Source organism: Brachionichthys hirsutus, unplaced genomic scaffold, assembly GCF_040956055.1.
Source record: "Brachionichthys hirsutus isolate HB-005 unplaced genomic scaffold, CSIRO-AGI_Bhir_v1 contig_424, whole genome shotgun sequence".
Classification (NCBI taxonomy): Eukaryota; Metazoa; Chordata; class Actinopteri; order Lophiiformes; family Brachionichthyidae; genus Brachionichthys; species Brachionichthys hirsutus.
This window is the reverse complement of record NW_027180347.1, coordinates 1-130,248: the sequence shown is the minus strand read 5'-3', so window position 1 is coordinate 130,248 and position 130,248 is coordinate 1. Positions and strand designations below refer to the sequence as shown.

Sequence of the window (130,248 nt, the reverse complement as noted above, 5' to 3'; positions counted from 1 at the left end):
TTCAAATGTACCTTTCGATTTCAAGTGGATTAGGGTTAAGAGTGAGCCAAAGGACAGTGGGAGAAGAGAAAGGAGATGTAGCCTTCAGTATGCGACTCCACCTGCTGTCTCAATTAACAAAGTCTGTGAGGGAGCTGGACACAGATGAGGCCAAGCAGACAGCGTAATGTAAATTACTGAGCTCACCTTCTGCTCTGAAAACACTTCCTCTCTCGCGAATGGGAGGACTGTAGTTATTGCTGCAAGGCCTGATTTACCCTGATTGAGGCCTTAATTAAATCCTGAAGGGATCCGTGTAATATATTGTTGCCTGTCCTCCCTTCCTTTCACTCAGAACCTGTTTCAACTTTGTTGCTCCTCCTCTTCAGCATGCTACTGTCATTATCTTCTTCCTCCTCTCTGTGCCTTTTTTGTTCTCAGTCTGTAGATTTGAAGCACATTTGTCAGTGGTTGAATCTTTCTTGTCTGAGTCTACTCTACACTAATCTGACAGTAAAGGAAGTCATCATTTCCTGGCTGAAGTAAAAATCACTTGATCTGTCACTTCTGCTCACCTCACACTAGGACAACATTACTGCCCCTGCCGAGCAGAAAACCAGTCAGAACCTGCCCTGAGGTCACTGTAAGAGCAGCTTATGCAGATGTGCAGTGCGTAATCGATACTGCCTCCAGTGTCACCTTCTGTAGTGACAGTCTTTGTGATGAGGAGCTGCTGGACTCTCTTGATAACCAACACTCTGTCTCAGATCAGTGTCTGGGTTCATTTGCTCACCTTAGAGGAAAACCATAACATGGGATTCCTAGTAATGTCACCCCAGTGAACATCTGGACAAAGTTTCAAAAGGCCCACGAGCACCAAGAGTTGAAGTGTGGCCACCAAGTGGACACCAGCTCTGACTGTGGATTTGCTCAGGAGTAAAATGTTAATGTAAACTTGCTGAATACGGACTAAGCATGAACTCAAAAAAGAGCAGATGAATTTCAGGTTGTGTGGAATCCATAGTTGTAGCTAATTATGATTTTTTTTGGGGTGATAAATAAAAGGCAATTCCGATGACAGATGTGATTTGCAACTGTAAGGAAAACGTTTTTAACGGATAGCATCCCCCGTTCAGCCCATCCAGGAAACTCTTCCCTTTGGAATTGGTGAGAACCTTCCCCATGGTCCTAAATGGTTTTGGAACATCTGCGCTGCTTCTCAAGAGCACATCAAAGAAAAGGGAGATGTCTCCACGAAAAGAAGCGAGTACAGAGTTTATGGTAGAACACCTTGTTGATGTTGGAAGAGCGCTGAAAGAAGAGGTTGGGGTGGACTTTGGCGTACCTTTCCACAAAGGTGACGGCCTGTGTGTGTATCTGATGACGACATCTGATTTTTGCTGTTATTTGTACCTGTGTGACCTGAAACCCTCGACAGTTGTGGGCATTTTTCAGTCTGCAACCTTTCAGAGCTTGAACACTCTCATCAGTGTGTCACAAATTCCACATCTCCTCTAGAAACCAACGCGCTATTTTTAAGATGGCTGCCAGACAAGAAGATTCATTGGGAGCAGTGCATATAAATGTGAAGCTGCAGGTTCATGACACCAAATGTATTTTTGAACGCGCAATCTGCTGTTGCAGTTCTTTTTAGATGATTCTGAAATATCAGTAAAAAAAAATTTAAATGGCAAAAAAAAAAGGACTCTTGTCCTTAACTACACACGCATGAAACACATGATATCAAAAATAACAAAGTTCTGAAAACTTGAAACACTTGAAAACATGTTGATTATGTGGATTAGCTCTGAGAATTGAGCAGCGTAACAGGTGAAACTATATATGGTATTCTAAACAGGCGCTGGAAAGCAGATTTTGCATTGGCAGGATTTCCGTGGGCTTCCTGCCAAGCTCAATACTCGACATAATGAGAAACACTTGTTTCAAAGTGAGACATCCACTGAGTCTCACAGCACTGCAAGGCAACTGGAGAACGCTGATTGTGCTTGGTGACCTTGGTTCAGAACCGTGCAAATATTCACATGCATTTCCCATAATGATTAAAAGGTCTGCCTGCTTTATAGATGCTTGAAAGGTGGGGATCAGAGAAGCGGAAGCGTCCAGTACAGTACTTTAACTTTGAAAACAAAGCTTGCAAAAGACTGTAAGTCTAGTCACATGACTATTATCCTCACTCTTTTGCTTCTGGACTCTTCCTCTGTGGTCCAAAAGGCCAAAAAATGACAAAGTGTGGTGGACAGAACCTTTGAACCAGTTCTCTTATTACAACAGTGACCTTTCAAAAGTGAATGTCTTTGGAAAAGAAATGGGGAAATTTGGATGCTAATATTCCTTCAGCCTTTGTTTATGTATGACGTCAATTCTGTTGACTGATAAATAAAAAGGCAGAAATGCTGCCTCATCTGAAAATGAAGTGGCCTTTTAAACTTTCTCATTTGGCTGTGGATCCCAGCTGTATTTTATTCTTACAAAGGAAGGCGTTAAATGAGAGACGGTTTTATAGACGCTGCCGTATCCATGGAGGATTAGAGACGTCTGTTTTCTCTGAGTAGCCTGAACCCATTAACACCAGCCAAGTGGAGAGAGACATTTTTCCACTGCTTGGATTTCTCACTCTTGGGGTTAAAGCCGGGGAAAATGCTAACTGTGATTCTAAGAGGGCAAGGGAAACGATAGCAATGAATGTGCAGTGAAATTCCTCCTATGAGTTGTTTTCACATTTTTTTATGGTATAGTATCAAAAACATTGCTGCAGTTTTTAACGCCCTTTCTTCATTAAACGCGAGTGTCTTTATCTGCTAATTAGAAAGAAAACACACTCACTGTGCAGAAAGCGTTCGGTAGCTTTGGTTATCTTAAAACTACACTGGGGCTTCATCTGGGCTGAATCCTGCTGATTCTGATGCACATTCAGTTACGGTTTGCCGATATATCATTACAGCTTAGATCCATGCGTTGGCCTGAAAAGAGCTGTCAAGTTAACATCATCATGTTCTCATTTGTAGTGAAAAGGTGCCACACTGACAAACATCACACCTGCCTCTCATTTTGCATCACTGGCTCCGAAAGGCAGACAGGGCTGAGAATTTGCACAGTAAACTCATTCTCTATCCTCGATGATGTTGGTGCGCTGATGGGCTTCACCCATTTTCCAGCTGTAGAAGTTAATCTAGATCAGTGGTAGCTGCCATCCCATGGGTATTCCCACTACAATGCTTTTATTGTTTGTGATTCCGCTGCTTAAACAAATAGCAAACACACTCTAAATAACTCAGACAGAATAACCATTAAATTCTGTTTTTTACTTGGATTGCAAACTGTTGCCTCAGCAGAGTTGGCAGCAGAACATTTTGTAGCTCAAGAAGTTATAAACTGAACAAATTAAACTGGAACACACAAAGCCTCACCTCACCGCCGTGTATTGAGAGACGAATGGCAGCGTATATTGTGATGCAATGTGCGATTGCATTGGAGAGTGAGTCAGTATTAGATCATTTGCTACAAACACTCTGCTAAGGCTACTGTACACTGATAGTAAATGAAAAAAGTTATAACATTTTTATAAAAACATGAAAGAATGAAAAACATATTCTCTAAAATTATCTTCATGTAACGAAAATATCTTATCTTTCCTGCTTGTGACATTTTAAATTCATTACAATAGGATGGACCCTAAACCCAACCCTAACTCCAGAGTAAGCATGTGAATGCATACATATAACTATCTTTCTGATATTTTCTGAATAGTTGTTTTGTGTGTAGCTCTCTGTGAACTGCATGTATTTACGACATCAGCCTTTCTTCCAAGCTGCGTCATCTCTCTAATGGCTGTTTACAGTCACACTGGCAGAAGTACATCAGTTATCCACAGAGATTCGGGAAGAGAACCAGCCATGGGCACGCTTGCAACTGACATAATTCAAGTTAAACAAGCAGAAATTGTTAAGCATGAGGAAACAATTTCTGTAGCAGTTTCCAAAATATTGTGATTCAGGGGAAATGACAGGAACTGAATGATGATTTCCATTCAGATCGTCGTCAGAGGCCGTTTTGCTGATTATGTAAAACCCAGAGAGAAACGTTACAGCAATCTGAGCAATGAACTCGATTTCCCACCTGTGACGTTCATCCTGTTTAGCCTCCCTGCAGCAGACGCAGAAACATAAAGACAGCCAAAGCATCTATCACTGAGCAAACCCAACAGAAGTTATTCACATCTTCGTTATTCCAACTAAAACATGCGTAAACCATCTTTTTTTGTCATTTGTGAATAGTTTCTGCTCAAAATGCCTCCTCGATACGGCCAACCTGGGTTGAGAGAAACCAGACAAGAAGGGAATGTTGTTTGGGGTCTTAATAGTATGTTCTGTGAGTGTGTTTTACGTCACTACCACCCTACTGCTTCGTTAAAAAAAAATCTACAATAGTTAGAAGACACAATTGTCAAAAGGGTAAATATGGTGCAGTATTCAAAATTAAGCTGGGCTTACTCAGTCCTATGCTACAGCAACCAGCGGGTGCACAGCCTGGCGACTCATACTGATCTTCTCATCTAACACTTTTCAATTTTCTATCTCAAATATATTCCTCAATCTAGCCGGTTCATCCTGCTCAGGAGTGAGAAGTAGCCCAGCTGTTTTCTGATTCACATGAATCAGAAAACAGCTGGGCTACTTTCGGTGACTCAGAGTCTCACCTTATATCAAGTAAAGCCATCGAAAATAAAAAGGATATTCTGACAACCGACCTCGCAGATGAACTTTTAGAGTAGGTAATGTTACATAATTTGTCGAGCATATGCATCCTCACTGCCGTTGACACCGCCTGCATCAGTGTCCTTAAAAGACCGCCTTTTCCGTACAGCCTCTCCAGCCAAATATTACAAAATGGGATAGAGGAAGCATCTCGGCCAGACTGAACAATGACCGCCAAGGCTGTTTTTTAAGTTTTCCCTTTTTTTCTTTTTTTTTTTACAATAACTCAAGACGTTCGGCATGTGTCTCCCCCCGCCTCAAATCAATTATTTTGTTGTTGTAAAGTTACTAAGTGTGTTTTATATATTATATATGTTACTTCCAGTGGTCACCATGTGTGGGATCACATATTATTCCTGCCGACTGCAGTCGCGACAGATGAAGTGTATCCTTAGTGGAGAGCGATTAAGCGTGCACCCGTTTTTCCTAATTGATGGGTTGGTTTCCATTAACGTATCCACACTTGTTGGAAAGAATTTTGAGGCGAGTTGACAGACTGTTATTGGCACATGACACATGCAACTGGGTATGAAACCATTCGCTTAGCACGGACTCACTACCCTTCCTAAAGCCCAAACTACACCGCTCATTGAAATGGCTTTCACAGAGGCAAAAGAGCTTTGAGAGAGGAAAATAAAAACAGTGTCTCTTACATATAACATCTGGGACTGATTTAGGTAATTAATTTGTCTGCAGGTTTGCATCAATCAAAGACATCACAGTGAAAAATGAAAACCATCCTTGGACACTGGCTCTATTTTGACCAACACGAGAATGTGATTGAAACCTGACATTGTGGCGATGACACTCCGACAGCGACGTCTTTCCGACCACGGACTCCATCCATCTGGAATCACTCTGTGTGTGTGTCTGGGGACTGAACTCTGTGGGTCAGAGGGCAAAGAAAGGTTTGTCATTACAGCAGTACTGAGAAATACCTTAGAGGGTCACTGCTAATGTCCTGCCCACAGTGCATGCAGTAATAATAATAATGCATGGTGCCAATCCTAGGATGCCAGGTAGGGGTGGTAGAGGCAAGACAGTTGTAGCCCTCTGCTAACATTATTACACGTGTGTTCCGACTCAAGGCAGACTTCCAGGTCCAGCGAGCCGCAATATGACTGAGAGGGAGCAATCAGTTCAACGCAAACACCTGGAATAATTAGTGCTCTCTCTCTCTCTCACACACACATACATTTTAAGGGTTGAGATTTAAGATAGGATACTTTATATATATAGGCAGAGTTACAAAATAAAGTAAGATTTTCACAATGTAAATGAGCTGTAACATGAATCTCACAGGATGAGGCTCCTGCCGTGTCTCCTCAGTGATCTGTGTAGACGTTTGGCTGGAAGGAAAGACAATCACTGGTTCACATCTGTCCAAGAAATCACCATAAGTTTTTCTTCTTCTTCTTTTTAGTCCCTTCTGGAAAAATATCAGCTTGTAAAATGACAGAAATGGCTTGAGTCAGTGCAGTGAAAAACGAGCATGGCTTTGAGTTCTCTGAATTTTCATGCGTTTGTGAATTTACTCCCATGGAAGTCTTTCAATGCACCCACACCTCTGTTTCAAGGACTACAAATTATTTTTGTTTCAAGCAAAGGATCTACAGTATAATGCAGCCTCAGAGGCAGCACGGGTAGTGCCTCCCTTGGGACAGTCCCAAGCCCGGATAGATGCAGAGGGCTGTGGCAGGAATGGCACCCGGTGTAAAACTAGAGGGTTGATTTGCTGTGGCGACCCCTGACGGGGACACGCCGAAAGAGGAAGAAGAAGAAGAAGAAAGTATTTACAGTATAGGTTTTCTTTGTTTTCGTTCCTCTTGTGGTCATAATTTCGGTTTTATATTCACAGATGATGCACATCAAGTTAAAAGCAATAGGAACAGACACTGAGACAAGGAAAGACCATGCACCAATTGTAACCACGTGCAGCTTGTGGGAACACCATTTGTGTTTAAGCATCATCTCTTGATGAGTCTTGATAGCAATTTGATATTCAACAGGAAACAGGGACAGGAAATATGCATTGGCTTGGGGATGCTGGGATACATCTCATGCACTACTACTCAACAAACCAGAGCAAAAAAAAATCCAGCAGCTGGTTGGATTTGTTTTGGCCCAGGGCTGATCAATCCAGGGCCTTGCTAGACCCAGACAAATTTCCTGGTTGATAACAAGCAATTTCTGTCACAACAAGCCGCACAGCTTTCGCTAGATTATGAATGCTATTTAAACATTTCAGAAGGGTGAAGAAAAGTCCACCCATCAACAGTCTCACAACGTTACAAACAACACGATTTTCATATAAAATATCATGTGACACGTGCAATGTTTAAAAAGTAAACTACCTTAAAGCTTAACAAATATTTTTTATATCAAAATTCATCATTTTGTAACATGAAACGAGTTGATTTTATTAACAAATGCTCTGAAAATGACCACCAGCTCAGTAGAATTCTTTAACTTCTTTAAAAATGATTGTTTTCATATTATGGCTCATAACTTTACTGCTTTGATTCAGTCTCGGTTCTCTCATCAACAACGTTACTTCTGCCAACAAGAGATAGAGGAGGTCATATGATATGACATTGGGGCCTCTTTTTTGTTGATTTGCCAATACAATGATGATAAATGATAATAAAATAGGTCAATCAAGTATCGAACCAGATCCACTATTATGGAAAATCATGTTATTATTGATAACTCGTGAACTACTGATGATAAACACGTGATTCCAAATGTTAGGAGGGGGTTTCATGGATCAAGGAATTAGGTGGGATTCCGAATTTGGCATGAGGCATAGCCGAACAAAGCCAATGTCATCATTGCGCTACGCTCTGCATGCTATGGTAACAGTTGATGATCTCCTCACAGAGACACAAAGTGGAGTGAACTTATTGTGCATGTTGAGTTTGCCAATTTCTTCTTTCAGAGGGGACCAATGCTGACAAAAATTTGCTGAAGGCTCTTGTGTGTTTCCTGATGTTCAGGTTCTTGTGCCAGAGTTATTGGCGGAGGTCTGAGTCCTTTCTAGTCAGTGAGAGCGCCATATATTTGATAACCAAGAGACAAAATACTATTTGTGGATGGAGAGTTCATGTTTTTTAAGGTAAGTTTAAGTTATCCAGATGACATACACGTCCTAAAATATATCTGAAAATGAAGAGTACACAAATGCCGATCCTTGGTGGACTTAAAATCATGATAGGTTCAGAAGGTGGATAAATATATGCTTAGTTACATCAACAAGTAGGAGTAAATCAAACATCAAGTACTTAGTAAAGTCTGGGTCTTTGCCTGAACAGTGATAAAACACACAAACACAAAGCCAAGAACTTAAAAAGCAAAAACTGAGATATTAAGCGCATCTGGACATCAGTTACTCGGCTAAATTGTAGAGCAGTTTTCAGTTTAGACAACAATGATGAGAAAAATAATGACTTTTGGATCATCCTCGTGATTATCTGGCTTAGTATTCCTCTCCATCCTCATCTGATTTTGATGCTTGGTACAACAACAGAGAAACATGGCTATTTGCTGCCCTTGTATTAAATAGGTCAAGGACTTGGACTGGCTCAGTAGGAAATGAAGTAACAGTGTGTTGTTTTCTAGAAACTGAGAGCTCATTTGCATACACCGCAGATGGCATGCCAGGGGAAGGGTCAAGCATGTAGACGTGCACACATAGGATGATTTGAGCTTGGTCCAGCATTTTCATCTTCTCACAGAAATAAGGCTGTGAGGCAACAGCGCTTACCACTGCGCCACTGTGCTGCCCACAGTGAAAAACTAAGCAATAATGCAGCTTATCCTCGCTCTGTATGAAAATATGAACTCAAGCGGCCTCTGTAGAGAATACTGACTTCTGCAGTGACTTCACAGTATGTTTTCAGTACAAGAGGGGCAAATATTTGAGTTGAGATGATTGTTTTTCTTGATTTCATGGTGTCAAAATACATGGCGACTATCTCACAGGTATCACAGAAAAATAGAAGCCATGTTTCTCTGGTCATGGTACGATTAAACCGGAGGGACCATGACCTCTCTTGCCTTGAACCAGAGAAACCAAGCTGTAAATTATTCTGAGGGATGCCACCTGCTCCAGCCCCAAAAAGGGCAGAGCAAATCTTCTGAGGTCACCTTGTTCAGACCAAAACAGTCAGACAGACTCCTGGAAGACCATGGGAGTATATAGTCTCAAGCCAGCATTACAACTCTGAACTTTAATTTTCAATAAATCTGACTGATCAAATAGACTCGTCTCCAAAAGAGAAAATATTTGGGAATTCAACAAAAACGCGAGATTCTTTGAGCGGTCCAAACTACAGTGTTCAGAACACTTGGGAAAACCTTGACAGGGCATGGTGCCCACAATAAGGATTACAAAAAACAAGAGGCCCAAAGGAGATTCCAAGAAACCCGATGAAACTTTGCTTTATCTGAACTTTAAATCCATCACTTACATGGATCATGGGACGCATTAAACCTCTGGCTTTTCTGATAAAGTGCTTCCAACGAAAACACTGATGTCATCATAAATACGGCCCTGGCAGGAACCTGCCACTGACAGGCCGCTGATTATTCATTTGACGTCATTGAGCAAAACTCAAGTGAGATAAATGCTAAAGAAGCCTGTTTCTATGAACAGCCTAAGTTTATTTTATGATATGATATTTATCACTGACCGCTGTCAGTGCCACGATTGGCACTGCCAACAGCAGTGCCAATGGTGAAAGGAGCGACCGTGAATGCAATAATGGTGACATTTGTATTATTGTACTTTGTTTTGTGTTATTCGGGTGTTCAGGTGAATGAATAGGCTCAAATAGGATCAAGGAGAAAAGCTGACAAAAAATAATCCAAGATAACAATTTGCATATTCTTTAACGATGAATGGTACAGTTCACCAGATGCCACCGCTGCACTCTGGGTGCAAAGTCTGCATGTCGCAGCCCCAGCTGGTGCCTTCCAGCAGCACAAAAGCTGAAATTAAGGAAGGATCAAGTCTTACACCAACCACAAAGAGATGGAGATTGCTTTCATCATTGCGAAAATGTCCAGTCTAATCATTAATCCACATTAACCTTTTGATGACAGGTAATAGTTTCTGAATAGAGATCAGTATACAATTTGACCTCAGCAACAGAGATAAATAAGACTTTGTAATCTATTTTCATTTCAACAAATAGATGTATGATTAGAATTTTGAAGGCTAAGATGACTTAACCTCTGAACAGTCTAGTGCAACCATTACGTCTGTCAATGACAGGCCTCCCAAGAGATTCCCTGCCACAAGGCCTGTTTGCCAAAGTCCATCTTATTGCTCATCTACTGTTTAGACTGCCTCCAGGCCTGCTCAGCCACAGCCTGGTTCAGACAGCCAGTGTACTTGCTAACCATCTATTTTGCTGCCAACTGGTCAAGGCAGGGCCAAAGAAAGGGTTAGGGTTAGTCCAATGCCGCATTTAAGTAATCAGAATTACTGGAACCCTACCTCTGCCATTTTTCGCATCACATTGGAATTTCCAATTTTCACTTATAAATAGGATTGTCATTGAAATCCAAGCTCATGAACATGGGAATCCTTCCCATTCTAAGCTTGTCTCCCACATTATTTAATCACAGTTACAAAGCGTGTTTGAGGTGCCACCAAACAATAATGAACAGGAAACAAAACAAAACAAAACAAAAACAGACAGGACAATGGAGGACCCCCCCACACCTACCCCCCCACTCCGCCTCGACTCACCAATGATAAAATTGAACTTTATAGTAAGAGTATATGCACATAAAGCCAGAAGCTTCATGGGCTTATTGCTCAGTTATCATTAGAATCATAAATACATACTGATAGCAATTCTAAAATAGCTGTTGTCAAGTTAATTTTATTTCAAATGTATGCACTAAGATTCATCTGACATGTGTCTCATCTCATTATTGTTACCGGTGAATTTGGCAGTAGAAGTCATTTTTGCAAACTTACTTGCTATAAAAAGACTTTATCTTGCAAGGAAATACACACTGTCCTAAAAATATCTGACAGCTTTTGAGAAGCCAGCATATAGGTTGTTTTCATGTTGGCAACCTGCTCCTGAGTCCCAAGTGATATTTTTGTCACCGGTTGCCATGAAGATACATCATAAAACATCTCTTCACTAACTTTAAGCCCTGCTGGATTTTTCATGTTTGCCTGTGTCTCTCTCAGCTGACATCTGAACCTCTTGAGAAATATCTGTGTGTAACCACAGCCCAGCCTCTGTCCAGTCTTACACGGTTGAAGCATCAAAGATGGTTGTAAATGTCTTATAGATGGGTGAGAATATCTTGAGGCAAAGGAATGTAGCATGTCAAAAATAGATGCCCAAACTGAACAACTTATTTCTGAAGAAAAGTCTCCCACCTCTATAATCCCTCAGGTCTTTCCCACACTTTGAACAGTGTTTCGGGAAAATGGGAATTTGATTTTGTATGTTCTGCTGACGCAATGTTTGTCGAGACACTTGAACATTTTTTTTAACCTTATGTCTCTTCCCTTTTATCATTTTTTTTATCATATTGATCGCTTCATTAAGAGTTAAGATTCATATCTGCTGAATAGCTCTTGCTGTCATTAGCATTTTACTCTTTATGGTGTCTTCATGGTCTTTTCCTTCCTGTGACTGAGGTATGTTACTGGCCAGATCCTAAAAAAATAGCTCATTGATTTATCAGTGTATATACAATGTAAACACAGCAGGAATTTAATTTTGAATCAAAGGGTAAGTGCCTTGTTTGATCAGAGCACTCAGATATTTATTGACTAAATTACTGGGCTTGTTACTCTTTGGAAAAGGCGGGAGTAATAATCCACATTTGAACCTCTGGCGAGGACACAGGGTCGAAGCTTTCTCACCCTGCTTTTGCTTTCATCAAGTCCTCACCCTGTTGTAAGTTAGCAGACAGTGTGAAATACACTTTGCTATGTAATTACATATTCCATTGATACAATGTGCAACAGCTATGTGAGGAAGAAAGTCATCTGGACAGCTTGAAGTTGGAAACGCTACTTCTCACCAATGTAGACCACCCTTGAAATGTTACCATTTCTTTTTACCCACCGTGCAAATAAAAGTCCAACTCATGACACCACCGCAGATCTGCCTGAGGACAATTAACTAGCAATGTTATAACAGGCTGTAGGGAAACATGAAGCTCTGACCAGAAATCAGGAAATGTAGCTTAGCATAAAAACAGGCAACAATGGGAAGACCTAGCATATCTCTGAAGGTAAAATTTAAAGGCGCAATTGCTTAAATAACGGGCAGAGCAAGCCGTCCATTTCCAAAGGCTTTCTGATTACATTATCCAGGTCACTAGGCTAAACCTTAGAGCAGGGTCAAAATGATTCCAATTAAATCTATTTTCTTAAATCTTTTTTTGCACATTTATTGCACAAATTTGCACAATATTTATCATGACAACTCCATTTTATATATTTCTGCTTTTGATATTTGTGCCTTGATTGAATGGACCTAGAACTATAACAAATGTAACATTTGTCGAGTCTGTCTATGATTTGCCGTTCCTCTTTTTGCATTCCCTCTTACTCACCGCTGCACCTCATTCTCCCTGCTATACTGGCATCTATGCTGGGCTTTGAGGGGCCTTGCAGAGGGGCAAAGCATGGGGGGGGGGGGAACTTGGAACATTGTATTGTAGGTAAATAAAAGCTCTGTCTGACAAAGAACACTTTTCCAAAACAGACCCAAGGGCTCTCAGAACAACATGTGCCTCCAATAATGTCCTAATTACGTCTGTGATAATATGCTAATAATGCCTCGACCTCTTTCGAAGGCACTGAGTTCAGTGCGCAAACAAGGCCCAGCACTCTGAGACTGAGAAAACATCATCTGGTCCTTGTGGAGACAGCACAAGAAGGAGTGTGTGTGTGTGTGTAGTCAGGGGAGAGAAATATATGGTGAAAGTGCATTATCATCCAGTCTTAAATCTAGCTATTCTACAATGAGACCAAACTTTTAACTGTGTTACAGTCTTTTTCATCGTCATGGACACCAATGAATAAATGCACAAGAGGGTTAGAAACAACTGAAGCAGGTGTATGTTAATATAATACTGTAATATGGGTTTTAAAGTGGTCATAAACCTACATATAGGATTCAGTGCTGCGTGATCACAATCTGCGGCTGGCAGCCTCTTTTTATTTATTTTTTTGGCAGCAGAGTAACTTCACTATTGATAGCAGATGAGAGGATGAGTCAAAATAAGCACATGTCATAACAGAAAACAGCAGAAATCACAAAATCACATCACATCTCAAAATATATTTAACGGATTAAATTAATACAGGTTTTGAGCAATTATTGTGTGGAAATGAAAAGCCTTTTTTTATGCATAGCTCTTCTTTTTCTGTAAGGTCACTCCGAGATGCCTGATGCTCAAGACCCTTTGCGTTCTCATTGTGTCTCATCAGCTTTTCCTCTGCTGTGTCAGCTGTGCTTAAGCATTCTGGTTTTCAGCAGATCACTGGATAAAGTCTAGGAATAATCCCTCATAATTTATCGTCTGGCTCTGACTGCATTCCATCTGTGAATTTCTGTACGTTGAGGAAGAGCTGCAGTGGAAAGTAGGAGCTGAATTGTGGACGGAGTGAAACAGAGGAAAATATCTTTGCGCTGCGCTGCTCCAGAGTGATCTCTTCCAATGATTCCAATCCATGAAAGGTCCATCACTTCCAAGAAGAGTTCGTGGGGAAGGCACCAGTTGTCAGCAACAAGAGAGGAGTAGAGAAAGAGGGAGAGAGAGAGAGGGAAAGGGGGGGGATTGCTCCTGCGTCACGTTTCTTGAATTTGTTCACCAGCTGTCAATGAAAATGATGACCTGTAGAGGCTTTTTTTTTTTTTTGTCTTGGCTCTTCGTGTGCTCTAACAAACCTCACAGCTGGAGCCACACACTGAACAAGTGTAATCTTTATAGTGTAATGAATACTGATGGAACAAATGGACTCTCTCACACAATCATTTGACTGAGAAAACTTCTTCCCACTCACGAGTTCATGTGGATGTTGACCGTTGACCAATCACCTTCTGGATATGGAACTGATGCGACAGCTTGATTGTCAAGCTCATAAACACTTTTCATTCATTTGTGTTGGACCAGACCTCACCTGCGTGCAATTAAAATCAAATGACAAATATTAGCTCAAACTTCATCCTGCATGTTAACATAATTTTTTTCACCCTCAGTATGCATGATACATCATTCTAATCTAATATGCATCTATTGTTGTGCTTTAATCAAATGTCGCACTAACCTGAAGCAGATGTCATGATGAGGAAAGGCTGGATAGGATGAGGGTTCAGAGAGCGCAAACTGTCTCCAAAACGATGCTGCGCTTCAGGTGACACGGAGGCGTGGAGGCAGGCGCACTTCCTGCAGCGTCCGCTGCAACATATAAAACGCGCAAAGTCAGACTTCTCCCCAAGTACCCACAAAGTTTGCAAAGCGCATAATCTGTTGCAGCACCTCCGTCTCTCCATTTCATCACAGAGGCTTCAGGGGTGATTAAGCCTTGGCAGCAGGCACCACGACGCCAGGAAAGGAAAAGGTAGGAGCGTGCGTAACTGTTTCAATTCGGAGGTTTGACGCTTGGTTTAAATGCATCTGCTTGTGCGCAGAGCGGCAACAATATGAGTCTTTATGCGCTTTACCCCCCACCTCCCCAGATCATTCCAACACACGGGGGGGTCGTCTGTCTGCTGTTTCCTCGAAGCAAAAATGAAACCTCAGTTATTCACTATAGACCTATTGCTTCTGTGCATATCTTGCGGAGCAAGTGCACTGGCAACGAGCGTTCCTGCTGCATCCACGTCCAATGTCACCAACGTTGGCGCAGCGCGCAGCGACGGGACGGAAGCCGCGACGACGTCAAAGATCAGGAGGAAGCGTTACATCAGTCAGAACGACATGCTCGCCATCCTTGATTATCATAACAAAGTTAGGGGGAAGGTGTTCCCCCCATCGTCCAATATGGAATACATGGTAAGTCAAATGTTCATTTAAAGTTCATTAATCTTTCACAGAGTGGATATTATTCTGTTTCCAAATAGTTTTATGTTTTTTTGTTGTCTTGTGTATGTTCTGCCAGACTGCATGTATCAAATAAATGGTCAGAGATGATAAGATTTAATCTGAAAATAAAAATATTGAGGAGCGAGAGTAAAAACTGACTTTATGTTTCACGGCACCTTCTGATGTTAAGCAGATTGCAAAGCAGTCGACCACCAGAGTAGTCACTTCTAACAGAAGAGGGGTCATGTGTGGTGCCAGGAGCCCGCTGGCAGTGTAATGCCTCAGAGCAAAGCGGCTGTGAGAGCTGATAACATATTGTCAGGATTTGTACTCCAAACCTTTCTGGCTTTCATGTTGTACATTTAACTGTAAAATCAAATATATATATATATATATATAAAATACAACTTGTACAGCATAAAGCTGTATCATATTCGTGAATGTTTTTTTCAAAGGCCTTTAAGAAATTAGCAATTCAGCTGGAATAATCCCATTCCAAATCATCAGCGCCTTATTCCCGCCGGTAATACGATGGAGTGAAGGAGTCTTCTCTGTTTACGGAACTACAGTAGAACGACGTAATCCAAAGAAAAAAAAGATTGCGGCCATCAAACCACCAGTTTATCCAGTGAAGTGAGACACTGTGAAATGAAATGTCTGCTGATGTCACTGATTTTCTGGATAACGTTTGTTGATTGCCATGGTGACACCTGTAGCAACACTATGTGCTCAGAAAACGCCGACTCTTATCTCACGTTTCACCACTGAGTGAAGGTTTGGCTTTGTTCTTTTCCATCAGGTAATGGGTTTCCGTGTTTCCACCGTGTCTCTGTGTGTTTAGGTGTGGGATGACACTCTCGCCAGGACAGCCGAGGACTGGGCTCATGCCTGCCAGTGGGAGCACGGCCCACCGAGCCTCCTTAGGTTCCTGGGTCAAAACCTCTCCGTCAGGACAGGACGGTGAGTGACCTTTGACTCCCCTCCCCTCCCAACATCTGTTGTTCCTCTCAGGGATGACGCTCTCTCCACGGTCATGGTCGTTGCCTTGCAGCAGCCCCCTTCTTCTTTCTCCTAAAAGTTTTTGCACTGTGACCCAGTGACTGGTTGAGGAATGCGCCTGCAACCTTTAAATAAACAAAAGTTAAAGTCTCATCCCTTTAGTGGGTCTTGACTTTCCATTTGGAAACACAGAGCATCTTTATGAGTTTTACACTTTTAGATTTTATTGAGAAGCAGCAGCGAGTCGAGTTCACATTATGTTAATATGCTATTTTCTAACACTCGGAATTAGTCAAACGTTTATCCACCTTTCTATGTTGTCAAACGGAATCGGTTAATTGGAATTCTCTTGGCAGAGTTCAGATCCTCAACAAGTGTAACTGTGAAATATTCTGAAAACTAATGGTGTGGACAGATGATTGGAGTTTTTCAAAATACATTTTCCATGATGCAACCTAACAATTGAACCCACATTTAAATCCTGAATTAGACCAGTGTTGGAAACATTATGTTCATGTTTTGTTACCACTAATTCATGTCATACGTCAGGGGGACTAAAACACCTTGATTCTATTACACCAATGTCCCTCTGAACTTTGTTCCTTTTCCATGGCAACTCAGCATTTTGCTGTGCAGAGTCTGTTTGGAATCTTGCACACAAACATTGCCAAAGTGAACCCAATCCTGAGAATTCTGTCACTGTTAATTATTCAAATAGATGGCGTTCGGCTGCAGACTCTGCAGCTCTGGCGCATCTTCACGATGGCCTTGTTCAAATCCTGGATGTTTGCCAGCAGCGAATGTGGTTTTGAGACAGTTTTACTTCAGAGCATCATGTTGCTTCTCGGTAATTTGATCTGAGGGAACAGCTCTTCACACCATAAACAACACCATAAACAACTTTGACAAAAGCAACAATCAAACAATGACATTCACAAACGGTCTAAAACGTTGGTAGCGAGTAATAGATTGGAATTACTTTTGCAGGAAAGAGGAGTCCACACAAACAGGGAAATAACTGGATTCCACAAATGCTACATTGTGATGCTACATTCTGCACCACCCTGAATGCACCTGTGGTCAAACTAGTGTAGTCGACTGAGCACGTTTGTCTTCTGTTCACAGCTATCGATCCATTCTCCAGCTGGTGAAGCCATGGTATGATGAGGCCAAAGATTACTCTTTTCCATACCCCCGTGACTGCAACCCTCGATGTCCCCTGAGATGCTATGGACCCATGTGTACCCATTATACACAGGTACACAAGCTAAAGTCCCAATCATATCACCGTTGTTGAAATGTTCTGACAGTGCTATTAATTGGCTGCTGCTCTGTCTTTTCTGCAGATGGCGTGGGCAACAACCAACAAAGTAGGCTGTGCTGTTCACACGTGCTATAACATGAACGTGTGGGGTTCAGTGTGGAAGAGGGCGACGTATTTAGTTTGCAACTACTCACCTAAGTAAGTACACCTGACAGCTGACTGTGCAGTTTGATTTGACCCTTCTTATATAGTTTAATTTACATGCTGTGAGGAGGCCTGTTAGTCCTAATGAACCCATTAACCTCTTAATGATGTGGTGACAGCGGGATTAATCTCCACATTGGCCACCCTGTTTTATGCTGAGTTATGCGATACCACCCATGACGCTGGGTGATTCAGATAGCCCCAATTACAAGGCTGTACTACGTTACCAAAGTCCCGGACACCCAAGAAACAGAATCACAGATTCCAAATAAATTCCAAGAAACAAATCTCCCTTGGACTCGTGACTGACTTGTGACCTCAGTTCTTTAATCCCACTCGTTTGAGAAACATTTAAAGCATAAGAGACTCAAGACTCTGACCTATTTTACCTTTAGAAAATGTGCACTTTTGACTGCATCTCTTATTTCTAGTTACACCTCATATCATCTGTGATATGAATGCTGCAATCTGGTTGCTCATGAGCCTGCAAAGCACATGCAGCTAAGAACGTGATCTTCTGATGATGGTGATGATATTCAGATATAAAACTGGTCAAATGTGATCTGCAGATCATGTGAGTTCTTTGTGAGATCCAGAAGGACGACTCGGCATACATAAGGGTGCTATTGTTTGTAAATTGCAACAAGAAATATATTTTAAATTCAACATCTTCTGTTGTAGAATCTTCTTCATATTAGGCTTTACTGGACAGGAAACAGGTCGAATTTTATTTGAAGTCATTTTGATGCTGTCTTCCAGGGGTAACTGGATTGGGGAGGCTCCCTACAAAGTAGGCGTGCCCTGTTCCGCCTGCCCTCCCAGCTATGGCGGCTCCTGCAGCAATAACATGTGCTTTCCTGCTCTCAAGACAAACTACCTGCACTGGTTCAAATAAACACAGGTTTCCACTCGATGCATGATGAAAACCTGCAGCACCACAGAGACATTGTTTTAATCCCCTAAAGATTTGCACAGCAGTCGTGGATCACACTATTTTGTATATATGGGCTTATTTAAAGACAGACATTTGAACTTAGCAGACAAGTTAGCATTGATGACTTGTACATAAATTGTAAATTAATGATAATTGTATCAAAATTGCTATTACTATCGTGACTGATGCAGGATAATTTATGTGTAGAGTGGGTTCCTCCAACACAGTTTACACTGTACGTGGTGCTACATACGATTCTGTCGTCACTATATTAATTTACTGTTGACAGCGTGGTAATTTAAGGACATGACATCATCATAGCTGCCTCAGAGCTGCTCACTTTGCTGCTGTGGGCATCACACCTCCATGTTGTGTGCTCTTACCTTCAAAGGACTGCTGTGATGTAAAGATCAAGGCATTTCACCTCACAGGGTAAAACCCACACTGGTGGCATCAGCTTTGTAGCCGCCGTAGGTTCACAACGAACTTCAACTGGTGCGCAATGGTTTCTATTTGTGTTCTGCAGCAACCTAGCAAACGTTGTTGCAGCCGGTGCAGTCGCTGTCATTATTCACAAATGTTTGCTTCAGCCTTTATGCAGTGTATTTTCAGTGTTAATATGCACCTGATTAGGTGGTTTTCCATCACAGGTGTTTCATACCTCAAAGCATCTCACAAGTTTCATTCATATTTCATGTCAAATGTATGCTAAAGAGAGCACATGCAATGATATGACCCACATATCACATTTATAATTAGAATAGTATGCAGCGTGTTTGAATTATATTCCAGTATATTTACATATTACACAAATACATTGTTAATATGTTGTGATCATTGATGTAGTTTGTTTTTACATGTACATAATCATCATATCTTGTCTATGTTAAAACAAGTATACTGTAAGTTATTCATTTTATATGCGAACAATATTTAATTGATAGTCATTTTTTAATGTTTTGTTAAAGATTTGTAAATATATCTAAATGATTAAAAGGTACTGAATATGTTCAGTTGCATGTCAATTTATACAATGTTAAAGGAGATTTACCTGAATGTAAGTGAGTACTTTTGAATGAAGCATTAGCAATATATTAACAAATGAATGCTTCAACATTTGGAATTAGAATTCATTATTAAATCAGTAAATTCTAACACTAAGGAAGGCAGATCATCAGCATATTGGTGACAAAAGCAACAAAAAACAATGGGTTTTCTGCACTGATTGTATTTAATTGGTATTAACAACAAGCTATTTTTACAATGTTTTTTTTTTGTATTTATAAAAAAAAAAAACTATCATGTATTTTAAATGTGTTTTTGTTATATTTGGTGCTCAATCCGGTGGTACAGTGGTGTAGTGATTATTGCTGTCACCTTACAGCAAGAAGGTTTGGGTTCGATTCCTATCTGTGTGGAGTTTGTATGTTCTAACCGTGCCCACGTGGGTTTTCTCCGGGTTCTCCGGTTTCCTCCCACCTCCACAATATGCAATTTAGGTCAATGTGTGTGGCACCGCGATGGGCTGGCAACACGTCCAAGGTGACCCCGCCTCTCACCCATAGCAAGCAACTCCAGTGAGCCGCAAATTGGAAAAGTGGAAGACAATGGATGGATGGAGCTGAATCCATCTGTTGCCTACGGCCAAAACAGCCCGATTGTACCATGTCCAGTGTCTGTGCTGATGTCTGATGTCATCATATCTGATATTGATTACAAAGTATTAATCCATCCATTTGATTCTCAGTTTTTGCTTTCAGTTAAAACAATGCCTTTTGCAAAACCTCACATCCTGTATATCAAAGGCTGAGAGGGAGGAGAGAAAACATCCTGGGGACACAGCTGAATCCTAATAAAAAGAAGATTGACATTGGCCCCATCTGTCCATGTCGACACAAACGAGCAGACGACTGCTGCTTTCAGGGAACCCTGGTTTTTATTCTCTCCAATGAAACCATTGACCTCAGAGGGAGACTCGCTGAGCTCAGTGGAATGCTAGAAACAGAACAAGAGGGCTATGTCGCCACCAAGCACACAGATTAAATCCAAACAGTGGGCAAGGAACAACCATTTTAAAAAGCCAATAATTTCTGGCTTTGCACCTTAAATATTTTGTTTAGAAGTTGATGGAGGCAGAGGGGCTTTGTAAGCAGTTGAGACAAATACGAATTTACCTAGAATATGCTTCTAGGTGAGCCTGCATCAAAGCTTCATGTGTGCAATTGACAATTTATTAGTGGTTCATTATTAGACAGATTAGTAAACAAGCAAGAATAACATGTGAACTGCACATTTCTCTAATGCACTTTGCCAGGTATAAATCCAAATGATTTTCTCTGAGTAAAGACCCAGAGCCAAACGGATGATTGGCAGACATTTGAAAGTCACATTCGAGGCCTTTAAAAGTAAGATTGTATTTTGGAAAAAATAATTTTTGGAAAGGAACAACTCCATATTTGGACCATTGTTAAATACCAGTACAGAAAAACTTTACTGTTCTTGATGGAAGAATGATTCACTTAATTAGCCAAGCATAAACAGCTTAGCTGAAAATGACTGTAGATGGGTTTCCAGAGGTGGAGAGTTCCAGCATGCGTCGCGTTTTACTGCATGCGTGTGCTTGTCTTGGCAGGAAAGATTCAATGAGACCCTCAACAGAGTTCACTCTTTGCCAAACTAAATTCTCTCTTTCACCATTGCTTGTATTTTCAGCTGCTAAAGGCTTGAAGATCATTGTCATTACTGTACCTGCACAAAAATGACAAATTACCTTAGCAAAATGGTTTCAATTCCTGCCTGCCCACCCACTGGCTTACTTTGGAGTCCTTTGCCACAGGAGAAAACTCCTCAGGAGAAAGAGTTTGCTCAGTTGTACATTGTAAAATTGATTTTGACCTTGAAAACATCTTGATACAATCCCATCTTAAGGTCCACTTTCTTGCTTTAACAGCTTCAGACCAATCTGTTAAATGAATCCTTAATTTGTTTAAAATGTGCAAATATATGGAAATTCCAACACTTACATTTGGCTGAAGATCAAACGAGGGTTAATGTCAGTAAATGGACCTTGAGTGGAAATTGTCAGATTTGTCAGATAATGATGTTTACCTGAACAACAGGAAAGGAAACACCAGGTGACGCTTACGTAGTTCCGTGTGCAATCTTTACATTTGAACTGCGTGTAGTGGAAATTGCATCAGATATACATCGTCATTTTAATCATCATTATAATAACAACTATTTTTGGACATATCGTTAAAAAAAAAGCTGCACGGAAACATCCACAGAATATTTACCGGTAAATGAAAATGACAGCTGCTAGAAGCATGTTTTGGGATCTCCTCAAATGTTGGCATGTGCATGATGTTAAAAACCTTTTGCTAGCATAAATCTCTCAGGGCAACAGAGTGAATTGCAGGCCGTGATGTTGCACTCTTTTCTGTTGGAGTTGGATGCTTTTACTTCAAACATGGAGTAAAAAAAAAAAGTATTTTCAGGTACACTAATCATTTGTGGTGCCCCAGTTGTCTATTTCGGTGCATTTATTTGTGATAATGGCACCAGAACCCGCTGGGAGGTGTTCCATTTCTCACATGATTTCATGGTTAAATTAATACGTTCTCCCTAAGACTTTGTTAATGGTTCATACAATGAAATGACACATCACTTCAGTCTTAATTCAGTGGTTTATGTTATCGTCACTTTTCTCGTCTAGTGACTTTTCCTTTGCAAAATAAGCTCCTCACATGGTCTAGTAAAAAATAAATAAACCGTATCCAGCATACCTTGGATATTCCATTTCATATTCCAAGGACAGAGACTGGTTTTCAGTCATAAAGGTGTATAGTCTACAGTTACCTCATATGCGACTTTAAACGTAATAACATGCTGTTGATCCAACATGCCAGACTCTGGCTGTGACCTCCTCCACCACAACGGCTCCTCAGATCAGAATACAGTATGTCTAATCCTGAGACAGACTAGATGTGACCCTTCTCGTTAAATCTGAGGACATAAACTGAGGTGAAGTTGGTTCTATTTCTGTGTTTTCCTACTGCAGTCTTGTTTCGGACGGCCGCACATTTGTGTCCTTGCAGTGCCTAGCAAAGATGCCAGATGAGCGACATCCTGCAGCCACGAGATTTGGGCCAAAATCAATGTCCTTTCAAAAGCACAGTGCTGGGAAAGCACTGCATAATCAGATGGGCTCTCCTTTATTCTAAACTCCCTTTCATACTTGCAGTCAGGAAGCCAACAGAGACATTGGTGTTCATACCGGTGCAGAGCACACTGACCTGTTTGTTCTGATGCACTGTAGTCTTATGTAATTCTTATGATATAATATTCTGAACAAACACAATGCAACCCAAACATGAACTTAAAAAAGTATTAGTATCGGATTTGATGGCAAAAAAATGTTAATTGAAATATCATGTTACTGCATTTGGCATTAATGTGAAGCTTCTTGGATTTAACTGGATTGCACGACAAAAACAAACGTGAGACATCAAACACAGAGAAGACCTATAAACCAGCTCCCAGTGTCTTCAAAATAACAAAAAATTTTTTTTTATGTTTGAGTCTTCTAAAACTGATACAAAATATTACAAAGAGTTGAAATTGTGGTACAACTTTTTTTTTTCATCTTCTCCAGCATGATCTTCAAAAAAGATGCACAATGACTAAAAGTCAAATACTGACACCTGGTGGTCAGTCGAAACATGTAGCAAGTGCACGTTTATGCACCTTTGCGTCGAAAATAACTGCCATTTCACAAATTAAATGTTTAATTAAAAGTATATTGTCTGTATATGTTTAGCAAATCATTCTAAAATGTATGAACACATGAAAAAAAATTACCTGATTAAATATGTTCAAATAATATCATAAAGAAAAAAATACATGAATAATAGAACAAAACAAGCGCCTCACAGAAAGGTCCCAAGCTGGATTTGAACCTGTGACCTTCTCTCTGTGAGGCAACAGCGTTAGCCTCTGTGCTGCCCCATTCTTATATGCTCATCTTATTTTCAGATTTGTTCCTCTTATTGATTATTATGGTGCTCCTATATGACTCTAGAGGAATGGATAACAGATCCAAAGCAGCAACATACTCTGTCTGTGAACAATCACAAACCATCTTTGTGTTCAGTGATGACGGATGCATTGGCATCCCTTCACCACCGGGGGGTAGAGGCAGACAGACCAAGTGAAACAGGCTTGAGGTGGATATCTAAGGCAGCCGTCTGCTGAACACTGCTGATAATGCCACACAAGCAATGATGTAGAACGTCTGCCAAATGACCTTGATGCTCTTTACTCCCATTTTCACACGGACACAGTTCCAATGTTCTGACCTCAATTCGGCTCAACCACAGCCATTAGGGAGCAATGCACCAGATAACAAGTGTTCTTTGAGCGTGTTTGTGTGGCTTGCTGTCAGGCCCAGAGGCTGTAGTCCTGTTGTAGAGGTTGGGGGGGTCTGCTGGGGCTGATGCATTGTGCTGGGTTCAGGAGATTTCTCACATGCTGTGTGGAGGAGGTATGGAGCATCTGGACCCCTGGACCCGTGGTCTATGAGTGACTGTGTGGATGAGCTAGAAAAAGGCAGGGGGGGGGGGGCGCAGGATAAGAGTAGAAGGTGAATATGTGCAAGAGAGTAGAAGGAAGCTTTTTGTGCAAATGCCAGACAGTCCCAGAGACAAGGTCTGATGTGAGAGAAAGGAAAAATGTAAAATATTAAGGGAGACAGTAGAGCAGAAAGTGGAAGACACAAAAGAGGTGATATGCAGCTGCTAACACAATAAATGCAACCATGAAATAATTTATATTGCTTTACCACAGGCAGAAATAGTATATATTTACTGGCACAAATTGTAATAAACATTAATCAGAGAAGGTCTCGTCTGTTACAGATGACTTGACCTAAATTACCACACTGTAAATTATGGAAATCCCTGAGCTTTTGCTAAATATTTCCTTATCCAAACAATTTCATTTTTATAGGTGGGGTCAGAGATGTCCTCTTAGAGCCAGTCTGAGAATACTTCAGCCCCACCTGAAGTCATTTCAGAGTCTAAGCCTATAAAATTATTTTGGGTGTTTAAAATAATTACCTTTTTTTCATGACTCATTTATTTATATTATGAAGACATGTGCGCACACACGTGCACCCTGTCACTCCTTGGCTGCCTGACCTCTCACTCTCTAAAGTGCCAAGCAGAGACACCCATGCATTCTTTTCCTCTCCTTTACACACACACACGTCTAAATGTGGTGCAACATTAATTCTATAGCAGAAAAATTAGTGTGGGGCTGCCCTTCTGGGAGCTGTGGGCAAAACGAGCATATTGCTATTTCAGCTTTGGAGTAAAGGGGGTGGGGGTCGAGCTGGACCGCAGAGAGAGGGCCGCTGCTGGAAGTGTGGCCAAGGCCTCTGCTACTGACCCAGAGAGAAGACAGTAATCCCTGGGTACATGATGCTCAGAGTGTGGTGGGTCCTCAGTGTATGTATGTATATGTGTGTGTGTGTGTGTGTGTAGGTGTGTGCGTGTCTGTTTGTCTGTCTGCCTGTTTATCAAGTATGTTTTGATTTTTTTTAGATACTGTGATCAGAGCTGATCTATTCAGACCCTGAATCACCTGATGAGGAAGGACTTCGGGCCACCCCCCCCCCCAAAAAAAGCATGAAAACATCAGGGAGTCATGGCAACAAGGCGATTAATCATGCAAGCAGCAAAATCACTGGTGGTACAAGGCTGTCTTGGCTGGCGTTCAGTTTATTATGTTTGTAAAATACAAATGATTCTGTCTCCGTCAGTGGAAAGAAAGTCTGCACGGGGGGGCAAACACAGATGCCCGATGAATAGCTAAGTTATGTTTCCAGATGTGCCTGCAGTTACCAGTGAAAAGGACCAGATGACAAAAGACAAAACCTGCTTGTTTCCAGTATGGAATTTGCACTGTGTTGCAGCGGGAGGGGAAACGGTGACGAGTTCAGGAATTGGAATTAACAGGGAGTTGGTTTGTGTTTAAATCTCTCTAAGGGATCATCTGTGAACAGTTAGACTGGGGAGAATGTGGCCACGTTTGCTGCTCGGCTCCACAGAGGAGATAGATCCGATTAAAATCAATGTTTTTGTTTTTGTTTGTTCCTTCAAAGCCAGAGCATCAGTCGGTCGATATCCTTCATGTGCATCTTACTGCTCTGAGGATGAACTGTAGGACTTATGCCTAAAGTTTTACTCTTTTGAAAGTGCAATTCATTCACCATTAACTTATTTTACACTAAACTATTGTCTGTTTTTGCTGACATCCACAGAATTGCTATGAATATTGCAAGAAAAGAGATTGCGCTTTTATTATACTGAACGCGCGCGCGCAAAGGTCTTGCCATGGACTGTTGAGTTGAGTCCAGCCTTTTGGAGAGGCGTGTTTGGGGGCGGCACACTCGAAGCGCAGTCAAGTTGAGGATAAAACGTGCCCAAGTGATGCTTTAGCGGCTGTGGCGCAAGAAATCCCGCAAGGAGAGGGAGGCGGTCTGTCCAGACTGATGACAGCGGAGTTAACCCGCCACACGCAGCGACAGCCCACGCAGCGACAGTCCACGCAGCGACAGTCCACGCAGCTCCACCTGAGCGCTGCAACTCACTTTCAAGGCGCTTTATTTTCTACAGCGGGAGTTTTCTAACAGTCACTCACATCCATCCCACAAGCTCAGGAAGTGGGCTGCATTCCAATTCACTCAAGGTAAATAGTTATTATTATTTTCTATGTGTATTAAATCCTAACTCCCCATTTCTGTAAGTATTTACTAAAGTGCATTTATTCCTGCCGTGCTGCTTAATGTGATTGAACATTTAGTGTGGATTTTAAATAGTTACTAAGCTGTCACAGCATTCTGTTATTTGGGATAGAGAACTAGAAGCGGTTCAGTACTAGTTCTTTTTAATCCACCAGTCTACCGTTTCTACTATGGCGAGGTTCCCCACAGTACTGCACCACTCTTAAGTGTCTGCAAGCCAACCAAAAAAGTTCTGAATTGGCCCAAGTTATTTAGCAAATCTGATCCTTCCACTAATATTGTTTTGCTCACATTGCAGAAGAAGAGTGTCTTTCTGTGCTGGCGCACTCCGAGTTTCACCCCCAGCTGAGTTTGAGAGGATCAAACACCAAAACTATCTCCTGCAAATACCGGGATGAGGCACCTATCTCTGTGCTGGCTGAGGGGCGTGTCTCTCCTCCTGCTGCTCCAGAAGGCCACCTCCATGGTGATGCTGCCAAACTCCACAGGATGGGAGCAGATTTTGGACAAGTATGTGGATGAGGAGGGGGACTGGTGGGAGGCCAAGCATAGGGGGAAGAGGGCTATAACCGACAGCGATGCTCAGCTCATCCTGGACCTTCACAACAAGCTGAGAGGCCAGGTTTATCCTCCTGCTTCCAACATGGAATACATGGTAGGTGGGTGGAGGTTTCCGAAAGAATTGAAAACACAATTCATATTTGTGAAAAGACTTTGACCCCATGCTGAACTCCCTAAGTTTTGCACCCTTGTGGTCCATAGCGGTTAGCGAGTTGAGCCAGTCACCAGCCCCGCTGGCACTTATCCCACTTGGCATGCAACATCTAAGCACCTTCACACATGAGCTCCCAGATACACGCAAACAGACAAGCATGCACCCACATGGCATTGATTGTTTTGCCAATCGAGAATAATTCCTACAAATTGCCAATGATCACAAGAGTATTGCATTGTCATTATATATATATATTTTGTTTGGCAATCATGTGAGCATACTGTGCCAGATCAATTTTCACCGTGCGATTAGAATCCAGAGCATGGCACCAGGGCTTGTTTTACCAGCTGTCCAGCCCCACTAAACACACACACATACATGAAAGTCTGGACTTTTACAAATGAAAAACCTTTCCAGATAAACTAAATTGGTCGGCGCATGCTTGACTGAAAAAGAACATTGCCATGAACAGCGCATATGAGGTACAAATCGATACAGAAAGTAATGATGTTTTATCATCCTTTCATATCCACTTAAAAGGCTGCAGAACAAAAGGCACTACTGTACTAGGGTAAAAGTAAATATACAGTTCCGGCTGGGGGCAATTGGTGGACTGTGTAATTGTATAATTGAGAGGTTGGACTTGAGGACCCCTTGAGTGTGCGCATGCATGTATGTAAAAAGAATAAAAATGCTTGGTCTTCCTGGTAAGGTTCTGGTTGAGGTACTCTAAATGCTGAGCCAGCAGTGCACAGCTCCATTCTACTGTCTCCTGTTACAGTTGGCTGTTTTATTTTAGCTCCAGGGGCACCCAGGGGTGAAATATGGAGAGGAATGCGACTAAAGGACGTGAGGTTACAGGGAAAGAGGGTGAAAGCTGGCAGAGAATGTAATAGGTAAATAAGAAAAGAGATGCATGGATGATGAAGGGCATTTCACATGGAAAGGAGAAGCAGCGATGGTTAGAGGGGACAGAAAATAGCAAATGTGTCAAGTCAAAATAATTGAAAAGAACATGAGGCGTGCGAATACGGGTTGAGGCGAGGGGAAATTAGAAAAGAAAGATGGAAGCATGTGTAAGAAGCGCAAAGACGCCACAATCAAATCTGTAGGTGCCGTTGATTTATTTTGAAAGAGGATCCATATTCCTCAGGTTTTCCCACCTGCTGTATTGAACTGCTGTCACCTTTCAGAAACCTCACAGCTTCCCTGTCCTGGAAGAGTTCATAGACATGCTCCCCTACGCTTTCATGCATGCAGATCCGCACACACACACACACACACACAAATATCCCTGTGGGCATTCATAGCCATTCGCCCATCAACTCTGTTATTGTCTGCTTTTGTATGAAGCCGTAGCCGGCCTGACCCTCTGCGGCAGTCATCACAGAGACACAGAGATAACATCAGTTCAAATCCCCTTCTCTCTTCTCCCTTCATCTGTTTCCTTTTCTTGCCCTCTCTCTCTGCTCCTTCTCCCTTATCCCCGTGGCTCCGTTCCCATTCTGTCATTAGCCGACACAGAGGCCCCCAAATTTTTTCCTGGATAAGCATTCACACTCTGCAGCGATCCAGAAAGCTTCAATGCACATTCAGTAGGTTGGCAGTGGTTCTGCCTTTCACTCAAATGTTGACCCACAGGTATAAACAGACAAGTGCTAGTGTTTGAGAAGCTGCAAAACACACAGGTGACATGGTGGGAAGGCCCACCTGCCATGATGTTGAATCGGGCTTTGCCGGGCTTCACTCAAGTCTGAGGTGGTGGCGATTTTAAGAATCTGGGGCGTTTCAGACACTTTCATTCATTGTTTTGCTTTGAAAACGTCCTTTGATTATGTGACCGTGAACAAAAATGTGCAGGAGTGTTTGCATGGCTTCCCCGTGTGGAAAAATTGAATCACTTTCATAAAATTGAATGACTTCATTGACAGAGTAATTGTTGGACATCCTTTATTCCAGCAGCTTCACCTGCAGATTACCTCAGATCGTGCTGACCAACCGGGAGGGTGTCTTGGGCTTTTCCCCTGGTTTGGCCAGCTGGCTACACCCAGTTAACCTCCAAAGGGAGGGGAAGCTCACTGGCTTGTCCAGATGTTAAAGCAGTAGCTGAATATTATGTGAAAAAAAACAATATTGGCCCTTTCAAATCACCGACTCTGGCTTCAAAATGAAAATGACACTCCAGTGAAGCCAAAAAAACAACAACAATATTTAAAAATAGCAGAGATGCCATCCTAATTCTACAAAGGTGGAGAGTCCCTAAACTTCACCTTTGCCTTTGGCAGCTTGATCTGGTCTCGGAATGTCACACACAGGAAATGCAACAAGGCGTTCCCTTGTGGGAATTCATTGCCCACATTGAACCTGCCCTGGTGCCAAAAGTGTAGTTCTAGTCTTATCTGTGCACCACAACCATGACTCTAGGCACTTCCTACTGTTTTTTTTAACTTGGTGTGCTGTCCTCACTCCTGGAAACTTACTGGTTTCAGGAGGAAATGTGCTCCAAGGATATAAAGACGTGTTTGCCATAGATCAGCTTTAAAATCTATTGTTCAGCTCCCTTTACAGAATGTCCTTTGTTTAAGAATTCCTCAAAATCCTGCTTTCCATTACTTGCTCACCTCCCTCATAAAAATTGGGGCACTTGTCCAGACTGCTTTCTGGAAGGAGTTGTATTTTTTTTTAGAGCTGATAGGTTGATATTTTTTCTTGCTGTTTCTTGTTGTTATTGATCATGTGACTTTTATTAACATTTCCATAGCATTATAAAGTAAAACCAACCCAGACCAAATCAAAATATCAGGATAGACCTGGCATTTATCTGCCTGGCCTGCTGGAAGATGATGTGAGCTTCATTGCCTCCCTTGCCCTCTCTGTGAGGTTTCTTATTTACCTCATCGACCTTTTCCTCAACTTCACTTTCTCTCATTCCCATATTTTTCCCTTACCTTTTTCCTGCATGCACTATTGATTATGCAAAGGAAATCCAAACTTGCAAACTCTCTGGAATGTAACCAGATGACCCAGGAAGAGAGAGAGAGAGAGAGAGAGAGGGGGGCTGGCTGGCCTCAAATGACGTGTTAAACAAAATACACAATGATATGTGCACAGTGCTGAAAGAGTTTAGCAAGAGAAGTGTTTTCGTTTATGGGCCCCAGCAAAGGTGTGGCCAGTGTGGACGGTGGTGCGTGATGGGGGTCTTGGTTACAAGATCTCCCCCGCTGGGTTGACTGCAAACAACCACAGCTTGACAGCCTGGCTGCACTCTGCACTTGGATTAGAAGCTGAAACATATCCGTGCTGTCACCATATTCTGATCCTGCCATTTCTGCAAATTTGAGGACACTGAGTTCAGGGTAGTGCTTTTATTTATTATTATTATCATGTCAAATTTGCTTCAAGACCAACACAGATCATGTCTCCAAACAGAAAACAAAACATTTTAGCCAGGAGTTTGGTGATTTTGGGTCTGAAACCCATTTGTGGCTTGCAACCTTAGTGCTTTATGACCCATAATGAGTCCTAATTGGCCAAAAATATTGTATTCACCCTGCTGAAGTATGGAAAGTCCTATTTTTGTTGTGTGTGTGTGGTTTGCAGATCGTTTGGCAGCTCAATGCAGCATGTTTTAGTGCTTATCAGGGTAGACATTGATTTTTTTTCTAAGGAAATCGAAAGGGGAAATGGCTTAGATAGAGAGCAAGGTTATAACTAAATGGCTTCCATCTTCATTCTTTCACTACAGATGATGATCAGGCTTAAATGTCCAGGGTGTTTGTGTTTCAGCTTCATGAGCAATCACACCAGAAAAAAGGGACAACCAGGAATTACAAAACAGATAATGAAAAACCTGCTTCATTTACAGTTTGCAGCCATAAGAGGCTTTCAGGAAAAGTCCTGTTTTAGTCCTGGATTTGTCAGTTATAATTTGCCTTTAGTGTTAAGACAGTCCACTGGCCGCAGCAGACGATGTTGCGGTAACGCCGTCACACTCTTGTTGTAGGCGTAGAGATAAATGAACATAAGCTCCACACCGCCGTCGGATTATTTGTTCCATATTTAACAAGATTTTGTGTCACAATCTTACTGAAAGCACACTGTCCAATAATAGCAGGCTCTGCCAATATTACCTGTGTGGCACTGATAAAAAAAAAAAAAAATGCATCCGCTCAGCAGCCAAAGAATTCCCAGAAGAAAGTGCTCAGAGTTAAGACTTAATTTGCGGCACTGCCAGACATCCTGTTGTTAGGAAGGTGTGTGTTTCGGGAATAATGCAGGGTACAGCAGTTGTTTCTGGTCGGCCTGAAAGTGGGTGACGGATGATGTGGGAAGGTGGTGGAAGTGGGAGTTAGGAGTGTCTGTTATTAGATGGGATTTCAGTGAGTGTAAGCTATGACTTCCAGGCCCCATAGTGTGAAATGTGACAATTTCTGACACCTCTGCTGGTATGCTAATAATTTCTACATGCACGTGCAAAATAATTGGCCTGCTACATTAGATAGCTCACCCTGAAGGTGAACGCAAAGGAATCCAATTGGAGAAGCACACAGTGTCCTTCAGAGGAAGTGCAACTTGGTGTTATTCTAACATGTTTTTATTGTAGAAGTAGGTCAGCCCAGAGGAAGGACGATCTTTGCATTCCCCAAAAAACCAAGAATGGGAATATGATCCCTTAGTATCCAACCAAAGCCAAACTTAACTGAGAGGGCATCTCAGAGAGCGGTATGGTGAAACAAAAGCGTGCACCCAGACATCACCAGAGACATATGGAAGGCATTACTGAAGGAAAAACAGCTTTTTTCGACTAACACTCTAGCGTCAGGGAAAACCAATCTGGGGAAAGTCGGCTGAGCAGCAATCAGAAAGTCCAAGAGCTCTTTATTCATCAGCAACGGCGCATGAACATTTTCAGTGTGGAGGTTTGATTCATTTGTGTCCGATGTCTGATTGATTGTCATCTCGCAGCTCAACTTGCACACATGCAGTTCTACCGTATGACCCACCATTGCTATCTTAGAGTCCATTAAGTGGCAATGCAGTGTGTCGCAGTGGATCAGTTTATACCCACTTCTTCTACCTCTGAAATATAATCCAGAAAATGATTTCATGCTGCTCTCATCTCCCGTGCAGGTGTGGGATACAGAGTTGGAGCGTACTGCAGAGGAGTGGGCTGAGACCTGCCTGTGGGAACACGGGCCCGCAGGTTTACTGCCGCAGATCGGACAGAACCTGGGAGCACACTGGGGAAGGTGAAAATAGCAGCACACTCCGCTTCTCTATTCAAAGACCTTTAACTTCATGCAAAGATTGAAGGACAAACAGCTCTGATACATTTTGATGCTGTCTTTTAGCACAGAGAGTGAGAATCGTTTGATATTCAGAAAATTAAGATGAAATATTAAGTGTGTTCTTGTTTTTCTACACTCTTTATTTATCTGTAGTTGCCTTGGAAGCATCGTAACCACATTCCCTAACCCACTGAGCTCAGAGGCTTCATTCTAAGTTTCCTGTTGCTGTCTCAGTTTCTCATCCTCGTTTACAAGACTGAGATACTTGAGCTCCTTTTGTTGAAGCAGTTGCTCCTCCAACCTCGGGGGACCAATCCTCCACCTTGGAGTGTCATCTTAGCCACTTCACACTCTGCCAAACAAAAGCAACAGAGCGGAGACACAAATCTGAGGGCTCAATGCTGCTACAAACATTTGATTGTTCACTTTTGTAGTGGTATTAATATTTGTATCTGTAAACGGCTCTGAATTACAGAAGAGCCTCTTGTTCCGCATCTAATCAATCATATCCTTCTAGAGTCAAGATGCCCTTTTGACTCTAATCAGAGTAACTAGGAACACCTGGTGCTAAATCAGTGTCAGTCATGGCTACTGCAATCTGCTCAGACACAAACGCTTGGTTGCCAGCAGGAATCTTAATAGATGTCCAAACAGATGTGTCTCTGTTGCTGCGCGTTACCAAGGAGCACTAACTACATGTGCTGTTAGGCTGCTCAGTCTTGCGGAGTGTTTTGTTCTGCTGTGTAACGTTATCATTCACACATATTTTTGTATGAAATAAACACGTGATTTCTTGGCGTGTACATCCTATAATAATGACAGTTATCAAATTATATTCTGCTTCCATCCGCTGGGTTCCTTACCTACGCTGATGGAAGATCAACACAACTGAAATGCGTTTTGAGACGTTCCGATCCTAAATGTGCTTTTTTCCATCTCTCAGATATCGTCCACCCACCTCCCATGTGCAGGCCTGGTACGATGAAGTGAAAGACTACTCCTTCCCTTACCCTCAAGAGTGTAACCCCCATTGCCCCTTCAGATGTTCCGGCCCAGTTTGTAGTCATTATACACAGGTATCTACGTCTGGACTGTATTATTTTATCTCCACTTTGGAGTTTTGTGTCTTTGTTTTAGGCTATATAATCAGTTTTTCATGGTCTGATTCTTTTGCAGCTGGTTTGGGCCACCAGCAGTCGGATTGGCTGTGCCATCAACTTGTGTTACGACATGAATGTGTGGGGCCAGATCTGGGCTAAAGCTGTCTATCTAGTCTGCAACTATTCACCAAAGTAAGCATATTAGTTGTCCATTTTGATGGGACAGAATCCTTTGCCCCTGATTTATGAACATCTCATCCAACAAAAAATGACTTGAGCATGCACATTCTGCTCAGTAAACCGTTCTATTATATGACCTGAACAGGGGGAACTGGTTGGGCTATTCCCCTTACAAACATGGGACACCATGCTCTGCCTGTCCCCCCAGCTATGGAGGACGCTGCAAGGACAACGTCTGCTACAAAGGTGTGTCTGGGGGAAACCTAGATTGAGAGGGAACAAGAAAACCAGAGGAACATTCTGCTCATTATAACAGGCTTTTGTGATTTTACTCAAAGATGACAGCTCCAACCCTCCAAGAGAGGAAACAGAAGAAAACAACTTTATTGAGCCAGAGGCCCCCCGCACGCCACAGAAGCCCTGGTCAAGGGCTTCTGAGCCTGAGTCTCCCAGCCTCCCTGCCCCGGCCCCCACCAAGCCCCCCAAGGAGGACCTGCAGAAGAATGAAGTGGTCAACACACAGCAGATGTGTAAGATGCCATTCAAGCGTTTATGCTGGATCTAGTTTCAGTTCCAAATGGGGGGGGGGTATAGGATCTGTTTTGGGGTTGAGCGGTGCATAGAGTGGCGAGAGATATATAACATGAGCTAGAGGAAACATTATTTTCCAAAACCGGGCTAGAGAATTGAACAAACGATAATTTTTAAGTACACAAAAATAAAACTCAACCGGATATATTTTTCTTGCAATACATCTTTTCTGTCCTGCAAACTTTACCTGTCATCTCCCCGATTAACCTCGACAGTTTCTTAAGTGTAGCTAAAACCGGGAGACGAGATCTATTTTAGCACGAGCTCCAGAATGTGTGTTTTTCTTTGACCGGCTGAGAGGGGTGGGGGGGGGCGGGGGGCTTCCCCTCTGCAGTGCGAGGGACCTGTCGTTGCTTCCTCTAATATTGCTGCCCACCATGAGCCTTCTTTTAGGAATTCTTCTCTTTGTTACTTAACAATGTTCTTCACTAGCTTTCAATCAACTCAGGCTTTCAGAAACAGGTCGACCGCATCGGAGAAGCAAATTCATGCATTTCAGTTCCTGTTCGGCAACTGAAAGCTCTTTCCTGTGTTTTTCAGCTCAACTTGTGACCTGTGACACGAAGCTTCGAGATCAGTGCAAAGGAACACCATGCAATAGGTACAGTTTGGATGTAACGTGGTAAATATAACAACACAGAATGATGTGCACAGTGCAGTTCACGTGATTGTCCTGTTATTATTATTAATCCGCAGATATGAGTGCCCAGCTGGGTGCCTAGATGCTACAGAAAAAGTAGTCGGGACAGTATATTATGAAATGGTAAGTGAACAAGATGAGTAATGCAAATTATTCAGTCTCTCTGGGTGGATTCAGTTCCTACACCACTCAGCTAGCTACCTGCTTACAATAGCATCAAAATAAAGGTTTTTAATATAGAGTGAATGATGTTGCACAAATAAAGTTTTCTATTCTCAGCAATCCAGCGTGTGCAGGGCTGGTCTCCACGCGGGCGTCATAGATAACGATGGAGGATGGCTGGATGTGACGAGACAAGGCAGAAAAGAGTTTTTCATCAAATCCAACAAGAATGGAGTCCAGTCCTTAGGGTGAGACAAAAGTAGTAGTAAATGTCATCACCTCTGATGACAAGAATACTAAGGTACAATCAGGAGAAGGGAATATAGACTAATCTCAAATTTGTGGGATTCCCTTGACAGAAAGTATCAAAGTGCTAATTCCTTCGCAGTTTTCAGAGTTCCAGGTGAGTCTAGCAGTCGTGTAACACTGATTGCAACACTTAATTTTTTTTTTTTTAAACAAATTGCACCTTATAAGATCATCATTATTATTTCTTGCAGTCACATCCATCACATGCGAAACCACAGTTGCACAGCTATGTCCGTACCAGAAGCCTGTAAAGCATTGTCCAAGGTATGAAGCTGGTTCGACACCACTTTAATTCTCCAGCATCATGGAAGTTTGTGACGCTGTGTTCACCTGTTCGCTTTTCAGGTTGTACTGCCCGAGAAACTGTTTAGCAGAGAATCCTCACATATCCAGAGTAATCGGTACTGGGATATACTCGGATGTAAGTCCTACTGTTAAAGGATAAGCTGATTCCAGACTAGGGTCATCATCACCTTGAAGTTACCTTTCCATTTCCATCTGCAGAAGTCCAGTATATGCCGAGCAGCGGTCCACTCTGGAGTCGTCAGGGATGATGCGGGAGGTTACATCGATGTGATGCCAGTGGACGAGCGGAAACGTTACACCGCCTCATACCAAAATGGCATTTTCTCAGAGAGGTAAGGGATGACCAGTGTGAATGCTGTCTGCGTGTCGCGTACATTTTGGGGCGGATGAAAAGATTTAACTTTCATAGGTAACAAAAACCTCACATACACAGTCAAATCTATTAAAATGAAGTATCATACAGAAAAATCTAATATATTGTCATAGATTGTGAAGTGAGGGTATTGACCAAGTCAGCATCGTGTTCCACAGCTTGGTGGAAAGTGAGGAGGTTCCGCTCTCTCACACGGAACAAGTTTTTTCAAGATGTTGGCAGCCTCTCATGACTGAGATTGGGAAAAGGATTTGCATGCATCCGTTTTGAAATCATTTATTTCCCTGCAATTAGAGCGGAGGAATGAGCACATCCTAATGTAATGCTGGGAGCAGTTTGTTTTTTAGTCAGTCAAAAAAGGGCGACTGGTGGACAAGAAGCTAAATGTAGTGGCTCAGGTAAAGCAAAAAAAATCAATAACACAAAGCCTGTGCAACGATTTTATCATGCTGAGTTTAGAGACATTAAATTGCACTTAATTTGAATTTGTGCCGTCATCTATTCTACAGCATTGCCATTGTTAACATGACCTGTGTAGAGGACACACACATGCATAAAGCCTCATTTATTCTATGGTCTCTACTCCCTCTCCTCCCCGCCACATTTATCTTTGCAACTCTGCTGGGATGGCTGATGCCTGTTAGTATCTGCCCATCATTTATCTGAATCCTTTAACTCCACAAGTCTGTCTTTGTTGGATCAACACATGAAGGCAGCCTCTGTTTGTGTCAAAATGGCTGTTTTCTCGTAGAACGCCGACCTCTGTCTGTCATCAGAGTGTCAAACAACTCACTGATGTGGGTCATTTCTCGTAAACCTGAAGTCTAGCTGTGTCTCTCTGTAACAGACTATCTCCATCACTTGTTTCTCTCTTGCTTCCAGCCTTCATAACCCTCCGGGAGGGAAGGCATTCCGGGTGTTCGCTGTGATTTGAGTGCTCCAGAGTGCGGCTTCACCAAACAGAAAGTACACTTGGGCGGCTGAATAGGCGGTAATCAAGCTCTGTTGTCAAACTCCATGACTGAACTGTTTCTGGCTTTGCTCCACTTCACGGGTTAGAGGTCATCTCCATGGCAGCGTAAACCCAGCAACACAACTTGATGCACAATGAAGAACTGCCAGTACTCACGTGCGAGTACTTTTCATCTTGTCATCTTTGGCTGGAAGTGTTTTGAACTGTATATGTGTCTGAATATTTTGTTTATGTACATATTTGTTGAAGGTATTACATCTGTTTTGTCTTTGTTACATTGACGTTTCATTTTAACTTTTAGCTGTGCTTGAGTACTGATAGAAATACTATATGTCATAATAAAGGCACTAATAAAGAATATTATTTTTTTTATGTATTAAATCTGGCACATTTTTTACTGGTGCTCTGAGGAGATTTTGTGTATCACACTTTACTTTTGTAATGATTGGGAAACACATTGTTGTGCATTTATTATTGTATGGTTATGCTTTATATTATAAAGTCTATATTATGGATGCTGCTATATGTTTTGTATTGTTGATAAAAGCCACCAGTTTGATGGGCTTTAATGTCTGGTTATTTAGCTCAAGGTGGTTCAGTTGAAACTCCCTGCAGGTCAGGAAGTGCTCATCCCTCACAGATGTCATTCTCTCCAACCTAACCAAAATGCCTGACTTCATCATGCATCGGATTTAACTGCATCTCGCTAAGCTCTTGTCAGGTTAGTTTTTACGTCAGTCTATGTAACCATTTTATTTCATAAAGTATGCCGAGGAATGATCATTTTAAATAAAATGTATATATATTTGTTCTCGCATTGTTTATTTGATTTATTTATTTACTGCATTATGATGTTTATCCATCCTTATTCTTGTAGTTGAGGTGATTGTATTTTACATACATTTGCAGTTACACAAACTGGTTCTAATGGTTTCTATTATATTCAAAGTTTCACAATTTAATCTGACTTTAAAACTTCAACGTAACTGGTAGCATATTCCAAAGATTTCATAACACTGCATTCCAAAGAAAAGTAAACATTTAGCAGAGACTGTCTACTTCAAACTTAAGTTGTACTTCCTGCTGAAAGTCTGTGGCGGCTGTGGGGCTAGATTGGCGTTCCTATACATATTTCTATTCCTCAAGTTTGTTTTCTAAGTAACACGATTATTGCTTGAGTGCATGTTTACTTGTGCTTAAACCTCAAACACCAGACAGCCTCAAATTCATTTCACCCCAGGCACAGTCTAATATAAGCCTGGCATGACTATTTTGAAGTTGTAGAATCTTTCTTACAAACTCTAACTGAAGCTGAAACTAGGAGACCATGTCCGCAGAATGTTGTTGATGGTCCTTGAACAGTCCACGTGATACGGGCCATTCTGCACTCATATTAAAGTTGACATATCTGCATTGAAACCTCATTGGCAGAAAATCATTTCATATTTGGTCTAACCCAGCGGATAAGCCATGCAGGGCCAGAACAACAAAGATCAAAGCCCCTCAGGGAACCAGTAAGGAGGTAGGTTTTGTGGGCAGGATGAAGTCTGAACCCAATCCCACAAACGTCGAGATTCACTGCTGCACTTGAGGAAGGAATTTCAGGATGTAGCGCTCTCATCACTACGAAACAGACGTAGCAATTATGCACCCAAATCTTTTTAAAGTGGGCGGGTGCGGTATTAAATGTTCCAGCTTTCCACCTGGAGTTTGTCACCAGGGAGTCGTCACCCCTCAGTTTCTTGTGCAGCAATTGGGCGAATTTGACCAGTCAGTAATGGGCTCCACCATATCCATGTCTCACCTTGTTATGATGTCTGAAGGGCTGCAATAGGCTGTGACTCAAGCTGCCAGTATCCGTTATTCCCCAGACAAGTGCTGCTGAAATTTACATGATGGGTTGAACTGGCCTGGTGACACCAGTGAAACTCAACATGCACACAGTCAGTAAATACTTTTTGTATGGGTTTTACAGGTTGTGTGTGTGTGTGTGTGTGAGTCGGTGCAGGTCTTCAGGATTTTGACAAATGTTATCTTATATACATCCTATAAATGCCTCAAAACACAACATAATGTTGAAATTCATGTGCATCCCTACACCATCATGCTTTTATTAAAGCTCCAACAGGAGAACAGGCTATAAAGTGATTGATAGGCCATCTATGCGCTCACGTCCTGTGAGAGAAAAGAGTGGCATACATCAGACAGGTGTCAAAATTCCCAGCGGGATGGGGTGATGGGTGGCATTCAGGAGCGCTGAAGAAAGAAAGACAAGAGAACAAGCAGAATAGAGAAGGCGGGGGACAAAGGAAAGGGTAGAATGATAACCTGAAGGCTACATGAATTACCATATGTTAGCAAAAAATTATATCACTGTCAAATCTTTTCCTTGTGGGCGAAAGATACCAAGGGCAATTAAAACAGTGTGGGGGTCATAAATAATGATCTGGATACATTAATGTTTGACTGACAACCTGTTAAGTTTACTCACGAATCAATCCAAGCATTGAAATCTTTTGAGGCCTATGAATGATGCAAATGGTCATGAATGATGGATAGTTGATGAATCTCCATTTTTGTTGGAAAAAAAGTGAGACAAAAGCCTTCTTTGAATGTAGCTTGACCAAACCAGAATTGGTTTACATGTACTCGCTCTATAGGCCTCTTGGCTCATGACAAAATCACCAACGATAAGTGTTAAATACCTAAAATGCCTTTATTGATTAGGGCCAATCAATAAATGTACTTTCATGCCTATATCCCTTGCTTTTGATGACAGCATCCAATCTTTACCATTGATCCGTTTTTGCTGCCATTTCAGTATCAGATGGGAAACTTAGGCCCCGACTTGAACCAAATGACATTATGCAGTGGGCGCACATTTTATAGATTCTTTTGCAAGTTCAAATGGTAAATCTGCAATTGGCATCACCGGTATCTGTGCATTCTGCTCACGGCTGCATCTCGTGACCAACGAGGTCATCATTGCATGGGTAAAGTTTCCGTACACCTTTGTGGGCACAACTTTTGGACATCATGTGCTGTGTTTCTCATCTTTACCAAACTTTTTCAAAAACACAAAATAGAAATGTCATTAGATAGAACTTGGGATAGGTCCTGTTACAAAGCTACGCACTGCAAAAAACCACGTCCAGATAATTAAAGGTGCAACAGATTAGTCAAAGGGGATATGTTGCTGTGTGCCTTCATACACAGTAGATGGTGCATTAGAAGCAAAACTGACAGAGAAACAGCCTTAGGCCCATTAAGGGCCGAATAAAGCGAGTACCGTGAAGACAGATGGGATGAAAGACAAGCTTGCAGCTAGTACAGTCTGCATGGTGCACCAGTGTTTTCAGTCTGTCGTTTCAAATAAGGAAGGCCATTAATAACCTCCTCACAGTGCTTTGCTCAGCTGCAGTCTGGCGCTTCTTGCAGAGCTAAATGTGGCGCTGCATGGCAGCAGACCGGCAGACTGTGTCAAAGAGACAATATAAACCTGAGGAGAGGCAGGCAGACAGTTATGAGCCGCCGAACTTCCCTGTGTTGCATGCTCTGTGTCTGCTCTGCATATTCGGCTTTAGTTGTATTTTTTTTCCACTTGTTCACCTGCATGTTTATGCAGTGTGTTTGTGCCGTGTATCCTACTAGGGTTGGATGTGAATCAGATAACACTGATGCAGTCAGAGAAGCTGTCAACACCGAGGTGAAAAGTCATGGTTGCCAGTGGTAATGACTATATTCCTTCTTGTCAAACCTTTACTTTGGCAGGTGAAAAAAACAAACAAAATAAAACATAAAATTTGACAGGGAGTGGGCATTTTCCCCTCATGATCCCAAAATATTATATAGCCACAGTGTAAAAGTGTTTTTGCAAAGATGGAGTAGGTACTTTGTCAGAGAAAAATGAAGTTTTTCCTGAGTGGCAATGTGACTCATGCTATAATTATAGAGTTATTTTAGTCTTTTAAAGCAACCCTTTGACCAATCTAAGAAGCATTTGCGACAACTCTTTTTCCTGTCACCAACGCACGACTGAAATTAAAAATTTACAATATATTAAAATGAGTTCGACATCTGCCAATCAGAGGTTTGCAATGGATGCCTGTGCGGTTCGCTGTGGAAAATGAACGTATTCCGCCATTAAACCATCAAACTTGCGTGGAGTTGCATCCTGACTATTAAAAAGCTACGAAATGTCACATGGTTCCCTCATTGGAATGATTTAGTGAGGGGTGATCTGCGTGGCCTAATACTGTCACACCAACTGCTACCTTTATGTGAATGCAACATGCTGGTATAAGATGTAACATGAACCTAAGCGATGCTCCTTGAATCCTGGATCAACAAAGATCCTTTGAAGCGACACGATGCCAACAACTTCGATTTGGCCAGTGTGTTGTAACAGTCTAATTGCGGAAGGCATGCACCTCTTCACAGATCAAGTTCTTCCTCCTTTTTTCTGTCCAACAAAAAACAAAAGGAGCCTTTCCATGACAAAACAAATCTGCATATACACATTTGGGCCATTGTGCAGTCTCATTGTCTTCTTCCCCTTTCTACAAAGCGTGCAAACAGTAATTAGAGTACATTCATTTTACATATTTCGTGACAGGGAAGACTGCCGTCTTATGTGAAATGCTTTTGTTACCAAGGAGAACGACTACTCATCAGATGATTTATCTTCAACAACAAGACACTAACACATTCCGTTCTTGTATAAAAGGTTGTCACACAAGTCGTTTCATGCTCTGGAAACAGATGTTGGCCACGTGTAACAGAAAAACAAAAAGTTCCTTAGACAACAACTATGGAATAGGGAAAATTATACTTCAGGTATTTCCCCAAGAGGGTCTGGCTGCCTACCAGACTGCGCTGGTGTTAGACCTACTAGTGACAATGAAAAACGCCAACATCACATTATTGACATCAAGTCTTGTTTCTGAACCAAATGTTAAGGCAGTTATCTCCAGATACCTGATGAATGTTTCATAGCAGTCTTACACAGTTCTCATTTGTAATAGTGAGAACTGTCAAAATGGACAAAGGCTTCCTGTTCATCCTCCAGATGTAAGACAGTTGAGACTGCAATAACGATGAGAATAGTAACAAAACTATACACAGCAAAGTGGCATCAATCTTCACACACAAACCCAGTAGAACAGAGGAAATGGATGGGCTTTCAAATAACTCTACTTAAAGGAGGTGCAGTCAGATGATCTGTGCACGAAACAACCAGTAAGGAAAATGCATGTGGAGAAAGAGCTGAACCAGAATATAAGATGCTTGGCAAGACACACGGAGGGACATTTTAAAAAGCTGCCTACAGTAGCGTTGAGGGTCACGGCCAACAAATACGGACATGCATGACGGGCACACACACTCCTCTGCATTCAGTCACAACACAAGAACGAGGAAGTGGGACGGTTCCTTCAAAAGCCCAGCGGGCCCAGAGGCAATGGGAGCATGGCTTAGGAAAAATGCAATGAAAACCTGACTTCATTTAACAACATCAAAAGGAATTCCTATAATTAGCTTGTTTAAAGGGTTTTGTATGACCCAGCAAAAAATGATTCCTGTTGCAGCAACACATGGTACAGTAGATAGACTTGTTAGATGTGGGCAACATTATCACGGACCAAGGCAGGTAAGAACCCAAATGCATGACAGTAGCAGGGAAATTCAGAAACTGAGCTTTATGGTTCTTTACCAGGTAGTCAGTCCAAACCAGCAGACAAATCCAGATTGGGGCAGGCAATGAGGCAGTTCCAGAAATCAGCAAGGGTGTGGTGTCTGAGCTGAGAATATGTAGAGTCAGGAATGATGGGAGATTAGCTGCAGGTGAGCCTGGGAGCACAGGTGACTGGAATGAGTTGATTACAGTAGGAGCATGTGGAAGACAGGAGAAGTTAGTGCATGGAAAATCACAGGCCCGCCTCAAGCTGTGACAAACATACCAAATAAAATTCTGTGACAGAAGTGTACCAGAATATTTATTTTGGGATCATGGTCAGGGAGCAGAGGGTGCAAAACCTAGAGAAATGCACCAAATCAAGCATCAGCGAAGGGACACAAAGGCATGGAGGAGGCTGTCCTCGGACTCTGACGTCATCGCTGACCTTTCGTGTATTTACAGAGGAGGTTTGATTTCCACTCTTTTTTCCATGCTCACACATGAGGCGTTGTGAAGCGTGCCTTGGAGGTAAAAGAGTAGCTTTGTCCCAGCCTGGATGGTGAGCTCCGGAGTCATGTGCTCGTGCCAATCCCAAAGAAGGGCCACAAGCAAAGGCCATTGAAAAAAAAAAGAAAGCAGAGTTACCTGTTTTACTTTAAATCTGTCAGATTGAATAAGGACAGCCAATAATCGACAGCGCTCCACCTGTAGTCGTAGCCTTGTTTGATCTTCGTTATCAAAGCTGTTTTTCCAGATAGAGTTGAGAGACAGGACAGACAAATATTCATGACTCTCCATTTCCTACACTGTCACAACAAATGAGATGCACGGCGATAAAGATCTTGCTCTGCATTTCAAACGAAAACAAACTACAAAGCATCTTCATCTTCTGTTTTGGGGCGATGCAGCTTGTGTGGATTTAAAATGAACATGATAAATCAATGGCAATTTAAATGAGATATGTTTTTCTTTTTTTTGTGCAGCAAGGTTAATCTGCTGCCACAGAACTTATATATTGCTCATTCCTCACCTTCAACAAGTACAGAGATCTCATTATCACGCAGTAGAAACATGAATACATTTATACAGCCCATTCAAAATACTCCTGACACTGCAGACAATATTGCCCTCTACAGGACATGCATATTAGTCATTCTTGTCTGTCTCCATTATTTAATTTAATTTTGTTTTTATTTTTTCGGGGGGGGGGGGCTGGGCTGTGATGAATTTAAGAAACACAGCACAGAGTGGCACAGTGAGGCCATAGATTTCAAGACCTCGGATTGCACCATTTTGACATTTATCACATCCATGCCCAATTATTGAGAGCATTTGCGGTTTCCTTTAGCATGAATCCAACGAGGCTGTATTTAGTGGTTGACCCTTAACATTACTTCGCTGTGGAAGACGCAAGCAAAAGAGAAACATAAACAGTGACGTGACCAAAAGAGTTGGAAGGACGTCTACAATGTGACTACAATTTTAAATTAATGTATTCTTACAACAACAAAAAATATGTTTTATTGATGTAAAATTGAATTATAAAAAAAATCATAAAGACTGATTAAATAATACTGTTGAAAGATCTGGGATGAATAAATCTTAGGACTATGGGCTCTAACTCATCTAAAGAATGAGTAAGTTGTGAGAATGTGAAATGATCACATTAAAAAAAAGATTTGGAGCAACACACTTTATTGTCTCCAGACTCATCTGCATGACATCTATAAAAGGAGGATGAAGGAGAAACAGCTATAGCACCCTTGTGGAGCAGACACCTACTCTGTGCAACCCCTCCATCTTCTATGAGGGACTGAAAGTGATGAACTGCGGATTTAGCCTTCCTCAGCTCATATGAGAAGTGCTACAACAGCAGAACAGAACTCAAAGATCCATTCCAGGGTTCTGCTTTGCTGTGACACAAGATGGACGACAATTTAACTATGCAGGGACAGACTTTTCCTAGGACTTGTCCATTCCTTTTTTATCCTTTATCCTCTTTCCACTCTTCTTCATATATATATATTTTTTTCCCACTGCTTGACTATCCTCCCATTTCTTCCACTCATTCACTTTCCTCATCCCTCACCCGTATCATTAGTATGTCTTCACCATTGACTTCTAAAGTGTAATATCTACTTTAAGGCAATGGACAATTGCAGTATTGTTGTGAAAGGGACTGCTGACAAATTGTGTTGAGGGGAAATGTGCAATAATAATAAAGATTCTATTCTATAAGTTCTTATTTGGTATTGTGCACTCGTTACAATTACTATCAAAGATCCTCTATGAATGCAAATGTAACCATGATCTCATTTTAGATGGCTGGAAATGAAAGCGGAACACGGTGAAAGGTTTTCCCACTGGATTGCCTTGCAAGAATAAACTTGCGTAAGCAGACACACAAATTATTGTTATCCTCAGCTCTTCTGATAACACTTTCTGTTAATTGCAAGAAACCCTTGAAATGGGTTTACACACTAATCTCATTTGCTTGCCCACTCTCGCAACTCACCTTGCAGGGAAGGACAGAGAGGCCCTCCAACCACGTCTACTTCTAACTGTTGCAGAGTAAATCAAAAATGTCATGGACTGATCCTCTGGGACTGCACACAACCTTTGCCGTCCTATATTGTGTGACTAACCAACGTCCTCCTTGGACCCACTGAGCTCAGAACAGCTCACATCTCTTATTCTAAGAAATCTGCATTTCTCTTCTCTGTCCACGCTAGCCTTTTTCCCCCTCCAGGCATTTGACATTTAATCAAATCAAAATCCCATTTTGCTCATTAACATATCAGGCTGATATGTTATGTTGCTGTAAAAAAGCTTAAGTAGAAGAACTTAGAACAGAACATAACTCTGCCTGTGTGATCTCTATTTTCGCTCCTCCACCCACATGTGAAAAGGCTTACCTGGCAAGCAGAGACTAGAAAGACATTTCTCTCCTTCTGTCACGCACCCCCTCTCCCACTCATTCACCCCACTTATCTTTTTAGAACGTGTTAATTATTTAGTTTGTTGTGCTCGTGAATGCTTGCCAAATAACACTGATTTAAACTAAGCACCTAATGCAAAGCAGCTAATTTCAACAAACCATCAGAACCCAAAGCCTATCATTTTCTTTTTCTTAAGTTAAAAAAAAAAAGTCAAGGGTACTTTTTCTTTTTTTGACATTTGAGTGCCTTAATGGATGACTGTTTCTCTGTATGCCTTCCAAGAATTAATCATCATAGACGTGAAGGGACCCACATAAGTGAGGTGGAACGTCTATGAAAAATTGCAATGAATATGAGGTCAATACCTGATAAATTGCCACAGTTGACAAGAGATGTTTTCTACAGCTCAGCAGATTTCGGCCGCTTTCTTCATGACCTTGGTGAAGGTCCCTTTGCTCTTCGGTGCTTCTCAACAAGTCTGACCCTGCTGGCAGTCATTCATGTATGTCACGGCCATATGTTGGTTTTTGGGACGGCTTGCAAGGCAAGGGTCTTTCTCACCTGCATCCAACTAAGTCGTCAGTCTCGTGTCACGGCAGGCAATTACTTATCCAAAAACAATGACAATATTTAGTGCACTGAAAATACATTGATGCTGCCAACATAGTTTTCTTCGAGAGGGATGACACAGCAGGAGAAAGGGGGTGGGGGGAATGGAACAAGGCCATATTGTGCAAAGAGGATTATGAAGACAAAACAACTTTGGCAAGTCTTAACTTTGAGGACACAGCGGGGGAGGCGTTAGAACTTTCAAAGTCGAGTTGTTGTTGGAGGGGTAGAAAGGAGGGAAAGAACAGAAAAACACAGACATTGCGTTTTACCTCTCAAATCAGAAGCTGACCCTTGACAGACAAGCACTTTTCAAAGAGGCGGCCATCAATGCAAGCTAGACAAAGTGAGGAGGGAAGCTGAAAGTGAAAGCTATCACGTAATCACGGATTTCTGAACATCTCTTTTACATAAACTAACGCTCTTGTAAAATTTTAATCAAGGTAAGCAATGACAACCCCTCACATTAATATACCTGAGACATCTGCTCCATAATACCTCGGATTTCACTCTCTGTGATTGCAGAATGCATCTCTCTACATTCTGATAATGATTATAGCTTCGGCAGGGATCGAAATGTGTTCCTCCGCTTTGATTTTCGGAGCTTTTTGATTGACAATCTGCAGCATTGTGCGTGCACTATTCAAGCTGCAGGAAGTGGTTGTTTGCTTTGTGAGGCTTGGTAGACTTACAATTCATTTGGTCCTTTAGCAGGCCACTGGTTTTGTCCTTATCTGATCCTTTAGTGAACTGTCTGGTTTTATTATTCATGCAATCAAACAACTTCAGTTCTGGGCCTGCTAATAATCACAGATCATGTTGCTCACACACACTGGTCATCTCAAATTGTATTTCCTTATTAGTGAAAATTGTGGCAATGACATTCATACTCAACTAGGTACAGAATGTTTTGCAAATTAGACAGTTACACATTTACATACTTTATTCGAGCATAATATTGAAGATAAAAGCGAGGGCAGAATATAAATGAAATGTGCCACTGTCAGCAAAATCAGCTATCCAAGTCCCAGCTCAGTTATTGAAGAGTTGCTCCAGCCATTTTTTAACACCCCCTTCTAAAAAAAATCTATACAATTCCCATGTTAAATCAATATTTATAATCACTCAGATGTTGTCAGTGAAAAGATTTTATTTCCAAATGAAAATCGTGATGCTTCTATAAATCAGAAGTGGTGTCAAAGAAGCACAGGAGAAAGATTCAACTCACCTTATGTCCTTGTACGAAGGACTTTCAACGGAAACAAGCCCGCAAGGGCTTTTTTGAAATGCTCCTCTTAGACCGGATGTTTGACGTTATTTGTACTGTAATACATGCTACTGTGTGACTGTACTTGTACTCTAACATTCTATCTAATAAATATATTCATCATCATCATCACCAAAGTTAGTCGTGTAATGTCAGATGAAGACACATACTCATTGCTGGAGTGTAATGTTGTCCTGTGCTTGAGCACTAATTCAAGGTGCATTCCGGTACTCCAGATGAAAATACTACGTCAGCTAAAGAGAGAATATAAACATGATGAAATTATTTCAATTATTCTTCCATCAGTGGCAATGTCCACAAAAGGTTAGACTTATATGACTCTTTCGTGAACACTATGCTGTCCATAGTTTCATACAATCCAGTTTTCTCACTCGGCCTTAATGTCTTGCTATCATTGATTCAGGCTGTCAGTTGGGATGCCAGCTGTTCTCCTCAGCTGATCACATCCATCCAACAGGCCCTTTCATCCTGTTGCTGTGTATTTCAATTGAATTCTTTCTGTACTCCTTGTTTATCCCATCTGCCATAATGCATGCCTTCTATATCGCCAACATCAACCAGACTTTGCAGATTCCCAAACTTCTTTGTTTCATCAGCCTCTTCATCCTCATCCGTCTCAGGTTCATCCACCGCCGCCGCCGCCACCGCCACCGGTAAGTGTGGGGAGATTCACATTGCTGCTGCTCTTCCATCTTAATCTCCTTGGAGACTCGGTGACGTGCCAAAGACTTTCTGGCAGTCTCCTGTATGAATCCTGCAATAAACAGTTATCCTGACTTAATTTACTGTCTCAATAAGCAAACATAATAATAATACAAAAAATAAATAACAGTCGGCATTGAATATAACAAGAGCAAGTTTTTTTTTTTACATAAACTTCTCAGCAGCAAAGGGAACATTTTTTTTAATCGTGTCGCTTCAACTGAGGAAAGGGAAGCCTAATTAGAGTTTCTCACTGATTCTCTGGGGAAATTAATTACCGGAGCTCTGGAAGCCTACTGACAATTTAAGAAAAACAACAACATGACCATGAAATAGCCAAACAAAGGGAGCTGTTTGTGAAGAGGTGCTTTGATGCTGAATAACACCTGCCCGTTCGCTTCTCTGCATACTCCCGACCCCTCACTGTTTCGGGGATGGTGTGGTCCAGGAAGCGCGTCTCTTCTCTACGCTCCTCTTCGGCTCCAGTGAATCAGCTGACGAATGGTATCTCCCTCCTCCTCCTCCTCCTCCTCCTCCTCCTCCTCCTCCCCCTCCTCCTCCCCTCCCGGATGGAACGCGCTGCTGAAGCCGGGCAGCCTGAGCGCTGACACAGGAGCAGGTTGCGCGCCGCTCGGTCTCCTGCCGCTCGATGTCACAGGAAAACATCCCGCCTGTCAGAGAGCAGCTTACTTTATAGAATTCTCCACCTCGGATCGGAAGCTTACCTGCTTCCCTTCGCCATGGCGTCAAACTTCAACGACATAGTCAAACAAGGATACGTAAGGATACGGAGTAAGAAACTGGGGGTGAGTACTGTTGCACTTGCCATCTCTGGCGCGGTGGAGGAGATGGAAGGAGGAGGAGGAGGAGGAAGAGGAGTACCATTTGTTTCAGGGCGGTTTAGAAAGAGGCTTTGATTGCTCCATCCGTCCCGCTGTGAGCTCCTCAGATTGGAGGGATCAGCACCAACAGCGGCCAAGTTTCCCTGAGTGCGCTGCGCAAAGTACTTTAGCGCACATCGATATGAAGGTGAAGTCGAGATGAGTGACAGCCGGCGTCAGGTGGATGTCGTACATGTTTATAAAGTATGCATTTGAAAACACATCTGATAACAACGTTGTTGTGTGAGCGATGAAAGAGTTAAATTCCCTTAAAGACATAAAAATGCAAATAATATCACCTTTGACTCACGTCAGAGCAAGTTAAGGTGAGTCATCTCAGCGCGCCAGAAGCTGGAAGAGCCTTTATCGTACAGAACACGGCACCATGCTTTACGGAATTAAGGATAGACAACATAATGGGGATTGTGGGGGAAATGCTTTATCACTTTTTATTTAGCTTTTCATTAGTGGGGTGCAGATGAATAATTTTGTACTTAAAAAAAAAAAAAAAAAAAAGCTGATTTGGAGCCACATCACCTCTTTATTGTCTTGATTCTGGATTTGGATTCATGGCAAAGCAAGGGGAGAAATGCGGCGAGTGCTTAAATTGAAATGAAAGACATACGTTCCGTTACGCGCACCTTATTGTCTGACTCCTAAAGCCGTCTGCTTTTGTTCATACTTCCACCTCATTACGCTGACAGAGCGGGCGCACACTCCCTCTCCTCTGATGAAGTGTGATGATGGAGGCTAACGGCGACTGCCTCCTCACATTATCACCTGACTTCATTAACACTATGGTCCTTCTCTTGTCTACTGAGAGTCACGTCACTGTTGACATCTCTACTCTACAGGTAAACCGTTGAGCAGGAGAAATCATTGCTGCACCCCTTAAGCTTTTGTTGTTGTTGTTGTTGTTGTCAACATGCAAATTTAACTGGCTCACATACAGAGATTGTGTTTTATGGCGAGCCCTTGCAAAGGAAGTTGGGAGCCATGCTGTGTTGGCTGCGCTCGAGGCATGGAGGCCAGATCTCTGCCAGCATCGCATCTCATCCTGCTGTTTGTGTCCTAATCGCCCACTCCCTCAGCCCTCTGCTGTTTGCTGGTGTTTCATCATAGAAATCCATGCTGCAATGGCCTCAGAGGACCCCCAGCGTGGGCAGAAAGTATTTATCTGTCAATTCTGGGATTAGTTATTCAAGTCTAATTCTCATTTGGAATCCTGTTAGAGAAAAAAACAAGTAAATGCAACAGAAATAGTTGGTATCTGCATGCCTGAATCAACAGGCGGCAATGCGGCGCATGCCAGTAATGTTTTTTCGGTGGGAGAGAAGACATCATTAGAGAAAAAGTGAATAACTTCCACTGTTTCGTGTTGAGTTTCAAGAAGGATAATAATCCAGATGCGTGACAGACGCACGATGTGTGGGTTGGTATTATAAGGATACACAACTGAGTGGGGGGGTTGGTATTTATGCTTGGCTGAAGTGATGATTAAATGTTTTGTCAAAAGAGAAATAAGCCTCACAAACTCGTCTTTAAGTGTTTTGTTTGTGCCAAATAAGAGTCAAACACCCAGAAATAGATAACAGATATAACTAGAATAAATATAACATCCCAGGACTGAGCAAATTTGAACAATGCATTTGTACTTTTGATTCAAGGAAACAATCATCTGCTCAAAGGGCAAATACATCTGATAATAAAATTGGTCTATTGTTGCCAGTAGAGCCGCAGATAATGATTTCCATTGATCTGTCGCTTCTTTTCGTGAGCAACTGAGTCGTTGTTTGCTTTCGAAAAATGTCTTGCAATATCCCAATATGACATCTTGTAATGACTTGATTTGTGCATGAAGAGAATAAAGCCCAGAGATAATCAGTTCACTGTCACAAGAGATAAACAAACACCAAACCCCTCATGGGAGAAACTGGATGCAGTCATGTTTTTGGTTCAAAATAAGAACAGATAATTAATTGAAAACCAAAATATTTGTTACACTGATCATTTATTTCAGCCTTTCATTACAAATGTCACCTTTCCAAAGTTATTGCAGCTGATGCATTTCAGTTGGTACCAAATCTATGAGTGTCTGAGCTGACCCTGCCTGTCGGAGCGACTGGATGTCCCCACTCAACTGCAGATTTAGGCCAGAAAGGTCCTGAGTGCTTTTTTCCTTATGCAATGGCTTTTTAATATTTATTTTGTGATTTAAAGGTCTCTCAAATATCACATATCAAGACTTTGCATCACAGTTGACCTTTTAATGCTCCCACTTTGGTCTCTGTTGTAGTGCTGAGCCTTTTTTAGAATGTATTATACACTATTTTCCATTAGAAGGAGGTACAGTCGAATGGTTTCCTTTATGCAATATGTATTAAGTTGGCCACAGCAACACTGACGGCTTCAGCTGAACTCATCAGCATCCTTCAGCATGATTGGCTCATTTCCAAACCCCATCGTGTGTGAAGGTTGAGACCATGAGGTCAGGTCTGTGTTCTTCTGAGTGATCGAAATTATCAGGGCATTTTCTCCTCTGTTTTTTTATTTCATTTTATTTGTTTGTTTGTTTATCACAATACATTTGTTTTTTCCCCTTTTTCTTCAATTTATGCAAAAGTCGGCTGCAGAGACGTTGATGCAGAAACGTTGATGCAGTGTTCTTGAAATAGTCCTTTCTTCTTTCACACTGTCCTCCTTTTCACCCTTTCAGTCACCTCACATGCCCCGCCCCCGTGTCCCACCTGTACTCCTCACACTTGTGTTTCTCTCATCTCCTCTTCCCTATCTTCTTCCCCTTTATCCGACTGGAATCTCCCTCACCTCATATCATGCATGTCACCTTTCTCTCCTTCACTGGTTTGCACACAGCTGAGAGACTGAACACAAACGCACTGTGTTCATCACCCCGTCTGCACCCTCCGTAACCCCCAAAGTCTACCCCCCGCCCCCCGACACTGAGCAAAGGTGCACAAATAAACATACATGCACAAATTCGCTTGGCTCAGCGTTGCTGAATTGCCACATTCGGCGCGCACCGTGGAAACAATGCATCATGGAGACTAAAGTAACACGAGCCAAAAATAGAGTGCGATCAGGAAAAAAAAGCCTAAAATCACGCATGGTGTGATATTCTAATCGTCCATGCAGCTGTATCTTTCTTGCTTTCAGTGAAAAACAGCAGATGCTATCAGTCCGATTGAATTATCTTGACAAGCTGAGTAGCTCAACCTTTGAGTTATTTCTGGCGTCCATCTCAGTTCAGGCAGTGTGTTTTCCAAGGTTAAGGATCGCTGCGGTGAATCCAAAAAGTTCATGTATGTCCAACTTTTCTTCAAGCCTCAACAAAAATGTTCCATTGAAGTCTTTCCATTTAAGACGCACAGTTTGACAGATCAAAGCAGCTAAAAATGTTATTCTGCCCAGGGGATATTTGTGAAACAGAATTTTGGACTCTAAAGATTACATTTCCCACCAACATGACACCATAGTATTTTCACATAAACAAATATAGCCTTAAACATGAACCTTTTTACATGAGCTCAAATGGGACCAAATTATTCTGTACTGATGGATGCATAAAGAACAAGACTAGAAAACATCCCCAAATATCCCCTCCAGTTCACTGTTGATTTAACAATCTAATATTTAGCAAATACATATATATAGTATATACCATGTGTTAAACTTCCAGTGCCATTTTTAATACTGAAAAGGACAAAATTGTGCTCTCCTGCCATTTAATCCTAGTAATTGTTTGATACCGCCTCAGTCAAACCTGGAAATGTCAAAGCAAAAATACATTAAAAATTCATTTTGTCTGGAGACACGTAAAAATACAATCACTTGAAAGTATCCGTGTACGCAAATAATCATTAAACCAGTAGTCGTGGCTGCAGACTGAGAGAACAAAAGCATATAATTTGCAAAAGATGAGCTACTCTCCTTTTTATAGATTTGTAGAAGAGATCTGGGGTTTTAAAAGCACTTTTTTGTGCATACAATTTGTTATGGCACAAAAATCCCTTGTAATACAAGAACTGGAATAAAGTGTAAGCTCCTTCAGCTCAGTTCTTATTGGATTCTTTCCACCTTTATCCTTGTTGGAAGGTTTGAGAGGAGTGTAATGTTGGACAGAAGATTCAATCTATAGAATATTTCATATGCACACACTACAATAAGCAGAACATTACTATGAGGAATACTGAGATTATGATTTAACACATCTAATTACATGGTGGACTACTCCTTCCAGCTGCTCTGGTTCTGTTGATCGACTCTCATTATGACTATTTACACATGAGAATAATAGAATACTGTATTCTTATAACATTCCATCTGTGCTCTATTGGTACAGAAATTACAGAAAAGCTCATTTGACAGATGATTAATCCTTTCAGTGTTTCCTATTTAATAAAAGACCCCAACAGTCTGTTTTCAACCTCTCATGTAACTGCTTTTCTCTGTTTTTGAAACTTGCAATCCTTTAAGCGGAAAACAATTCCATTTGAATTAGTCGCACCACTAAGCAAAAAGCAATATTTCACAAATGATCTTTCAGTAAGATGCCTACATCTTAGAACTATTAACACTTTTAAATCTATGAGGAATGGTGAATAAAAAATCGCATAAAGGGTTGAAGGCCTTTAGTTTAGTCTGATTTGGAGATGGCAATGAAGACACCAATGCTGCAAATAAAGCCTCTTTCCATTGCATTTGAGGAGAAAACCAAGTTATTTCTGTGAAATGTCTTTTCTGGACCCTTGGCTGCTCATTTCCCATCTCTTCCCATTCTATAAAGTTATTCATTCTTTCTTGCTCATCTTTTTTTGACCCACAAGTGGGCATTTGTGATTGGTCATCAGTGACCTTCACTTGAACAATGTGTATTGTAATGGTGTGTGGATATACCCCCCCCATCCCCCCTTGTTGATGCACAAGCCCCACCAAAGTGGGGGCAAAGAAGTTGAAAACAAAGCTGCTATTGTCCAAGATAGACGCCTTCCACTTCAGTGTATGCACTATTAATAATGACAGGCCAGCCAGAACGGTGGCTGTCAATTTTTTTACCCCAGGAACTATACTTGTCAGTGGAGTGTAGAAATGACAATGTAAGCCTTGCAGACTTGAAGCGCCTGAGACTTCCGAACAAGAAGGATGACTGTGACTGGACTTGTGCAAAGAAATTAAGTTATATCAATCTGCAGGAAAAGGAGAATTTTACATCCAGTGGCCACAATTAGCAGCGCTTCCCATCTCGTCTTTCTGAAACTGCAGCTGAGAGAGGGTTTCCAACATGCCTGGCTTTGTTTATGATCTTATTTGTACCCCGTGGGTGCATGTTGCCTGCTTCCTGCTCCTCTTGCGATGGATGCGGTCGGACTTGGTGCATTAATTCACAGTTATGCAGTTTTATGCATTGTATGGTCATTTCCTGTGGTTTTCATCAGGTTCCTCCATCAGAAAAAGACCTGAAGACAAATTACCACCCCTTATTGGTCCTGATGAATTGCATCTCTGGCAGGCTATTGGAACAACAACCCAACAGTCGTTATTCACAGTGAAAAATGTGCCTCTATTATAAAGTCTCCCCCATAAATACCAACAAAAAAAAAGGAACCTGCCTGAACCTCACTTGAGCATTTCACAACATTGATTTTCATTGTTTTAATTATTAAAAGAGCTTTTTTCCTTTGAACAGGGACAGATGTTATTAGCAGTGAGTAATGCCTTAACTCTTTTGACGAACTGATGCATGCTTAAAAGACTAGTGGCTAATGTTGCCTTGCTGTATAAACACTCTTTTCTGTCTTGATGTCATGTTCTTTACATGCCTGAAGTCCAACAGTCACTTTTATTTTAATTTTCTGTCCTTGTGTCTTTTCATTTTATGTTACTACTTGAATTTCATGTCGTTACTAAACACCAGACGGAGCAGCGCTCCTAATCTCATTGTGTAGCCACAATGTAAGGACAATAAAGGCTTTATATTCCATTATATTCTAACAGGCACTTTCCGCAGCAACTTTGTGTTCCAAATGTTTCTGGCGAACTTTCTGCAAAATGTGTAAATAGGTTAAAAAAAAAGAAAAAGAAAATTAGTTTCATCTGGATGATAATTTTCTGAAATGAAAAATCATGTGGTTCAAGATCAAGGACAGTTTTTCCATATATATTATTTATTTTAGCCAAAAGTAATTTGAAGTCCATTTATTTTATCTCAATATACCAAACTCAGAGAAATGACTCATCTTATTAAAAAGACTGTTTCTCTAATTCCATATGCTCTGTGATGTTTTTCACCACCTGCTTCCCTCCAAAATGAAGTGAGGACAGACTGTTGACTCAGATTATTTATTCAAGCTGTTACATATTAATTTTCAGCAATGTGACAGCCATGAACAAACTGGATGTTCCTGTGTAATTAATTACATAGAGCTCGGGATATCTCCCTCATTACGCTTTTATGAGAGATTTTCTTATTTTATTTTGGTTTTAATAGGGTTAAATTACTTCATTCTATTCATGATCACTAACAGTTCCATTCCTTTCACACTGTGAGTGTTGTAATTCTTAAAGGTGAATGCATTTCTCTCCATCTGATTCACATATTTCACCACCTACGCAGAGCTCAATGCCCAAAGGATCGCTGTGGTACTATCAGCTACATTGTGCAGATACACTGGATACTCACCAATAAAACACCAGGCCGAGAGGAATCTATCATTGCTCCATTAACACTTCGGCTTCATCCTCCTCTCCTTGCCTCCCTCCCCTCATCAATCACCAGACCAGCCCCTGGAGCTCTGCTCTGCAGCTAAGCATACTTTCAGCATATTGTGTTTATGGGAATTTGCATGTGTGCACATGCATGGCAGTTTGCATGTGTCTCTCTGTGTGTGTGTGTGTGTGTGTGCAGTAAACATGTCCAGGTCCAAGAGCGGTGTATTCTCTAGATTAATCTGAGAATGAATGTTCCAAATAAATTCACAAATCTGATACAAAAGATCCTTCAGAGATTCCCTCATTATCAGTGCATATATTAAACATCATGGTCAATATAATCAGTTCTTTCAAACTGGGTCGCTATGTGAGCGTTTAGATTTACTGTTTCAGGAGCGGACGAAGTTATCCCAGCGAAAAAGTCCCACCTCGCTTTTATATTTGAATCATGATCTATAATGAGCTTCTCTACTGCTGCTACCTTTCATCAACCAGCTTGCCAAGCGCATTCAGTACAGTGACCCACCAAAGATAGCCTCAGCTGTGTGTCTGTATGTGTGTGTGTGTGTGTTGCGGGGCTTGTCTTTGTGTTCCTAATTTACTCAATGTGGTGCATGGGTAAACATCATTATGCTCTTGCTAAAAATATTACCATTAGCCCTGTTGAATAATGTAAGCTTTCCAAAGCCGTCGACCAAACAAGGCTTTTTTAATGCGCCGTTAATTGTGAAACCCTGTAATATTAATGTTTGGAGATTTATGCAAGCAAAAGAAAAAGCAGGCTGCTCGTGTCACCAGCCTCTACGGGAGCTCTGTTTGTTTCTCTTTTTAACTCGGAGATGAGTTTGTACACTTCTCTCCTTAGCTTCCCCTTCCCTTCTCAGGGGAGTTCTTTTAATAGTAAGGAGGCGACAGTTTAGCTCACACTGAGAACTGGGATGACAGTTTGGTATACCTGCCCAGCATGAGACACTCCAGCTGACTTCTGATCCTCTTTCTGTCTCACATATTTTAATATTTCCCCGAAGAATGAGTGTTCAGGAAAAAGCTTTCTTTGAATAACGGAGCACAGAATAGGAGGACTTAGGAGTGACACTCACAGGATCATCTAAAGGTCATTATGGATAAAAAAAAAAGACGGCTTTAAAGAGTTATAAGACAAATGAATACATGAGGAAACATATAAGACCTTAGAGCCATCATAAATCAGGAATACATCCGCAGATGAGGATATATCCTCCTTAATAAGAGAAAGTTTGACGCTGATAACAAACATTAGGGTCAACATTCACTAGCATCACCCTGCTCAGACCCAAACCTCCTTCCATGCTCGTCGCTTACGTCTCGAACAAATATGCTTGTAGAAAGTGATAAATGCATTCACTCCTCACGCCAAGACACAATGTGTCTCTGAATAACACACCACTTATACCAAGTGAGTGTCTTATTCAGGGGGGAAACATGACAAATCCAATGTCATCAGAGACCGTACAGATCCCCCCCGCCCCCCAGTGTTCTTTTGCATTTACAAGAGAGCAAGAGACGTGGCTGACTCTGCTTCCTGGTGGTGGGGGAACAGAGCCTGCTGCTACCCCAGCTAACTGTATCAGAGAAGCAGCCCAAACAAACATCAGTGAGCAAAGCATCTCTTTAGAATTAATCCCTGGGTTTGGGGGGGGGGGGGGGGGGTTGGGGCTTTCACGCCACCGATGCATGAGGATTACCACTTTTAGGGCTTCTGATGAAATTCAAATAACCAACAACAAAGTGTGCTGGAAAACACTCTGTTTCGTTATATCCTGCTAAACATGCAAACATTTGCTGGAACACCAAACGGTGGTCTGAGCCTCTTTCAATTTCAGAGACTTAATTGATATGATAATCAAGTGGTCAGCTGATGGTAATTAAGCCGGCCAGTTGCTGGCATTGTGTCGTAGTTGTGCGAGCCAGACGCTTTCATCCCCTTACTTTGTATTCTCTTCTCACAGAGGCGAGTCGGTGACTTGTTAGGCACTGTATTTGGTGTCCATATAAGAGCCCCTCACCTGTTGGCCAAGATGCTAATGTAGCTGCAAGCTGGCAGTAGCAAAAGCACCAACATATACTGAAATGCAAAATAAGGCTTTGCCCACTTTGCAGCTGGAACTGAACAGCTTTACAGCCAGACCGTTATGGATTCAGTTCAGTTTAAGGTCCGGCCTGGATACTGGAGGTCTAATACCATTCTAAATTGCTGCTTTCCGTCTATGGTGGGCCTAATATGCTTGTGAGCCAGGGCAGGGTAGGCGAGGTGGGCAATAATGCAATAGTCAAATCCTTCTTTGTCTGTGTGTTATTGTCTGAGAAGGCTTCCGCCTTGTTCATAGATTAAATGTAAATTGCTGTGCATGTGTGATTGTGTGCGGAGGATTGTGAACTAAAGCTGTAGTACATAAAGAGGTTTGTATGAGGGATGGTTTAAACAGCAGGCAATTGTCATAATGATGACCCAGTGTAAACCTTTTTACAGCTGCATTTGCTTCCTTGTTTTTGCATCTTGCAGTGCTCACCAATCTCAGCATCACTAGGATAAATAGGTTACTATAGTTTAGAACAACTTGATTATACTCATGCACACTGGGTGCATGTTGCCTGCTTCCTGCAGATTATGGAATTAGGATTGCAAATTTGTGTACTTTCTGGTAAAAATAAAATAAAATCTGTTTCCTCTCCTGCCCGTGTCATTTTTCTTTTTTTTTTTTTTTTACCCCTGGGGGTTGGTGATATCATAGTCTGAGCCAGACAAATTTCTTCACTCCTTCACACCTGAGAAAAGAACTTCAGTTCAGCTTCAGAATAGCTTGGTTGCTATTTTTGGGTTTTGGGGGGGGGGAACCCATCATGTACAGTAGCCGTGAATTCTGGACCTGTCCGCCGTGTGACATTGTAAAAAATGTTTCAGCTGCTCAAGGATGTTCTGCTCAGCGTGGGTCAAACATATTTCACACATCTCCACCACACTAATGAGAAACAACAGCAGAAACACTTGTCTCTGCACTCAGAAATGCTCTTTTGCAGCCAGAGACTTTGAGGCTTGAGAATCTGCTTATAGCTCTCCAAGGTCTGGGAAACAATGGTGTCTTACATTATTAGGTTTAGAAGTCAGGTGTGAGGGGAAGATGGATTTTAGGGAATGTCACAGCACTAAACCAAATCCTTCTCTGCCCACAATGTTCTGACCACGAGTCCTATTTAAACGCACAGTATGTCTTGAATCCTAACAGAGGGCTGCAGCGCTGGCCTGTTCTGAAGCTGCACTTTTTCAACAGCTGTTCTCACCACCTCATTAGCTGTTTCACTTCTCCCTACGGATGTAAAAAAAAAAAAAAAAATTGGCTCCTTATTTAATTTTTTTTTACTTTCATGCTCACTTTTATTTTCTTTCTACATTTTCCCCAATGGCCCCATCACACGGTCATTTCAATACCACCTGCCCTTTCAGAATTTGCCTTATCGAGGAGAGGGGCTCTATCCTTGTGGGGGCACAGAATCAGCTGGAACCTGGACTGGGATCCAGTTTTCAGATATAATATTCATAGAGTAATGCCACCCAGTCACTGCCAAGGCCTTAACTAGTGAAAGTAAGGGTTATGAATGGTTATAATGAAATTTTATCTCAGGTCCAGTTTGGCTCATGAACATTTGATGAGATTGTCTTATCATGCAAAGACACATGAAAGAGATGAGGAATGGGACAGAAGAAATTTAGAACAGAAGTAACAACAGGCGGGCAGTGGAAGAGACAGTGTGTGTGTGTGTGTGTGTGTGATTTGGGATGGAATCATGAGCAGTTATTACTTGCTGCTGAGGTAGCACTGCATTACACATGAGGATTTGGAATGGCCTAGATAAAGTAATCTATGATTAACTGGGGCACGGCTGGCTCACCACCCTGCAAACAGCTGTAGTCGGGGGCAAATCAGGAAATTATGGGATGTCCAAACATTTTAGATTCAGCTGGAAATATCTGTCAGCACGGCGGGCGTGTGGTTGGGTTTGAAGGAGAGTTCTATGTATCAAGACAAAGGTGACAACCCGTGGCCAGGGAGGGAGGACAGATGCCACAATGGTACAATTTAGACAAGTATTTGTAGTCATCTCATTTGTCAGGCAATTGTTGAAAAGCTGGAATTGTCCTTGGAGGATTTAGGAAGGGGAGGCTGGGGTCGTGGTTGGAGGAGTGATTGCTGCAATGATTGCTGTAACAACTGTCCGACCTGATAACAAATCAAATTATAACGATGGACACTGTGGAACAGACCCCTCCGCCATCTGAAATTGATTGCCAGAACCAGGAGCTGATATTGCCTGGCCTGGTCTGTCATAGTCCATCAGGCATCATCATCACCAGGGGAACACTCAGCTTTATTCAGAGCTGAATGAGAAGGAAGACTTAAGCCGCATTACGGCAAGCAGTTAGACATCAAAACAAACACAGATGTAACAAAGGTGATTTTTGTGAGAGAGAAAAAATATATTTAAAACAATAATTTGTGTAGAACATAAGCTGTTAAAATATAGCTGAGTGTCATCCATGCTAAGTACCAGCTAAATCTGGCCTGTTATCTCATCTGAGTGTAGCACAGCTACCTTGATTGAAGTGCTCTCATGTCTTGTAGTGCCGGTGAGAGCAGCAGCAATCATTTACAAATCATAGTTTGCAGGATGCAGGAATCATGGAGAGGGTCCCAATCCATCCCACATTCATATCTTTATTTTTTTTAATGAAATATCTGAATAATAATAAATGCATCTGCACCTCTCTGAGGTATTCTGATTGTGTTTCAGTTCTCCGGTGCTCCAGAGAATCTAAGAGGCGGCTATTTTTTACTCTGCCTTGTGATTCGACATTTACCCGAAGTAGACTATCATTGGAAACCATTTTAATGTCTTCAGATAGTTCCTCAGTTCATCCAAATGACAAGTGATTTTGCCTTTGGGGAAATATGGTTGATATTCTATTGAGAGGGGAGACAGTTCTTGATTAATGCCAGAAGTATGACAATGCTCCGTGAATTGAACGGACTGAGGGCCAGATAGATAAAATGACTGACTTCAATGATGGCTCATTACTAATTCCCATGAAGTGTTTAACGTTTTACATTTTCTACTAGACCTCTCAGGCATGATTTTGTGCTCATTCGTTTGACAATGCTACCTATTAAGGCCCTGAGATGAACTTTAAAGCATTTGACCATTTACTATTTACTGCACATTAAATTCCACTATACCATAAAGAAAGTTCTTAGTTCCCCTTGGAGGCTTTTGTGGAAACTCATCAGGCACTCTGTTTCCACTTCTCGTTCTCGGATCGTACTTTGTCTCTAATCCTTCTTCCGCTCCCCTCAAAGAGTGATCTCTGCATGATTGTCGCTCTAGAGCTGGTGTTGATGAACTTGCGACACCCTGCCAAGTGCCTGCTGAAGTGTTTTTCTTACCTCCCAAAATGTAAAGGAAGGTACCCTTGAAAAAATCTCTTCACCTCTTTGGTTTTGCTGATCCTTATTTCACATACGACCATGTGCGACAATCTGATCTGCAGCAGAATCATACGGGCGCATTTAACAGAAGATTCTATTTATAAACAGACAATTATTCAAGCACAAACTCACACCTACGGACAATTTCAGAGTAAACAATTCACCTAATTTGCATGGGTTTTTTTGGAGGTGGGAGGAACCCGGAGAACTCGGAGAGAACACACGCAGACACGAGGAGTTGGATTTGAACTTGTGACGAACCCGTTAATTTTATCCTGCTTTGCGACTCCTTCACATGCCTTTTTTGGAGGGCCTTCCTGTCCTACTAACGATTTCACCCACTGCTGCAGAATAGATAGATACAATTAATACATACCATGACATGGGTTTGTCACGCTGCTGGCCTCTGCTACCCTGGGCTCCTTAATCTGATGTTGAAAATGTTCACGAGAACAATACAATTTACTGGCACTTTCCAAAATTAGAGGGTTTAAACCAACTCATCACATGAATCAGTTCTGAAATGCATTCAGTCACAAATAAATTCAAGGATTATAAATGTCATTGATGTGTTAAATCTGCCTGTGGAGGTTTGGAAGGTGGAAACGATGGTGCATATAAGCTTCATATGAAAGAGAAGAGAAAAGGCAAAGGATTTGTATTTGTTTTCTTGCCATTTATTTTTCATGCCTGTTTCCTTATTAATCGAGAAGACACACACACACACAATCATGTTTGCCAATTTATGTCGAGAAAATAATTTTCTTTCATATAGATTATTCTAAGGTTGTCGTAATGAAGTTTTAAATTTTAATGACCCAATCTCTTGGATTCCAGTCAGCCCTCTGGGTCCAATCCACCTCCCAGACTTTCAATGAGAACTCTTTAATATTATTTTGAATTTGGATGTAAGACTTTTTCTTCGCATACCTCGTGACCAGCTCACCAAACGCCTCATCAAATGACAATTTTAATTGAAACTCTCTTTCTTATTAATCACTCTTGGAGAATGTGACCTGCCAATCAGGCCTATAGGAGCAGCTTCATTCAACAGCACCAATCACAGTGTCTTATAAAATATACATTGTGAATGGATGTGTTGCTGGCTGTAAAATTAAATGGATTATTTCAGAGTTACTTGGACAAATATCAGTAGACTCACCGGAAGGCAGTTAATATCATCTGCACTAGATGGAGGAGGTTGAACCAAACTTGGTTTTTGGCAATATTGGAGTGAGTTCTGCTTCTGGAACAGTTAATCAACACATTTTGGAGCGTTTCTTCCTTAAAATCACATGCATTCCCCTGGGGTGTAAGAAGAGAGGGACAACAGTGATGTCGGTGAGAGAGAGAGAGGAAGCGTGCTGAATTGGACAGAAGTTTGGATGCGATACAAAAAACGATCCAAAAGTTAACAAGGACTCCCTCATGAATTTACAATCAGTCCTAACGACTTTAATTGTCTTCGTGGTTTTGGTCGTTTGTTTTCTGCTCCAACAGGAGTATAAATATCTAAACTCTACCAGTCAGTTAGACCTGAAGAAGCCTCGTGGATGAGAGGTGAAACGTCTTCAACCAAACTTAAACAGTTCCAGTTAATTCTAGCAGTTAAGTTGTACCAAAGACTGGATTCTCTATTAACAGACAATCACATGCTTCACTCTCACAAGAGGTTTGAAGTGGGGATCACTGTGCCAGAGTAGAGCATTATACACGCCTCCTCTTTGAAGTGCCTCCATCTCCACTAAGCTTTCTTCTTCCTCTCATCCCATGCCATGGGAAAACATCACCAGAGGAAACACTGTAGATAGGCCTCCTAGGTCCGGGACCAGGGGTGACACAGATCAGTGAAATGAGCAATTCAACAGTTTCAATCAAGAAAAAAAATCGAAATTGAAATGAACATCCTGTTTTAAGATTGTGATATCTCACAATTTCTCTCATTCACATTGAAGGAATTTTGCGGGAGCACATGCACAACATAATTTACACTTGAGGTCAAATATGTTTAACTTTATATAAAAGCAGTTGGCGTTTGGCTCAATGGTGCAACAAATGGCACTGCGTTGTCACCCTGGAGTGAGTTAGTTTTTGGTGACAAACAGTGTATTTGGCAGTGTAAAATAACAATTTTACAGCAAACAAACAGATTCTAATTCTTATAATTAGAATCTGTGTGAGCGTCTCTGAATGAATAAAACACCAGCAGCTGGAGCAAAAGACCGCCTTGACAAATCACCGGCAACTGTGGAACAGGCAAAATTAAGCTCTCTCCATTCATTCATACCCCCTATTTCTTATTATGCACAAGTCATCTCACTGAGCCTGCTTTTGTGCTGGCATAATTACTTAATCTGAACACTTCTCGGGTAAATAACTCGGCGTGCAGCGAGCAGGCAGCCTTCCTTTGATTCACGCTTCCAAAGGGGAATTTAGGCTTCTTTAATTTTACTGTTTTAAAATTGCAAATATGATAATGGCCATTGTGAAAAGGGATCTACATCTATACCTGCATGTGTTTCTGTCAAAACGACAGTTTAGTTTTATTTTTGCAGGGTTTATTATGTAGTAAATTCAGGTTTGAGTAACGTTTCATCACCCCCTTTGCTTCTTTCCTTCTTTGAAACATTTATGGATGGTGTCCAGAACAATCCACAGTGCATTAGAGAGTGTGTAGTGCACAATTTTGTGATGTTTGCGGTTTATAATGGGCTTGGGCAACACTTAACTAGAATGAAGGCCCATCATGACGGACCGATAAGGACCTAGGGATCCACTCTAGTCAATTACTGCAAAGTGCCAAGTTCAACTCAGTGGGCTTTTTATGAAGTACACCAGCTGAGTAAACATATTAATCGTACATTCATGGTTCCCCAACACATCCATGCAGCCCAGGGCAGTCATACATCAGGAGGATTCTGCCTTTCAACTGCACTGATCAGCATTTTACACCTCAACACTGATACTGGATAATGGGGCTGCCACACATATATGGGTTTGCGACGACAGAGGTGTGTGCACAGATGTAAGTGGTTGTGTGAGGTATCCCTGAGATTAGATTATCATTGTAGATTACAATACGGTACAATCTACAGTAATCTGCTGCTTCAGCGCAACAGGGATTTGTGTGAGAGTGTGTGTTTTCTCATTGTATGGCGAGAAAGAGGAGGAAACGACGCGCTTTGCAGCCTTTACTAACTGGAGGCACAATACTCTTTGTTAAAACTAAATTATAAAGTTGTTTGCTCAGCACTGAGCAGTTTGGTGACAGCTCATAGAAGCAAAAGTTATGTGGTGAAACATTTAGTAGGAGAAATCATGGATGAAAATATTTCTCAAATGCAGTTTAATGTCTGCATTTACAGCCCACATCTGTTCTAACATTAATAAATAATTTTCAAAACAAATTGGGAAAATAAGAAATTAATTAGTGACAAAATTAATAAAATATCCAGTATTTATGATATAAAATTTTAACCTAAATAAAGTCACATTAAATCAAATAATTTTTTACTGACTTTCAATATTAATTATTTGGAAAATATCATTACAAATTTAAACCAATGCAGTACAAGTGACAGTGTTCTTCATGTTTCCAAATGGCAAACAGCCCAAGTGAACTATTTTGTCATCAGTTAAAATTAATTAAAGTTTTTTCAAGGTGGATTTAAGTGTTAATGATAAAATAGAAATATTATATTGTGGCTGTCCTTAATATTAATCTGAGTTTTCTGTCCAGTTCCCATGATCACAGGTTGATTTATCCAGGTTTTATTTTTTTTGGTTGAAGGAAGTCAACCTCCCTGGACAGCTAGTTTTCTGCAGGACAGTCATGCAGTGTCAGTAACTGAGCTGCAATTGTTCTTTGTTGACAGATCTTCCGGAGGTGCTGGCTGGTGTTCAAGAAGGCCTCCAGTAAAGGACCCCGAAGGTTGGAGAAATACCCAGATGAGAAGGCTGCATACTTCAGGAGCTTCCACAAGGTAAATACATGGGACTGAAACAGACCATGAACTAGAGGGGCCTAAATCCCTTTGATACCTTTGAAACTAAAAGCTTTTTTTGACTAAATTAATACTCCAAGTAAAATGTGTCTAATGTGAATCTGTAACAATACAACACATTACAAAGGATTCTTAGATTACAAAGTTTTACTTCTTATACACTACTGTGTACATACAAATTGTATTTGCATCTATCTATTGATATATAGATATATACATCGGAATTACAAAATATTTTTGTAGTTCAAAGGATTTGGACGGTATTCAATTAGTCAATAAATATTTGGAAATGAAAAATATCCCAGTTATTTTCTCTGGTAATCTGTTGCATAACATTTTTTTTTTTATTCCAAAGCATGTATTTGACTTTATAAGTTGCAAAGGAAGATTCACTGTGGTGCGTCACTCCCCAGGGAACAGTCTCTGGCAAAGTCGAAATGCCACGAGTGCATCGGCATGCAGAACACATTCATTAGACAACAGCCAAGAACCAGGCAGACCGTCAAACATGAGGAGCCAGGATTGGAATGTAGAAAAGATTCAATATGTTAAAATCAACACTTGTATTTTTATTTTAGAGTTTTTTAATGTTCCTATTATATATATATTGTATTACTTGTTGAAAAATTCAACATCCAACTATGGATAATACACATTTATCCAAGAACCCTAACGCTCCTATAAAATGTTTCGTCCGCTGGCTGCAGGTGTTTGAGTCACGGATGCACGAAGACATTTGCCCACCTTACCTCTTCCTATATGGAGCTTCTCTCCTAATATCTGAAAATAATAATCTGGAGTAAAGTAAAGCCTCTTTGCCTTCCTCTGAAACATTCCCATTATAGCTCATTATCAGGATGTGGGGAGAGGATGTTAAAGGAGCACCACCGTGAAAAGTGTTTCATAGTAATGAGAGGAGATAACATCAGATGATAGGGGACTTTGACACCACATTTTCTATGTGGTTGCAGTTGAAGAGCTCATTTAGTAGCTTTAACAGGCTGTCTGCTACCAATTTATTATGAATTAAAGCGAAGATGTCTCAAACATGGAAGAAATGTCCTTTTCTCAATTTTTTTAATACGATTTTTCCACTAAGCTTCTGAGCCTCAGCTAGGTATATGATAAGGATGATCATCGGTTAGCACCTGTCACTGCTACTGCATCAGTCGCATATTGTGCGTCCCTCTGCCCACTGCATCATGCTGTCACACGGGGCATCCTGGCAATGCCCACCCACCCCAAAGGCGTCTCTAACGCCTGGCGCTGGAGTGAGCGATGAGTGCATGCATGCACCAGTGCACCTAGTAATGCATCGCCACAAAGATCAAGAAAGGTCCCGTTTGAGGGCTTCATTCAACGCCACAGTGCTTTGAGAGGAAATAGGCTGCACTGGTGGCTGATTTACAGACTCAACAAAGAGATTGACTTCCTTTCCCACTGTTTTCTTTCCCTTCCTTCATGCCTCCCTACTCTATCTCTCTCGCTTCCATTGTGCCCTTTTCTCTATTCGAGAAACAAAACACTGGTTTTTGCACGATAAAACAATCCACAATATTTTTTAGCCTTGTGAGAATAATAAATAAATAAATAAAAGTATACTATAGTCTCCTAAGCTCCTAGATACAGCTACAGTGGAACGACGGAGCTGTTTCCTAATTACTGGATGTGTATTTGGAAATGGAAATACCCGACCAAGTGCAAAGGGATGATCGTTTTTTAACATACTAAAATAAGGAAAAAAATAAATGCCATTGCCATTGTGGTAGCAAGCTGCCGTTAGCATGTTCATCCGAGGTACAAACTCAGAGAGCTGCTGGTGCGTCTGTGAACTCTAATTAACGGAGATAAAACTTTACTTTAAGAAGACAGAAGAGGAGAGGAACGGGTTTCATTTCAAGTGATTCACTTTGCTCTGAGTGTACTGTCTTTGGACAGCAATGCCTTAAACCTCATCCAGCTTCACACACACACACACACACACCGTTACACACCAAACAGGTGAGAGGTTACTGGAATTCACACCTCAGAAATTCTCACCACCGGTGATCACACTGTGGCACTTATGCTTCTGCATATAGCCTGCCCCAGGAAAAATACATACTGTGTCTTCACAGGGGAAAGATTCATCTTTTCTCTTATAAAATATTTAAATACTGTTTGAGGGGCTAAGAAATAAAAATGGAGCGCCTGATATTTTTCATTATCCTTGGTCTCCTTTTTCAGTTCTATCTCTGTATGCATTTCCTGCCTTCATTCTTGGGATTACACTTTCATTTTATCTGCATATCTTCAATACTAAACAGACAATGGCATTAGATGAGGATTTTATGATATGCAATGCTATCGAGCTGACAACTATGTAGTCCTCATGTGTTGCTTTTGTTATTAGGTCCGGTCTTTTAACCTTAAGCAGTCAAACTTTACTACATGGGCAGTGAGCCCAGCTAATTCACCCCCAACCGTCGGCACAGGGCCCACAGTTAGCACACAATGGACTACAATATTGTAAGGGACCTTATCTCCAAGGCAGAGTGAACACAGAGGAGACTGTCGAACAAAATGGCCTGTAAATGCCGGTGTAATTCAATTAAATGCAATCTTCTCATTTTTTTCATTCACAATCAATCTCTCGGTGAAGTACCGAATGAACGTCAGGTGGCTCTCACTCAGGAAGTGCTTTTAAACAAATACCAATACATCAGGTGCGACGCGCTACCCTGCAACAGCCACCGCGCAGCAGAGGGCTGACTGCAGATGATTTCGTACTTTTTGAAAAGAGCTTCTTGTAATTACCAGGAAAACAACTATTATTTGTTTATCCATTAAAATCCGCCACATTTCTGTTTTTTGCTTTGTCTTCATTTATATGCAAAGCCTCTATTACACTTTCAGCAAAGAAGTACGGGATTGCAATGAAGCGCTGTTGCTGCTGCCGGCTTTGTTCACTCAAAGTAATGTGCTCCAGCTATTCTCCTCTTCCTCCCTAGACCACTGAGCTCCATTGCATCAAGAACATCGCCCGGATGCCACGGGAGACAAAAAAGCACGCTGTGGCGATCATATTCTTTGATGACACCACCAAGACATTTTCCTGTGAATCAGGTATTTGCCCTTCCCCCCCATCCACATATCAAATGAGAGCTTTTCACCTGCAGTGGCGCATGGGAATGTGCAAAGCCTTCTCTTCTTGGCTTTTTATTTCCTGCATGCAAAAGAAGCAAATGTCAGTCGGATGTGAGATGGGAAGTATGAGGGCTGATTTCTGACACGTCTGATAATAAGTGGAGAATCAGAAGTGAGAGGCAGAAGAGAGGTGAAAGTCACAGGGGGAAATTGGAATGGAGCCAACTGATGCTCATTCGCCGCTAAATTAAGAACTGGGTGGATCGGTTCCAATATATGGATTTTCTTAATGCAGGTATGAAAAACTTATTATGGACTGTAACAATAGAGATGGCCTCTGAAAGATGGACAGGATGCCAAAGAGGCTGATGACTGGTCGGCTCTTTAGTGAATGCGTTACCACTAAACAGATCAATCTGAACTGCCATGTTGTGGATGTGTGTGAAAACATCTGTTGCTAGAGAGCAACACCAGGGGAAACATTAATGACCCTAAAGCTGTTATCTTCCCTATTGCTTTTACTCCATTTCCCTTGATTGCATCCTCCTCCTCCTCCTCCTCCGACTTCTCTCTGGTCTCTTTTTTTTGTTTTATTCAGAGCCTCCCCTCCCACCACCTTATGCACGTCTCTATAGTCTTATGTCAACTGACCTCACACGGTCCTTCACCTCAGGGACACCATTCAAACTCAACACGGAAAGGTCCACCATTGAGATTAAAATATTGGGCCTTATGAGATGACGCCGCCGACCACACCGCCGCTGTGCTATACATAATTGCAAAAACGTGCGTAGCACTAAAATATACTTTTTTTTCTTCTGCTTTTCATGGTAATTTAGGAAAAGCTGAGTCAGGTTGCATGATGGGAGCTTAACCCACATTGCATGCAAATCTGGCGTGCAGCCTCTGCACTGCGGCACCAACGTCAATGAGAAATGGAATCTGAAAAACTGAACCTGGCAGTTAGAAAGCAAATATCAAACTTATTTGAGAGCTGCCATCCTCAGACGCCAGATCATTTTGAAGGGCTGAGACCTTGTGACGACTGGCTTGTATTTTATTTTTGAAGAATGCTTTTGATGCCTTTAGTCGAGCAGAGGCACGTTATTTTGTGTTCTTGTCAGTGAAACGAGGAGCCGAACAAAAGGCGGGAGCAGATTTCACGTGTTTTGACAGTCGTGTGCTTGTGTCCTGTCAAATATGCATATATAAAGAGACGAAGAGAGAGTGTGACCCACAAATTGGATAATCAACTCTCGCAATTCCGTATCAAAATCCAGTCCATGGGCACATGCATATGATTATCTCTTTTGTATTTTGCCTGCATGTCCTCAATCTGCTGCATGCTTCTCCTTTCAATCCTATCCTACACACTTACACCTCCACACACACATCCTCCTACTATATTTCTTCAAACATGGCACATACACTAGCAACACTGGCCCTATGCAGATAAAGTATTTGTTTCGGCGATTTTTCACCCAGTGGCCTTCAAAGTGTGGGAGTTTAGAGGCGCTTAAAGGCCATGGCAGCTCTGAATGATAAATCCTGAATCTGTGGACATATACTCAAGTTCAGAGCTGTGTGTGTGTGTGTGTGTGTGTGTGCGTGTTTGTGTGTATGCAATTTGTATTTCTGCCTTCTGCTGTGTTTGAATGAAGCGCTTCAGGCAGCAGCAGACCTTTTCTTCACCCCACAGAGTTACATAGATGTGTGCCGTTGGACACCAGGGCAGATCTGACAAATCGGCCCTCAGCTATTATGCAAGTGAATGAAGTGAAATTACCTCCACACACGTATTACAAAGGCATGCATTGACTCTTGATCAACTGACACCGAAATATTGTGGTGTTCATAGTTACATATCCCAGAATTCCACAGGGCATGGCGCTTCAGAAAAATAAACTCCAGCATTCTCCTCATTCAATAATATATTCTGATTTCGTACCTCAGTAATTCCCACTAAAATCTCACTTAAACACAAATGGAAATCATATGCACTGTAAACACTCTTTATTTTAGCCCCTAACAGGAAAGGAAATATGTATTCTTGAATAAGAGTCATCCATGTTATTCTAGAAAAAGCACTCTTACAATTATCCCTCGGAGGCATTGTTCAACTTTTCTATTGGGAGTTTGGAGTCTGCACAGCCTTCAGACGAACGCTGTTCTCTCACCCTTTACTCAAATCCTCGCCTTTTGTAGTTCCATTTCAGAATTGATTAAGGCATCAAGATCTAACCTGTTTGTTAATAAGCCTTGCTAATAAGCAAGCTATTCCCTTATACCTTTGTTAGTATTATTTGTGCTAAGCTAGCAGTCTGGTGGTGCTTGACAATATTTAATTCACATATTCAGATTGGTATATTGAAGTAAAAGTACTCATTCCTTTAAGGATCGCATTGCGTTGAAGCTTTATTTATTTTGTCCCATGCATGTGTTCCCTGTCCAATCAACAGCTTGAGCTTATAAAGCCCTCCTTCAATTTGGGAAATAGCTTATTGATTTCCTGAATAGATGATCGCCGGATTCGGTTGTGACTGTGGCCATATTGTTCAAGCAGAGCTATTCGCATTGCAGAGATGTGGAACAAAGTGTTGGCAAAGGAGGGAGGAAAGCTGTTGGGCTGCTGGTGGCCTCCTGTTTTTAATCTCCCCTCAATCGATGACATAGATCCCCCCCCCCCACACACACACACACAAGATTAGAGTTAGCTGTGTCTTGTACATGGAAACATTCTGTTGAGAAATTCCTCGGTTGATGTATGTGTGCCCATGTGTAAATACACTAATACACTAAAGGCGGCACAGTTTTATCACCGTGTCGGTTATGGAGGAGGTTCGCGCGTGTGCGTCTCCGAATGTAAATATGTATCAATGCTTGTTGTCCATGTGCAGAGCTGGATGCCGAGGAATGGTGCAAGCTGCTGTGTGTGGAGTGCCTGGGCAGCCGTCTCAACGACATCAGCCTGGGAGAGCCAGACCTGTTAGCAGCAGGGGTGCAGCGGGAGCAGAACGGTGAGTACCCAATTAGTCCCTGCTAACACAGACAGCCATTCAGGGTCAATCTCTCTCGCTTCGCCTGCCGCCGAGCAGTTACCAATCGCAATCTGGACCCATCCGTGTTAATGCAACTGAGCCTTCAGAGGGTTAAGAGAGCGGAACAGTGGCTGTCCAATTAGGCCGAGCTAATAGGAGCCATTTGTTGTCCATACCTGATCCAAAGTCCCCTACAATGGTCTTTTGTTACTTTACCAGATGTTGGTTAAACAAAGTATGTTTGTGTGTGTGTGTGTTTGTTGAATGAAACCTGTGTGTGTTGGTTAGAGCACAGGTCACAGGCTGTGGTCGGGGCTCTGTTCCAGGCCTAATGAGAAGTGCTGTGCATCACTGGCTTCCCTCATAATGAAGCTTGTCACAGAGACGGATGAGATTATGTCTCCTAAGGCCATGTGAAATAAATGCACTTCCTCACATATTCCACTGACAGGAAATGGAAATGGGAAAAAAGAGGAGACAACAGGACGCTGATATCTCCAGTGGAGCTCATTCTCTGTGCAATTTGTAAACTTGGGGAGGAAATTGAAAAGGCAACCGGCAAAGAAGAGAAGTTTGAAGTTGTAAAAAGGCGAGCAATTGAAAATAATCTTCCATCAATTTCAGCCCAAGTCATTTCACTGCAGCCATAAAGTCACGTTTTATTCTCCGATATAACTCGGACAGCGTTTATTAAAGATATCAGTGCTCGGGTTGTCGCCTGCGCTGCGACGAGCTGATTGAAAATGTAACAACACAATCCCCCCCCCCGCCTGCCCCTCCTCCTGTGGCAGAGGTCTTGCTGTTGGTGCTCATACAAAGGTTTACTGCTGTGTGTTATGAAGACAAGCTGAGCCAGCGCCTCTCTGCTGATTCCGAGTGAGCCCAAGAGGCTTGAGCCTGCAGCCATGTTTCAATTAGCAGCCCCCCCCCCCCCCCCCCAAACACCGGGGGCTGATAATTAGATCAGAGTTCGTTTTCATTGTCTCTAAAAATATGAAACACTATGACGTCGCCATTTTATATCCACCGCAGACACAGGGGTTATTTTGAATCATTAAGCATAATTAGTGAGAACTAATTTAGATTACGGAGAACGCGCTCTGTCTCTGCATCCTCCCTCTGCCTGTCTCAGAGTCGCAGTGAAATGCAAATGTCCTCCTCCTACCATCCAGCTCACCGGGGGCTGGCTTGGTGAGTTTAAGTACGGTACTAGTCAAAAGGTTGCTTTACTCTAGATTTGCATCATCAGATTATTTATGTTATTTATTTATTTATTTATTTTTAAATTTATTATTATTATTATTATTATTATTATTTGTACTTGTTGTTTTGTTTTGTTTGTTTTTTTCTGTGAATAAAGTTCAAAAAAAAAACCAAAAAAACAAATGCAAGTATTTAGTAGTTACTACACATTACTCTACACCGTTCTATGCTGTAGAAAACCACATTCATTTTTTTCTGCATGAACAGTTCTCATAGTGTGTAAAAAATCATTTTGTTTTACGGGCCATGCGTTTCCTGCTGTTAACCTCATAAACTAAAGTAAAACCTTTCAGTATGGATATTAAAAAAAGCAGAGAGTTATGAGTTTCAATACACCTTTCCATCAGAACTTTGGTGGTGAGCACATTCATCTGCAAAATGTTTTTCAGATGTGAAAAAAAGCATTCTTTTTTCTAACTAACTGTTGCACTACTCCAAATACAAACTGGCATGAATATTCCAGTGCTCTTGTTAGATAATACCTAGTAAATTGCCAGTGCAACTGGAAGAGTGTCCCGTAGACTGGAGAGCACACGTCGACCCGACCCCAAGGACCAACAGGCCCCTTTAACAAGATTAAATCCTAATCCATATTCAAATTGTTTGCCCTTTATCTAGATAAACAAATCCTGATGAGTCTTCCTTGGTAAATGCCCAACCCTTCTCCCAAACGTCATCAAACTAAAATGGATATTCCAAGATCTTAATTTTGATCCACTGTAAAATTGAAAGGTTTATTCCCTCTTTCTTCCCTCACGTGCCCAACCTTAAACGCTGCTCTGAAAATATGACATTGCTTCTTGCTCAGATTATCAGAGTAGATTGCTAATGCTATCACCCCAGGATGATAGATATTAGACTGCCAGACCCTTATCTTAAGTTTCCGAGTACAAATTTGCAATTGCGGGGGAGACAGCTAGCCTGTCATTGTCCAAAGATAACATCTGCCTACCAGCACCCTGATGCGAATCTTTCTACTTCATTTATCAACGTTTTTGTCGATCTTTTCAGAACGTTTCAACGTGTACCTGATGCCCACCCCGAACCTGGATATCTATGGGGAGTGCACCATGCAGATCACGCATGAAAACATCTACCTGTGGGACATTCACAACGCTCGCCTTAAGCTCGTCATGTGGCCTCTCAGCTCCCTGCGCAGATACGGCCGCGACTCCACCTGGTTCACTTTTGAGTCTGGAAGGTGTGTGTGTGCGTGAAGACAAGCACTTTTGAGTGTGTGCATTTGTTTGTGTTTCAAATGTTGGTCAAAACTTTATATCAAAGCAACTTTTTTGGTATCAACAACATCCCAGGACATCGTTTGCTGCTGAGCCCTTCAGGCATTGATATGACAGGCGCCTTTGTGAGAGTGTGTCTTTGTTTCTGGACTGTCTGTACTTTTGAACATTTGTGTTTGACTTCAATGGGCTTCAATGTACCTGCTGTGCATATTCAACCATGCATATCTGTAAATGAGCAACCCAAGAGTTAGGACAATCAAAGTGTGCACACCTCTTTCATCCTGTGTGTGTGTGTTTCTGGCACAGGATGTGTGATACAGGAGAGGGTTTATTCACATTCCAGACGAGGGAGGGGGAGATGATCTACCAGCGGGTCCACTCAGCCACACTGGCCATTGCCCAGCAGCATGAGAGGATGATGGAGGAGATGGAGAAGAGCTCCCAGGTACATTTGTACATTTGCAGGATACCCACAGCAGCTCACAGTGAGGCCAATCATTTTATCCTAGCTCTGCCAAAATTAGAAATGACTAAAAATGAGTGTCAGAAATACTTACCGAATATGTACATACTGCGCATCACTTTCATCCCGTCAGTACTGTGTCTTCTTACATCTAATGCCAATAAAAACACACTCTCACAAAGACAACATATGTGCACACACAGACATGAACATGAATAAAAAAAGGGTTGCAGCAGGAATGGCATCCGGCGTAAAACCTTTCCAGAGTTAAGCATGCAATCGATTAGAAGGTTGACTTGCTGTGGCGACCGCTGACGGGGACAAGCCGAAAGAGGAAGAAGAAGAAGAAGCTGTTTCTCTATTATTTCACCATCTGTGCTTGTAAGCTGATCAAGGGAGTCTGTTTACAGATTTATTTTGTAGATACAGATGAAAGCAAAAGCAATAACTCATGATTTTCACACACACACACACACACACATTTAGGTAATACTGGCTGGTCATGACCCAAAGTGATGCCATGCAACTGTTGTTCTCTGACACACCCCACTGTTGTCCGCTCACACTTCCCATCTATCCCTTCCCCCCTCCCTGTTATTGTCTGTATTCCTTATTCGTGTAGGCCTGCCAGGTGTTTGATGAGCCACGACCATATGGCCATGCTCAAAACTGGCCACTCTCAGGAAGAATTAGCATGCAAAAGCAGTTTTTACTCAAATATTAACATATTTCATAAGTTGCTGATACAATAATCCCAAATGAATCCTCATCCCGCCTGTGGAAACGTGCCATTCCATCAGCACTATACTGTTCCATACACACCTGACCCCCCCCCCCCCCCCTTTACAAGTGCTCCTAGTGAGTGACAGAATGTGACTGTATGCTTTCTGTGTCTGTCCCAGATCCACTCCAGAGAAACGCTAACAAAGTCCATCTCGCTGCCACGCAGTGCCTACTGGCAGCACATCACGCATCAAAACAGCGTGGGAGATCTCTACAGTTACCAAGGTACACCAAGTTACTAATTATCATACACGGGGTGTTGCTGTGCCTCTACCTGCTCGTGTCAGTGGGAATGTGTGGAGCGCTTTGGATAAGGAGATGGAAATACACAAACTGAGGAAAGAAGACAGAGAGAGAGAGAGAGAGGGCGCCGTCACTCAATTTAGTGGCTGCCTACCATGACAGTGCTGTGAGATGTTATTTTAGATAAACTTATTAACATATGACATCAACATTTTTCCTTCCCAATTACTTGTTTTATATAAACAAATAAAACATTTTGCAAAAGTTATTAATTTTCCAGACATTTCAATCACTAGAAATGACATGGAGGAACCAATGAATGAGACAATTAAAGCGGAATTAAATGTATTGTGACCAGAGGCGTGCTTTAAAGTCTTTGGCAGGAAGTAGCTCACCAAGGGAAATAGGCGCTTGCGTTCTGGAGACCGCACCCCCCAAAACAGACAAACAAATCCTTCATGAAAGATTTGAGGGGGCGTCCAGGTGTCCCGGGTTAAGGTGGTAAAGGTGAGCTAAAGATCTTGTCCTACTGAAACAGCTGCAGAGACACAGAGTATATTTAAAGTTTGATAGCTTGCAAATGATTGGCTAACAGGAGAATGTGACAGGCTGTAATTGGATAAGCAAGAGGTACTGTTCCTGACCTTATTTTACATTCACACTAAACTTTTGGGATACACCGCATTACTTATTACCCCTGTTTTTTTTTTACCAGTCAGTGATGTCGTAATTGCTCCAGGTTTCCCTCATAATTGTTTATTGCAGCCAGTGGTTCCAGTTCAAAGTAGTTTCATTCTTTGAATTAAATCATTCCAGGTCCGTGATAGAAATCTTGTTAATAAACTCTGATGCTGACAGTAGTGTGGGAAATCAATTTTTTTTTGGCATTTAGGTTTGGGCTGCAAAAAGCTTTGAATTTTAAAGTCGCCTTATAACAGAGCAGCATTTTTTTTTTTTTTTTTTTATTTATTTATTTCGACCACGTAAACAACCAAAAATGATAAAACAATGCCAAATACATGTGCACACATATACATAAACATAAATACATATATATACAGTACACACATATGTAAAGACATATTCACACACACACACGCAGCACATGTAATATTAATTAACAATAACTCAGACAATAAATAATAACCATAATGCACTATCTATGCCATTTACGTGAGCGAAAGGGAGTAGGAAGAAGTAAATACTTATTTAACCCTACCCCTTCTAAACTTAAATATACACACTAAAATTAAATATACATTATTTGCTCATATAGATAGCAATTCACCCCATGCTTGGATTCACGTGTGATATTGTCAGGTATTGTCCTTGTATGTTTGCAAAATCATTTCTTTGTGCCTTCTTTTAAATAAAGTCAAACTCAACATATTTTTCATTTCATTACTCAGTCTATTCCACAGTCTTACTCCACAGACAGTAATACAAAAACCCTTCTTTGTTGTGCGTATTCTACGGACCTTTAGATTTGACAGATTTCTGAAATTGTATCCCTGGTGTCTCTCATGGAACATGTTTTGTATATTGAGTGGTAATAAATAGTGTTTTGCCTTATATAAAACTTGAATTGTTTTGTGCTCTACTAAATCAAAAAATTTCAGACTTCGAGATTGCCAGAATAAATCATTAGTGTGTGCTTTATAATCCACATTATGAACGATACGTATAGCTCTTTTCTGCAAAATAAAAATTGGTTGGAGTGCAGTTTTATATGTGTTTCCCCATATCTCCGAACAATAATGTAGATATGGCATGATTAGAGAGTTGTATAGAATAAATAAAGCTTTATGACCTAAGACATGCCGAGCTTTGGCAAGGACTAAAATACTGCGAGAGATTTTTGATTTAACATACTTAATGTGAGGTTAGCATGGCTAAGAGATCGAGGCCTGGACCCTCCAAACATTTATTTTTTCATTTTAATTCTGAACCAGCTGTGTTCTGAGGTACAGACTCATCTCATTAGAGACCGGTCCAGCCTCTTAGTGCCAGTCTTCGGTTAATAAATCATTAACTCACTTGTTATGAAATAGTTTTTAACCTTTTTCTGCATGGAAAAAAAACCCATTGTGTGTTCTTGAAAGCAAGTGAGTTCATGTTGGGGAGAGGTCTTATACACCCAAAATCCTGCAGCATTGTGGCTCATTGATGTCCCCTCTGTGCACTCAATTCACATATAGTGTGTGTGTGTGCCTTAATGTCTAGATGTAGGCCAGTGGAAGAGAGATGATTACTGCGCTGATGAGATTATGCTCTGTCTATGGTATTAGTTGATTAGTAGACTTATCGGAGGATTACGGGGCTTTCGGCTTTCACTGGTGGAGCAAAACAGAAAGGCAGGCAAAGATGAAAGGCAGTCTGGTGTCATTATTTTCTTTTAGAAAGCTGAGACTGGGTTTTTTCATTATCATTTAATTGTGGCCTGATAAGTTTAAAAAGCAAAATGTTAGTCTTCCGTTTTAAATGCCAGCATGTTTTTTTTTCTCTCATGTAAACAGCTTCCACCTCAGGTTCATCCTCTGTAGGTCTTTTTGATGCAGGTAATTTTCCTGCTCGTGCACAGATGCACGTGAATAAATCAAATGCATCTACATGTTTGAGTATCAGGTGTGGATCCTGTATCTGACATCAGACACACACACAAACAGAGGGTTAATTCAGTCTTATCAACATTTAACATGGTAGATGATACGTGCTCATAAAGGATAAAAGGAGAACTCCCTCTGACTATCTTGATTCATATTCATCACCTTCACTTTTTTATTGTGACACACTCCCAAAATGTAAAGGATGATCATGCAGGTGGTTTGTATTTATCAAGGTTCATCCGTGGTAACTTGATATCAGATTTCACCAAATGTTGAAACAAGAGGAAATTAGGAACTGTCTAAAAAGTATAGGTGAATTTACTGGTCAACACATTTAAGCTTTTGTCATTGTTTTTGCAGATACCTTAGATCAACTGTAAATGTATCTGAGGTATGTACTTTGGAGGAGCAGCAGCAAACTTAGGACTTCTCCTTGTCATCTTCACTAAAGCTGACTAACAAAATTTCTTATACAAAGGTATAACAATCGATTCCAGTGAAGGAAGGATGGCTGGATAAAAGCTAGTGACTTTATTAACAATAAATTATTCATTGGGGGCGGGGGTGGGGGGTCTCAAAGCAGGTTAGGTGTGCTGCTGCCGTAGGTTGCCATGGCAATGTGTCCCGGAAAGAAGTGAACTGCCATCATGAAACGGAAAGCTCAGGGTTAATCCCGACAGTATCCGCCTGAACCAAATCCTGCTTCATAGCAAATGTTTCTGACCTCCTGCTGTTTTGTGCTAAACTTCCTTTTCTGAGAAATAACAGGCAATATGAACAAAGGCAAACCTGACAAATGACCCTGCTGTTAAACATGAAGTCCTAAATGTTATTTTTGTCGTTTAGCTCATTCACCAAGGTAAAGAATTGAGTCTAACAATGTCCACAATAGCACATGAGATGGCCCGTTTAAAATGATAGTAAAATAAACTGTTAGAGATGACAGCTCCGTGTTCCACCATTTTTCATTGCATGTTTGGCAGAGAATGTCATAGCTGCAGGGTAACTGTTCAAAATAGGCACATTTCATGCAGTCCTATCAAATCTGAGCACCTGATATGGCAATGTAATGCATTCAGTTTGTAGATATATGGGTACATCGATTTCTGCAGGAGTGACAATAATAGCAAAATCCACTTGAGTGCAAAATGGGGAAAGAATTTTAAACTTTTGGTCCATATTTGTTGCTTGTGTTTGCTCCCTGACTGAATTGCTGCACGCAAGATAAATATCCAATCTGTGCAGTCAATTTGCTGAGTCATGCTCTGATTGCTTTCAAATACCTCACGGGTCCAGGGGAATAATTAAGAAGCGGTTTCCTGTCCCGCTGAGGTTTATTTCACCTGCTTGTTTATTTCCTTACAACAGAGGATATGGGGGGGGGGGGGGGGGGGCTTGCACTGAAGTACAGCAGCTGCATTGCTTTAACAGATTTCACATCTGCTTTTTGTTTCACAGGACACGTCTCCAAAGTATATCCCAGAAGTCTCATTTTCCTATAATAGTATTAAGTGAAAGTAGCGACTGTTGCGTAGAACTCAGTCACGCTAAGCTTTGATCATTTCAAAACAGTATGAAACAAAAAGCCATTCCCTAAAGCGTTCACCTTACGGTTCGCTGAGATAGACGTTTTTATCTCCAGATACCCAAAGACAATGTAACTGCTTTCTGCTGCATTCCTCCTTTACCTTTTTTATGCCGTTCATTCTTTTGAAACTGCTGTCTTCTCCGAGTTTGCAAACACATAAGTGCACTTCAAAGGTTTCACGTTGAAAAAGCAGCGCATTACGCCTGTCGGAAATGTTTCAGTTACCAACTCGAATAGCAGAATGGAAAAGGGTCAAGAATGCTTGTATTTTTGTCTTTTTACTTGGACCTGTTTTTATTTGTGTTTTTTTGCTGTGTCACACACACATAACGCACTCTTCTTTCTCTCTGCATTCCATTGCGCTCCACAGTTTAGTGAAGCGCCATTAGCAATTCTAAAGGGGATGGCGCTCTGTTCTTAGTTTGATCGGCTGGGCATGATACGAGGGGATTTTACAGAGAGGGGGCAGCAAATATCAAAGGAACAGGGACAAGATAATAGGAGAGCAGGATGACAACGCTATCGCATCTGCAATAGACCATGAGAAATAAAGTTAATGTAGATGCAAAAAGTGGATTGCATGGAGAATTCATTACAGATTACAGGTAAAATTGAGTTCAGCTGTTTACAGTATGGCCCCTTCTGGTGGACGCCCGGAAGATTTTTTTACTCTGATTCATAAGCGTGCACCACTTGAAAATGAACTGAGCCAAGCTTTGCGCTGATATACGTGTTTTCTCTGTGGCCGGTTTGCTACACAGATGGACAATGCTGGACGTCAGTAGCCTCACATGATCTGGAATTTGTTAGCCTGACTTTCTCTGGTTACAGCTGCTACTGGGTTGTCATCTGTGTTATTGTCCTGTGTGAATGGGAGTTACTGACAGGTGTGTGTTGGTCTCAACATGCTTGATACAATCACTTTTTGAATGTCCAGCTCAGCCATGGTGTGTGTGTGCGTGTGTGTGTGTGCCCTCCCTGCCAGTCCTATCTGCTCCAGCCCAGCAGCTGCCACCCCAGGCCAGATAGGATGACATGACCTTCCCTGGTAATGAAAAGGCATTGACAAATCACTGTCTGCTTCTATGCCACTCTCTTCTGGTAGTGCGTGTGCACGTGTGCGTGTATGTGTGTGTGTGTGTGTGTGTGTGTGGCTGTAGTTGTGTTTCCTGTCCAAAAGCGTGGCTCTCATCAGGGGTCTGGCATCACACAAAAATCGCTGCTGTTTATGGCTGAGGAGATGATGAGATCTACTTCACCCTCTCTGTCTGTGCCGGGCTCCCTGCCTCTTTTTTCTTTTTTTTCAAACCCAAATTGGCCTCGGTGGAGGTGGAGGGATTGGATTGGATTGGAAGCGATGTGAATAGGATGTGCCTGATTGCACAACAGTTGTTTCAGCAATCTATTAAGGACAACGTGGAGTAGAGAGAAAGTGTGCCCCACATGGACTGAGTTGCATTCAAAACTGTTGTTGTTGTTGTTGTTGTTGTTTCAGGAAGTGGTGGAAGGGAAAGACTAGCAGACAGAGGTGTGTAGTTGTGTGTGTATGACTCACCTGTTACTGCAGCTACGGCTTTGTTCTCACCGTCACATGCACGCCAACAGTGCTTCCTCCAGCATGCCGTTCCCTCTTCTCACACAGGAAAGCGCTTTTTCTTTCATTCTCATTGTCCTTCTTTACTTTCCCATCATTTATTTTCTCACACACCTGTAAGGCTCTGCCACTCGACATTGAGCATCATGCTTTGGGTTTTATATCATATTGAGTTTGCCGGGCTACTTTGGCGTCAGAGCCCATTGAAGCTCCTCGAAATCGATTTTTTATTTTCAGTTATGAACCACATTTAAATGAACCAGACGAATTAAATCAATTTAAAAATGTATCGACATGCAGCACGTGTCCGTACCTGTATGTGCAGGTGAGTTTAATGGCAGTGCTGCACCGCTTGAAATATTTAGCAGTGCCCCCCCTTGTTTGGTGCATGATCAGCATGAGACCAGGCAATTTATCCTCAACCTACCTCTCTGTGCACAACTCCAAACAGCATTCTAATATATTATTAATGATCTCACAGTTGCACAGAATAGCCCTCTATCCACAAGTATCCATTACTCCCTCTTGGTGCCGTTAACTATTATGAACTGCGGGACAAATTGGAGCTATTAATTTAAATTAAGGTGCTGAGAGATGGGATTGGAAGCAGTCCAAAAAGATGACAGTGTAAATAACTCCGAAATGAAATTGATTATTTGACTCGAAAGGTTGGTTTGCCTTCATTTTATTTTATTACCATTACACAATTTATGTTTTTAATTTACATGGGAACCACCTTCATCGGAAGTCTTCCTATAGTATTTCTTTATGTGTTTAGACAATATACACAAAACACATATGTATAAATATTACTACAGGGCTTGTAGCTTAGCAACAGTTACATGTTGAATATTTTGCCTTCAAAAACGGGACATGCTGCTTTTTGATTTAAAGGCCAGTTGAATTTAACACACATTTATTTCAGTCAGCTATAAAAGTGCTCCATTGATTCCCGCCTGCATCTTTTTTTCCACAGGAGGTGGCTTGACAATGACCTTCATCCCTCGAGCACAGACGTTCCCCAGCTTTCTGTCTGATGAGCCAGAACGGGAGGGGAGTCAGCATCAAGAAGAGGCACCATCGCCCTCCACTGGCCGTGAATCCAGTTGCAGCTCGAGCCCGCTTCAATGACAGAGAGCTGTTCCAGAAAATCTGGACAATTTACCCACTTCTGTAGAAAGCATCGAGAACTATGTATAGTCAACATGTGTAATATATTATTTCATGGTGAACATTCGTGGCAACTGTTGAACGAGGGACACCTGAAAAGGATCTTGATCCTGTTTTTTTTTGTTCATTTTATGCTGTTAAAGCTAGATGAACACCTTTTCTTAAATCACTGCACTACACCTTAAAAAAAGATTGAAAAAAGAAGACACTTAGACACCAAGTTCCACTGTAGGAAAAAAGGTACAGATATATAATTGCCTGTTAGATAGTTGAGTTCCGATATTGATGAGGTAACCTTATCAGCACCCATTCCAAGAGGAACGCCCCCATTTTTGATACATATAATCTTCCCATACGTACGTTACTTCTTTCCCACTCAGAATGTGAACTTTTTCAATGCCTTACACAAAACCCATTTGACTCTGAAAGTGATGAATCAGCTAAAACCCTTAATTGGTTACAACCAGCAAATGGAGAAAAAAAAAGCCTTTAAAAATGTGCTTTAAGAGTGTAGGAGTGGATTGTCATGTCAGAAATGATAGAATACAACCCTCTTTAAACTGCCAACCCGAGCAATTTGCTTCTAATGGCTTTCTTTTTCCAGCCCCACCACGCATGTATGGTGGCTGGTTCTTTAGAGAGAGGAAGGAAGAGGCGTTGGTGACTGGGCAGGTTTTGCAAAGCAGGAGTAAAAAAAAAAACGCATCAGTGTATTTAACTGTGGCAATCAATAAAATACAGTGAAATGTGCAAAGACAAGTTAATGTCAGCAGGAAAACAAAAAATCAATATTTATGTAAGAAGCAAATTTGCTGCCTTGCCAACAGTTGGATGAGGACATCAACCTGAATATGATAGTAAAGCTAGCAGATAGTTTGGGTTAGCACAAATCCTGGAAACAGCTAGCCGGATTCTGTCTAAAGCTTAAGAGAAAAGAAAACAGTGAGCTGGTAGGCAGCCTCTTATTAAAAAGTATCAATATCCTCATTTTACTTTGGTCAAGATGTGTATTTTCAAAAATGTTGAACTATTCCTTTAAAAAAACAAAACAACAATTGATCCCAGAGGGCAACTGAAACGACAGAGCCACACAGAAAAATGACAGCATCGATATATGTATACCTTATTTCATTGTTTTTCATCCAATAGCAACTACAGTGGAACTTTTATTTATTGTCATTCTCACTACAAATTCAGCCAAAATCAGCAGAAATCATTTCATTTGGTCATTTCCTGTAACACGTGAGTTTGGAAAGTCCACCGCTGTGAAGATGATGCTCACGGCGTCATCCTCCTCAAGTGCCTTCCGACACAGAGTGTGATGTGTAATCAAAGCGTCGCTTTTGGGCTTTACGTTTTCCGTTGTGGGCTGAGAATTTAACTCCGTACCTTAAACACATTTAGAAAGGTGTTACATTTCTCTTAAACACAGTTGGCCCAGCTGTAAGATGCTATTGCCACACCTGAAACCCAACCAGACGTTCAGAAAGTGGAGAACAACGGCCCTTAACTGTACACTTGTGTATGGCGTTAGACACTCGTGGTCTTCCTTTTTGTTACATGTGGATGATAATGAAAAAAATAAGACAGATGACTCAAATAAAGAAATTCCTGGAAAGGCTTTGGACTTAAAAAGGATTCTGATGACAATCAGTTTGCAAAGCAGTCAGTTAAATGTTTTTTTTTATCAGATTCCTGTAGAAAAGGAGTCGCTTGTCAAAGCACTTATTTTGTGTTGTCACTTTATTTTGTACGTCGTATTTAAAAGAGCTCAACCTTCATACGAGTTGAGCTTGAAACAAAGTGCCCGTCTACATCTCCCATAGTAGAGTATAGGAAGAGTCGTCCGCCCTAGTCGTGTTGAGTCTTAGCCCAAGTGTGGTTCGATAAATATAAGTGTTAGAGCTGCACTGAGAACGCAGGAAGCTCAAGTTCTGGTTTGTTTATTGAATTAAAGGTGCGATGTGTTGCCGTGGTTGCCCATCATGGGTTGTGTTCCCTTACTGTCAGATTATACGTTAATAGCACTTTGAATGCATTTGAGTGTAGGATTACAGTTTTCACTAAATGTACATATGTAATGTTTTTGATGATTAAAAAAAAAAGAAGGTAATAAATGGAATGTTCTATCACACAGTAGCATGTTATACTATGTCTGCAAGGATGATGAATTCAAGGGCATTAAATTGAAAAGATTTAATTTCTAAAACCATTATTAATGGAGAAATGTTCTAAAGTATGGCACCAAAATTCACATTTTAATGCTTTGAAACTAACCCTGATAAAAAAAGAATATCCAAACATTCACATTGACCATTTCCCCCTTACCACACAGTGACTGCTAGCTTCATAACAACTGCACAGAAGAAAGAGTGGCCCATCTATCCAGACATAAACTTTAATGCTTTAAATGAATGCACTGTCACACTATTCCTTTATGAAATCAAAAGATTGAACAGGATCTTCCTTTTTCCCAGGAAATCATCTGGCTTTTTTTTTAGAGCTTGTCGTCAAGTCAAAGAGTTCACCTGCCAAAATGCATTGTTGCAGCCTCGATGACAAGAAGGCAAAAACTTGCGATCCCAAACTACATATTGTCTCTTCATGCTCTACATTTCTGGCTCTTCCACATGTGTCTTGTGTGTCTTGCAGGATAGCCTGCATGTCCCCTTACTGGTTCTGCCATTGCCTCCATTTCTATGGAGATAAATCATCATATTAAAACACAAATACACACTTAAAAAAACCACTAAGCTTAAATATTGATTCACAGAAGCACATAATGATTAAAAAAATAACAGGAATACTACTCGGCTTATAAACAATCAATAAACAGAAGGCAGAGAGACAATCATCAAACACCAGATTAGCTAATTAGAGTTAAGCCTGCACAATAACAGAGCGCTGTGACTAGGACGCAGTCATCCATGATGGGGAGATCTTTAGGGGGGAAGCCGCAGTCTCAAGCGATGCTACAGCGCTGAGTGACTCCTTTTCTTTTCCATAAAATGATTAGATGCCATCGTCAGGCTTTGAATGGAATCCAGATGGGATTAAAGTGAAAGGAAGACCAATTACGCAGGCTTTTGTCAGTACTTTTAGTCGCAATTAGGGCTGTGAAAAGCGTTATTATACTGGCCTTTATCTGCTCTTTATGCACAGCAGTCACTGTCAAATGTTGCTTTTCCCGAAACACATCATCTCAGCAGTAATTATGACGCATATACTACACTTTAATTAATGGTGTGTGACTCATAAAGCTTTCCCAGAGCTCCAACACGTCGACTCATTTCCAACCCAAGCATACATATTAATCAGTGTCAGCTTGATACCAGCATCTAATTAAAAATTGCATCAAAATTGCTTTTTGCACATTTGTACATGAATCTGAGAAAAATTCAGCTGTGACAGATACAATCTACACAAACACACACACACATTATTTTGTATCTATTCCAGTGCATTTATAATGAAGATGACAACTTGTTTTGTGTGATCGGACAGCCTGTAGGTTGGCATAAACTGGACAATGTTTTATCTGCCTGGATCTCATCGTGGGACACTCAAAGATGTTCTCATAGAGGTTTGGCTGTGAATGAGTGGAAGATGTTATTAGAATATGAGGTGTTAGACAAGGACGTAACAGACAACAATTTAATGACTAATAACAAAAATAACATTACAAAATGTTCCTCACTAAGCAGTTAGTTACCGTACTCTTTATTAATCATTAATTTCATGTTTGAGGAGAAGCTCAGGGAGTTCTGTGTAAGGACTAAAGGAGATGCGATGAAGAATGTGATGCTCACCTGTCTCTGAGAAGAATGCCGTTTCTTCCTGCGATGATTACTGGAGAAAAGTAAGCAAAGTGGATTCAAATTATTTGAACAAAAAAAAAACACATACATGAGAAATATTCAGTAAAATGTCTCAAAATTTAGAAAATTGTTGACTTTATTATATCCACTGGTCTTAAGTCCAAACCATCAAAAATCTAAGTAGCTGTATAAATATATAAAAGATCTATTTTGAAAATATATGACATATAGGAAAAAACAATGTGGGGGTCTTACCTGTGTCTCACTGCTAGTATGACAAATGCAATGAGTAGAATTAGCCCAGCAGCTCCAGTCCCAATGTAAATATACATAGTGTACACAGATAGGCTAAATCCACCTGGATAGGAAACCAGGGACATTTCTCAACACAAGGAAACCAAACAGCCTGAAAGCAATGTTTTCCATTCAAGCCGCAATTTTTGCATTTGTTGCAAATGAACAAACTCTGCAGTGGTTTCTGCAGATGCTCCTGCAGAAACCACTGCATTCTACATTCTGTGTCAACTACGCTGCTTTGTGAAAGAGTTTTGCTGTATAAATCAGTATGCGAACCAATTTATCGTCAGACACTAAGACTGTATGCTTCTGCGTATGTGAAATATCTTGTACCTGGTGGTGGGACTGTGAGCATCACCGTGGTGGTCTGTACCCCCGAGTCCGTGCTGAAGGTACAGCGGTACAACCCACCATCTTCCTGCAGCACATCTGTCAGGTGCAGACTGACATCCACGGTGTCTGTACAGGAGACCCTTCCCCTGTCACTGTAGTCTTCACTCACCAGGCTGCCTTCCACCTTCTTACACACTCCAATAATGACCCAAGGCTGGCTCTGAAGCATCTTCTCCAAAATAACCTGGTAAACAGTCCCGTGGTGCTTGGGCTTACAGCCGATGGTCACGTTGCTGCTCTGTTCCGATACCAGCTCTGTGTCTGACTTGATCCCCTCTGGGGTGGGGGCCTCTGCGCTGTCGTTCTCTTCCGGGGGCTCATCTGCAAATATGGGGGAAGTTCCAGTAAAAGAAAGAAATCTCAATGCAAAATGAAAGTGAGAGGTAAGTTTCATTTCAGATCAGTTCCTTTTTTCTTTTTTTTTGTCATTTAGTGCAGAGGCAGGGATTTCAGAGGCTCAAAATGTCCATCTGATTAATTTCTGCCATAACTTTACCTAAATCTTCCACCTGGATGTTCCTCGTCCAGGGGCCTTGTGGGAAAGTCTGAACAGAGCAGAGGTAAAGTCCGATATCCTGATGAGTGACATTACTCATGGAAATACTTCCATCCATTGGCGTTGTTTTCAGGAACTCAATCCTCTCTCTGTAATGGTGAGAAAAGGCCACGCCGTACTCGGGATGGAAGACAGCCACTGGATCCTTTTGTGGTACTTTGGTCCAGGACACCATACTGAGGTTGCCGTCCCAGGGACACAAGCATTCCAGAACCATCCCTTCCTCCAGACGAACTGTAACCACGTCTTTCTGCTGGACAGCGACTGAATAGAGTGAATTTTTCTTTTTTATTCAACTCAAAGACAATCTTGGAAAAACTGTAAATTCATCATTTCTAAAGCGCTGAATAGTTCTGAAAATGTAACCAACAAAACTAAATTTTTGTGCCATTCTTACTGAAAATCATTTCACTTGTATCCATTCTGATTCACACATTTCTGAGAAACTGCATATCTCTATGCAACATGGCCAAACAAGAGATGTTTTCCCCTTAATCTCTTTCACTTGAACATTACCACAGCTACTCACAGCTTTGAGGCCATCCCTTGGGTAACGGTAATTAGGCTTATTTGTGCCGGTACACATACACAACTGACAATAGTCAGTGATCAAGCCTCCAAGTTTTGAAAGCCTTTTATCCGAGCTGAATGACAACTGATTTCAAGTCCACTGATGCCCGTGGGAGAGCTCTTATAGGTTTAGAATAATAATGATTCACAAAACTAGAACAGTTTGCTGCCATCTTTCCAGCCAATTTAACTAAATATAGACAGTGAAATAAAGCAATGTTTATTGTGATTAAAGACTCACAATAAATATTAACTCACAAAAATATATATAAAAAAAGATTTTGGGACTTAGATTGAATGTCACTTTTAACACTGCCACACCGTTTTTACTGCATGACAGACAGACATTTATGCAAATATGCTATCCTAAAAACTTTAGAAAAGATATATATATATAATTGCCATACCTTTAAGAAAAGGAAGAAAGATGAGTACCACCAAGTACCAGTGGTCCTTTAGTACAGCATCCATCTTGCCCCAACAACAGAGAATGAAAGCTTCATTGATGAGAAGAGTGGAGAAGCGCCCGAGTTGCACTTCCTGCTAACTCTTTACTACTGGGGCATACTTCACAGCGGCCCACTTTCAGCGCCATCCGCACAGAGGAACACTTTTTCACGAGGGCAGCGAATGGGAGGAAAGCTTATGGCATAATACTGCATAGTGGAATCCCCGCTCTGGAAGAATTTGACATCGCACCATTGACTTTTCTCTGTGCTAAATTCTGCAAATGCTTTCTATGTGAACAGTTTTTACTATTCGATGAGAACCGTATAAAGCATTTTTTATTGTGTTTTTTTACATTTCAAAACATACATGTTTAGAACTATATATATTTTGACCTTTGAACATTTCCCTTCCACGATCACTATTTCTGCACCATTTCACTTCACCAAGTCTTTGTCCCTTTATCTGCTACAGGAAGTATGATTTTATTTTTTAATTTGCCAACTAGAGCACTGTGTTTGTTTGTAGGGCAATATACACAGCTGCTTGTCTACACACTAACCATGTCATTTCATTGTACATTTGAATAATGACAATACAACTGCTCATTGTATCTTATTGTACTGGAGTCTGAGTGCAAGTTCTGCCGTTTGTCATCATGGTACGGTGTTAAAAGGTAACACCACACAACCACAATAGAGGTGTTTATAGCCAAGCACTTCCTGAAGAATTAAACATAAAAAAAAAACACATCACGAAATAGAACTGCAATTTGCAGCCTCCGTTTGAGTAAAATCAGACCATACAAGACAGAACTTACATATTTCAGATGATAGTTTAATAACAAAATTGCTGAAAATTTGATAGATAAAAAACATGACAGAAAAAAACAATATAAAGAGTCAGTTATTTAGAAGCTGTGAAAGGTTTTCAAGGCTCTTCATCAGGTACGCACTCATGGGTTCCTGTTTGTTCTCTGCATCTGAGGTTTAAAAAGAAAATTCATGATTAAAGCAAAATGTAAAAACCAGATCTTCAGATGTTTCACAATACAACAGCTGCTGATAGGTGTTTGCCATCAAAGTGATTAAATTCATACCCTTCTTAGAGTTGGTACATGCTTCATTGATTCTCAATCGAACGGAGGGACTCTTCAAAGTATTCTTGGCCTATGAGGGGAAATTAGAAATGCATATTAGAAAGAACTATGTTGATGACCCTCAAACCAGCAAATCGCTTTTTTCAGACAGAACGGTAGATCATCTCTTATGCGTGAAAGGGAATTAATTTAACATATACTACTGCAGCGTGTGTGTGTGTGTGTGTATATATATAAATATATATATACCCTTTGGTTGTTATGCAGCAATGCCCAAAGTGCAGAAGCTCCCATGCAGCAGGTCTTCATCTCTTTACTGTCCAGACAGCCTAGCAATATATTCATGGCTTTGTCTGGAAGAGAGAGGAGCAGATTGTCAGAACCATAGCTAGCAATCTGCTAAAGCTGGGGGGGGAAAGAAAACAGAAAAAAAGAACAAAGAAATTCAAGTAAAGGAGTCTTGAATTAAATATGAATAGTACATTTTATCTCCTTTTTGTCAAGTAAAAATACCGTAAGGTCATAAAAGCCATCATTACTGTCTGAGATCATACTGAACGCCTAGCACACAGGAAATGTTATTTTTCCACAGGAAATAAGAAAAAAAAAACAATGTCATCCAATCTAACAACTCAACCTCCAGCTTGTACAGCACGTGAGCAGGGGGAGGTATGTCTTCATCTGTCTCTTCGACTTCCTCTGTTCGTTATCTGTATCTTTCATCTTCATGCACCTACTGACTGCATGCCTTTCGGAATCCAAATTCAACTTGCTCTACGTAGTAGATACTAAACTCCCGCTCTGAATTTCTGTCATTAATATGTTTTACTGCAAACGGCATTGCATTACACTTTACTTTCTTCCCCTGGATAGCAGCTTACTTATGAGAATGTGAGATGCATTGGAAGGAAAACAGATACTGGAGTTATGGAAAGTGTCAATCTGTTAAAAAAAAGTATTTTTTTAAACAGATTTAGCTGATTTCCTTTGGATCTGGCAAATATTTAATGCAGCAACACACCAGACTGTTGGGGGAATTTGGTTGCTTATTCATTGCTTATACCGCTCTCACATTTCTGAGAGCCTTGATAGTGGATGTTCAGGGTGAACATCTATTCAGCATTTCTGTCTGATTCCAGCTTTAATATTTAAGAATCTTATATGTGGAGGTGACGAATTCTGTCTGAGTGATTGCAGACGAGCTTAAATAATCAAATGACACCAAACTGTTTTTATATGACACAGTGGCTGCTAATACAAAAAGCAAAAACAGCTTCTAAGTAACTTCTTTTCTATACTTTGCAGTTTTGTTCCCTAGCGTACCATTAGCAATGACATGTGGCTTATTGGCAGGGCAGAAGCAGAGGTTGTGAAGGGTGAGAAGTGCGATCGACCAGTGCTGTGCCAGGTCTGCCAGCAGTTCCAGGACTCCAGTCACCCGAAGGATAGTCTGCTGGCCGTCCTCCGCAAAAGAAAGATTGACCAGCAGCCTCAACCACAGCCCCAGGAGGCTTCCATTGACACAACCTGCAGATGTGTCCTTAATACTACCCCCCTTGGGTATTGGCACTGATGGGAAAGCTTGTAGAAAGTTATTCTGCAAAAGACAGCAAAGAATAAGGATGAGACATTTCAGAGTTCTAGAGTTATGCCAATAGATCATTAAAAGATGTGATCCACATTTAGAAGATATTGCCCCAGATAGCATGATGTAAGTGTGCTAAAAGTGAGAGAAGCTTAGATTTATTTAGGTTTTATTCTGCAACATTGCGTATCTCAATTTATTGAACATGTAAATTAGTTTTTACCGTTTTATTACATTCATGTCTGCAGTTTCAATGCTATGCTTTCTCCACGATGTCGGGTGCCAGACTTATACCTTCTGCAGGAGGCCTCGGCAGTCACGGGACATGGCAAGGTTAGCCAAGAGCGAGAAGGCGAGCTTCTGGATAGGGCTGTTATCTGGGGCAACCCCCGAGGCCAGCTTCATGACAGAATGCATCAGAGTGTTGCAGAGGGTAAATTTCGATCCTGGTCCAACACCAGGGCCACTGGTACAGAGAGAGCTGCACGCTGACAACAACAAATAAAAACAACCATGATTGGATTCATTTATATGTTTTTTTAAAACCCTAGAAATACAAGTTTTAAATATGTTAACCGACGGATTTCACCAGTAGACAGATATTTCTGAAATTGTTGGTACATGACAACTGAAAACAAAGAAAGAGTTCCAGTATTTCCATTTGTTTAAAAGATATAAAAAAAAAAAAAAACCTTACAAGAACAGAACGTGTGCGGTAACAGAATGTTGGTTCATATTTTATCAGGGCTGTCTTGTTGCAGTTTAGTGTGTTTGGTGAAACGTTTCTTAAAAAGGAGAAAGAAAGAGAGACTCTTATGTGTGCAGACAGAAACGCATAGAAATGAAAAATCACAGCAGACGAAGGTTGGAAGTTGATTTAAAGGAACATTGGTTTTCCAACATGAGTTGCGTGCCATTAATGGTTGGTGCAATAATCAATAGAGGATGCAGAGTCCATCAGCTCGCTCCCTAGGAGGCTGCCACTCAAAAGGCAATGCTGACATGCCTTGATGTAGTATTCACATTCTCATAGATTTGTCAGAGCAGCTAATATGCCATTCCAATGTTTGCATTGGGTAAATATCTCTATGTGAAAAAACAATTTTACATGGATGCAAATATCAACAAGCGAATCGTGGCTTCAGTCTATTTATTCTGCATATGTAAACAGAACATTGTACTACATCTTCTGTGTTGGGTTGGGTGCGATTAGAGGCTCCGGAAAATTCCTATCCCTGTTTGTTTGGACAGATTTATTCATTCACTTCATCTCACAGATAGAAGACAAGACCTTAAAGATGACAAACTTGGTCATCATAGTCGTATCAATGTGGGACTTCGAAGTGCGATGCCAGTCATCAGACACATTTGAATATCACTGAAAGTTATTTGCCTTTTAACTGTACTTTAATGTTTATTCCGCATGGAATCGTTCTCACCAATGATTAGAAAAAAAACATATTATTTATGTGAAAAAACAATATAACATATAATAATAAATAATAAATAGCCGTAGCCTATTTAGCCTTAGGCTACGGCTGCAATTTATTCCACTACAAGGTCATTCTGATTTATGAATATAAATAGAAATGTCTCTCTTCCTGCACAGTATTCACATCAGTATAACTGACATGAGTAATTACTAGAGCGGTAGATCATGTAAAAATTCAGAAATCAATAAGCTTGAGACAGAGAGCATTGATAACAGAGATCCTGACACTGACTGATGTTCCTTATTGGAAATAACATGACAGTTTGTTAGTTACACTAATCCTAAAATGGCAACACATATGCAACAAGCATATGCTGATGATGTTAGCCTCAGGTCATCTCAATACCTGGCATGGAAACGGTCAAACAGCGATTTGCCAAGAGAGCTCAGCTGTAAAATGCATCTAATTCACTGATACAAACGTGTTGTTATGGCTACTAAAAGTCTAGGATATTTTTTGCCATTGATCTAGGATTGATCATTAAATAGAAGTGTAGAAAACCATGCACTTTTTTTTTTTTTCAGACTCCCGTGGAAGCAAGTTTTAGAGCTGCTCCAAAAATATCAGCAGCAATGTGTGTGGCTCAGACACACAACAATCTGACTCGACTGACTTGGTGCAAACAAAGCCTTGAATGAGGGAAGGAAGCCTGGAGATGAAACATTCAGTAGAAATGTAGTCATCTCAGGGGACAAAATGGTGCCTGAGGGTGGATGGTGTAATACTGAGCCTGGCTGCATGCAGCCTGAACACAACCTGCTGTTCCAGTTAACCTTCAGGGAAATGCTGTGCCCAACTTTACTGATTTCTGAGGCTGCACAGCTTGAGAGTATGAGGTGTCGAAAGCAAGTGAGCTTAGATCAGAGCATACATAGCCACCGCAGCACAGGTGTCAATCAAACAAAGACACACACACACACACGGAAAGAGTTGCACGTCAAACGTCCTCTCCTTTAACAATGGAATGAATTAAATAATTTCCATTGCACTGCTTCACCAGCGTCTCACAAACACACACATCAACTAGTAAGTAATGTCTCCCTCATGTTTGCGCTCCACAACCTCTCTTATTCAAAAAGCATTTATTATCGTTATAATTTCCACATGCATGCAAGAATGCTCAACGTTTGCATTATGGAATACTACTATCTCTGACAAAACAGCAACACTATGTGCTTCACGACATCATGTCCTTCTGGTGTAAAACAGTTACCACAGAGACAGCCATACAGCCTGTCCCCCGGGTCCTGACACTGTCTGTATTGTAATTAGCAATGCAAGCAGGCGCTCTTATACAGTGAGCCACAATGCTGTTCAGTTGTAGCTGGAGAGGACAATGGGGTCCTTAGTGTTGAATGTGTGTGACTCAGTCAAATTTCTAATGGCAGACAGAGGCATTGGGTAGACACGGGCCAGGCACAGTGCCTGGGCAAACACATAAAACACACAGGCAGACATGCACGCACATTCACAGACCTGTGGTGCTGTTGGCAGTGTAGACACACAGAAGCTCCAGTGCTGCCTCCATGGTGGGGTCGTCCAATAGAAGCCAAGGCCAAAGAGCATAGAGTGCCAGTGTTAGGTGAGCGTCTGTGGCCACCGCCTATACGGGCAAACACAAATGAGTTTAACACAAACACAACACATGGACGCAAAGGAGAAGGTCTAGACATGCATGTACAACACAGGCATCTCCTAGAAGATAATAAAATGTACAAGAGACATCAATGAGGGGGGAAAATATATATTTCTCAGCTTTTATCTATATTTGAACAAAAAATGGCATGTCCAAAATTATTCATGCCCTTTGAAAATCCAGTTCTATAGTTCCTGAGTACACAGGACAAACAAATGAGGTGGAAGTTAACGGCAGGGTAAACACTCCCTAACTACGAGACCAAAGTAGCAACAAGTGACAGAAAAGTCATTTGCAAGGGAGAATTTAAAGACTAGAAACACAGACTTACTTTGGATTCACTGTTACGGTAAAGAGCACTCCGTAGGATGTCCACAGTTAGCTTGACTTCCTTTAGGTAGCCTTCTTCCTGATAAAACAGACAAAGCAAAGACCAATATGCTAAAATGCTCAAGCTGATAATTTATTGCATATTCACAGGACATAACAGCGAATTGGATCAACTGCTGAGCACCACAAAGATATATTCATAATATTTATCCACAACTTTTTCTAAAAAGAACCCCACACTATTCACGTTGTATTCAGATTATTATAACGTGCAATGGAAAAAAATAAAATAAAATGACAGGCAGGATATAAACAGAGAGACTGGAAATTTCCAGCCAGTCGCCGCTCACCTTTTTGCGGTGAGATGCCTTGCCGGGTCGGATCGACTCCAGGTGGAGTTGAGAGTGTGTTTGTTTCATTTGCTCCACACAGCTGTCAATTAGACCAGCTACCAAAAAAAAAAAAAAAACATAAGCAGAACATCACACTTTTAGGTTCACATTAAATGAAGATTTCCAATAACATCCACCCCGGAAAATAAAAACTGCTGCAGCTGATGCTGCAAACGCAGGAAGAACTCGATATTTCCAGTCAATAACGAAGTTTAAAATTTGACATGAGTGAAGAAACCATTACACGTGTCTTATGAATGCTTGGCAAGCAAATGATCATTTTTCATACATGTAATATATTGAAAGAAAAAGAAAAACACAACAGTGATATTCTAAACTGAATCGCCCGCATACAAGTCAAACATCTTAATGACTATAACAAATGTTCTGCCTATTATTAAGTAAGCTTCAAAAAGAGCACTGCAGGTCTACATCTAGCTGGACTTTTGAGGGAGTCACCTTTGGCTGCATGGCTTTGAGCTGTGGGACTGCAGGCGAGCAGAGTCACAAGGGCTCTGGCCGTCTTCTTTTTTAAAGGGTCCTGAAGCACCCTCTTCTCAAAACTCTGCCATCAAAAGTCAAAGAGGAAGACATATAGAAATGCTCTCAGAAGATGACATTCAAGCCATTAGATTCTTGAAACATCAGCATATTATTATTAATGTCTATAATGTAAAATTATCATGTCAATTTTCAGTTGCCAAGGAGTACCAAGGTGCAGCTGGAAGACCACCACCTCCACATACCTGCAGTAGGAGCTCACACAGCTGGCTGGCTGAGGGGCTGTTCACAATGTCAGACACAGCGGCGGCATGTTTGGGGTTTGAGGTTGTGACATCCACACCCTGACTGTTCATCTCCTCTGTGAAAACGGTACTAAGGAACTGCAGAGCCACCGTTTGGAGAGCAGAGTCCCCATGCTTCTCACTCACACACGCTGATAATGTACCTGCGCAAACATAGGATATTAATACAATCCTTTATTAATGAATGACAATACACACTGAATCACATTCAGACATCTTTCAAATCCCTTTACAGCAAGATGTTTTTTCATGACTAAGTGCGTGTGCACCAGTGGAGGACACACTAATCATCTGAATGTGCACGTAGACAACCAGACACCATAAACGTATACACAGGCATAAATACATACACAAAGGTTCAGCATTCATCTTTTACTGGACTCACCAAATTTCCCTGTTGTGCCATTAATCACACAGGAAGATGAGTAGGAGGAGCAGAGGTAGTTTTAGGACAGGATGCAATTATCTTATACAAGCATCTGTTCAGGGAAGTTAATGCATTCTGTAATTAAAGTGTCAAGCAGCGTTGAATGGGACCCCCACACTGTGGGACATTAAACTCTTGCACACTGCATGAAGGAGTAAACCATTACTTCCTTTGTTCAGTATGCAGTGCTCGATATATTAGACATAGATAATTTTTTTCATGATGTTGCATTTCAAGCACAGACCCCAAAAAAATGCTCATTATTAAATAAATCATATAGTTAGTCACATGTGGTTTCCTTTCTGCTGCCAGTAGGAGGTGATCAATGGCAATCTGTAAAAATCCTCAGGCCTGGAATCACACAAACATGTAAAGTGTGCTGAATATTTTAAATTGTGCAGTTAAGTTACAACAGCTTCCTGTTTCAGGGTGAAATGTAAGACTGCTATGTAAAACATACCAAAGAAATATTGTGAAATTCTTGCTTGCTGACCACAAATTAGGTAGAACATATGAAGTTCTAGAACGTGAGGTTTGCACAAGTAGGTTACCTTCATTGAGCAAGACATGTTATTTCTGCCTAAAAGAGTGTATATGTACAGTATTATATATTTGTACATGTCAAGGAAACATGCTGTAAGGACTACTTTGATGGAATCTTGTCCAGGGAAATGATGAAAATAGTTTGAAATACATTCATAAAATCATGAGAGCAATTGCGTTCCGAAATCTATTGAGTATGAGACTTTTAATCCAATGCTGGTATGCATTTTGCTGCACGGTGGAGAACGCTAGCAATGCCCAATCCAAATACAGCAAACATTTTACCAGTTCTGACAGGTGTGCCAAATTTCAAGCACTGAAAAATGTGTTTGGCAGCAAAAAAAACCCCCAAAACGACTAGTTCCAAAAAAACAATTGGTTCCTAGAGAAAGCGCCAGGGAGCCTTGCTCAAGCCCTGATGATGGTGTAAATGTGTTAAATGGAATGACTAGTTTCTTCTGCTAGAATTAAAACTGCACCATCAGACTTAGCCTACCTTAATCATGATTATAAACTCATAATTATAATAAAGAAAAATATATCATGTAGCCTGATTTCATTATGTATCAAGAGTTTGACTCTTAAATTACAGAAGGTTATTTAATTAGCCACCATAATGTTTCTAGAAGTGATGCTAATAGATGATTATAAAACCAATCCTGCAGCTTAAAACAGATTCATTAATTATGTCACTTTTACTCACTTTAACACACACACACACCCACCCACAAACAAACAGAGCAGTGTATCTGTGTACCTGCGAACGCATGCCAGCGTCTCCCCAGAGCAGCAGAGACAGATGGGTACGCTGCATCGCTGTCCCTCCTCACCAGAGTAGCCAGGAGCATAAACACATCGGCCCAGCACGCACGAACTGCATCCCAGGTACCTGCATCTGAAGAGGGAAACAGTGAGTCACTAATTTTATGACACGTGACAGCCACAAAGTCACATACAAATCACCAGGGTGTGTAGCAGGCAGAGCTGGAGGAACGGATGAATAGGACTTGTATTTGGATCCCATTAGTGCTTTGTCAGATCTATAATCGTTATACTGTACGTCACAGAATGAATGGAAAATTAAAGTCACTTTTGAGATTTTGTTTAGCTATTACTGATTATATTTGTTTAAAAACAATATGCCCCACATTTGAATAAAACATGTGTTTCTGACCTAAATCTTTGGTGTCCATCGTGACGACTACAACCAGAGTAGTCAAGAGCTGTTTCAAGAAGTCCATCTGGCCAATCAGCGCTTGCCTCACAATGACACATGACTGGAGCAGTTTAGAGAAGTCGGACACGAACTGAAGGAGGCTGACAAGCTATAAACAACACAGGAAGATTATAAGATTAAGGTTATGCACACAGACATGAAAAGAGCTTTCAAATAAAGGTTTGACAAAAGATGGAATTTAGCTCAAATCTGCTGAATATTACACCCAGAGTTGAAAGATACCCTCAGACAACCTTGTGCTGCACTGAAGATGGCACTATATTGTAGCAACCCACGTCTGTTGTTGGCAAGTTATAATAACAAAGTTGGAAAAACGCTTCAGAACTGTCGATCACAGCATTCTTCACCTGGCCCTTGATGTCTTCTCTCTCTCCTGGTAGGATGTTTGGTGTCTTCAGCTCAGTCAGACATTTCTCAATGGGACCAATACATACCAGGCTGAGGAAGAAAAGAAACATGACAGACTAATTAACCTTTATTTAACAAGGTAAGAGCCAGTTCTTCTTTACATTAACGACCTAGCCAGGAGGCAGACAGACATTGTGTTTTGCTAACTAATTAGCTACAAGAGGTCAGGGATATGAATTCTCTATTCAATTAAACAAATACATTTATTTAGATTATCTTTATTTTTCTGAATTGATGAAATGGCTCAACCACTCTGAAACTGGAAGTTAATACCTAAAAAAAGAAATTCACCTTTTAAGTTAACCACATTTTAATATCAACAAATATATTAAATCAGAACTCCCTTCTATTCTGGGATTACATTTATTATTCACATGTAGCGTGACCTCTTACCCAGCCAGGACTTGGAGGAGATGGTTGTGTTGGAGGGCAGTGAGGGTGAAATCTGGCAGGATGGCAAGCAGGTTGGTAAGCAGGCCACAGTGGGCCGCCATGAGGTCAGGAGTTACCATAACAACTGAATCCACTGTTAACGGCTCGCCCTGTCTGGAGTCTTGGGAAGTCACCGACTCGCTAGTGTCTGTGTCACTCTGGCCTGTGAGACACATCAATAGGAAACTAATAGAATCACGTTTGCCTGGGACTGGAGATGCTGTGACCACATAAACAACTTGAATTAGTGCCTTTTGTTTGTATGCCTCCCAGTCCACCCACCAGCCAGCTTGAGTCACAAAAATGGGACGGATAGACAACCCCAAATCCTAATGCTTTGGGCCACAGCCATCACCAGGACAAAAGAATGAAATCAACAGAGGAAGCTAAAATACCAGAAAACAATGTTCTACTTGTTAATCATGTAATATAAATATTTATACTGGTAAAAAAATATCTACTGTACTTTCAGCTTTCCCAATCAGCCTTCTCCACTTCACCCTGTCCTTTGCATCATAGTCCCCAACACCAGCCACTCTCATGTACTCCCTCACTACGTCCATGTATCTTCTCCTGGGTTTACCTCTAGCCCTGTTCCATCCTCAGGATCCTTCTACAGTGACCATCTCTCCTCTGGACATCGAAGTCTGGCCTCTCTGACCTTATCTCCAAAACGTCTAACCTTCACTATCCCTCTTATTGCCTCATTTCTAATCCTATTCAACCTGGTCACTTCCAAGGAGAACCTCAGCATCTTGTAAAAAATCTATACTATTATTATTGTTATTGTAATATAAATATTTAAACAGCAATGTGCTGTTATTACACAAATACATTCTGGAGTACCTTGAGCCATCAATCTGCTGGCAGGGGAATCTTCTGCGATGTTCTGTGGTGAGGGATCCTTAGGGGTTTGTAATCCTGAACCTCTTATCTGTATTGGACAACATGATGGTGTGAGAATACTCTGAACTTAAAACAGAGGTTAATTTTGAGCCTTTAAGTGTCTGCAGGTGCTTTGCTAACCACAGTGCTGGATGTGGACAGGGAGCTGGAGGGTCTGCTGGAGTTTAGAGTAGGTGCCGATTGGATATTTCTCCAAAACCGCAGAGAACTCTCAGAATCTAGTCAAGCAGATTTTTTTTTATAATAACGCATTTAATGCTAAAATGCAACCCTTTTAGATCCACACATTCAAAGGAGGACAAAAAATTAACTTACTCTCTGAATCATCGTTCTCCAGAGAACTTGGTCCACCGTTGGTGTCATCAGGAGGTTGCAGGTGGAATGTGTGCCTGCCTTGGTAACAACTGGAGCCCGAGAGGGCTACATGCTGAAAGTACTGGCAGTGGTAAAGCAGAGCCTGGAGCGCAGGAAGTCCCACCAAAGAAATACCAGACACCTCATCGTGGACACATGGATGCTGGAAGAGAAGAGGTTTAATGACAGAACGACTTGAGTGCTTCCTTTAATATTTACTCAAGTAAACTGAACATTACAATATTCTTTTTACACATTCCATATTTAAACTGAATTCTCCTTTTTAGTTCAAAATTTTAAGCTCAAATTTCAGCTCTATGCAGTGATATGTCATTTGAGTATTTTGTTGTCATACTACTGTTTTATACTAAAAGCTTGAGGTTTCTTTTTTTGGATAGAGTACAATTTGTAAATAACAACCCTTGCTTTTAAATATTTATATTTTTCACCTCTGACATACATCACCCTTCTTTTGCTGTTTTGACAAAGATTGCAACATAATTATATTGGACCCCTATAAACCCTGCAGGGCTCAACAAATGGGGAAACGATTCAATTAGGACTTGGAGGAAGAAAAGCAGAGGGGATAGAACCATTGTCTATAAAAGCACTTCAACTGGCTGGCAGAGTTGCTGACCTGCCAGTGGGAGTCCTTTGCCTCCTCTGCATTGGCAGGCATGGGCATCACCATCAAGTTCTGCAGGATAAATGCAGCCTGGATGCATAACAAAAAGAAAAAAACAGACATGCACACTGGATCAAGTTAGACTACCGGCACATCACCAACAGTGCCATCTGCCTGAATTTGGTTGGTAATGCAGAAGTCCAGTCATATTTTGAAGTTTGACTATCACACCTCTCTGCGGACCATGCTGCTCTCCTGCTGATCCAGGAGGATGTTGAGCAGGGTTCCCCACAGACCTCCGCTGATGTTCTCACAGCTGGCACACAGAGCCTGGCAACCACTGGGCACTGAAGACAGAGCTGCACCTAAACCTAAACTGGCAATCCTCACCTGTCATGAGAGGGGAGGCACAGCTTTATGTCTATGCTCGAGGAGAGGAATACATTTATTCTAAAAATAAGTAGCGGTCCTAAGTAGCGCTTAAACTGGTGATGACAAAGACAGACTCTTCCTTGCCGAGGGAGCCTCTTAGTTTGACTTATGCGGATATTTTCTGAGAGACAGGCAGAGAATATGACATGAGTAGCTAGCTGTCATGTGCTTCTTTTTTATCTGAGAGTTCCTCTACAACTCCTTCAGGCTTTACTTTGTCCCAAATTCAAGTATCTAGACATGATTTTTTTATGGCAGATGGACCCTATGAAGTGTGAGCTGAAGAATGAAAAGTGAAAAGCCAAATATTGGTTTGTCAAGTATCACACATTATCTAGATTACATACCATGTTGGAACGCATGTTTATATGATCAATTCAGCGAAACTGCCGTCTTACTTCTTGATCTCTGTCAACCCACAGTGGGATGAGCCAGGCCAAACCAAGGTGAGATGCACTAGCCTCCTCAGCAGCCACCTCATTCCCCAAAGACCACTGAGATATGAAGTTCTGTGGCACACAACATTTAAATAAAACTATTTTATGATTATTATTCAAAAATATTTTATCACTTTAAACACTGGTGAAACTTGCCTTGTCCTTGTTCTTGACCAGCATCTCGTGAGAGAGGTGTAGCAAAGAGATGACAGCATTCTTGGTCACACCTTTCCCCATAAAAGACAGAGAGTTGCCTCCCCATTCCACATAGAAAGAGGAGATCACCTGTGTACAAGACACAATCTATACTGGCTATATGAAATTAAAAAGCATTACGGTCCAATAATGTGTTTAATTGTACCCCAGGTCCGTCATATGGGTTGTAGAGATGGGGGTGACTGAGTTATGTTTCCAACAGGTATTAGTGTCAAGATAACATCAACCTTCATTCTACAGCTGATCTTAATTCATGACCATGAAAGCTGAATTATAACAAATCAAATAAGCAATAATAGTCATAGTTTAACTACAACAGTCTATCCCCACAGGGCTCCTCGTGTGAATCACAAATATAAGCCCGCACACCTTTGTGCTGGGGTCTGCTGCATAAGCTCTTACACACTGTGTTATGATATTTTTTATGGACTGTTGAACAACAGAACAGATGGAATGTGCAAGCTTGATTAATCTCATCAACATCTTCATAGTGTGGCATACTTAATCAATGAGAATTCTGCCTCTTACAATTCATATCCTGTAACCAAATTCTGATTCATTTAAATTAATTCCTAAGAAAGTAGTGTGTTTTAATTTCTATTTCTGCAGGCAGTCTCATTACTGATGAGATGTGCAGAAGGCTTCTGCATGTTCATGCAGCATGGGAGAAAATACACACACATTGCACATGCATAGAATCACACACACACCTCTAGTAGCCCACTGAGGTACTTGGAGCAGAGCAGATTGGATTCCAGGTTAGAGCAGTGGGAGCTCCAGCCAGGGTGGGCAGTTAGGCTGACCATGCCCTGAAGTGTCCTCTCCAGGCTGGGAAGGCCATAGAAGCGTGGGGCGTCAGACACCCGCAGGCTCTGAAGCAAAGAGACTGCCAGCTGGCTCTTGAAGGGGCCTGCTAATGCCAGACATAGCCTGGACAGACAGGAAAGGGCAGAGAGAGAAAGAGTGACAAACATGCAGATGGGAGGGAAGGGAAAATATAGAAAATAATGACAAAAAGAACAAAATATTAAAATGAGAATTACCAGTCATTCTGTATGAAAAGGCTATGGTGTTTCATTTATTTTAAATTCATTGTCATGCTCTGAATGATGAAGGCGTCGCAAGCTATCATCCCAAATGTACCAAAATAAACACTTCATCTATATTAGAAGAACACGCCATTATTTTTTGCCCTCCGGATAATATATATATATATCCATTTTTAATCCCACAGGTGGGCAGAATAGCACTACCGGTACATTAGAGCACACTTACCTTTGTTATAAACTAACAGAGTGATAATTGAGAGCTCATTCATTAAATTTTTCATTAATAGTTCATTAGAAACAAGAGGAGACTTGGTGAGCGAACACCTCCACCTTAAGCTAATGAATCCATCTACCGGTAATCAGAATCAGAGGTTGAGTAGGGTGGGTGATGCCACACTAGGATTCATTACAAAAAATAGTCCTGGACCAATACCATCTTCTGGATAATGCTCAAAATATAATATCCTGTTCCCCAACCCAACACCCGCCTTTGCACAATTTCTCAATGAAATCCATTCAAAAGATTTTCAGCAGCGGCAGTCATATAACTACTTCTAGCCCTTGTTGCTGGACTTAAACATCATGGAATATGAAAAGGAGAAGGCCAGTCCTTCAAATTATAAAGAAACAACACAATTCTGGACCCTTCCAATTCATATTAAATGTACAATAAATGACATGAAAACAGAGGACTGTTCCTGACGCCTGCATTGTAAGAGTGAAATCATCCAACCTGTCAGTGTTGTGCGTCAGTCTGAGGAGTAAGAGGTTGAAAAAGCTTGTGAGTTCTCGTTGCAGTCTCTGGTTGATGCTGTTCTTCAGTTCGTCCGGTTCTGCTGAGCTCTGAGTTGAGGTCTGGGTTTCTATACCAAGTAGCAAATTCAGTAGGGACTCGGTCTCCTACGGGATGGAAAGATGAAAGGAGACCACACATTGTTGTTATCTGATTTTATAAAATCACTTTGGATTTATCACATTTGGAGGTGAAGACTCTTTCAACTTGTATCTATATTTTCCTTTCTTTTATAATATTTCTGTTAAAAGTTAAAAGCACAACCCTCATATTTAGTAATTCAACTAAAGCTCTCCTGCTGACATATCTGCATTCATATACGTAATTTGACTAATGGAGAGAATTTTTATGAGAGCCTGACAGGTGAATTTGAACATCCAGCATGTAGAATTTCTTCTTGAGCAGTGCATACACAGCAGATACTTAACTGAAAAGTGAAGACAGTGACAGATGTTCCTGAAACAGCTCAGTAATTACAGAAAAGTCAAGAGCAAAGCGGCGTTTTTCACCCCTATTGGCCATTCAATCTGAGTCTACTTTAGCTGCCAGGGGGGAGGGCTTATTGTTTTCACACATTAATCAGAAAACCAAGGTGAGAGTAATTAAAACCAAAAAGTAGCTCTCTTCAGTAAAACAGGGTGGATATTCTTCTGCTCAGGCAAAAATCTGCCAATATTTGAGTTGAGAAATGGATCATCTCTGCTGCAGTCTGAGGTGGTGACGTTTCCATCGTGAGAGACTAATATGTTTAGGTTTACTGACGGCACGTGATTTATTTATAGGTTAATAATCATCCGTGTCTGGGAAGAGAGAGTCTAACCAGACTGCAACCCGACGGAGATGTGCACACTCATATTTTAAAAGCACACGCGCACACAACAAAGGCAAGCTAAAGTACAGTAGTATAGCAACTCATGCACGCCACAAACACTGCAATTTAAACTCATTTACCGTAGGTTCAAAAATCAACTACCCCTTTTTTTTGGCTGCATATTCAGAAAGTGTAAATTATTTGTACCTGGTTTAGCAGCAAGTTGAGTATCCACTGCAGGTCTTCGTCCTCTGGTTCAGATAGAGACGGTTTGAAGTAGGAATTCAAAAATGCAACAATGCCCACAAGCAACCGTTCATCCTCCATAGAGGCTGGACGCACCTGGAGAAACCTGCAGGAAGGAAGAAGCAGAGACTGAGCTTGAGTGACATAATGTGGTTGAGATACTTGGGAACTGTTTAATACTAAAAATGACTACGGTTGGGCACAAAAATCTGTACAATTAATAATATATCATCCACATTACACTTATGCAATCTAGGACAGATTCACATTAAATCAATTGGTGCACAAATTTCAGGACCACATTTTTTATCATCCTTCTTGAAGTAAGAAAGTAAGACCAAAAGGTAAAGCCATACTGTGATCATTGAGTGAGGTAGAAATAATGTTTTGCTCTTCATAGCAGCAGTCAAAATAATGGATTACTGCAGAGAGATGGTCCTAAAACAATATATTTTTTGGTTTTGTTAAATCAAAATCATTAACAATACATATTTACCAACACAGTTAGAAGCATGTGAAGCTGCCATGTATGAATGTTTAACTGAATTTGCATGACCTGTACCTCGTCACTGCTGCCTGCCAATTAATGGCGTGAAGGATGACTTTGCAACTGTAGGTGGGGATGTGAGGGAGAGCCAGTCTTTCAATCAATAAATAGAGGCTGAGCCTGGAGAGGCCAGAGGTCACAGAATGGTGTCCTCCTGCCATAACAATAGCCTGGATGGAGTCTTGCAATGCGAAGGGAAGGTGAACTGTTTTCAGCAAGACAACCTGTGCCTCTGAGAGTTTCAGATCAGGATGAAATCTATGAGAAAAACAATTTATATACTTAAAAACAATACAATGGACATTAGATTAGATGACTGCTGGTGAGATGGCATGCATGCTGCATATGTAGCATCTTATGTGTATGTAGTATTAACATATTTCAATACCAGTCTGAATGAATGAGGGATTCATGCATAGAGACATCTCATGAGAATCATTTACAAATGAGTTAACCAGAAACAGACATCATAAAAACAAAAGCAGCACTTGAGAAAACTGTCATAACGACATCATAACAATATAAGATGGAGCCTTTTAATGAGACACAACAAAATCATTATCGCTTAAGGATTCTGATGTCAATTTTCATTGACTAATCCATCTAAATAAGAATTCTTCTGAAAATCAAAGTAGTGTGTAAAATGCTGATACATTGATCGATCTATGGTACGCTCTAAATGTCTTTCCTGTAATCAAGCTGTTTAAAACCGTGTGAGAGACATTCTCATCTGTTTGAATTAAGTCATTAAAAGGAAATGAAGACAAATGAAACACAAGATGCTTGGCCTCTGAAATTACATCTTCACTGAAATCCTAAACCAGAGAAAACATTTATAAGAATGAGGTGCAGCATTAGGGAAAACAAACAAAATATTCACAGGTATAATTTATTAATTAAGGGGATCATAGCCAACCCTTCTGATGTACTGCGTTTTGACAACAATACATTTTGCGTTATACGGAATATCGGTAGAGCAACTGTAATTTGCTTCAGAGAGGCCAAACTGGCAGCATGTCGCCATTTTTGTGGTTAATCTTACAAATGCAAAATAGAAATAAAAAAATAAATACTGTAAGTTTGCTTGTAAAATTACTGTACTGTACTAACAGGCCGTGTTAGACTGAGTATTGAGTATTCCTGACCTGAGACAACGTTAAGCCTGAAGTAGGATTCCTGTCGCCAGTTATGATCTTTATCTTTACTACTAACTTGATGAAAATCTTATCTTGGACTCTTATCCATCTAAAATTAAGAACTAAGCTTCTGTAATGTAACACAGGTTAGTTTTAAATTAAATTCCACAATTATCTAAAAACAAAAATGCTAAAAAAATCAGTGCAAATAGTTACTTCATTTCCTCCGGCCGTGAAAGACAACTTATGTTCTAATTAAAGAAACCCTGGACCCAGATCATTTTCAGACACAATTTTAAACAGACTCTAGCAATAATGCACTAATATGACGAAAACCTCCTATTTGTATAACAATAAAAAAAACAATGAGGTTCATACTCAGCAGCATCTGCAGAGATGGCCGGCAACTCAAGGAGATTTTCCATCCCAGAATGCCATGCAGTGTTCCAGGCAACTTGCAGGGCTTGGCGGGCTGGTGCCAGAGTCATGAGGTCTGAGGAAGAGGGTAGGACACTGTAGTTTGGGCTGACAGCGTGATGAGTCACTGACTGGAATGGGATGTTGTATCTGAAGGAAAAATTAAGGAATATTTTTATTGCAGTGTTATTGATGGGAATCTAGGAACTGTTGAAGACACGATTGACCTTAGCAGATCAGTTTACCTGCGTACTACTGACAGAGGAAGAGAAAACGGTGAAAGACTCACACCTGTATTGGGTTTGTCTGACCTGTTATGACACAGAAAAGAGACAGGTAGGTACAATTTTGAATGGGTGTTCATTTATTTTAGAAACACAGGATGCTCAAAGACAGGAATAATAAACTCACCACATTTCAACGCTGGCAATCTCATCAAACAGCAGCAAAGTCATCAGGACGGCATCTTCGCTTCCATTACTGCTGCTGTCCTTCAACATCAAGGATGCTATAATAAAAACACAAGACACACAATTGAAATAAAAAGCACACTCCCACCTGTATCACTCAACCTGATGAATACATAGACATAATTTTAAAATCAAAATTTCATTAGCAACAAACACCAAACTGAGCCGTGAACCCCCAATACAATTTTCATCAGGTTTGAATAAAATGTGATTCATAATCTGAAATTTGACATCTGAGGTACCTATAAATTAATAAAACATATATTTTTTAATGTGGTAAATTAGGCTACTATAACAATATATACAGAGGTAGACAGGTAATAATAGTCAAGATGCAATAAGTCAAATAAAATCAAAAATATTTACAAGCAAAGTACGTACTAAAAAATGTGCCGGTATTGAGCTGAACTCCATAGCAACAAGTTGCATCATGCTATTAAGGTCGTTTCTACATTGGGACAACATGGTTAAAAGCTATGCATCAATGGATGGCTTGTGATTTATTTATTTTTTAGTGAACATGCCCTCCACCTACACAGCACAATGCCTATGGCTGTTTCTTAATGAGTTTTCTTGTGAACGTACCTCTGAGCAGCAAGAGGAGCAGGAGGTTGTGTTGTGCCAGGCTGTGCCTCAGAGATGGATCTGCATACACCAGCTTCCTCAGGATACACACACAGGGCTCCAGCAGGCAATCTAAGCTCTGGGGAGAACAGCAACATACACACTTGGTGTTTAATTACAGCAAAAACACAAACAAAGACACATAATCTCTTTCTTTCTCCTCCTGCTTGTGTGTCTGTCATGTAAGAAAAAATAAAAAAATATATATATTTTTTTAATTGTCTCTTCACATAAGTGGAACCCAATGCTGTGATTGTACAGGTCACAGGCAATGCAGGGTTGGCAAAAACAAATCCTGCATAGTATATCAATCTTCTATCTACACAATTGTAAAGTGCCATGGGTAATTCTTCATGGATGTTTTCTTTTGCATCCATGTATCTAGACATGCTGAATGATCGTCAGATTGTAATAACTGGAGGCAGAAATCTCTGCTGACCAGCGCCTGTCTGAGACTATTAACACAGGCCATGTCATCTCTCTATCATGCATGCATGCATCAGTGGGTTTCCACCACATTTGCTCCAGACATGCGCTTACATGACCACAAACAGGATAAGGAGGATATGTACACAAACTAGAGGACACTATTCAGCAGATGCAAGATGCAGGCATACATGGAATTAATCATATTGTAAAAGTCATTTCATTTTTACCTTGTTGCCGTTTACACTCTCCTTTATGGAAGAAATGACTTTGTCAGTTATTCCCAGACTTTTCAGCACAGGGTGCATTGTTGTGTCTATGTGAAAGCAAGAACAATTCAATATAGTGAAAATTAACATTTGCCTAATCTTAAACTATTTGGTTTCTGAGCTTGTCTGAAACATACAGAAGCGGGAAGGTGCAGACTCTGTAGAGGCTCAGTTCAAACTGGACTTTTCAGAGAGAATGCTCTTCTTTCTCAAGCCATTTTTCTCATATGCATACATTTGTTTTTAAATCGCAAACTATGTTTAAGGCCTTAAACCTTTAACACTTTAATTTCATTCACAAATCAACTATTAGAGGAATTGTTGTAAACTTTACTGTACTTCCACAAGTGCTTGTGGAGAACAATGAAAACTGGTGTTTTGTAGGCAAACAGAGCAGTTAAAATAGAAAAGAATACAAAAGCAAGTAGTCAGTGTGTTAGATATTACAATGTGCATCTCCATGAGCATTCAGAAACGCAAGGACTAAGCATACAAACTGAAAATCAGATCTAATGGGTGGAATTATCAGACTGCTGAACCAATAATCTGTAGGGAAATGTTAAGAAATACTTCAGTAGTTTTATAATAGCGTCATACTTTGACAGTTTCTCCATCAACAAGCTTAAAGACAACAAACCTTGCAGCAGTACAGCCAGCTGCTCTGCTGCCGATCTTCTCATGGAGATGTCAACAGCGTCGGAAGACAGGATATCAAACAGCTTCTCCACTGACTCCACCTAGTCACAATTAGACACAAATCACTTGCCGGTTTAAGTGCAGCAACCTGCGTTGTTCATTCTGTTTATGCACATGTATACCTTAAAAACTGATTTTTTGCTGGTGTCCAGTGTGATGTCTATAGGGTTTCTGTGGCAGAAGAGACTAGGAAGTGAGGAGATCACTGGTTGATCCAGGTCTGGTCTGGCCATCTTAGCATTATCATCGCTTCTTAAGTGGGACAGGATTTGCTCTGCTGCTGCTTTTCTTACGCTGTTAAATGAACACAACTTATAACAGATTTAAATGAACAATTTAATTGAACATTATATGAAACATCTCTATTCGGATGATAAGTCAAGCCCTCTGTCTGGATGAGATTAGGAATGTTAAATAAGTTACTGGGCCTTTATTTTTTTTATTTTAAATAACATCCAAAAGGTTATTGGCTAGCACGGAAAACAAATCAATTGGCTGTTTTTAATTTGCCAGGGTTTTCACCTGGTATTAATTTCCAGCTCTATCAATATTCATAGACTGAGCCTGGATAGCATTTATACAGACCTCACAGAGCATTTAGAAGCCTTGATGAGCAGGACATCAACTGATAGCAACAGACAGTTGTAATAAATCAGTCACTTCACATATTGTAGAGCAGAATATTTTAGACTTTCAACCTGACACCTAACATCAACCAATTGTAAGCGAAAAATATATATACAGTATACAGTATATCCCACCACAGACATACAGAGAAATGCACCCGAACAAACCATAAACACAAGCAAGAAAAAAAAAAAAAACATCCAGAGGCCAGACTCACTTGGGTTGTTTGGTGAATAGGAGGCGGAGTGCTGCTTTAAACTTGACTGTTCTTGGAAACACATCGTCTCTTGTCACATCTGACATGTCACTTATCAGCAGGATGCAGTTTCCCAGTGACTCCTCAGTGCCGGCATAACCCTGCCACAAACAAATAAAGATGCGATTCTCTGCCTGCTTTTCCAGACAATGAAGCGAGCAATGGGGAATTCTGGCAAAGCAGCAAATGTAAATAAAATATGCATGACTTTGATTACGCGTGGTTTCATTTCATCTCTTGCTGACATGGCGGGTCGATCTTTGAATGGCTTCTTTGAATAAAATCACACTTGACAGCCTAGTCAAAATCTCATGTATATTCATGAACAATTTCCTGGCTTTGTTTTGTGAAACTGAACAATTAATAAATGCTGTTTTTCCTCAAAAGGGAAATGATATAGCACAGAGTATGCAAATGAGGGAATAACTCTTTTTTTCACCTCGCTTATTTTGTAGTCCAATAGTACTAAAATTGTTTGATTTGTGGACCACTTCTCCCTGTTCCTAAATACAGTATAATGTAACAAGTCCCAAACAAGCACAAATTACAACACTACCTGTAATATGGGCATGACCGGGTAAAGTGCCTCGTTGAATCTCTCCCAGGTTGACGCCGTCATCATCAATCTACCCTTGAGCAGGAATAGCAGAATATCCTTGGCGGCAACATTCACCTATAGATCACATGTAAATTGCTGAGTTTATGTTGATACTGTTGACAACATCTACAAGCATACACTGTAAGTGACAGATTTTAAAATACTATATACTATACATGACACTGGTGAATAATAACTTGCAATGACCCACAAATAAATAAATGCAATGCACAGCTATTCCTGTAGCTCTACTTTTAGGGGTACCCGCATTAATTACATTAACTCTTTCCAACCTGGCCCTAAGAGGTGAGAATCTGAAGTCTGAAAGAGCTCCAATTTCAAAGCAGGAAGCCCATAAACTTGCTAACCTTCTCTACAGAATCCTGTAGTCCAAAAGCACTTATTTCATAGAGCACTCTGTGGTGGAGAAGGAAATTGACTCCATTGGAAGCCGCTGCTTCCTGTCGTGAGACATTCTGGATGCCAAGGAAGTCCTAGGAGTGAATGTGATCACACGAGTATATCAGACATTATTCCCAGATTCTCACGAGATTCATGTAGGTAAATGTAGACACGTATTGTGGATTATATTTAAATGAATAGGAAGACGGCTTTCAAATGTCAGGTGGGTTTTTAGTGGCACATAGTCAAAGATCCATGATTTGCCCATCTTCTTATTTACACATGTGTGCGCCAAAAAAATCATGTTATGACTTTTGTAGACATACTTCCAGCCATGAACCTGCACACTGTCATATAAACATCAAGTATCAATAGATGGCTTGCTCTGACCTTGACCAAATGTAAAGTGCATTCATAAGTTTCCATCTTGACAGGCGGTAAGGGATGGGACAGCAGCTTGAGGAGAAGTTTTTGGCTCTCTGTTTGGAGGAACGGACTGGGTTGATCAAACCTCCACCTGTGACGGACACCGAAAGAGATTTATGTCAGCATTTAAAAATACTTAATATGTTCATGTACAGTATTGGAACTCATTAAATGTTTACTGTACAGGTAGGAGCAGATAAGAACATATTCTTTGATGATGGGTAAGTGCTGATGAAACACGAGTCCATCTATGGCTTGGTCCGCCAGCTCTAGCAACTCCGACCAATTCTTTTCTCCCTTAATAAAGAAATCAACAAGTAAATGAGCACAAAAATGCAGTGATTAATGGGTTCAAATAATTGACTTTTACTGTTTTGTTGTATAAAATGTAGGCTGCAAATCTATAAAGGATTGCTGCACTATCTGCAGTGCTCCTATTTGCAATAATTATGAGACAATTACCTCAGCATGTACTTCCTTGAGGAAGTTGCAAGTAGATTCCATCAAGAGGGCAGCACGGGTCACCCTCCTGTAGAGATCATGGTTATCTGAGTTCACCTGCTCCAAATAGGCCACCGCTGTCTCTTGCATGCTGGGTAATAAACCTCCCAATGATGTGTCCAAGCAAAGGTGGAAAATAGCTGCTCCTGTGTTTTCTGGGATATAATTACTTGCCTGTGTGAAGTTAAAAAGTCTTAATTTTCTATTTTAATAATTACAATTAATTACAACTCATCGGGAAATCAACATGATTTGATCACACAAGTAAAAAACAAACCTTCTCAGGAGGGAGGACGGTCTGTAGAAATTTAATAGTGAACACTGCAGTGCCTGTGTAAGCCATTCTGTAATGAACCAGAGAGCTGTGAGGAATGTCTTTTAAATAGCTGGCATGGTAGCACAGGATATCTCCCAGTAGTTCCATGAAGGCTTGCAGGTTCTCCCTCTAAAATACACACAGACAGAATTGTAGCCAACAGCACACAAGCACAGTATCAAGTGTGTATGTTGACATACACATGCACAGAGACACAAAATGGTGCACAGCCGCTGGCTGAATGCCAAGAGAAAAATTGTTATTTCCAGGGGTGAGGAATTGAATGTAATCTGATTTCACAGTTATTTTGGGTTGAGATGCAGATCCACCCAATCTCTGTATGAATAAATTGGAACAATCTATTCTCAGCCACTTTGTTCTGGAAGTAGAAATTGAACAATTGAAGATATCCACCAGCAGGGGGCAATAGATGCCCTGTACATTGGCGTGGCGGGCATGTACAGATCAACCCCAATTCCCACAGGAAAATCCTAGAGGTCTGGCACACAAAGCTGCTCTCCACATAAAGATGACAAAACAGTTCTCAGGCTACAAGGCTTTGGGTATGTATTAAACAGCAGAGGGCCAGAGGGGCCTGCACTTGACAAGTGGACATGTCCCCCTGCAGGGAAACGTGTCAGGATAACAACACATTGGTTTAACACAACCTATTGTGTGGACTTAATACACATAATAAATGAAGACTAACCAAGTAGTCCTGTGCTTGGATAAACCCAGGGGTACAGGCGAGGTGTGCGTGTATGTTTGAGAGGCTCCTTGTAACCAGCAGAAAGCCTTCATTACCTTATATAATTAATTCAGCTCAACAACATGCTTTCAGTTCTCCTTGACAGTCGAGCACCGTATGCCAGTGTATCTGTGGCAAACTGTCTGGTGGCCAACCCAGGTCCCATTATTCAATGAAGCACATCCATTCACCTATATGAGAGACTATCATGAGTTGTGTTTTGACTTGCCAGTTCCATCCCCACCAGGCTCCTATCATCCCAGACCAGCTCACTAACACTGCCTCGCAGCAGCGGGACGGTGTCGCAAAGCAGCTGCAGAACACAATGGAACATGTGCAATCCCTCTGCGAAAGAAGACAAAAACAGAACAAGCGGAATTAAAACGATGGAATAATCAGTGTAGTGATATAGGCAAGAGCAAAAAAAGAGAATTAAATACAATTAAGAGAATTTGAAATCTATCTTCTCCTATCTTGATTTAATTAACAGACAACAATGACACCAACCTGTCTTAAGCAGCGGTATGGCATGTTCCATGGTGGCAACAGTGAACTGGGCTAATGTGAGCTGCTGCAACTGCAACTCAAGAACATTCTCTACACCCATGTCTGGAAGTGCCACATGGGTCACTTCTGCAGGCGATGGAGGCATTTGGCTGGTGGCCTGGACCGCTGCTCCAGCTCTCTGTGAGCTACCACTGAATGAAATACAAAGAATGAATGAATAAAACTGCAAAGTCAGGATATAAACGTGGATAACTTAAGTACAACAAATAAAAGATGGCCTTTGTAAGGACGGGAAATAAAATTTTCACTGGCAAGGGTATGGATGTTAACGTGATTACATTTATATTTCAAATATGTAGCATCTCTGCTCTCACTACCAACATAAATGCTATGAAAAAAACACCTGGTGGATGCTGCCTCTCCATCTTCTCCATCTCCCCTGGCCCTCTGGCCTGTGCGCCCCACCACATAGGGACGAGGAGAACACTCTGCTCCTGGGGATGAGGCCTGGGAACGTTGGTTCCGCAACTCCTGGGAGAAGGAGAAGGACGAGTTCTGGGACACTGGATCTGCACAACCGTCATGGAATGAAAAAAGAACAGATTCCGTTTGACAAATCAACAGCCGAGTAAAATAAAATATCAATAGGATCAAAATGAGATATATAATATATAATGAGCCAAACCTCTTCTCTGCAACAGAAATATCTACTCTACTCTGGGTATGATTTCCATGTTGTAGCTTGGAAGATAATAGTCCTATTTCTGTTTAGATTCACGCAAATCTGAGTCACAATCATTCCCCTCCATGTTTGTTTGTTTTTTTGCAATATTTTTCCTGCATTTGTACAGTGCCTAAGAATGTTGCGCATGCCACAGCAAGATCTGTGCATCAGGCTAATAAGGCATACTACCTTGCTTTGTAGAATAGAAGCTTGGATCTTGATGAAAGCGCAGTCTCCTTCTCAGCCCCACACAAAGTTGCTGCAGGCAGGAGAGAGCCTGTAAACTTAGATAGCTTGCTTCACCTTTATTCGATCCCAGCCTCAGAAGGGACAGAAGGTTCTGAAAACAGAAGGGGATCAGAGCAGTGTTATCACTGCAGAGCTGAGTTAAAAAAAAAAGAAAAAAAGAAAGCCAAGACAATTAAAAATAAGCAATAGCCAATGAAATTGGAATTGGGCAAATATATTAGTTTATGGATCTATATAGAGACAGAGAAAACACACGAAATACTGTGTAAAACATGACAGTGACAGAGAAGTAGTAATAAACTTTGCCTAATAAAAAGGGCAAGTGAAATGTAATTATTGAGGCAGCAATTTGTTCCAAGTTCAAATTCCCTGCCCTCTGTGGCTAATGACGTCGTGTATCTAAATCCAAGTAATTCCATTTAGCTTAATAGCTCAAAGGCGACCAAAGTAAAGCCACAAGACGAAAAGTTACTTCCACTAACGATACTTTTTGATGATGAGACTGCTGGGTGACAGTATGCTAATATAGCCTTGAGACTGATGCACTGTAATGCAACACTTTATTAACTAAAGAAATATTTTCACTCACAATGGCCCTTCAGAGCAAAATTATTTCCTCTCAACACTCTTTCCAAGCAAGTGAAATGAACAACTCATATAACAAATACATTTTGTTGACATTATTATTTTACATTCATCAGAAAGGTATATTTCATCTTTACAGAGATGAAATGAATGTAAAAATAAAAGGTTTCACTGTAGATATCAGTGACTGGTCCTGCACATCAGGCGGTCCCTCATGAATTCAGTTACACTGCACACTAACTTGACAGAAACACATTCCAATTTGCAACATAGCCGAGTTTAGATTTTTCCAAAGGCTAGGTCCAGAATCTCTGATATTCAAGAAGGTTTTATGATGAAAGAGGCAAGATATTCCTTTTCAACTCCTGCAGAGGTACATCATGACCGAGCGACATCTTCACAGCAAACTAGTGCCTGCTCAGGCAAAGTACCGGTAAGCCTCCAGAGGCCTCCACACTTCAAGATCAGGGACACAATTATAAATTGTTCTTTTGTTCAAGTACATGATTTGACAGGATATTAACTTGACAGCAGCTAAAATGACTGTCCCACAGTTTCCAATATGTGTTGGTGACAAAACAATATACATATTTGGCATTAACAAACAAGATGACAAAAAAAACCACCATTATTTATGAAAATCTTTCATCGTCTCCTTTTCCTTGCACCTTCGTTGGTTTTTGTACTGTGCTGAGCTTGCTTAATTTCATTGCATCACTGTGTGAAATGACAATAAACTGCTAGTCTACTCTATCCCTCTGTGAAAATGTATTCAAATACAGTAATACCTTTGGAAGGCTTTTGTGTTCTTGATAGCGTCCTTCTGTTTGAGGATTGTACATATTGTCGATGTACTGGCATGCCAAATCCCTTACGGACACCGCGGTCATGTTGAACGATAATTTCATGCTTCATCTCCATCGTCATCAACGCAACACGGGAGACGTGCAGGAGACGGGAACGGAAGGTGGTGAATACCTGAACTGAACGTCTGAAGCGCGCTCTATCATTTAGCGACAACATCTGGAAGTTACTCGTGTCTGAAAGTTATGCTCGTGTGTCAAAGCAAATTTTGCTCGCAGGTTTGTTTGTGTCTCGGAACACTCGTAAGTCAAAGCACTCGTATGTCGAGGTACTACTCTACAATGTTCTGTTTTTCTAACGAACATGGTCACTCCTTTAAAGCGAATATTGTGCCATTGTCAAGAGACAATTAGTAACTTGTGTTTTTATTGCGCTATATTTTCAAGAATCGTCGTAATCTTACCGTTGAACATTCTGAAAATACTTGTATTTGGTTGCAATACCTTTACAATATTGGGCCGTTGCAGGAAGATCTCAGCAGGAAAGTCTTGCATAATGACATCACATAGAAGTTCACACGTGGTCCGCACCAAGTTAGGGTTGCTGCTCCTTAGAGAACTGTTCAGAATTCAAGCAGATATTTTAAAAGCTACCAATCACCATTGTCTTATATTCTTTGGCTGTTTAGCGAGTTGTATGATATGATTAAAGCAATTAATTGTATTTGCCTCATTTTAAACTACATTTCATCTTGGCATAACTTATTTGTTCTATGTCTCTTACCTCTCATTGGACGAAAGTATGTGTCTGTCAGTGTTTGTCAAAGTCAACCATGGAAACACAGAAAACTTCAGGCATCTCACAGACTCATGCACTGCACAACACGAGGGACAAAACTTGTAAAACAAGACACTTACATTAATGAATCTTGCACATTAAATATTCATAGTACTGGTACCTGCTATCTTCTGAAGCGGTACATCTGTAAGGCATGACTTTCTCTTGTGGAAATAACCCATTTTACGAAAATGCTCTTCAGGTGGGACATCTGTAAGGGCTACTGCAAAGACACCAGATTGTACAAATATTGCCATGTAATACAAACAGTTGTAACTGTTAGAAGATCTGTAAAGAAATAGGTCAACATCAAGACTCCTCAGCCACTTCTCGCCCACAAAACATGATGAACATTAAGCAGTTTGCAGAAGAAAAATAAAATAATAATAACATTAATTTTTGTTCAACTGTGCAACACCTGTTGGAGTTGTAGAACGCTCTTCATGTGAGGAAAGCATTGCGTGACTAGGGAGTAGCTCAGGTAGCCAGAACAGCTGGTCCAGGATTCCATCAATGACAGCTCGCAGTCTGGGTTCCAAATTGGGAGATAGTTGGGTGAGAAAGTCCACCGCTCCAACATCTCTTAACATCTGGGCGGCACTAGGATGCTTGGAAGACAAGAATTACGTCATGAAATAGGAATTCTAATGACAAAATTTTGCTAAATATTAGATGCAGTGCTGTAAAACAACCTTCATACAAAATGTATTGCCTATATCATATTACGTATTGGAAAGAGGAAATAATGCTCCAATGTAATGCCTTAAATTTAAAGGTTACCGCTCCTCTTAACCACTACCCTGTAGAGAGAGGACTTACCAAATCTAATACACACAATAGAATCTGTACCTTTGATAATGTTGAAAGCAACTCAAGGACCTCTTCTTGCATTGGCACCTCAGGAAAGTTGAACCATTCAAGAAGATACACAAACAGCATTTTTTCTTGGACAATATCAGGGATGGAAATTATGGAGTGGTCCAGTTTGCATATGATGTTCTTCAGTGCCCGAATTCTAATCTCCTTCAAAGAGTGGCCTGCAATGTGCATATCAACAAAGCAAAATGAAATTATAGCAGATTTAACATCCTTTTGTTTGAAGATGACGTCAGTCAACAACAAGCTATAACCTGAAAAACTCACGATTTTATGACTTTTTGTAACTTATCTGACGTTAGCTAAAGTTACCATCTTTAAATTTGGCCACACAACTCTGAATGCTAAATTTAGAGCATAGTTATGGATAAAAGTGCAGCTATATATGGTTTATATTACTAGCTCAAGTTAGCATGCTGGCGGCTACTATTGGGAAAGTGGCACTATATTGTGTTCAGGTTGAATTATCCTCCTGAATCCCGTTTGCCTTGCTAGTAAATTAGCATAACCTACCTATCTTCTTTATGAGCGAAGATAACTCCATGTTCAATTGGGACTCTCCGTGTAAAGAGGCTTGTCGGTAAAGCCAGTGGCTGCAAGCGTCATGTCAACAACGTAACGCCGTCGCTCGGTTTTCAACAACGGCGCCAGGGAGACTCCTCTTCCTGTGGAGGACCATGGTGCGTTCAGGGCCTGTTGGTGTGTAGGACAGACTGCAGCGGCGTGCATAATACAAACAAAACACACATCAAAGCAGTTTGTCGCGTAATTTAACTTGTAAACATTGCACCCTTGCTTCCCGAGAGTCCGTGTTGCTATATTTTAGAACAGCGAGTCCTCCTCCCCTCCCCTTCCAACAGTCTTCCCCCTCTTGTGCTTCCTCATCAAGTGAAGAGACACTGATCAACCCTAATACGGGGCTGGTAATTAGAGTGTTTACAGAGAGACTCTCTGCTCACAGCTACCCAACGTACACTGGAAAAGGACTGCCATATATTTGACAGTGTGGAAAAAGCAATGTAACGCTCGGTGCATGGACTAAATTACCATGGCAGTAGTAAACAGAATCTACTTTAAAGCAATACTGACACTAATTAAGCAGCCAATTTACAGTATCATTTCAGAGATCAAGTTTTAGTTACCGTATTGAGAGTGTGAAAATACTTGGAGAGTCTATTTGTTAGTGAGACTCTTCTGCATAATGCGTAAAGGCTAACACAGCCAATGTTATGGGAAAAAGTGTAGTGGTTGATATTTCTACAATCATCTGATATCTGTAGTAGAAAATGGAATCCTAAGTATTGTACTGGGGTAAGTTATTTACAAACAAGAACTGTGAGGTAAAAAAAAAATCTATATCATCAACTAAAGCTAGAAAAAAAATACTTCTCAGTCATTAGCATCTGAATCTGTAATTTCAGAGTCACATTTTTAGTTAGTGAAAAGAGTCAAGCCACTGAAAGACTGAGGTTTTCTGTGATCAAGAAAACAAACCATTCTTTATTACACCCTCTAAATGTTCCCATACTGCAGTGCCCATTAGAGAAGTCCAACGAACTTGGAATATGATTTGGGAGAGTTTAACAGCATGCTATAATAATGTATTAATTCCAGTAGTTTCAGGGACTGTATATCTAATGATTTCATGGGAGAGAGATAATGAGACAATGAGTTAATAAAACATACTCGTTTTTATACCAATTAATTATTTTAGTTGTCAAAACTCTTATGTATATGTGTTTGTTTGTTTGTGAAGATTTGAGTGGCCTGAAATTAAAGTGTCTTATAATTTTCATGCAATGGTTTTCGGCGATACATTTTACATCATTATTACTTAGACAATAAATATATATATACTATAACTATATATACACTATAATTATATAGTTATAGTATATATATAATCAAATTATATAGCTATATGATATGTATATATAAATGAATGAATGAATATGTATTATTCAGCATACACAACATATGAGGTAGATGCTGAGCGTGTTGTGTGTGTGACTCGCTGCATCTCTATCCGTTCCCATAATTCAACAGGCAACAAAGGAAGAAAGGAAGAGGCCGTGAGCCTCACAGTGTTAGCTAACCCAGGCAGAAAGATGTCATCTTATTGTGTAATTGTTGTGGGAAATGTTAACCCGCACATTTAGAGAAGCGTTCTACATACGTTTTGGCGTAGAATCGGACTAAAAAGGAAGCTAATGGTAATGTTTTCGATTGCAAACTGTAACAAAGATAGCTGGCTGCTGAGTTTGTAAGCTAACATTAGCGAAGCTAAGACTAGCATTAAGCAGCGATTATTTCATGAACGTGTTGTATGAGACAGATATCGAGACTCTTGTGGTATTTTGTCCAGTAAGAAAAGAAGAAGTGACTGGGTAAGATACGATATAATATGTATTTTTCTTTGCTATATTACACATTAACTCGTAAAGTAATCGATAAGCTAACTGGGTGGTAGATGCTTGATGTTAGCATTCAAGGAAAACAACATTGGTTGAATTAAAAACATGATATCGACTAACCGCATTTTGTTTACTATTATATATGTAGTTTTCAAAGCCTAGCAATTTACTCCTAGTTTGAGCAACCAGTTTTAAAATAGTGGCGTTTGAGAGACAAGTAAGAAGCGTAGCTAAGCTACAGGCATGCTGTTGTGTCCGTAGGCCTTAACGAGACACACCATGCTATCAGTGGCTTATTAACACACTTTGTTAGGAAAAATACATAACGCAGACAACACGGTACTATCAAAAGTAATTTTAATGTCTTTATTTTCTCTGTATCAAATAAAAGGTGGTGGAGGAAGAGGAACTCGACCCGTCCAACTGAGTCACCATTTTCCTGTACGTAATGGTGAGTAATCATGTTGCAGTATTAATAGTTTACAAGAAGCTTTATGTGCACAATTAATGTGCTATTTATGTGCTAAGTGGCTCAATATGTCTTGCGCTTTATCTGTTTAAGTCATGGCTTGCCAGATCGGCCATAGATTTCTTTGACGGGTGGGATAGCAGTGATAAGTCATTCATGACTCTTTGTAACAGCACGGTGAGTTAATATTTGAACACTGATATATTTGTATTATTTGTAGTGCAGAAAAGTCACATAATGAGCTAAAAATTGTGTCTCACAAGGCTGTTTTGACGGTGTCTACATTTATGTTGGTGTGGATGGAAGTGATGTAACCGTGGTCCATACTAAAAATACAGCGGTGAATTGATCCTCAGCACACAGTCTCCTCAAATGAATGTTATTAATGTACAACCAGTGGCAGCAGTACAGGCGTTCCCATGCAAGCGTTCCCATGCAATCACGATTGTATGCTGATGGGGTGAATGCTTTGCGGAAGATTTTGCTGGGGAGATTGCCAATTATTATGCCAATCCTTACTGTAGCTGCATTTTGTGACGGTAAACTTATTGTAGGAACCTGACAGTTTATTGCTTTTGAGAATGTTTGGACAAATGTTAAATTATGAGTCTCTTGATTGTGCTTGTGTTTTGCTGGCTGTTGGCTCATGTTTAACTGAGGCATAAACGTGTTAAACACGATGCAGTCTGATTTGTACACCATGCAGGTGGAGGTTTTTAGTCATGTTTTATTGGAGCAGGTCCTAAGCATAGTCAAAACACATAGTATGGAATATCTATAATCTTGTATGTTTTTCTTTTGCAGGGTTTGATGGCTCCGCTGTATGCATGACTTGTTCTGTGTGGCCTGATGAGAGGACTTTGTGGATAGCACTTTCATCAGGATACCAGGAGAGCCATCCCATGCCCCCACTTTGGAGGGCCTGTCAGAATGAAGAAGATAAGCCTTAAAACCATCCGCAAGTCCCTGAGCATAAAGGGCAAGGAGGAGGGTGACTTCGTCATGCTCCAGCAGCCCTCGGTGACTACAGAATTTACGAAGGAAGAATCACTTTTTGGGGGCTGCTACACCAAAGAGCTATCTGGATGTGACTTTGGTGGGGAAGAGGACAAGGGCCAGAATAAGGGTCGTGCAAAGACAGAAAGCCTGATGGGATCACTCAAGAGGAGACTGTCTGCCAAACAGAAGACTAAAGTAAAAGGAAGCTCCTCTGGTATAGGCTCAGCTGATGATGACGACACCTTCTCGTCCTCATCTGTGCCCATCGGCTTCAATGAGGTGAAAGCCCAGAGGCCCCTTCGGTCTGCATCCTTACGTAGTCATCATTATAGCCCCTCGCCGTGGCCTCTGCGTTCAGTCAACTCTGATGAAGCTTGTATAAAAATGGAAGTAAAAGTAAAAGCCATGGTTCACTCTCCCAACCCAAGTCCAAATTTAAACGGTGTCCGTAAAGAATTTCATGATTGTCAAATGGAAGGCCTCTTTCATGACCAAGCAGAATCTTTAAAGAATCTCCAGCAGCCACAAAATGGCGAGCTTCATCTGAATATTGATGAAAATGATGTGCCTGTCGTATTGGGGTTAACTCCCCAGGACTACATCCAGTACACAATGCCTTTAGATGAGGGAATGTACCCAGAAGGGTCTCACTCCTTCTGCCCTGACAGTTCCTCTCCTATGGAGGTGGGGACTGAAGCTGATAATGGGTCCATCCACACAGATCAAGGGCAGGAGGAACATGAACTGGTTAATGGGATGCTGCCAGATCTCTTCATGGAAACTTCAATTAATAGTCTTATTGGTTCTGCTGGTGTGATGCTCCAAAGCTCTCGAGCAGAGGTCCCACCTCCCCTCTCCCCACTGCTTCCGCCCATAATTAGTAATGGACTTATTCCAAGAATGTTTTCAGGGTTTAGCTCCTCAGACAGCCAAGTAGCTGAAAGAGTTAGACACCACCTTAACTTTGACCCAAATTCAGCTCCTGGGGTCAGCAGAGTGTATGACTCAGTCCAGAGTAGCGGGCCCATGGTCGTGACCAGTCTCACAGAAGAACTGAAAAAGTTAGCGAGGCAGGGCTGGTACTGGGGCCCCATCACTCGCTGGGAGGCAGAGGAAAAGCTCATCAACTTGGCTGACGGATCATTCCTGGTCAGAGACAGCTCTGATGACAGGTACCTGCTCAGCCTGAGTTTCAGGTCACAGGGCAAAACCCTCCACACCCGCATTGAACACTCAAATGGACGCTTCAGCTTTTATGAACAGCCTGATGTGGAGGGACACACGTCCATTGTTGACTTGATTGAACACTCTATTAAAGACTCAGAGAATGGAGCTTTTTGCTATTCCAGGTCTCGCTTACCAGGGTCTGCAACCTACCCTGTTAGACTAACCAACCCAGTATCTCGGTTCATGCAAGTGCGATCCCTGCAGTACCTTTGCCGCTTTGTAATCAGACAATACACAAGAATAGACCTGATCCGGAAACTGCCCTTACCTAACAAGATGAAAGATTATCTGCAGGAGAAGCACTACTGAGTATACAGATATGGGACAGTGGTAGCAATTTGCACTTTTGTGTTCAGTTAAGAGATTCAACAAGGTTTACAGATGACCGTAGTTTGAGATGATTGGTTGTGGCGACTCTTGATTTGTGTCCAGGTGACTCCGTCACTGTAAGGCCCTCCATTCCACTAAATTTTCCTGCTGGTCCGAAGAGGCTCCACTTACACAAACCTGCCAGCACATAATTTACTGCAAAATGTTAACAGTGGTATACAGCCAAAAGAGGTGTACACGTTATACATGCATAGTGTTGTATGGCTCGATGTAATAGCAAGCTGCATAAATTGAGCAGAACTAAATTGCATTTGCCATCCGCGTAAAAATTAAAATCAAGTTCCGGCCTGGATTTGAAAGTTGATTGAATTTCTATTCTATAATTTCTATTAAAAATAGAAAAGTATTACTACGCTGAACTTTCAAATTTGATTTTAAACTTTCTCTCGACTGACCATTTTTTTTCTGTCATTCTTTTAATCATTTTCAGCACGAACAGACTGCAAATAACATCACTTTGCAAAAATCCTATGCAATTAGTGAAATAAGAAGGCTTCACTCTATAACAAGTGATGACACAACTGTGCTTGTCGCCTGAACCACATTTTAGCCAATTTGCAAATGTTACTTCTCCAGTCGATGCAGATCTTTCTTTTGTCTAAAATGATTTGGCTTTGTCATAGTGTGGTACTAGCTGATTTACTAATACATGTGTGCGTCAGTGTGTTCTGACTGCTGTGGGATTTATCAAGCTTGTCATGTTTTGTTACCTTCTATTGTGTTGGTGTCCAGACAAGAAGAATCCCTCTCAGTCACAGGGGATTGCTAGGTTCACAACACTCTGTCGTAAAGGATGTCAAAAATTTGTCAGTCTGTGAGCGTTTGAACAATTTGGTCGGAGACGTAGCCTTATATTGTATGGCTGCATTTAGCCATTATATCACGTGTGATACTTAAGGTACTGATGATGCTGGATTTTAATGTGCCGTTTGTAGAAACGGCATCATGTTGATGTATAAACCTTTTTGAAAAAAAAAAAATGTAAGCATTAAAAGTGAAATCTTTCTGCATTAGGAATGTCAAAAACTGCACCGAAGCTCAGGCATAACAACTTTGTCTTTATTTGTACTGCTTGTATCTGCATGTAGTAAAGGCTTTAAGACTGTCGATTAACACCACTGTAGAGTTACTCTAAATGAGAGATGTCACATCAAAAGGGTGAAATATTTTTAGTGAGTACAACTCTTGAGTTAAACGCTGTTTATTGCACAATTGCATTTACCTTAGGCAGTTTTTAAGGAAAGAGAATTGCTCTGCTGAACTGATTCTGTATCCATGGAGTCTACTCATGTCAGCAAGGAGCTGGACCCAGATCAGAGGACTCCCACCAGTGGTGTGAGCTGAGGAGGGAGAAGGATGGCAACATCTTAGAATGATGCCTGTGACAAAAGTTTCACCACAGCTGCATCCTTTATTTCATATTTAACATAAAACATTCAAAAAGAAAAGCTTAGCTGCACTATCCTAGAGATACTCTACTCAAACGGCCGTTTGTTTTGCCAGCGCAAAGGGAAGAGCACACAGTATGTTACACAAGTGCTTTATTTGGATACTTTAGACAGGGAATTGTCACATTATGAATGAGCATCTTTTTGAACATCAGTGTCCTTAAAAGTATTTGGAAAGTGGTCCCTTGGACAATTTTTGTAGATTGTTAGCGGATAGCTCTAGTTTTAGTTAGCTTGAAATGGTGGTGTCTGAAGAAGTTACCGTGAGTCCAGCACAGCGAAATTTCAATAGGAAATTTGGATGGTGTTGCATGTTTAAAGACTTTGCATTCTGAGGCTTTGAGTTGTATAGGAATGGAGGATCTTGGCTGTGGAGAGGTTTTTTTTTTTTTTTTTAAACCAAACTGGCTGGACATTCTGTGTACATGAAATGTGTCTTTTTTTTCCATTTTGGAATCCTTGTGAGTTTTTTTTACATTTGCCATCTGGGGGATGGGGATGACCCAAAGGAATGTATGATTGTGTGAAGTATTCATTTTAACTGCTTGCAGAACAGTTTCAGGAAGCATGAGAATAAAAAAAAAAACCTGCATCGACACATGTTTGCACTTGAATAATCTCCAACAACATTCTTCGATCCTCTCCTGCCTTGAATTGTCCTACAGATGACAGTTTTTAAAAAGAAGTATAGCCACACATCATACCTTTGTGTTCAACTGTTAAGATAAAATCAAGATTTTGTTCATGCCATATGTGTGAAGGGCAAGGCACCAGCATCATATCAAAGTCTGCTAAAGCTCATGCGCTGTTGATGTATGTGTTTGAGATGAAATGTGAAAGTGAATTATTATTATGTTTAATGTTTTTTCATTTTAATTTGCAATTTGCCATCCAACTTTGACAAGCAGGAGCCAGTTTCAGAGTGTTGCTGCTTGGAGGTTTTTGTTTTACTTTAGTTTATTATGAAGCATTTTTTGCCTTGTTTAATTCCATAGGTTGATGTTTGTTCAGACTGCTGAAGCATTTTGTATAAATAACAGCTGATTGGCACTAAACAAGCTCCATTTTTTGTGTGTGCTACTCGGTGAATTGAAGGTAATTGTTTACAACACTTGCTTTGGAAATAACCCATGCCCCCCTCCTTTTTTGTTTTGTTTGCCCTCTCTCATGAACATCTTGGTACAATTTGAAAAACTCTTTAATTTAATTTTAATGTGTTCTACACATTTGTGCTGCTTATGGATTGCCTTTCTTGTATTTAACAATGGGGAGGAAATAGAATGTTAAATGTAGATGTATGTACTTTTAATGACTTTGGTTATCATCTTGGGAGAGCGAAGCTGATTTTCAATTTGTTAACAAACTGTAGTGAGTTAAAAGAGCATTAGTAGCGATTAGTAAGCCCTCTGTAGAATTACCAGTTCACTCCAGTTTACATTGGTTGTCAATTTTCCAAAGTAGTTGGTCTTTTTGTATTTTTCTTTTGGGGAAAAAAAAAAATCAACGGTGATTTTCTTGCACACTTTGGATACAGTTTAAGAGTTTTTGTATCTGCCAATTATAAATTATAAATAAAACTATATTCTGAATTTTTTTTTTATTAACCCTTTTTCCTTGTTCTCATTAAATCCTGCTGAAAGCTTTCACACCATCACTCACATTAGACTTAGTTAGATTAAGGAGTTTGGGTGAAGTTGTGTGAATATATATATATATATAAATAAAATCCTGCTAGTATCAGGGAGTTTCTTTTCATGCAGGCTACAAATTGGCAGCTTATACAAGAGCCCTGGATGCCTAATTTACAAAGACAGTCCAGGTGGTCTTTAAATACAACTAAGTTAAGCGGTGACTCTTGGGAAGGATTAGCAGCACAGCTATCTTTACCTTCAGTTTAAATAGTCCCTGGAGGAACATTGTGCTCTCGCATTGTCGAGTTGGGAGTATGTGGGGCTGTGGGGTAATGGTGTCAGGTTTGGACTTGGATCTGCTGAAACGCAGTTCGCATGGTAATGAGGAGCTGGGCTTTGTTAACTTCTGTGTCTGACAGGCCTCTCCAGGCATCTGAGGTGAAGATACACAACTCCTTCCTCTCACTGCCTGATTCGAAATGATTTATTCATTGCACACACTGGTCGTCACATGTCATATAGAGACACCTCCATCATGAAAGGGCTCCTCTGCCTTCCGCCGTTCCCTTCTTTCTTTTCTTTGTTTTGCAGAATTTTGTATTCAGAATTTAGCGGGAGAGATTTGATTTTGCTTGAAATTGCAGCATGTCATGATTTGGCATGCCGTCTATGTGGGTTTGAATTTGACTGCAAAAATAGTGATATTCTCCCAGCTCACGTTCCCACCTCATACCCACAATACTTTCCTACAGAACCGATCTTTGATTTCAAGGGACGCTGTCACACAATGTCATGCAGTTTTAGTCTTAGCTTAGCTTAGCACAAATATTAGACATTGGAAAACAGTTCTACCAAAATCTAGGACCTCTTATTATACTATGGGCTGGGTGGAGTCAATTGATTCTGAACAATAGTATCCATTACCTACCGTACTAAGCAGCTCGAGTAAAACGGAGACTGATCAAAATAAATGCACTCGCTGTTGAGAACTCAACCTTTGGAAAAAAACATTTAATGAATTTAAAAAATCCAGTCCTTCAGTGTCTGTTTTCATGACAGGATGGTGACTGCAAAATGCTCAAGCTGCGAGGAGCCTACGCAGCATGAACATATTTGAACATACTGCTGCTAATATCATGTTGGCTTGGCATAGCTTCAACACATATAAGATGCGTGTAGTATAGTAGTAGTACTAGTACTACTTGGAGTAGTGAATGTGCATAGAGAGCATAAAAGATGCTGATTCTGGTCAAGTTGACAACTGGCAAATTCAAAACCCTAAATAAAGCATTATCAATCTATCTATCAGGTGTTGGGAATTGAGAAACTTCTGGAAATGCTAATACACTATTACTATCCAATAATTCAATCAATCCATAATAAATCTCATGCCAAAGTAATCACTGGTGAAAGAGGCTGGGAAAGGGTTAGGATCTATCCCTTATTGAAACATATAAATCTTGTGGATTCAGATTTTCTCCTCATCATACCTTTTGATAAAATAAACCTGATCTGTATGATCAAGTAGTCACCGAACAAATAGGAATTGAACCCAAAACGTTCTTGCTGTGAGGCCACAGCTCTACCCACAACGCCACCATGGCGCCCCTTGGTGGGTGCATGATGTGGCATACGATATTTCTTACTTAGATACCTAGAATTTACAGGGCAACATGAATGCGGCCTTTGGTTTGGTGTCATCACATATCTGATTCTGCCACTGCTGAATACTCCATTATGTTTCCTGGGTAGTTGTTTTGTCTGCTTGTATTGGTGCTGAGAAAGTCATGTGCAATTGGTTTTTAGGACATTTTTTTGGTTTCTGAAAACAGCTCCCAGCTGCACCAAAAAACCCATTAATCATTATGTGTTTGTCACTATTAGTGGCCCCTTTTAAATTATTCTCACAACGTCATTCGATACTTTGTTATTGCAAGTTGATTATAGCCACTTAAAAGCCTTGTTGCAGGGGACATTTGACCTGCTTGATAATTAGTGTTAGCCTTCCCAATAAAAAAACGTAGTCAATAGTGCTGGTTGGATTTTTCATTTGATTGCACCATGCATATTTGGGCCTCTAAATTGTTGTCGACAAACCTGAAAATTAAAATCACATTTGCATTTCTTCCAGTGCATATTATATGCATACAAAAGTGGCCATTTGTGGTTCTTAGTTTGAAACTGTTTACTCTCGAGATTCCATCCATCACAGGTCTGCACATCTCAGATTGATGAAGTGTTCATGCCATCTGGCACTCAGTATGGTGTATCCATTTCTCACCTACAAACAGGGATAATTTTGACAGCTTGAATTAGCCAGGAAGCATATATAGCTTTAAATTGTCATACCATGCAAACATTGGTGGGTCTACTTGGTAGTGAAAAGGCTGGGGTTACCTGCTGGCAACAGATGTCTTTCAACTCAGAGTGAAAGGTTCAGCTCTATTAATGCTTGTGATCTTGTGCCAGCAGTGCCACACACCGCTGAGACACATGCCTTTTCCATCTATCATGCATTAGATGTCTCTGAACCCCAATTAGCCCTGCGAGAGTGGGAACAGTCTTCATCATTACCAGGTCCCTACTGAAACAACAGTTTATCATGGCATTTATTGTGATCATCCCTCACAGTTTCATATCTATGGAGATTATGTTTGTTAAAGTTCAGCTTGGTATAGCTACACGTCTGTGTGCCTCACACTGTTGTGCTGTTTGCCTCCAGATCAAAACACCTTTCATCATGGGCCTCATCTTGAAGCAGCATCTCTGCCACATGAAGCAGAGACAGAATTAGCGAAGAAAGTGGCTCAAACGCTCGACAGATTTGCCAGCCTCAGCTGCTCTTTCACGAGAGATTCTGAAAAAAAGCACATGGTTAATGACCAAAAAGTGGTTGATTTGTTAAGAAAATCATGCCAGTTATGAGGACTTTTCATGTTTCACATTTTATATGATTAAAGACAAGCTTTTTCTTAAAATTAGGTAACAGTAGGGCTGTGCACTCAAACTATAACACAAACTATAATACAAACTATAAATAACTTTTGAATTACATTTATATGATCATAAATGGAGGCAGCAGAAATATTTTAAATTATGATAATAATGCAGGAAAATATTCATTTATGTATGTGTCCTAGCTTCCAGTATAGAGGGCCAAGGGGAGTTGTAAGATGGTTATAATTATGTCATTAAAAAGTGACATCTGGAACTTAGGGGACATGGAAGAGAAGCTGGCCTCCTTCCTCCTTCCTCCTTTGCCCCCTGTGACAATAACAATGCACTCTCATCCCACAACAACCCGCCCACCCCACATGCCAGAGCAACGTACTCATGACTACGACGGCAGAACTTGTGGAACGAGAGGAGAGTTGGGAGAACAGGTGGCAGCCACAGGAAATGGCTAGGGAATGTTTTGAATGGGAAACTTGGCTCTATTTCTCATGGACTACCTGGGTGTCTGCCCTTCAGCAGTGGCCCAAGAGGCACGGCCATGACAGCGAAGATGAAATGAGAACAGGTGGTGGGTTGTCATAAAACGAGCAATGGAGTTCCCCTGTAGATCTGGGGGAGCAGTAACGCACACGCCTCCACAAAAGGAGCTCCACCCTACTGCGCCCATCTTTCAGTGGGCTTCACACTCGATCCAAAACAAGAGAGCCTAAAGCATGAAGCTCATCATATGCTCTGCTAGTTTAACTTATTAACCTAAGAATAACACAAGAACAAAAGGGTCACTGGCAGTGCAAGAATGTCTGATTAATGACCTACCTGCCTCCAATATGTTTTTGGCAGAGGGCCAAATTGTCGACATTTAGTGCTTTGATTGAAATGCAGTCACATTTCCAAGTCTTTGAACTGCTTCTGTCCCACAAGGGCTCCCTTGACTGAGATGCTGCATGCCAATTAACAGCCCCATCCTCCTCTGACTGTGCATAACTCATCAGGGTGCCAACCCCTCCTCTGCAGCCATAATCGGATCATATTCCTCCTGCACTACTGATGCATTGACTGTAGAAGTTCAGGGCTGTGTGACCCTCAGTTGCAATCATGAGCTCAACCTTCCAGTCCGGAATACCTCTGGTATATGTGGCATCTCCCTGCCACACGGCAACCATGGTGATGTGCTTCGTGGCTTTCAAATTGAGGATCAGTCCAATGTAG

General features: G+C 41.0%; 6 protein-coding genes across 6 annotated transcripts; 4 read left to right on the top strand and 2 right to left on the bottom strand.

The window, feature by feature from the left end:
- Window positions 1-14,534: 14,534 nt before the first annotated feature.
- Window positions 14,535-18,190, top strand: LOC137913841 (peptidase inhibitor 15-A-like). Its single transcript, XM_068757475.1, has 5 exons — window positions 14,535-14,798; window positions 15,670-15,788; window positions 16,953-17,085; window positions 17,174-17,289; window positions 18,055-18,190. The coding sequence occupies exons 1-5, from the start codon at window positions 14,535-14,537 to the stop codon at window positions 18,188-18,190; spliced, it is 768 nt and encodes a 255-aa protein (XP_068613576.1).
- An 8,237-nt stretch (window positions 18,191-26,427) lies between these two features.
- LOC137913829 (cysteine-rich secretory protein LCCL domain-containing 1-like) lies at window positions 26,428-36,631 on the top strand. The gene is made up of 14 exons (XM_068757462.1): window positions 26,428-26,688; window positions 31,879-31,997; window positions 32,980-33,112; window positions 33,213-33,328; window positions 33,462-33,562; window positions 33,655-33,846; window positions 34,448-34,508; window positions 34,604-34,670; window positions 34,827-34,957; window positions 35,069-35,112; window positions 35,210-35,282; window positions 35,364-35,439; window positions 35,523-35,656; window positions 36,580-36,631. Exons 1-14 carry the CDS (start codon window positions 26,428-26,430, stop codon window positions 36,629-36,631), a joined length of 1,560 nt encoding a protein of 519 aa, XP_068613563.1.
- An 11,949-nt stretch (window positions 36,632-48,580) lies between these two features.
- LOC137913839 (docking protein 6-like) lies at window positions 48,581-82,088 on the top strand. Its single transcript, XM_068757473.1, has 9 exons — window positions 48,581-48,688; window positions 64,884-64,991; window positions 68,003-68,117; window positions 71,036-71,155; window positions 73,451-73,640; window positions 73,987-74,125; window positions 75,046-75,151; window positions 80,859-80,891; window positions 81,934-82,088. Exons 1-9 carry the CDS (start codon window positions 48,623-48,625, stop codon window positions 82,086-82,088), a joined length of 1,032 nt encoding a protein of 343 aa, XP_068613574.1. The 5' UTR covers window positions 48,581-48,622.
- Window positions 82,089-85,831: 3,743 nt separating this feature from the next.
- LOC137913826 (CD226 antigen-like) lies at window positions 85,832-88,298 on the bottom strand. Its single transcript, XM_068757458.1, has 5 exons — window positions 88,169-88,298; window positions 87,132-87,455; window positions 86,576-86,956; window positions 86,201-86,303; window positions 85,832-85,976 (listed from the first exon to the last, which is right to left on the bottom strand). The coding sequence occupies exons 1-5, from the start codon at window positions 88,230-88,232 to the stop codon at window positions 85,832-85,834; spliced, it is 1,017 nt and encodes a 338-aa protein (XP_068613559.1). The 5' UTR covers window positions 88,233-88,298.
- Window positions 88,299-89,077: 779 nt separating this feature from the next.
- On the bottom strand, window positions 89,078-118,050 carry LOC137913830 (rotatin-like). Its single transcript, XM_068757463.1, has 49 exons — window positions 118,020-118,050; window positions 117,480-117,667; window positions 117,049-117,238; window positions 116,752-116,850; window positions 116,577-116,667; window positions 116,297-116,411; window positions 114,345-114,495; window positions 113,835-114,000; window positions 113,432-113,622; window positions 113,154-113,269; window positions 112,138-112,305; window positions 111,822-112,034; window positions 111,544-111,656; window positions 111,324-111,450; window positions 110,900-111,025; window positions 110,490-110,606; window positions 109,895-110,034; window positions 109,173-109,344; window positions 108,992-109,091; window positions 108,316-108,401; window positions 107,621-107,738; window positions 106,977-107,073; window positions 106,811-106,876; window positions 106,527-106,715; window positions 105,028-105,270; window positions 104,427-104,571; window positions 103,349-103,515; window positions 102,277-102,496; window positions 101,507-101,635; window positions 101,312-101,422; window positions 100,713-100,871; window positions 100,494-100,571; window positions 99,818-100,019; window positions 99,608-99,720; window positions 99,443-99,530; window positions 98,558-98,759; window positions 98,104-98,194; window positions 97,694-97,844; window positions 97,277-97,414; window positions 95,490-95,692; window positions 95,203-95,308; window positions 94,702-94,799; window positions 94,353-94,430; window positions 93,862-93,988; window positions 91,187-91,380; window positions 90,631-90,904; window positions 89,557-89,660; window positions 89,308-89,377; window positions 89,078-89,190 (listed from the first exon to the last, which is right to left on the bottom strand). The coding sequence occupies exons 1-49, from the start codon at window positions 118,048-118,050 to the stop codon at window positions 89,111-89,113; spliced, it is 6,741 nt and encodes a 2,246-aa protein (XP_068613564.1). The 3' UTR covers window positions 89,078-89,110.
- Window positions 118,051-121,216: 3,166 nt separating this feature from the next.
- Window positions 121,217-122,924, top strand: LOC137913835 (suppressor of cytokine signaling 6-like). The gene has a single exon (XM_068757468.1). It carries the CDS (start codon window positions 121,320-121,322, stop codon window positions 122,922-122,924), a length of 1,605 nt encoding a protein of 534 aa, XP_068613569.1. The 5' UTR covers window positions 121,217-121,319.
- Window positions 122,925-130,248: the final 7,324 nt, after the last annotated feature.

Bases quoted from the DNA above. Each gene is read 5' to 3' on its own strand.
- LOC137913841 (XM_068757475.1), top strand. From the start codon at position 14,535: ATGAAACCTCAGTTATTCACTATAGACCTATTGCTTCTGTGCATATCT. The intron at 17,086-17,173 runs GTACACAAGCTA...TCTTTTCTGCAG, and splicing joins TGTGTACCCATTATACACAG to ATGGCGTGGGCAACAACCAA. The intron at 17,290-18,054 runs GTAAGTACACCT...GCTGTCTTCCAG, and splicing joins GTTTGCAACTACTCACCTAA to GGGTAACTGGATTGGGGAGG.
- LOC137913829 (XM_068757462.1), top strand. From the start codon at position 26,428: ATGAGGCACCTATCTCTGTGCTGGCTGAGGGGCGTGTCTCTCCTCCTG. The intron at 33,113-33,212 runs GTATCTACGTCT...ATTCTTTTGCAG, and splicing joins TTTGTAGTCATTATACACAG to CTGGTTTGGGCCACCAGCAG. The intron at 33,847-34,447 runs GTAAGATGCCAT...TGTGTTTTTCAG, and splicing joins GGTCAACACACAGCAGATGT to CTCAACTTGTGACCTGTGAC.
- LOC137913839 (XM_068757473.1), top strand. From the start codon at position 48,623: ATGGCGTCAAACTTCAACGACATAGTCAAACAAGGATACGTAAGGATA. The intron at 68,118-71,035 runs GTATTTGCCCTT...GTCCATGTGCAG, and splicing joins GACATTTTCCTGTGAATCAG to AGCTGGATGCCGAGGAATGG. The intron at 74,126-75,045 runs GTACATTTGTAC...TGTCTGTCCCAG, and splicing joins AGATGGAGAAGAGCTCCCAG to ATCCACTCCAGAGAAACGCT.
- LOC137913826 (XM_068757458.1), bottom strand. From the start codon at position 88,232: ATGGATGCTGTACTAAAGGACCACTGGTACTTGGTGGTACTCATCTTT. The intron at 86,957-87,131 runs GTAAAGTTATGG...CCATATTTGCAG, and splicing joins CATCCAGGTGGAAGATTTAG to ATGAGCCCCCGGAAGAGAAC. The intron at 86,304-86,575 runs GTACAAGATATT...TTTCCTATCCAG, and splicing joins GCTCACAGTCCCACCACCAG to GTGGATTTAGCCTATCTGTG.
- LOC137913830 (XM_068757463.1), bottom strand. From the start codon at position 118,050: ATGGAGTTATCTTCGCTCATAAAGAAGATAG. The intron at 100,572-100,712 runs GTGTGATAGTCA...TTATGCATCCAG, and splicing joins GCAGCATGGTCCGCAGAGAG to GCTGCATTTATCCTGCAGAA. The intron at 94,800-95,202 runs GTGACTCCCTCA...TTTTTTTGGTAG, and splicing joins TCAAAGCCATGCAGCCAAAG to CTGGTCTAATTGACAGCTGT.
- LOC137913835 (XM_068757468.1), top strand. From the start codon at position 121,320: ATGAAGAAGATAAGCCTTAAAACCATCCGCAAGTCCCTGAGCATAAAG.